A 115,716-nucleotide genomic window follows, 5' to 3' on the forward strand; every position below is an offset into this window, starting at 1 on the left:
ATGCCATAACTAAAGATCTCAAGTGTCCTAACTGAGACCCAGCACAGCCAAATAAGTAAATATTTAAGAAAAAACAAAAAATAAACAGCAGCCACAGGGACATAGGAACCCTCCTTTGGTGGTGGGACTGGAAAATGGCACAGCCACCGCGATACAGCGTTTAATAAAGGTTAAGCAGAATTACCGTCCCTAGGTACAGTCCCAACGCACAGCAATTCTACCTCTCGGTGTATACCTAAATGATCATAGCAGCGTTATTCACTATTGCCAAAAGATGCAAACGACCCAAAGGCCCGTCAAACGGATGAATGGATAAAAAAATGTTCTCTATTCATAGAACAGAATATTAACTCAAGCTTAAAAAGGAATGAAGTTCTGGGACTTATGTGGTGATCCAGTGGTTAAGAATCCACCTACCAATGCAACGTACTTGGGTTCTTTTCTTGGTCAGGAAATAGATCCCACATGCCACAGGGCAACGAAGCCTGTGGCAACTGGGAAGCCTGTGTGCCACCGGGAAAGAACCACACGCCAGGACTAAGACCTGACGCAGCCAAATAAATACCTAAAAAAGGGGGGGTGATGAAGTTCTGATCCATGCTACAGCAGAACCCCTGAAAACACGATGCTAAATGAAGAAGCTGAACACAAAAGGCCACATATTGTACGATTCCATTGGTCAGAAATGTCCAGAAGAGGCAAATCCTTAGAGACAGAAATCAGATTAGTGGTTGCCAGGAGCTGGAGGGAAGGGAGAAGAGGAAGTGACTGCCTAACGGGTACGAGGGTTTTTTAAGAGTGATGGAAATGTTATGGAACTAGACAGACGTGAGAGTTTCACAATGTAGTGGATGTAATAAACGCACTTGAGTCATGATTTTACATATAAATTAATTGTTATGTGTTTTTTGCAACAACAACAACAACAAAACACATGGGACCAATATTTAGAAAAACAAAAATGCATTCCCTTTAAAAACAGGGAAGCAGGATGCAGACATAGGGAGAAAGAAGTCAGCCGGGGAAGGGATGCTGGAGGACCACCGCCCAGCCTGGCCTGCAGAGACCCTGGGCTGGAGGGCGGTCTGCCCAGACCTGTGGGGGTTTCTCCCACCAGCATTGCGGAAGGCCTTCAAGGGAAACACTCAGATCCTTGCAAACTTCTGTTTCCTCGTCTATAAAGTGAAGACCTTGTCAGGCAACTCATAAGGAATTGCTCCATGGCTGGCTCTAAGTACTTTACATGTATTAACATTTAATTCTTATGCCAACACTATGAATAGACACACTTTTAAAAAATGTATTGAAGAATATATAATTGATTTACAATGTGTTAATTTCTGCTGTACAGCAAAATGATTCAGACGTATATATGTAGATATATATATACATTTCTTTTCATATTCTTTTTCATTATGATTTATCACAAGAATTGAATATAGTTCCCTGCACTATACTGTAGGGCCTTGTTATCCATTCTATATATAATAGTTTGCATCAGCTAACCCCAAACTCCCAATCCTCCTTTCCCCCCGTCTTCCTCCTCCTTGGCAACCACACATCTGTTCTCTAGGTCTGTGAGTCTGTTTCTGTTACATAGAGAAGTTCATCTGTATGAACAGACACAGGTTTTGATGCCCATTTTACAGAGAAGCAAATTGAAGGGCAGAGAGATTAAGTTCTGTGTCTCGGCTCACATAGCCGTCAAGCAGCAGAGTTGGAATTTGAACACAGCTGGCTCGGGTCTGTGCCTTTAACCGTTTTGCAGTAATACTGAGCACTCCCCGAGTCAGGCCGTTTGCCAGCAGGAACACACTGGCTCCTCACAACAAGAATCACCATTTTACAGATGAGGAAACCGAGGCACAGAGTCAGGCAAGCAGTCTGCCTGAGGACACAGCGAGGAAGGGGCAGAGCTTCTTGAACTGGTGATAATAAGACCTTCCACGCTAATGCTAAAAGTAGAGTGTGTGGGGGAAAGCTTTTGACCCTTTGCCGCAAACAAAACAGACAAACTGAATTTTCATGACTATCAGACACAGAATACATAAAGATTTAAGTTAAATAAGAATTCATCCCACCTGGATAATCTTTTTTTTCTCCATTTAGGACAGATGGTTCGCAATCTTACCACAGATAATAAAGGCTCCTAAATCCCTCAGGGCTTTGCAATTCTCAAAGCATTTTTGTTAACCATCTGTCCTTTCAAGATTTCTCATTAGATAACTTTTGTGACTGGGAAAAGACCTTGTTGCTGAGAAAGATTGAAGGCAGAAGGAGAAGAGGGCAACAGAGGATGAGATGGCTGGATGGCATCACCGACTCGATGGATGTGAGTTTGAGTGAACTCCGGGAGTTGGTGATGGACAGGGAGGCCTGGCATGCTGCAGTTTGAGAAGAGTCAAACACAACTGGGCAACTGAACAACTTTTGGGACTGTCAACTCTTACAGGTCTGGGGGTGCCATAACGGTCATGTGTGTGTTTGTTCACTCAGTTATGTCTGACTCTTTGGGATCCCATGGACTGTAGTCTGCCAGGATCCTCTCCTCGTGAGATTTCCCAGGCAAGAATGTTGGAGTGGGTTGCCATTTCCTTCTCCAGGGGATCGTCCCTACCCAGTGATCGAAGCTGGGTCTTCTGCATTGGTAGGCAGATTCTTTACGGTTTGAGCCTCCAGGGCCATCAGATCAGATCAGTCGCTCAGTCGTGTCCAACTCTTTGCGACCCCATGAATCGCAGCACGCCAGGCCTCCCTGTCCATCACCAACTCCTGAAGTTCACTCAGACTCACGTCCATCGAGTCAGTGATGCCATCCAGCCATCTCATCCTCTGTCGTCCCCTTTTCCTCCTGCCCCCAATCCCTCCCAGCATCAGAGTCTTTTCCAATGAGTCAACTCTTCGCATGAGGTGGCCAAAGTACTGGAGTTTCAGCTTTAGCATCATTCCTTCCAAAGAAATCCCAGGGCTGATCTCCTTCAGAATGGACTCGTTGGATCTCCTTGCAGTCCAAGGGACTCTCAAGAGTCTTCTCCAACACCACAGTTCAAAAGCATCAATTCTTCAGCGCTCAGCCTTCTTCACAGTCCAACTCTCACATCCATACATGACCACAGGAAAAACCATAGCCTTGACTAGACGAACCTTTGTTGGCAAAGTAATGTCTCTGCTTTTGAATATGCTATCTAGGTTGGTCATAACTTTCCTTCCAAGGAGTAAGCATCTTTTAATTTCATGGCTGCAATCACCATCTGCAGTGATTTTGGAGCCCCCAAAAATAAATTCTGACACTGTTTCCACTGTTTCCCCATCTATTTTCCATGAAATGGTGGGACTAGATGTCATGATCTTCGTTTTCTGAATGTTGAGCTTTAAGCCAACTTTTTCACTCTCCACTTTCACTTTCATCAAAAGGCTTTTGAGTTCCTCTTCACTTTCTGCCATAAGGGTGGTGTCATCTGCATATCTGAGGTTATTGATATTTCTCCCGGCAATCTTGATTCCAGCTTGTGTTTCTTCCAGTCCAGCATTTCTCATGATGTACTCTGCATAGAAGTTAAATAAACAGGGTGACAATATACAGCCTTGACGAACTCCTTTTCCTATTTGGAACCAGTCTGTTGTTCCATGTCCAGTTCTAACTGTTGCTTCCTGACCTGCATACAGATTTCTCAAGAGGCAGATCAGGTGGTCTGGTATTCCCATCTCTTTCACGATTTTCCACAGTTTATTGTGATCCACACAGTCAAAGGCTTTGGCATAGTCAATAAAGCAGAAATAGATGTTTTTTCTGGAACTCTCTTGTTTTTTCCATGATCCAGCGGATGTTGGCAATTTGATCTCTGTTCCTCTGCCTTTTCTAAAACCAGCTTGAACATCAGGAAGTTCACGGTTCACATATTGTTGAAGCCTGGCTTGGAGAATTTTGAGCATTACTTTACTAGCGTGTGAGATGAGTGCAATTGTGTGGTAGTTTGAGCATTCTTTGGCATTGCCTTTCTTTGGGATTGGAATGAAAACTGACCTTTTCCAGTCCTGTGGCCACTGCTGAGTTTTCCAAATTTGCTGGCATATTGAGTGCAGCACTTTCACAGCATCATCTTTCAGGATTTGAAATAGCTCAACTGGAATTCCATCACCTCCACTAGCTTTGTTCGTAGTGATGCTTTCTAAGGCCCACTTGACTTCACATTCCAGGATGTCTGGCTCTAGGTCAGTGATCACACCATCGTGATTATCTGGGTCGTGAAGATCTTTTTTGTACAGTTCTTCTGTGTATTCTTGCCATCTCTTCTTAATATCTTCTGCTTCTGTTAGGTCCATACCATTTCTGTCCTTTATCGAGCTCATCTTTGCATGAAATGTTCCTTTGGTATCTCTGATTTTCTTGAAGAGATCCCTAGTCTTTCCCATTCTGTTGTTTTCCTCTATTTCTTTGCATTGATCGCTGAAGAAGGCTTTCTTATCTCTTCTTGCTATTCTTTGGAACTCTGCATTCAGATGTTTATATCTTTCCTTTTCTCTTTTGCTTTTCGCTTCTCTTCTTTTCACAGCTATTTGTAAGGCCTCCCCAGACAGCCATTTTGCTTTTTTGCATTTCTTTTCTATGGTAATTGTCTTGATCCCTGTCTCCTGTACAATGTCACGAACCTCATTCCATAGTTCATCAGGCACTCTATCTATCAGATCTAGGCCCTTAAAATCTATTTCTCACTTCCACTTTATAATCATAAGGGATTTGATTTAGGTCATACCTGAATGGTCTAGTGGTTTTCCCTACTTTCTTCAATTTAAGTCTGAATTTGGCAATAAGGAGTTCATGGTCTGAGCCACAGTCAGCTCCTGGTCTTGTTTTTGCTGACTGTATAGAGCTTCTCCATCTTTGGCTGCAAAGAATATAATCAATCTGATTTCGGTGTTGACCATCTGGTGATCTCCATGTATAGAGTCTTCTCTTGTGTTATTGGAAGAGGGTGTTTGTTATGACCAGTGCATTTTCTTGGCAAAACTCTATTAGTCTTTGCCCTGCTTTATTCCGTATTCCAAGGCCAAATTTGCCTGTTACTCCAGGTGTTTCCTGACTTCCTACTTTTGCATTCCAGTCCCCTATAATGAAAAGGACATCTTTTTTGGGTGTTCTAAAAGGTCTTGTAGGTCTTCATAGAACTGTTCAACTTCAGCTTCTTCAGTGTTACTGGTTGGGGCATAGACTTGGATTACTGTGATACTAAATGGTTTGCCTTGGAAACGAACAGAGATCATTCTGTCGTTTTTGAGATTGCATCCAAATACCGCATTTCGGACTCTTTTGTTGACCATGATGGCCACTCCATTTCTTCTGAGAGATTCCTGCCCACAGTAGTAGATATAATGGTCATCTGAGTTAAATTCACCCATTCCAGTCCATTTCAGTTCGCTGATTCCTAGAATGTCGACATTCACTCTTGCCGTCTCTTGTTTGACCACTTCCAATTTGCCTTGATTCATGGACCTGACATTCCAGGTTCCTATGCAATATTGCTCTTTACAGCATCGGACCTTGCTTCTATCACCAGTCACATCCACAGCTGGGTATTGTTTTTGCTTTGGCTCCATCCCTTCATTCTTTCTGGAGTTATTTCTCCACTGATCTCCAGTAGCATATTGGACACCTACTGATCTGGGGAGTTCCTCTTTCAGTATCCTATCATTTTGCCTTTTCATACTGTTCATGGGGTTCTCAAGGCAAGAATACTGAAGGCCATTCTCTTCTCCAGTGGACCACATTCTGTCAGACCTCTCCACCATGACCCGCCCATCTTGGGTTGCCCCACGGGCATGGCTTAGTTTCACTGAGTTAGACAAGGCTGTGGTCCTAGTGTGATTAGATTGACTAGTTTTCTGTGAGTATGGTTTCAGTGTGTTTGCCCTCTGATGCCCTCTTGCAACACCTACCGTCTTATTTGGGTTTCTCTTACCTTGGGCATGGGGTATCTCTTCACGACTGTTCCAGCAAAGCTCAGCCATTGCTCCTTACCTTGGACGAGGGGTATCTTCTCACTGCCGCCCTTCCTGACTTTCAATGTGGGCCATAGAGTTCTATATTTGTAACAACACTGTTCCAGCAGATGGCAGTAAAGCCCCAGGGTAAAGCGAGTACCCTTTCTATTTATTCATTTAATCTGGCTGCACTGACTCTGTTGCCACACACAGGCTTTCCCTGGCGTGGAGCTTAGGCCTCTCTCTGCGGTGGCGTCTCTTGTTGCAGAGCACGGGCTTCGGGGTGGGTTTCTGTAGTTGTGTCCTGTGGGCTCAGTCGCCCCGAGGCATATAGAACCTTCTGGGACCAGGGCTCGAACCCATGTTCCCTGCATTGACAGGAGGATTCTTAACCACTGGCCACCAGGGAAGTCCAAGGGAGTATCTTTTCTCTATTTCACATTTTTTTTTTTCTAATCATCATTTGTATAAGATACACATATTTTTAATTTGTTTCATTTGATTTCAACTATCAATTTTAACTGAGCTGGAATCAAAGAATTTGACATTTACCCTTCTTTATGTCCCCTCCTATCTGGACCTCAGTCTTCCTGTCATTAACACAGGGATTTTTAAAAAATTCATTATTTATTTCTTTGGCTGCACCACGTCTTAGTTGTAGCATTTTAGGCTGCAGCATGCGAACTCATAGTGTGGCTTGTGGGATCTAGTTCCCTGACCAGGGACGAATCCCAGCCTCCTGCATAGGGAGTGAGGAGTCTTAGCCAACGGACCACCAGGAAGTCCCAAAAGGGATGTTTAAAGGAGTTTTCTTAGCCTCGTTTCCAGATCTGCCCCGTGACTCATTTGGGGCAGTCTCTCTCTTTGGATTTGGTTTAAAGGCCTTGGCTGCTGAACCCTCAAAATGGTATCGTGGACACTCCCCACTCTCCCTAGTGGCCCTGCCCACCCCTCCTCCCCCAGCCCTTTCTACTTCCCTCCTCTTTCCTGGGCTCCAAAGCCCTGTGTCTAACTTGAAGACAGTTATCAGACTTGAAAGGAGAGGCAGATTGCTGGCAAGGCGTAAAGACAAAGGAGGATTTATACCAGAAAGATAAGACAGAAAGCTTCCGGCCATCTGGGAACAAGTTTTGTTTTTACCCTTGAGGTGGGAGGGCAAAAACGATTATCCAGAAACTTTGCAACAGAAAAGAGCAAGCTTGGGACTTCCCTGGTGGTCCAGTGGTTGAGAATCTGCCTTCCTATCCAGGGGACTCAGGTTTAATCCCTGGTGGGGGAACTAACATCCCACTCGCCACGGAGCAGCTAAGCCTGCACACCGCCACGCTGCACAACGAAGACGCAGCACAGCCAAAAATAAAAATAATAAATAACTCATATGTGTGTGTGTGTGTGCTCAGCGCTCAGTTGTATCCAGCTCTTTGTGACTCCGTGGATTGTAGCCCGCCAGGCTCCTGTCTGTCCATGGGATTTCCCAAACAAGAATACTGGAGCGGGTTGCTGTTTCCTTCTCCAGGGGGATCTTCCTGACCCAGAGATTGAACCTGCGTCTCCTGCATTGGCAGGTAGATTCTTTCCCACTGTGCCTATAACTCATCTCTAGGTTACTTACTTTAAAAAAAAAAAAAGAGCAAACTTGCTGGAGCCACTAAAGAAAGGCATTTCAGATACTCGGATTCTCCAGAAAACCTTGAGAGTCTGGTGGTGTGCTTGTGGGAGGCTGTGTCTGTGACTCCACGGCAGCTTCCCTTTGGCAGTGAGTACCCCGTGCTTAGCCCAGGGGCTCCACTCCTGTGTCAGGGTTTCCTCAATGTCTGTGTTATCTCTGTCTCGATCTAAGTACATGCATCCATGTCTACACTGACAGCTGTGTCCTTATCTAGAGCTACAGCCCTGTCTACAGCTGTGTCCTTGTCTATCTACAGAGATATCCGGGTCCAATCTAGACCCACCTCCATGTGAGTTTCCTAAGGCTGTGTAACAGATCCCCACAAATTGGGTGGCTTAAAGCAACGGAAGTGTACTCTGTCACGATTCTGGAGGCTGGAAGTTCGAAATCCAGATGTCAGCAGGGCTCTAGGGGAGATTTCTTCCTCTCCTCTTTCAGCTTTGCTCTCTTGGCATTTCCTGTCTCCAATCAATGCCTCCATCTTTACAAGGGCTTCTGTCTCCCACGACGCTTGTCATTGGATTTAGGGCCCACTTGGCTAATTCAGGGTGAGCTCATCGTTTCTTAAAAATATGAAATATGTATTTATTTTTATTGAAGTATAGTTTCTTCCCTAGTGGTTCAGATGGTAAAGGATCTGCCTGGAATGAGTGAGGTGAGGCCCAAGTTCGATCCCTGGGTCAGGACAATCTCCCGGAGACAAAAATGACAATCCACTCCAGTATTCTTGCCCGGAGAATCCTATGGACAGAGGAGCCTGGTGGGCTACAGTCCATGCAGTTGCAAAAAATTGGGCGTGACTGAGCAATAAGCCGACACAGATAGCTGAGCTGGCTTACAGTGTTGTACTAGGGTCAGGTGTACAGCAAAGGCAGCAAGAGTGGCCCAGCATCACTGATCTGAAATATCTGTAAAAAGTCAAATTAGTGTTTGGAGATGCAGGTAACAAACCATCTGCTCTCATTTAGCCTGACTTCCCAGAGTTCTTGCTGAATTTCAGCCCACAAGCCAGCAATCACACAGCAACTTGTAAATCCCCTTCCACACTCAGGCAGGTCTTCATGTGAACTCTGAAAAGACTGCCCTCTGAAGAGGCACTTGCGGAGCTTTTGTGTGGGGGCGGGGGGCGCGGGGAGAAAGATTCCACAGTCATTGCCCTTTTTTCTGTTGGGACACACTCAGTAACATCAGCCTGCCACGCCTGAAGAAATTCAGGTCTGTTTTTTCCTCTGGCTGAGGACAGCAAATATTTCCTCATGCTCCCTACACAAAACTTAAAATGAATGCCTCAGAGATCATAAAATGAAATAATTTGATTACAAAGTGTCCGCGGAATGAAAGATCACGGACTTCTAGGTGAATGGAACCAACAGAGGACACGTTTTAAACAAATCCACCTTTTCAGTCCATCTTTTTACTCCATAATACCCTTTGGTCAATCAGTTGTCAATGAAGGAAAAAAAAAGTGTTGAAGAAGTGACCACGGCTCCCAGAAGGTTCTGGTCCAAATTTTTATTAGAATGACCTTACAGCTGTGACCTGTAGTCAGAACTCTTCTCGCTACAGTTTCCTATTCAAGCCAGTATTTCCCCACAGTTTATTATCGGCCCTTGGCGGATGCTCACACAGGTCAGGAAGGTGGCTCTGGAGCTGGACCCACTGAGTCTGAGCGCGTCTCTGCCATCCGCCGCCAGAGGGCGCACTGCAGAGACTCGTCTCCCAAATCGGAGAAAGCAATGGCACCCCACTCCAGTACTCTTGCCTGGAGAATCCCATGGATGGAGGAGCCTGGTAGGCTGCAGTCCATGGGGTCGCGAAGAGTCGGACACGACTGAGTGACTTCCCTTTCACTTTTCACTTTTCACTTTCATGAATTGGAGAAGGAAATGGCAACTCACTCCAGTGTTCTTGCCTGGAGAATCCCAGGGACTGGGGAGCCTGGTGGGCTGCCGTCTATGGGGTCGCACAGAGTTGGACACGACTGAAGCGTATGTGTGCCTGGTGCTTCCCCCATCAAGAAGGGAATTCTGGGGGTTTCCCTGGTGGTCCAGTGGCTAAGACTCCATGCTCCACACGCAGGGGGCCCAGGTTCCTTCCCTGATCAGGGAGCTAGATACCAAGAGTTCCCATGTGGCAGAACAATGTTGCTATAGCTAAGACCCAGGGCAGTCAAAAAAAAAAATTTTTTTTTTTTAATAGATGGAGTCTGTTTCCTCTCTGCTTGACTCTGGCCTGGCTTATGACTTGGTTTGACTAAGAAGTCAAATTCCAGTCAATCACGTCCTTCCCCAAACCCTTCCTATAATAAGGTCAAAGCCAAGGTCCTTATGGAGCTCTAGACCTGCTGTGTTCAACAGGGTAACCAATGGCCACGGGGACGGGGGAGATTGAAATTAAGATGTAATTAAAATTAAGTAAAATTGAACATTCATTTCAGCCACATGACAGGGGCTCAAAGCTACACGTCACCTGTGGCTACCAAGCCAGGCAAGTACAGGATGTTTTCATCACTCCAGAAAGTTCTCTTGAACAGCACTGATGCCAGTATTCCTGCTTGCAGAGGTCCCTACGGTCGGGTGTGGGTCTTGGCCTGCAGATAGGCCGGGAGGGTGCCCCAGGCTTGGACCTCAAGGACGAACTGTCCCCCCTCCCCGGACCGAATCAAACCGACAGGCGCTGACTCCCAAGGATGTGACCTGGTCCTAGACGTGCCTGAGGAAGAAACCAGGGCTCCAGGAATAGAAAAATGATCCCCTACCTTTCCCTCCATCGGGTTCCATAAAGCCTGATGCCCACAAGGCCCTGCCTTCCTTATTGCAAGACCCGCCCTTCACACAGGAGGCCCCGCCCCTCCTGCGTGTAGGCATGCAGTGTGCCTGAGTTAGTTGCTCAGAAGTGTCCGAAAAAAAAAAAAAAGATGTGTCCGACTCTGCAATAACATGGACTGCAGATTGTCAGGCTCCTCTGTTCATGGAATTGTCCAGGGAAGAATACTGGAGTGGGTTGCCATCTCCTCCTCCAGGGGATCTTCCCTACCCAGGGATCGAATCTGGATCTCCTGCATTGCAGGCAGATTCGTTAGCTTCTCCAGGGAAGCCCAGGCCTGCGGAGATGTCAATTCAGCCAAGCTGCCGTGACCCATGTGTCCACCAGGTGGCGCTCCAAACCCGCTGGTTAAAATCGCTCCCCGGTGGCTACGGGTGCGCCCACGGTCCCCACCAGGAGGCGCTCTGGGACTGACAGGTAAACTCAGGTGGTTAAATGGAAAAGAGTATTTAAAAAGAATGTATATGTCACATTCTTTTTAAACGAGTCACTTTAATGAGCGAGTCACTTCGTTGTACAGCAGAGATTGGCATGACATTGTAAATCAAGTAGTGTTCAAAAAAAAATCATGTAATTGATGGAGTTTCCTGAGTGCTCATGATGTGCAGGGCACTGGTCCATCGTCTTGCAAAGAACTGACTCATTGGAAAAGCCCCTGATGCTGGGAAAGATCGGAGGCAGGAGGAGAAGGGGACGACAGAGAATGAGGTGGTTGGATGGCATCACCGACTTGATGGACATGAGTTTGAGTAAGCTCCAGGATGGACAGGGAAGTCTGGCGTGCTGCAGTCCATGGGGTCGAAGAGAGTCCAACACAACTGAACTGAGTGGTTTTCCAAGTAAGGTCCTGAGACTGCCTGGATCAACTTAGAAATGCATATTGTCAGGCCCACCCGGAACCTAGAGAATCACAAACCCTGAGGGAGAGACCTAGCAATCTGTATTTTAAAAGGCTCTCCCAGGTGATTTTGATGCTCCACCCATTGGAGAACCCCTGCTGTGGATTCTTATTCTCCCCTGGAGCCTTAGGGTAGCGGTTCCCAGTCCCTGGTACACTGACACAATATCTTCTTCAATTCTTACATCTACACTGGGAGGAAAGCTCTATTATGATCCCCCTTTCAGATGAATAAATGGAGGCACAGAGAGGTTGAGTAAGTAGCTCAAGGTCACACAGCTTACCAGTGGCATCATAGGGGATGAGCCAGGCTCCAAACCCCTCTTCCAAAAATCTCTCTTAATTTTATGCTCCTAGTGGCTTTCTCTTCCCCTGTCACACCACCATGGGCTCTAGGACGGGGTCCCAGGAGGTCTCCACAGGGCAGTATCTTTTGCCTCCACATCTGTTTTTTTCCTTGGTTGTAGTGATTGACAACTAGGCTCGTCCAGATAAGGGTTGGGTTGGAGTCGAAACTCCAGTTCTGGAGCTTCCTCCCTGAAAATCTTGGCACATTTGAAACTGCAATCTGGGAGGCACCAACAGGCTGCATCTGGGGACGGAAGCCCTCTATGATTCAAAAAACACTGGAGGACTTCCCTGATGACCACTGACTGAGAATCTGCCTGCCATTGCAGGAGACACAGGTTCGACCCCTGGGTTGGGAAGATCCCCTGGAGAAGGGAATGGCTTTATTTTTCATCAACCTGATAAAGGGCCTCTGATTAAAAAAAAAAAAAAAAATACTACATCATACACTTCATCATACTTGATTAAAGAGTTTCTTCCTAAGATTATGAGCATGGCAAGGCAGTGTCCCCATATCTAGTTAATATTGTATGAAAGTCCTAGCAAGCGCATGGTGTTTTAAAAGGGGAGGGTAATGGTTTGTGAGTTTGTGACTGTCTGCGTGTCTTGGCGTGTGTCTGCACATCCGTGACTGTGTGATGTGTGGGTATGTGTGTGTGTGTGAATGAACAGCCTGTTCACGTGACCAAGGCACAGAAGGACACTCAATAGGCATTGAACAGGGTTTACCAGAAAACGCCATAGCATGGGCTCCTCTCTGAGCCCAGTGTCTCTCCCCATCTCTCTTCTCCCACACCCTCCCCCCTTGCAGAGTCCCAAATAGGTGAGGCCCCCTGAATCCATGGCCAGCTGTGCCCCTCCCTCTAATCCCAGCACTCAAGCCTCCTCTTCATAGGCTCCAGTGATGTTCCCCATGCTGTTTGTTGTTTAGTCCATAAACTGTGTCTGACTCTTTTTGAGACCCCATGTACTGGGGCCCACCAGGCTCCTCTGTCCATGCATGGGATTCTCCAGGCAAGAATACTAGAGTCGGTTGCTATTTCTTTCTCCAGCAGATCTTCCCGACCCAGGCATTGAACCCAAGTCTCCTGCATTGGCAGGTGGATTCTTCACCACTGAGCCACCTCAGAAGCTCATGTTCCCTGTGGAGTAAAGGGTTAATTTAATGGGCTCCATCCCTGCATGTTCAAAAAAAAAGAACTGGCCTCCTGGGAGGGAACCTCTAAGCCCTTGGAATGTCTTGCCTGATAAGAGCTTCTTTGTTTACCTGGAGCGTTGGGCCAGAGAGTCTAAGCTAACAGTGTGATTTATGCCAAACAGCTGTTTTTGTTCAGGGAGCAGTGGGGTCTTAAGTCAGACTGCTTGAGTTTGCTCTCTGGAGGGGCTGGAGACTGAATAACCAGGCTTAGGTGACCAAGGCTCAGGCAAACTCTCCAGGGTCCCTCTAATTCCCCAGAAAAGTCAGAACCACATCCAGATTTTTCAGAAATCCCCTGGCTCATTAAAAAATGAAGGTGTGTCGGGATGCTCCCTGGTGGTCTAATGGTTAGGATATGGCGCTTTGACTGCTTTCGGGTTTAATCCCTGGTGGGGGAACGAAGATCCCACAAGACACATGGCCAATAAGAACGAAGTGTCAAAACATTCTGAGCACACCACTAATTAGTGGTCTAATTTGACCTGTTACATTTAAGGAAGAAAGGCTTGCGTACATACTACAAATTAAGACAATCACGCTGTGCACGAGACAATTAGTGGGTTGGGGTGGGGGAGTGAGGGTTTCTAGTGCAGTGCAATGCAGGCTGGGCTGGGGCTTGGGTTCAAGAATCAGGACGGCTTACCTGTGTGGGCAGAACATCAGAGACCCTGGGAAATGCCCTTGCTGGGAGAGTGGCTGAAACAATGGTGCAACAGCACCCTGGGGTCTTATGTGCTCAGAATGTACGGACTGGGATCCTTTTGAGTAAGCACAGCAAGAGCCATGAAAGGCTGTATATCACAGGTCTCCCCTTTTTGTTGTGAAAAAATAAAATACCTCAAATAACCTCTGTATCTCTCTGGATGTCCACGAACAATAAGAATGTGTGGATGGCTGTGTCAGGCAATAGAGGTGTGTCGGGCTACATCAGATTCGAGCATAGCCAAATCTTGACTCTGTGACCTCAGGTGACCTCTCTGGGCCTCAGTTTCTTCATCTGTAAAATGCGGATAATAGTATCTGCCTTGCAGGGTGACTGGGAGATGTGTAAAGGGCTTCTAATAGCTCTTGGCACACATGAAGTGTGCAGTAAGTACAAAAGTTATTAGTTAACCTGGTTATAAAGGGGAAAAGGGAATATTTATAGGGGGAATGGGGTGGGGGATGGAACTAAATCACAAAGAGCACAAAAATCACCACCTGTGTGATCATGTTTATCCAGTCACGTGAAGTGATGCATATGTAGAAGGAAATTAAACAGAACTACTATTTAACAGAAAAATTCCAAGATGAGTCTCTTCTTTTTTAAGCTGTCAGAATCTGTCTGAGCCCACTTCTGAACCTTCCAAAAAAGCTTTTTCTGCTTAAGGCAGTGTATTGGGTTGAACAGTGTCTTTTAAAAATTCAAGTCCAAGGAATTCCCAGGTTGTCTAGTGGTTAGGGCTATGTTTTCACTGCCTAGAGCCTGGGTTCCATCCCTGCTCAGAGAACTAAGATCCTGCAAGCTGAGCCTTAGCAAAAAACAAAGCAAAAAAGATGGAAATGAACTTATTTACAAAACAGAAACAGACGCACAGACACAGAAAACAAATTTATCTGGGGTCCTACTCTCGCTCAAAACCACTGACTCTGAACCCTAGATACAGGATGGTGATTCTCAACCTTGGATACTCATTGGGATTCCTTGGGGAACATTTAAGAAATCGGGATGCCCTAGTCTCACCTTCAGAGAGTTTGAAGCTGTTGTTCTGGGGTGGGGTGCAGGCATCAGTGATTGTAAAAGCTCTCCGGATGACTCTATCATGCAGCCAGGGTTGTGAACCATTTCTATACTTTCTCCAATCCTCCCATTTCATAGGCAAGATGCTAAAACCAGATAAGAGGAGGAACTTGCTAAGGTCGCAGGGCAAGTTGGTGACAACGCAAGAGCAGAACACAGGAGTCCTGATTCCCTCACAAAACCTCCTTTCTCACATATGGCAGCCCTGGATGCCGATGGCGATGGTGTTGTTTTTACTATTATTGTTATTATTATCGGTGGCTTCCCTGGTGGCTCAGATGGTAAAGAATCCACCTGCAATGCAGCAGACCTGGGTTCGATCCCTGGGTCAGGAAGATCCCCTGAAGAAGGAAATGGCAACCCACTCGAATATTCTTGCCTTGATAATTCCACAAACAGAAGAGTGTGGTAGGTTACAGTCCATGAGGTCTCAAAGAATCAGACATGACTGACTTTCACTTTCATTATTATTATTATATAGCACGAGAAGACGGATATGGCTTATTTTAAAGTCCTCTGTAGAACTGAGTTTAACTCAAAGACTTAAAACCAGTATTCTTACACCTGAAACTAACATAATATTGTACATCAATTATATTTCATTTAAAAAATAAATATAAATGAATAAAAATAGAGAGATTATAAAAACCAGTATTCCAACTTTAATTAGCAAAATTTTCTACAGTAAAATGTTAAAATTGTGTATGGTGCCAAAATGAGGATAGTTTTTCCATGTTTATTGAGGTTTTCCCATAGCAATCATACATTATTTTTAATTTTCTTTTTTTGGCTGCATAGCATGTGGGATCTTAATTCCCCAACCAGGGATCGAACCTGGTCCACCTGCATTGAAAATGTGGAGTCTCAACCCCTGGACCACCAAGGAAGTCCCATACATGAATTTTATAATCAGATAAAGAATGTCTATATAATTGGCACTGGGGGAAAAAAAACAAGTGGGCTAAATAGGGTGAGATGGTCATGGAGCATTTAAATGGAAATGCCACCTCTAGCCAGGAAAGAAGAAGAAAGATGTACAACTGATTCATTTTTCCCTTCAGTCTCTAAGCTCAAAACCTCCCTGGTGTGTGAGTGGGTGGCCTTGGAGGTGGCCTCATTTCTGAATAAATCTTAGTTCAGTTGGAATAAAATCTCTCTAGTCGTGGGTCAGATGTGTGTTCCTCATTCCCATGACCCCTCTGTCTTTTTTTTTTTTTTGTATTAATGTCCTCCACAGCCCAGTTCTTTGGCATTTAGGACTTAAATATGTCATTAAAAAAAACAACTGAAATATAATTAATTTATAATGTTGTATTAGCTTCAGGTGTACAGCAAAGTGATTCAGTTTTAAATATACTAAATATATATTTTCTGTATGTTTAAAATTTATATATATAATTTTTTCAGATTCTTTTACATTATAGTTATTACAAGACATTAAATATAGTTCCCTATGCTATACAGCTGTTTAGTAGCTTCAGTCATGTTCGACTCTTTGTGGCCCTATAGATTGTAACCCTTGGTTCATGAGATTTCCCAGGCAAGAATACTAGAGTGGGTTGCCATTTCCTTCTCCAAGCAGTCTTCCCAAGCCAGGGATTGAACCTGTTTCTCCTGCACTGGCAAGCGGATTCCTTACCACTGAGCCACTTGGGAAGCCATGCTATGCAGTAGATCCTCGCTGCTTATCTTTTTATATATGGTAGTGTGTATATGTTAATTTCAAACTTCTAATTTATGTCCTCCCCTCCCCCCCCCGCCCACTTCCTTGCTATCCCCTCTGGTAACCATAAGTTTGTTTTCTGTCCGTAAATCTATTTCTATTTTGTCAGTAAGTTTATTTACATCACTGTTTTAGATTCCACATATAAGTGATATCATATATTTCTCTTTGTCCGATTTACTTCACTTCATATGATAATCTCTAGTTCAATCCATGTCGCTGCAAATGGCATTATTTCACTCTTTTTGTGGCTGAGCACGAGTCCCTTGTACATACCACATCCTCTTGATCCACTCATTCACCTTCCAAGTGGTTTCCACATCTTGGCTATCGTAAATAGCGCTGCTGTGGACATTGGGTTTGTGCGTCTTTCCGAGTTAGAGTTTTCTCCAGAGGTATGCCCAAGAGTAGGGTTGCAGGGTCATATGTTGGCTCTATTTTTAGTTTTTTAAAGGAAACTCCATATTGTTATTCGTAGCAGCTGCACCAATTTGCATTCCCACCAACAGAGTAGGAGGGTCCCTTTTCCTCCATACCCAAATATACGTGATTGTCCCCTCCACACGATATCTTTCAAGCCCAGGAGAGACTATGATCTACTTCTCTTCATGCTGTTTCTTAAGCTTGGTTTACCAGTTGTCTTTCTGCCACATTGCCGTCTTCAAGTAGATATTTATAACCTTTTGCAAATGTAAACACAACTTTAGTGTTCAAAGAATTTAAAGACAACAAAACACATCATCTTTTAGAAAATAAATAAAACAGTTTATTCTCTCTCTCTTTTCCTTTAGTTAAGGGTTGCCTTTACTTAAGGATTAGCCACTGGCCAAGACTATTCTCACTCTGTGACATTTTCCAGACACCAGGAAGAAATGCGATCGGCCTCCACAACACGAACGAGAGAAGCTTCACCTGACTGTTTTGTGCATTTGTTTTATGAGTGCTTTTAAAATGTGTGCTTGTACTGCTAGGTTCAGATTTTCATTCGTGGAATATTCTAGAAGACAGACATAACAGGCACTTTACTACTGTACCCTGAATGAGTGATTGCTTGTAAAAAAAAAAAATGTTTTTAAAAGTCATGGAATATGTAACATGCATACAGACGTGTGCCCCAATCATAGTTTAACAAATAAACATAACAAACTCCATGATACGATGACTCATCTAGAAGTGGTCGGGGCTTCCTGGTGGCCCAGTGGTAAAGAATCTGCCTGCCAATGCAGGAGACCCCAGTTCCATCTCTGGTCTGGGAAGATCCGACATGCTTCAGGGCAACCAAGCCTGTGCACAACTGCTGAGCCTGTGCTCTAGAGCCTGGGAGCTGCAACTACAGAATCCTTGAGCTCCAACTACTGAAGCCCCTACACCCCTGAGCCCACCCTCCTCAACAAGAGAAGCCACTGCAATGAGAAGCCTGTGTATCCCGACTAGAGAGTAGCCCCCAACTGCCAACTAGAGAAAAAGCCCGTGCAGCAAGCAAGACCCAGAACAGCCAAAAAAAAAAAAAAGGTGGTGGTGGGTGTCACTTACATATTAAAAAAAAAGAAAAAAAAAAAAGAAATGATCAGCTCAGAAGCCCTACGTGCCCTGTTCATCACAGGCTCCTCCCCCCCCCAGGGTAAGTCATACTCTGCTTTGTGATAAACAATTCCTTGCTTTTCTGTAGATATGTATGTTTATTACAAAACCATGCATCTCTTAACACAATAGATTTGACTATCTTTGAGCATTAGATTCAAGCAGTCTTACCATATGGATTATTTTGCCGCGTGGCTGTTTTTTTTTAGAAAAAATAAATCAAGCAAAGAAAGAGAACACGGGGCCTCCCAGTTTCCTGGCCACGTTTCCTCCCTTGGAAGCTTGTTTCTTCGCCTTGAGAGTGGAGAGAGCTGCCGGAGAAAGTTCAGGGACTGCAGCTGGCGGCTGTAACCCGAGCCCCAGCTCAGATGAAAACACGTCTCTCCCCACAACACATAATCCCAAGGTTTTGTTGGTTATTTCCAAAGAAGGGGAGAGAGAGAGAGAGAGCTCAGAACGGCCCTGGGAGGGGATAGAGTTGCCAGGTCTGTATTATTGAACCATGGGGGTATATTTTAGATTCTCATTCCGTGCAATGAAAACGTACAAGCCAGACAGCGTGTCTCTGAAAAAGCATAATCGTTTCAAACAAGTCAGGAAGTCCCATCTGATTCCAAGCAACGTACAAACCAAACCTCCTCCCCCACACTGCTCAGCTGTTCATCTGAAATAGCAAAAAAAAAAAAAATCCAAACAACCCCCAAGTTCATCCATAGGGGAGTAGTTAATTAGGTTGTGTTTAATAGGACTCCAGTATTCTTGCCTGGAAAATTGAGTGGACAGAAGAGCCTGGTGGGCTATAGTCCAGGGAGTTGCAAAAAGTCGAACACAATACACACACACACACAGTGGCTTTCACACAACACTGACCATGGTCCATGGTAAGAAATATATTTTATTGTGACCCAGAACACAAACACACCTCATAGAGAATAAAGCTTCCTAAAACATAATAGGTGAGATGAATGCGGATATTTTGTATTCTGTTGTTTCTGATGGGAAAAATTGTGAAAGACCTTAATGTGTATTAAAAAGCTGACAGGCGGCTTTGCTGGAAAATTTGACATTATCTGCCACCGCTTTTCAGGTTTTCTGATTCTATGAGGTCTCTGAATCTTTGAATTCTTCACTTCTCTGTAAATTGCTGATAACAAAACAATGCAAACGATCACTGTCCACAGACACGTGAATGAATTTTGTCTTGGTGGACAAATAATTTCCCTCTCCTGATGTGGGGAGAAGCCAGTTTTCTATGTATGAAGGAAATTCATTTTAGCTTTCTTGATGTTTGGCATGTGTCCACTTTATGATTGTAGGAGAGTCGAGATTTTACCTCTAAAAAGATGGTAAAGAGATTCTCCACGCAACATGAATTTGTGGGGAAAGAGTACTGAATACTCTTTTCGGTGTTTTCAATCTATAATAGCTATAGATTGCTCTTTTTTAAATGTTCTATAATCAGATTAAAAAGTTTATTGCTTAGGAATTCCCTGGCGGGCCAGAGGTTAAGACTCTGCTTCCACTGCAGGGGATACAGGTTTGATCCCTGGCTTCCCTGGTGGCTCAGAGGTTAAAGCGTCTGCCTGCAACGCGGGAGACCCGGGTTTGATCCCTGTGTTGGGAAGATCCCCTGGAGAAGGAAATGACAACCCACTCCAGTATTCTTGCCTGGAGAATCCCATGGACAGAGGAGCCTGGTAGGCTACAGTCCATGGGGTCGCAAAGAGTCGGACACAACTGAGCGACTTCACTTTCACTTTCAGGGGAGCTAAGATCCCATATGCTGCTTGCCAAAAAAGCAAATGAACAACAATAACAAAAAAAAACAACCCACTACTTATTGCTTGCTCCCCACCCTCCCCAAATTAGGAAAAGACAAAACAAGTGACTGTCAGGAAAATCATTAATTTCCCCGTCTTGGGTGATGATAGTAAGGGAGGCTGACGTGTGCTGAGTGAGTTCCGTGTGCCAGACCCCATTACTCGTATCATCATCCCCCAGAGTTTCTCAGCACCCCCATTTTGCAGACAGAAAATCTGAGGCTCAGAGAGATGGAGCAATGTGTTTAACATTTCCCAGCTCTGACGTCATGGAGTCTGGGTTTGAGCCTGAGCTTGACCTAAGTTGTCTTAAACCATCACCTTAAACCTCCTTCCTCTTGCATTAGTGTCTTTGGGGTATTTATGGCAAATTTTTCCAGTAAGAGTATTCCCCTAGCCCTTCCTCTGTGTCTGACCTGTGCTGGGGAGACAGTGGTGACCAGTGACAGCCCCAGCTTGGCCTTCCCAGGGCCCATAGTCCAGTCGGGGAGACAGACCCATCTCCAGAGTGGGCAGAGTTGGGCCAAAGGAGCCTTAAAGGGATGCTGGACCCAGTTTGGGCAGTCAAGGAGGACTTCCTGGAAGAAGCTGAGTCCTGAAGGACAAGGAGGTGTGATCCAGGTCACGTGTGACCGAGGTCTTGCATAGAGAAGCCCAGGGGGCTCTGAGAGTCCAGAAAACCCTACAATGATGGGAGGAATACAAACTGAATGAGAAAGGTAAAGCCCAGATCCTCTCCAGAGAGGTCTTGGATAATCACATCTCTCAGGACTGGCCATGAGGTTTGTTCTCCGGTTGGCACGCAAGGGGACAGAGGAGGGTCTCTGATGAGAGCAGCTGGCCATCTCTGCCAGACACAGCGCTGCTCAGGGAACTCTGTGGATCTTCGTGTTCCCCAGTCTTCTCTGCTCAGTTCCGGAGCCGGGGTCACCAGATTGCCCTCCTTACCCTCTCTGCTTGAGGTCCAAGTCCCCAGTCAGAGGCACCCAGTCAGACAGATGTAAGTTCAAATCCTGGCTCCCCCACAAACTGGATGTGTGGTTTCTGAGACTCAGCGTCCTCCTCTTTATAATGGGTTGATAATCTCTAGTCCACATGCCTGTCGTGAGGGTTAAATTCAGATCAGATCACACATCTGCTCAGAACCCCATGGTGTCTCCCATGTTCCTCTGAGAAAAAGCTGAGTCCTCCCAAGAGGACTCTCTGATCACAACTCCTGCCTCTGATCACAACTCTTATCACAACTCACAGCTTTTCCCCTCCCTCCCTCTGCCCCAGCCACACTTGCTCGCCTCCTTGTGCTGTGCTTAGTCACTCAGTCATGTCTGACTCTTTGCAACCCCATGGACTGTAGCCAGCCAGGCTCCTCTGACCAAAGGGATTTCCCAGGCAAGAATACTGGAATGGGTTGCCATGCCCTCCTCCAGGGCATCTTCTTGACCCAGGGTTTGAACCCAGGTCTCCCACACTGCTGGCAGATTCTCCACTGTCTGAGCCGCCAGGGAAGGCCACTAGCCTCCTTGGTGTTCCTCAAACATCTCATGCTCTCCAGCCCCTGGGCCTTTGCACTGGCTGTCTTCCTCATCTGGAAAGACTTTATTCCACTTACCTGCCAGGCTCCTGGATTTTTGTCTGCCTCGTTCACTGCTGTATAAACAGTACTAGAACTGTATTTTCATAATAACAGTAATTTTATATATTAATAAAATAATGATAGTAGTAATGATGATAATGATTACAAGAGCCTGTAGGCATATTCAGGGGCTCAGATCCATCCCTCAAATCACCCTGTTACAAGTCTAAGCTTGTACTTCTTACCACATGACAGGCTAATAAACTGAGAGAAGAATCATTGGGGCAAGGAATGGCAACTTTATTTGGAAAGCCAGCAGGCTTAGAAGATGGTAGACTAGTGTCCCAAAGAACCATCTTCCCTGGGGGGGATGCTAGTTTATTCTATAGAACAAAGAGGGAGAGGTAAGGATGTAAAGTGAACAAGATGATGTCGTTTAGTCAGTCATGACTGACTCTTCTGAGAGCCAATGGACTGTAGCCAGCCAGGATTCCTGCTCCATGGGATTTCCCAGGCAAGAATACTGGAGTAGGTTGCCATTTCCTCCTCAATCATCCTGACCCAGGGATTGAACCCAGGTCTCCTGCATTGCAGGCAGATTCTTTTCCACTGAGCCAGGAAAGCCTCCCCAAAAGGTGGTAAGTTATTTTAACTATTTCCTGGTTCCAGCCAGACTCCAGAGGAGACATGTTCATTTCTTCCTGCAGCCATTCACAGGTGAGCCTGATCAGGAAGTTTCCTGTGAGCTAAACAAAGGTATTTTATTTTATTTATTTATTTTTGGCCACACATCATGGCACGTGGGATCTTAGTTCCTCGACCAGGGATCAAACCCTCGCCTCTTGCATTGGAAACACAGAGTTTTAAACACTGAACCACCAGGGAATTCCCTAAACAAAGGTATTTTTAGCTTAATGTTCAGGCATAGGAAACAAGGTTCCTGGAGATTGGCCATTATGCATACTTTAAACCACAGGCAACATTCCTTTAGAAGCAATAAAACAAGAAGGTTAAAGTAAAAGAAACAGATCCAATATGGAGTCAGATTTGTTCTTCCCAATTACAGCTTCCCTACCTCTGGCCCTCCCTATCTCTGGATCCCAGCATGCACTGCAGCCAGACCAACAGGGGTTGTCCTAGAAGATGGCTCTCATTGACTCTGATCATCAGGCAATTGTTTTAGCTGGACCAATAGGGAGAGGGGATTTAAGAAATCCATGGGAAAGCTTGCCAGGATAAAAAGTAAAATTTTGTGGTAAGATCTGTTACAAGCAGTGGAGATTTTTGAAAACATATATATGTGGGGTGATGGGGAAGGGGGTGAGGAGAGGACGTGAGCTGTGAATATTCATTCCAACCTTGATTTGGCTACGGGGACCTGAATTTAGAGAGAGGAGGCAGAGAAATTGCAGATCGGAAAGTTTCCCGGGAGTGGCCACCCACAGTATTTATGGCTATCTGGAGTGACTGGCCTCATTGACTGTCATCAGGGGGGAAAAAACCTCCCTCTAGGGCAGGGGAGGGCGGGTGTCTCTCATGTGGAGTTTACTATTTACCTGTCTACACTGAAGAATAAGCACTCCTTTGTTCTGGCTTCCTTCTCAGCACTGCAGACAGAGGCAACCCTCTCTCTTACTTCTTGTTTATTTATTTTTAAAGACAGTGTCTCATTCTCTGGCTTCAGAGTTCCAGCGGTTGTCCAAGTGGCTGACTTGATTTCCAACCCAAGACAGTCAACGGACATAGTCATTTATTCATTCAACAGAGAATGATTAAATGTCCCTCTGTGGCAAACACAGTTTTTAGATTCTGAGAGTCTGACGGTGAAGAAGACAGGCAAGGTGTCTACCCTTAGGGGGCTTCCACTGTAATGGGGATTACAACTTTAGATGGTGTATGTACTACCTTTAAACCACTTTGGGAATTGTTTGTTACACAGTGATGCTAACTTACATGCTAATAAGTCAATGTGGTGCAATAGTGATTTTTGTGAAGGTATGTGAGGAGGCGAGGGCTTCTCAGGTGATTCAGTGGTAAAGAATCTTCTTGCCAATGCAGGAGACTCAGGTTCGATCCCCAGGTTGGGAAGATCCTCTGAAGGAGGAAATGGCAACCGGCTCCAGTATTCTTACCGGGAAAATCCCATGGACAGGGGATCCTGGAGGGCTACAGTCCATGGGATTGCAAAGAGTTGGACACAACTGAGCAACTGAGCACGCACACACACACACACACACACACATGTGAGGGAAAACTTCCGTAAATTAGGTGAAGTCTGGTAAGGCTTCTCAGAAGTGACATTTGGACCAAAGTTTGAATGACAAGCAGGAAATCACACAAGGAACAGCAAGTACAAACATCTTAAGGTGAGAACTGTGGAAGAGCATGGCTGGAAAGGGCTTCCCGGGGGTCCTAGTGGTAAAGAACCTGCCTGCCAATGCAGGAGATGCAAGAGACACGGGTTTGATCCCTGGTTGGGAAGGTCCCCTGGAGGAGGAAATGGTAACCAGTATTCTTGCCTGGGAAATCACGTGGACAGAGGAGCCTGGTGGGCTATAGTCCACAGGGTCAAAAAAGAGTTGGACATGACTGAATCGACTTAGCTCAGCACAGCATATGGCTGAAAAAGACCAAAATGAACACAGAAATGTGCCAGTCCTTAAGCTAGGGGTGGGGTGGTGGATAAATCACCATTCATTCCATTTTTATGTATACTTTTTCATTTATCTGACTTCCCTGGTGGCTCAGATGGTAAAGCGTCTGCCTATAAGTGGGAGACCCGGGTTCCATCCCTGGGTGGGGAAGATCCTCTGGAGAAGGAAATGGCACCCCACTCCAGTACTCTTGCCTGGAAAATCCCATGGACGGAGGAGCCTGGTAGGCTGCAGTCCATGGGGTCGCAAAGAGTCAGACACGACTGAGCGACTTCACACACAAGTACTTGATAATGACAGTTCTCTAGAATTATGAGAATAATTATTTAAATAAAGAAGATGGCATATATTTATTTGGTTAAATATTTCAACAAAACAAGGAGAGGTGGGGTGTCTCTTTCTAACCAGTTAACAATATGAATTTCACTTTTAAAAGTTGTCATACTGGAGCTTCCCTGGTGGTCCAACGGCTAAGAATCTGCCTTGCAATGCAAGGGACACCAGTTGATGTCTAGTCTGGAAAGATCCCACATGTCTCAGGACAACTAAGCTGTGCGCCACGACTACTGAGCCCTCGCACCTAGAACCTGTGCTCGGAAACAAGAGAAGCCACCGCAACGAGAAGCCCACGCACCGCAACTAGAGAGCAGCCCTCGCTTGACGCAACTAGAGAAAGCCCAAGTGCAGCACTGAATACCCACTGCAGCCAAAACTAAATAAACAAATAAGTCTTTAAAAAAAAAAAAAAAGGCAAGAAAGTTGTAGCACTGAAGTAGGAAACAGATGGGCCCCCGGGCTGGACACCGTGCTTGTCAAGTGGAGTAAAATCGAAGCTTTGTCACCCAGACACTCCAAGGACAAAGCAGGAGACAGAAGCCGAGCTCTGCTGAAGTAAGGAGACAAGATGACCACTCCTGAGGTCAAGGAAGACTTCCCTGTCTACGCAGGAAGTCTCCTTGGGGGTCAAAAAGGCAGGGGGGCTCCAACCTAAATCAAGTGTGGACGTGCACCCACAGCATGTGCGTGACTTTCAGTCATGTCCAACCCTTTGGATCTGTGGTGGGATCCATCTTGGAGAAAAGTTGCTCACGCATCTTGGGGAGAGTCCTGAGACCACGCAGGTGTGACGAGAGAAACAAGATAATTGGTCAAATGTAAACAAAGACCAGGAAGGATTGTCCTGTATGCTGCTGCTATTGCTAAGTCACTTCAGTTGTGTCCAACTCTGTACGACCCCATGGACAGCAGCCTACCAGGCTCCCCTGTCCCTGGGATTCTCCAGGCAAGAACACTGGAGTGGGTTGCCATTGCCTTCTTCAATGCATGAAAGTGAAAAGTGAAAGTGAAGTCGCTCAGTCATGTCTGACTCTCAGCGACCCCATGGACTGCAGCCCACCAGGCTCCTCCATCCATGGGATTTTCCAGGCAAGAGTATTGGAGTGGGGTGCCATTGCCTTCTCCGATGAGGGATTTAAATCACCCCTTCACTGCGCACCTCCTCATTCAGGAAGCCCGCACACCTCTCTGGGTGTGTATTTCTGCCCTGCTTCTGACTTAAATAAATAAACTGCTTCTCTATGTGCTCTCCTATATGTTGTGCTGTGTCACCGTGTCTGTAATAATAAACTTTGTACCTGTTTGCAATTTTTGCCTCCTTGAAACATTTTTGCTTTCAAACAGGGTAAGAATTGGGGAACTTTGCTTCTAGCCTCTAGCCCCTGGTGGACTGGCCGGCTAGGTTCAATCTCTGGAAATAAGCTCCTGCTTCAAGACTACTGTCTCTCTGATAAACAGTACAAGATATTTTTTGATATTTTATTTTCTATTTTATGAGTCAGGATCAAAACAATAAAATCCTATGGGAACGACTTTTATTCTTTCTGTAAACCATTTTAGCAAAAAACAACCACAAAAAAAGAAAATACCAAAGACAGAAGGCGTTTGCTTTCATTAACTTTTTTTTTTTTTTCATTTTGGAAACTTTAAAATGAAAACAACAGCAGAAAGAATAGTGTAATGACCTCCATCTATAACAAAGGGTTTCAAGGTCAATTCTCAGCCAGTTTGTTCCATCTATTCCCCTCCCCTCCTGTTTTTTTTCCTGGAGTATTTTAACAATACTTTAAAAAAAAAAATAAATTATTGGTATTTGAAAACGGTCTGTGGGTTTTGTTTGTTTGGGCCATGCTGTGAGGCTGGTGGGATCTTAGTGCCCACCCAGCCCTCTGCAGTGAAAGCACAGTGTCCTAGCCACTGGACCGCCAGGGACTTCCCTAGGATCTGTGTATTTTTAATGATTACATGAGCTGGAGAAATATGTGTAGAGACTCACATCAGATGCTGAGGCTGGCAGTCTGGAGGTTAGCGATGAGGGGGAAAGCCATGTCCTGGGACATTTAGAAAGTACAAACTGAAGAAACTCTGGAGCAAGAAGGAGCTCTCACAGCACAAACTGGCTAGAACCAGTCAGATGAGTCACAGAACCACCAGGGTGGGTTACTACAACTTACTCGGGAGGGGAAATCTGGGTGGAAGCCCAGATCCCCCGGGACCTTAGTATTTATGGAAATTCTGTGGGTTCTCATCCAAAATACACAGGAAAACAAAATAAAAACCTTAAGGTGAAAAGGAGAAGAGGATGCCAAGGTAACTCTAAAGTGCAGAGATGGGTGAAAGGGTCGGGGCTGCAGGGACCCATCGTTGTGGAAACTGCAGTTGGAAGTGTTGTCATGGAAACCACAGCAGGACTCCTACCAAGGGTGCTTCAGAACTATTTTTAGATCCACTGATAATTGTGGGTGGTTCACTGATGGGAGAAGGGGCAGGCGGCTGACTTCTCTTACACACACACACACACACACACACACATACATGCCTATATACATACATACAAATACACATTTATAATTATATGAATTATATATTATATATGTAATCACAAATAAATATTTGTATGTTCATACATATATATAAAACAAATTTAAAATTGTCTCTCAAATATTTTGGAATGCTTAACTCAGAATCTTCTTTTCTGACTGAACCCTGATTGAAACACTTATAGGCATCTGTGCAGTGAAGACTTAACAGATCTGGGTTGCTCAAACTCTGTACCTTTTATTTTTTTATTTTTTGTTCTTGCCCACACTGCATGGCATGTGGGATCTTAGTTCCCCTACCAGGGATTGAACCCATACCCCCTGCAGTGGCAGCCTGGAGTCCTAACGACTGGACCACTAGGGTAGTCCCCAAACCCTGTCTATTTTAAAGAACCAACTTAGTCCTTCTGTGACTCCTGGGTAACTGCTAAGCCTTACAGGATCCTGTACTAAAATGTGAGTGACTGTCGTGGCCTTGGGCCTTGCGGTATCTCTTCGATTTCTGAAGGTACCGAAGGCTGAGTAACTAAGGTCAACCACAAGTATGCTCCATGCAAATGGACTCAGGAAAAAAAAAAAAAAATCCTGGACACTAAGGCGCAGGTGAGCTTCCCTGGTTAATACTCTGTACTTGTCACACGTTGCTGGGGAAAGTAAGCCCATCCATACAACTCTCTCCCAGACTGCCCTTTTCTTTTCCCTTTGCTGATCTTAAGCAGTATCCTTTTCCTGTAATAAACTATAATTGCGAATAAAGAATCCGCTTGCCAAGTAGGACACTCAGGTTCGATCCCTGAGTCTGGAAGATCCCCTGGAGGAGGGCATGGCAACCCACTCCAGTATTCTTGCCTGGAAAATGCCATGGACAGAGGAGCCTGGCAGGCTACAGTCCGTGGGGTCTCAACAGTGTCAGACACGACTTGGCGACTAAACAACACCACCGTAACTGTGAACACTATGATGTTTCTGAGTCCCAGGAAAACTCTCAGCAAATCATTGAACCTGGAATCAATGATATTCCTAGTGTGAAGAAGAGCAAGGAACTCAGAGAGCTCAAATTATTAGTCTAATACCGAGCAGTTAGGAAGCCTCATTGCTAGCTGTATCACTGAGGGCCTGACAGGAAAACCCAAACTGAGTCACTGAGGAGCATTTCATTAATTATTAATAAAGGTGTTCAAAACAAAACAAAAGGGGTTGCCTGAAGGCAGGAGGTTGAAGAAACCGGCAAGGAAATGTGAAGCCCTATCCCCAGACTTGGAGGGGAAGCGGGGGAAGTCAAGACATTTCTAGAAACTTCTGGATATTGCAGGAACAAGAAAATGTAGCTGAGTCGGCCAGAAAAAAAAAGAAAAGAAAATGTAGCTGAGACGGCTCTCAACAAAAACTGTGGCTTTTGTTGGGGAAACTCAGAGGGCTTGAAGGCGCTCTCTCCTCTGGCCTTACGCTTTCTGATGTCTCCTAAGGGTCCTGTTGGCTGAACCCAACAGGAAGGAGGAGAATAAGAGGGGTAGTTGGCACAGCCACGGAAGTCAGCGCCCCCAACTCCCATCCTGGAGGCCCACATTTTGAGTAGAGAAGGGTTGAAAGACTGGGTCAGGAGGGGCTATCGGAGAACATGCAAATCCCTGGCTCGGTCAAGAGGTTAACAGTCGCGTTCCCAGCCGCTCTTCAGGCCCAGTTGCGTAGCCCACGCGCTCGGAAGCAACCACCGGTTGCCATGGAGACCGCGGGCAGATGGCGGGAGCAAGTGCGCAAGCGCGCACTGAGATGCCTGCCTCGGCTCCGCGCGGTTGCTGGGACCTAGGCGAGGTGCCGGGAGTCCTAGGAGGGGCGGACGCTGGCGTCCCGGCCCATTCGTCCAGAGCATCCGTGCTGGAGCGGCCCGAGCTGGCACCTGGCCAGCCCGGCGGCTTCTCTGTGGCTCTTCTGGGCGTTCAGAGGCGGGGCTGCCGTATCCCTGTCCCCAGGCCCGGTGGGAGGGGCTGAGCGCGGTTTTCGGCAGATTTCAGGACACGTGTGAGCACCCGGGGCCCGGTTTGGGGAGGAAGGCCCTGGGAAACCGCGAGGCCTCTTGCAGGCCCACCTTGGAGGGGGCAGCTGAGATCTCTGAGCCTGGCCGTGTTTATCGGCTCTCTGACCGCCCTCTCCTGTCATCTTTCAGGATTGCTGCTGAGGGACCGCTGCAGGCTCGGTCCGCCTCGTAGACGCTTCAGCACACCTGGGAATCGAGCCCCGCGGTGTCCATGACCATGGCAGCGAACCTTTTGGAGGACTGGTGCCGGGGGATGGAAGCGGACATCCACAGGTCCCTGTTGGTCACGGGCATTCCAGAGGACTGTGGCCAAGCGGAAATCGAGGAGACCTTGAATGGGGTCCTCTCCCCGCTGGGCCCGTACTCCGTGCTCAACAAGATTTTTTTGAGGCAAGAAAATGCCAAAGCTGCCCTCGTTGAGGTCGGGGAGGGTGTGAATCTGAGGGCCATACCCCGAGAGTTCCCAGGAAGGGGGGGCATCTGGAGAGTGGTCTGTAGGGACCCCACCCAGGATGCTGAGTTCTTAAAAAACCTGAATGAATTCTTGGACGCGGAGGAGCGCACCTTGGAGGATGTGGTGCACCTGCTTGAACTCAGCAGGGCCTCACCACCCAAGACCCAGAATCGGTCCACCGAGAACTGGGCAGAAGCTTTGGGCGTGCTTCTGGGGGCTGTGGTGCAAATCATCTACTATATGGATGCCGAAATGCTCAGCCAGGAGGAAGCTAGGGCACAAGATCTTGCCAAGGCCCAAGCGGTAGCATCCTTGGCTTCAGCAGCAGGGAGGAAGGTCAAGAAGGAGCCAGGGAGGGCTGCAGAGAGGGGCTCTGCCTTGAAGATGGAGAACCCGGATGGCTGGAATGACGTGGCAGATGGGGGTGACGGTCCTAAACCTTTGGTTCGAAAGGCTGGAGCTCTTACTCACTCCAGGAGGAAGAGGCAGAAAAAAACTCCCAAGCAGGAACCAGTGCCCTGGAAGAAATCCCAAGGCAGCCATTCCCACAGCTCAGCCTCCTTGAAGCATCCTGAAGCTGATGATGGTAAAAATAGGGAGAGGTTAGAACATGTCAGGAACAACAAAAAGCCATGTGTGAAGCAGGAGGGGTCGGCTTTGAAGAAGGCCCCAGTAAAATGTGCCTGGAAGTTTCCCAGCAACCTGCCTCATGTAGCTGCAAGCCGCGGAGTTGCCTCTGAGTCAGACCAAGATGGTGGTCTGGAGGGACCCCCGAAGAAGAAGGCCATGGGCTGGGTCTCGGCAAAGAGCCCTGCCTACATGAGGAAGAAAAAGGTGAGCTTGGGCCCTGTCTCGTATGTCCTTGTCAATTCGGAAGACCCCAGGAAGAAGCCAGGGGTTTCAAAGAAAGGGCCAGGCTCCGGCCAGGATGCACCGGACCAGAAGGCCCCTGGGGTCCCCCAGGCCCATGAGTCACCAACCTCAGCCTCACAGGGTCCAGAGGCCAAGCCACAGAGCCCTCTGCATGCCTCCAGTGGTGAGAACGATGGCAGAAGTCATTTGGGTTGTGTCAACAAGTGGATGGAGGGGGAGGAGCAGCAGGGGAAGGCGGGGGCACAGGAACCCAAGTGGGCAGAGAGTCAGATGGTGGGTGAGGACCCCAGTGCAGTTTAGGAAGCAGGTGAGCCACCAATTGAGGCCTCAGAGGCCAAGAGCCCTGACCCCCCTCCTAGGAGCCCCTGAAGGCCCACACCTGGGGACACCTGTGGAGACAGGAGGTCGGCGCAAACCCACTCAGCCATCCCTTGTAGATGAGTGTGTCTCCGTGGCATTCTCCAGTCATCTCTCCCTTTGTCTGACCCATCTCCCTCAATAAGGGTGGCACTGTTTGAGGTCATGTTTGTCAGAGTAGGAGGCCTTGAGGCTGGAGTTTTCTGGAGGCCTGGTTGGGAGATCAACTTGTTCAAAGACTTAGAAAGTCTCAGGAAGTGAAAAATCTTTCCCAACACACCCTGCTTCTCCTCTTGAGCTTTTCTGACTTATCCACAGAACACAGGGGGGACCATCTGCACTTGAGCAGTTGAAGAAGAAAGAGGCTCCAAGTCGGGAACAAAGTTGCTCTTGTTGACCTTTGAATGTTTTAGGAGCTCACTTTGTAGAGATTCGACTCTCAGAGGTAAATGCTGTGTAAGGTCTTAGGTGGAAGGAGTTAGGGAGGGAGACATAGCCCCGTGCTTTTTTTCCTCAGCTGGGCCTGCTTTTTCACCTCCTCCTAGACACAGCCTCAGAGGATGGAGAGTCACGAAGTACATTGGAAAAGTTCTAGAACATTCACTGTGACTCACAGGCTGGTTCACTGTTATGGTCGCTTATGTTTGGCCTTTCTCCCCCATTCCCTGCTTCCTTTTCTGGATGGTGAGTCAACCTCTCTCTTCAGGGCCTGGCGAGGTAAAGAGGTCGGCAGCCCTTTGCTCCCTTATATCCTCTCTGCTTTGACCACCGGGTAGGTTAAGTCAGGAGCGTCCCTGCAGACCTCACTTCCTCCCACTACTTCTCAGTGTCCATCCTCCAGTTCTCTAACTGGAAGGTGGTAAGGTCCCTACCCACTTACGCCTTGAAGTGTTTGCTTTAAGGTTCTGTTACTAAAACTGGTACTTGGATTCCCATGTGGGTGAAACCCTTGCAGGAAACCTGCAGCCAGAAAAGAGTGATGGAGAGGGCAGGACTCTGCCATTCCTGGGTCCCCTGGCTCTACTTCCATCCCATGCCCCCCCAGACTCTCTTTGAGGCTGAAGACCAAATCTCCCATTATAGGAAGAGACGGGAAAATATTCTTTAAAAATTGGCTGATTGTTTGTACCCTCTGAATAGACCAGAATGCCTTGTCTCCTTGTGTGCAGGAGGAGGGGGAGGGCCAGGTTATCCGAGCTCAATGATTTCCAGACAGTATCCTGGAGAAGCCCAAGGTATGCTCAAAGAAGTAATCCGAATCTACTTTTTCACATATTTATTTTTAAAAAGTGACTATTTGAATGTATCATAAGCCAAACAAGTCACACCAGAGACTATCAAAATATTACCTTTTGTGCATCAGTGTTTTGGTACAGGTATCCATTTTGTTGATTTCACTATTTGCATATAATCTAATTTTCTTGTAAATGCAGCTGATAGGTTCCAAGTGGGAGGAGTTGGTCCTGCAAATGCCCTATCATCAAACAAACACTCTGAAAGAAGTTTCCCTTGGTAATCCACATGTTATTGTCCTACTGTGATGCTGCGTTGTTTGACGGCAAAACGTATCAACACGGCGCACAGTAATTCATATTCTGTTAGAGTTTTGTGGACTATCTTGTGACTTAACTAAAGGATGTGAACAGTTGCTAGATGTTGTTAGTGATTCAGCAGATTTCTCGTGGCAGTTCATTTCAAAATTCTGGATGAGTCTGAGGGTGCAGGAAAAAAGGAAACGGTTTCCGTTTGCAGCTCTTCATCTGTGTGTATCACAGTTATCCTTGGGTCGAAGCAAAACAAAACATGGGAGTGAACTGGCCTTTCAAGCTTGTGGCTCTCCAGCTCCTGATTTCAAAATCAGGTCCATTAGGGCTTCATTGTGTGAACAAACTGACACCATGATTAGTACATGTAGATGTACATGTCATCAAATAAAAGTTTAGCAAACTAAGTGATTGTTGAGTCTCTTATAGATGCCAGTGGCATGAACTGTTTCATTTGAGGAAAGAGTTCCCCCCACACTGAACGACCACACACTGTCCTAGACTCCCAGCCTGGGGCGTGTGCATGCTAAGTAGCTCCAGTTGTATTTGAGTCTTTGCAACCCTATGGACTGTAATCCTCCAGACTCCTCTGTCCATGGGATTCTCCAGCTAAGAATACTAGAGTGGGTTGCCATGCCCTCCTCCGGGATCTTCCCACCCAGGGACTGAACCCTCATCTCTTACAGCTCTTGCGTTGCAGGCCAGTTCTTCACCACTCGTGCCACCTGGGAAGCCCCAGCACGAGCTCTTGTCAAACCTGGGTTCAAGCTGGAAGAATCATCGATTTTCCATGAGAGAAAGTCATCAAGATATCTGTCCCCATTGCTCTATGAACTGCCACCAATGTGAAAACTACCCCCCCACCCCAGATCCTGGGGTTTCTAGAAGTTTCTAGGACAGGTAACTGGTGGTGTGGATTACCTGAAAGGGCGAGTTTACTTTTAAAAGCAGCTACCCATCTATGGGGTTGCACAGAGTCGGACACGACTGAAGCAACTTAGCAGCAGCAGCAGAAGATGAAAACCCTGTCTTCCCCTCAGACAGAAATTGAGGTTTTCTCCAGCGAAAAATCAAGTTAAATTTCCTTCCGCCAAAGCCCCTCCCCCGTTAGGGACCCCTGAACCATGGTGACCACTGTGCCAGAGTCACGTGATGCCCTGGGGACCAAAGGGAAGCTGGACTCTGAGGACAGGGGAGCTAATTACACCCTGGGGTGTGAGCACAAAAAGACCCCAGTCAGAGGTTAATTTATTGGGTCCTCGCCTCTGCCCCTCCAGGGGGAAAGCCGGATTTGGCCAAGATCTTTAAGTACCTCCCAGGAGCAGTCACTCCCTCCGGTTAGACCCAATCCACCAGGAAAGACTGGTAGTGGGGGGAACGTGACCCGAGGTGGGGGAAGACCCAGGGGTGGGGTTCCATGGGGCACAGGGGAAGTCTCCAAGGAAGCCTCTCAGACTGTCTCTGGGATGGGGCAGTGTTCTGTTTGTGGTGTACCTTGGAGCAAGGCCCGGCCAGAGATGCCTCCTGGGCAAGGGGGTGGGGGTGGGGCGATGCTGGGAGGAACGGCTTGTGTACAGCCAGGAGGGACAGAAGGTATAGTTCGGTCATCCATCCATGACTCTGTTTAGCCAAAATTTATTGCTCATCTACCTTGAGACAGCCAGGAACAAGACAGACCCCATGGACTGCAGCACACCAGGCTTTCCTGTCCTTCGCTATCTCCCAGAATTTGCTTAAACTCATGTCCGTTGAATCAGTGATGCCATCCAACCATCTCATCCTCTGTTGCCCCCTTCTTCTCCTGCCTTCAATCTTTCCCAGCATCAGGGTCTTTTCCAATGACCGACTCTTCACATGAGATGACCAAAGTATTGGAGCTTCAGCTTCAGCATCAGTCCTTCCAATAAATATTCAGGACTGATTTCCTTTAGGATGGACTGGTTCGATCTCTTTGGTGTCCAAGGGACTCTCAAGAGTCTCCTCCTCCACCACAGTTCAAAACCATCAGTTCTTCAGCACTCAGCCTTCTTTATGGTCCAACTCTCAAATCCGTACATGACTACTGGAAAACTGAAAGTAACACAATATTGTAAATCAATTATGCTCTTTAATTTAAAAAAAAAGAAAGAAATAGACCAACAAAACAGTGGGACAGAATAATGAGTCCAGAAGTAGAAATTTATTTTGAGTTAGCAGGGAGAAAGAGGATTTTCTAAGCATAGCTAGTGTTAGGAAAACTGGACGGCCATTTGGAATAAAGGACTAAAGTTCTTTACTAAAGCAGAGTTCTCTACTTCCTGCTTTGTATGCCATTACCTTTCAAAAGGATCACAGTTGTACATTTAAAAACAAATTAATAAGTGTTTAGATAAAAAGAGAAGTAATTGTTCTTTAGTCGCTCAGTTGTGTCTGACTCTTTTGCACAACCCCTTGAACCATAGCCTGCCAGGCTCCTCTGTCCATGCGATTTCCCAGGCAAAAATACTGGAGTGGGTTGCCATTTCCTTCTCCAGGGGATCTTCCCGACCCAGGGATCAAACCTACATCTCCTGCATTGTAAGCGGATTCTTTACCGTTGAGCCACCAGGGAAGCCACAATATCTTCAGTTCAGTTCAGTCACTCAGTCATGTCCGACGCTTTGCGACCCCATGAATCGCAGCATGCCAGGCCTCCCTGTCCATCACCAACTCCGGGAGTTGATTCAAACTCATGTCCATCCAGCCATCTCATCCTCTGTTATCCTGCCCCCAATCCCTCCCAGCATCAGAGTCTTTTCCAATGAGTCAACTCTTCACATGAGCTGGAGCCTCAGCTTTAGCATCATTCCTTCCAAAGAACACCCAGGACTGATCTCCTTTAGAATGGACTGGTTGGATCTCCTTGCAGTCCAAGGGACTCTCAAGAATCTTCTCCAACACCACAGTTCAAAAGCATCAATTCTCTGGTGCTCAGCTTTCTTCACAGTCTAACTCTCACATCCATATATGACCACTGGAAAAACCATAGCCTTGAGTAGATATACCTTTGTTGGCAAAGTAATGTCTCTGCTTTTCAATATGCTATCTAAGTTGGTCATAACTTTCCTTCCAAGGAGTAAGCGTCTTTTAATTTCATGGCTGCAGTCACCATCTGCAGTGATTTTGGAGCCCAGAAAAATAAAGTCTGACACTGTTTCCACTGTTTCCCCATCTATTTCCCATGAAGTGATGGGACCGGATGCCATGATCTTCATTTTCTGAATGTTGAGCTTTAATTCAACTTTTTCACTCTCCTCTTTCACTTTCATCAAGAGGCTTTTGAGTTCCTCTTCACTTTCTGCCATAAGGGTGGTGTCATCTGCATATCTGAGGTTAGTGATATTTCTCCCGGCAATCTTGATTCCAGCTTGTGCTTCTTCCAGCCCAGCGTTTCTCATGAGGTACTCTGCATATTGTACTCTGCACAATATCTTATTTAAGCCTAAAAAAATAATAATAATGAGGAGGGAGGTGCTATTACGTTCCTCCCCATTTTTATAGACGAGGAAACATCATCTAGAGGTCAATAACCAGGCCAAGTTCACTGCACTGGCACGTGACACAGCCCAGGTTTGGAGCCCTGGCTTCCGAGATAGGCTGTTACCCAAGATACCACCCTGCTCCCCTACCTCTTCCATGCATGATTAAAATAAGTGCAAAGCCAAACAGTCATGCGACCCCATCATTCACATAACAACTGGGCAATAATGCAAAAGTTTAGGGATGCCCAGTGCTGGAGAGGGTTTGGGGGAGCAGGCTACCGGCTGTTCCTTGTTTGTGTGTTTTTTTAATGAGAATAGCATGATGCATTCAAAGTGCTGAAAGGGAAAAACCTGCAACTTAGCAGACTCTACCCAAATGTTCTTAATAGGCATGGAAATCAGTACATCCTCCTGAGAGTGACATGGTTCTGGCCATCAGTTTAAAATACACTCATCAAACTGTCCTGAGGGATGCCAGGACTGCTGATTATAGCGCTTTTGTAAAAGGGAGGTGGAAACTGGAAATAGTCTTCCAAAGATTTATGTGACACCATAGAAAAGAGCACTGTGCGGTTGTCAAGATAAAATGGATCTCTGAGCGCTGATTGTCAGGCCATATTATTAAAACCTTTTTCTTGAAAGGTAGGTGTATCATACGTGTTCAGCTGGATCCATTTTCACAAATGGAATCCACCTGTGCAGCCTCCTAAACGCCTAAGGCTCCCCCCAACCAAACTCTATTCTGCACCCTGCCCATCCCCTGCCCATCCCCTTCCCCATCCGCCTTGCAGAAGTTCCATCCAAGCCATATTATTCAGTGAATAAACCGTGCTGCCAAAAAAAAAAAAGATGCATTATGATCTCTTTTGTTGAATATTTTATAAGAAGAAATAAACATACATTTTTATGTTAATAAATGCATACAAATATATTTGTTTTAGGAAGTTACAGGTACATATATTTATTTGATAGTGATGACCCTTAGAATGGGAATGGGGCTTCCCCAATGCCTCAGCTGGTAATGAAGCCACTTGCAATGCAAGAGACACAGGAGACGTGGGTTCAACTTCTGGTCGAGAAGATCCCCTGGAAGAGGAAATGGCAACCCACTCCACTATTCTTTCCTGGAAAATTCCATGGACAGAGGAGCCTGGCGGATTATAGTCCATAGGATCGAAAGAGTCAGACGTGACTGAGTGACTAAGCTTGCACGCTCACCCTTAGAGCTTGGGACTGGGTGGAGGGCACTGGAGGCCAGGTGAAGGGGGTATAGGGGGCTTTTCAGCTGTCCATACTTTATTTTGACTGCTTGTACTTTGTCAGTTTCTAACCATGCACTCATATTGGATGTTTTGTTTGTTTGGCTGGACCTGCAGCTTGAGGGATCTTAGATCCCCAATCAGGGATCAAACCCATGCCACCTGCAGTATAAGCTCGGGAGTCCTAACCACTAGGCTACCAGGGAAGTCCCATAATGGGTGTTTTTTTAAGTAGTCAATATTCAGTCATAAAATGATGTGAAGTGCTGATATACACTACATGTGGCGGAACCTCAATGCAGGAGACCTCGGTTCAATTCCTGGGTCAGGAAGATCCCCTGGAGAAGGGATAGGCTACCCACTCCAGTATTCTTGGCCTTCCCTTGTGGCTCAGCTGGTAAAGAATCCACCTGCCATACAGGAGACCTGGGTTCGATCCCTGGGTTGGGAAGATCCCCTGGAGAAGGGAAAGTAAGAGAAGCCAGGCACAAAAGGCCACATATTGTGTGATTCTATTTATATGAAATGTCCAGAACTGGGAAATCTGTAGAGACAGAAAGTAGATAGTGGTCGTCAGGGCTGCAGGGAGGGTGAACGGGTTCCTCTAAGACTGTCACATTTCTACTGCTTAATGAGTTCAGGGTTTCCTTTTGGGGTGATGAAAATATTCTGGATCTAGATAGAGGTGGTGGTTGCCCCAAACTGTGATTGCTAAATGCCAATGAACTGGACACTTTAAAATGGTTAATTTTATGTCTTGTGAATTTCAATGCTATTTTAAAAAATTGTAGTAAAAAAACTCTAGATCATGGACCTTTTCAGGGGGAGGTGATACTATAGACATTCTCCTTTATACTTTTCCCTATATTAAAAAAGCCACAAGGGACTTCTTTGGCAATCCAGTGGTTAGGACTCCGCCCTTCCAGTGCAGAGGGCACGGGTTCCCTCCCTGGTCAGGGAAATAAGATCCCACATGCCTCAGGGTGAAGCCTCTCACCCCCTAAAAAAAGCCACGAAGCCAAATGCCGTCGTTGGCTGCAGACACCACATCATCTCTGGCTGCCGAGTAAACGAGCTGTGCTGCAGATCTTGGAAGAGAGCTTTTGCTGTCCCCTTTTGATGTATATTTGAGTTGTTGGTTTTTTTTTCTTTTTCATCAACGTGTTTTCAGTTGGAAAGTTTTTAAGCTTCCCAAGGGTCAGTTTTTAAAATTCCAGCCTGGGCTCTTCTACTCTTGCAAAACTGGAAAAGCAAGAGGGTTTGCAGAGAGTACAAGTCTGGTCAGCTCAAGTAAAGTAAAGCCCTGGGGCCCTCACCTCAGTGGGAATGGTGTGGAACATTGGTCAATGTGTAGCTAATGTCAGAGATTAAGGCCTGCTCTCAGGCTCCAGGCTTGTTCTGGGTGTTTCCCCTGTGACTTTCACACTTGATAAGAAATGTGAGTACTTACAGAACGTTCAAGGGCAAATCTCTGAAGCAAAACTTTCCCTCCCACTGTTTTTCCATGATTCTGTACGCCCTTAACTGAAGCATTTCCTATGAGGGCAGGCTGGCTGTTTTTAAAACTGTCAACATGTAGGAATAGGGAGGGAAACATCCAAAATAAACATGCAGAAAACAGAGAGATAGGTCAGTTGTGCAAGAGGCCTGGCTGCAGGACTATTTATCTGATAAATATTAAACTGTATGATGAGCCTGCGATAATAACAATAGTTCGGTACAGACTGAAGAAACACAGCGACCAAAATCTACAAAGAGTGAAGTACAGGTGGAGTTTCAAACTGGCATGGGAAAGAGGAATTATGCAGAAAGTGGTCTTGGGACAATAGGTAACTGGGGAAAAAACAGCTCACTCCTGATATCAAAATAAATTCCAGACGGATCAAACGTAGAAAATAAAATTGCAAAAGTTGCAGAGGGAAAGTTGGGTGGATCACTGATCATCTGGAAGGGAGGAAGCTTTCCTTTTATAAAATTATTTTACAGTGTTGTGTTAATTTCTGCTGTACAGTAAAGCCATTCAGACGTATATATTCTTTTTTAGTGTTCTTTTCCATCATGGTTTATCATAGGATACTGAATATAGTTCTCTGTGCCATACAGTAGGACCTTGTTGTTTATACAGTCCGTAAACAATAGCTTACATTTTCAAATCCCACCTCCCACTCCATTCCTCCCCTAGGCCCCTCTTCCTTGGCAATAACAAGCCTGAGTCTGTTTCATTGATAGGTTAATTTGTCATATTTTAGATTCCACATATAAGTGATATCATATGGTATTTGTCTTTCTCTTCCCAACTTATTTCACTTAGTATGAGCACTTTTCACTTTCATGCATTGGAGAAGGAAATGGCGCCCCACTCCAGTGCTGTTGCCTGGAGAATCCCAGGGATGGGGGAGCCTGGTGGGCTGCCGTCTATGGGGTCGCACAGAGTCGGACACAACTGAAGTGACTTAGCAGCAGCAGCAGCAGAGCATCTCTAGTTCCATCCATGTTGCTGCAGATGGCATTATTTCATCCTTTTTTATGGCTGAGTCGTATTCCATTATGTGTATCTTCTTGATCCAGTCATCTGTCAATGGACATTTAGGTGGCTTCTGTGTCTTGGCTATTGGAAATAGCGCTGCTGTGAACACTGGGGGCATATATCTTTTAGAATTAGAGTTTTCTCCAGATATATGCCCAGTAGTGGGATTGCTGGGTCATATGGTAATTGTATTTTTAGTTTTCTGAGGAACCTCCATACTGCTCTCCACAATGGCTGCACCAGTTTACATTCCCACAAACCATGTAGGAGGGTTCCCTTTTATCCACATTATCTGGAGGGGAGGAAGATTGTCAAAGCTGAGTGGACTTGCAAAGTGCAAAGATCTTATTTAAATGTAGGCAACCCTGAGACCCAGCAAGGGGCTCCAGTCTGCTGTAACCCAAAACCATCAAAGAAAGCCTGCTTCTTCACCACTGTGACTAACAGAAAAGTTAAAGTTTTTACCTGAGGGGAAAAAAATAACATTAAGTCAAAAGGTAGTGACAAATTGGGAACAAATAGGGATTTTGTGCCTCCCTTTTCGTGCTCATTAAATGATCAAGAGAAAGAACAGATGAGAAAAATAGGCAAGAACCTCGAATTGGAAGTTTATTGAAAAACAAGTTTCCACAGTAAACGCATAAAAAGAGGCTTGACATCACACTTACAGAAAGAGTGCGTGCTTGATCAGTCGTGTCGGACTCTTGGCGACCCCATGGACTGTAGCCCGCCAGGCTCCTCCGTCCATGGGATTTCTCAGGCAAGAATACTGAAGTGGGTTGCCATTCCTTCCTCTAGGGGATCTTCCCGACCCAGGGATGGAATCTGCGTCTCTTGAGTCTCCTGTGGTAGCAGGTGGATTATTTACCACTGCGCCACATGGGAAGCCCAGCTAAAGAAACAGTCATGAGATAAGAATGGACTGAGATAAGGATGACCTGAGAGATCAATGGAATAGAGCCAAGAGTCTAGAAAACAACCAGGACCTTCCTTTGTCCATGAATCTGACTGAGAAACGTTCAAAATTGTGTAATGGCCAGTGCTGGCCAGGGTGTGATGAAACAGAGTCACTGTTAGTGGGAGTGTGAACTGGTTTAAAGGCCATTTGGCAATAGCTGTCAAATGTTCAAAATGACTTTTGTTTGGACTCCCAGGGAACCTGTTGCTAGCAGTTTTCTCCTGCAACGTAGTCTTAAATGAATCCCGTGGTAACTCCTTCAAGGGGGCTTCCCTGGTGGCTCAGACAGTAAAGAATCCACCTATAATGCAGGAGACCTTTTTTCATTCCCTGGGTCAGTAACATCCCCGGGAGGAGGGCATGGAAACCCACTCCAGAATTCTTGCCTGGGGAATCCCACGGACAGAGGAGCCTGGCGAACTACAGTCCAAGGGGTCACAAAGAATCGGACTCAACTGAGCAACTAACATTTTCACTTCCTACAAACTTTTTAGCATCACATTGGGTCATTTTCTAACAGACGAAACAGCCCAGAACTGAGGCTGGTTCGTGCAGGTGAGGAAAGTGCAGTTGGTATTAAGGAAGACCTGGTGGAAAGAAGGTTCCAGAACCTGTGTATAAAGCCACAACGGGGTGTAGACAACTGTGAGTTCCGCCAGCGTCACACATTTGCCCACTGGAAAAGTCCTCGTCTTCACGTGGTTGACAATGGCACTGACCTCGAACACACATAATCCATCACACCCTCAAAGGGTGGAACCTTGTGGGCAGGAAGTTTATGGAGAAATTCGGGGATGTGGTTGGTTGGACCAAAATGGAAGTGGGGTGGTGCGGAGAGCACACAAAACTGAGCCCCACTGTACTGAGCAATCGGTTTTTTAGAATAAAGTAAGTTCCCTATATACAAGCCTTCAAGTTGCAAACTTTCAAAGATGCGTGTCCCAACGTGTGTCCCGTCAGCGCCAGGTGTGTGTGAAATTGCTTCTCGCCCTCCGTCTCCTATTGCTGACGACCCTTCGGCTCTACCATCTCCCACCCCTCCTCCCTCCTCCCGTCAGTAACTCTTCTTGCTTGTTCATTCAAAACTAGCACCTGTATGCCAGCTGCTGAACTGTACTATTGTACTTTTCAAGGTACTGTGCTGTAAGATTTAAAATGTTTTCTTTATTTTTGTGCTTTTTTAATGCCGCATTTGTGCCAAAGTATTATAAACCTATTATAGTATAGTACTATAGACTAGATTGTGTTAGTTGGGTACCTGGACTGTCTTTGTTGGACTTAAGAACTCGATCTCAGAATGGAACTTGTTCATATGTAGGGGACTTTCTGTATGTGTCCAGGGTCCTGGCTGTCATGGTGATTCCTCAGAGAAAGGCAACACTGTACTTAAAAATAAATAAATAAAAAGGTGAAATTACCCCCAAACCACATTTACAGATATTGCTAAGTTAACCAGATTTTTCAGCTGTTATTGGCAGCATTTCCTACCATTTTATGGACAAATATTTGCACTTCTTATAAAGCCTCTTTGTCTTGGAAGGTGTATCCCTGTGGATGCTGGTTAGTTTTTAAACACTTTTGGTCTGGGCAGGTCCGTGCCTGCAAAACTCCACCAACTATTTCCACAAAGCGCATGCCTTGTCACGCTCAACTCCAGGACAAGTAAACCTCAGGCACGGCCATCCTGGAGGAGGTTCCAATCCCTGAGTAATAATTCTATAAGAGCCAGTGAATGTGTAACCGCTGTCTCGTGATGGCATGCTGTGGGGGACATAAGCTGGGTGCCTCCCCGTGACTTTGACATTCAGGCTAAGCAATGTGAGCAGCTGAGATTCCTATTGACTCTAAATGAAAGTTCCCCATTGTTCACCACCTGAAAATTGACATATGCTTGCTAGATAAACTGTCGAAAATTGTTACCGTACGAGAGTAACAGATAAGTTTTGAAGAGGCAAAATCTATGGCGGAGGCAAGATTAAGCCCTATCAGATAAGAAAATGCATCATCAATGGGTAATCATCCTAACCACTTGGGGCCCACAAGTACCAGATTTTCAGTTTTGAAGAAGGCAGTGTTGCGATTCAGCAGGCAAGATAAGGATCACATGTCCAAACCTTTCTTTGGAGACTGAAGGGATAAAAGCTAGATTTCTGTGTTCCTTTCACTGAAATCCAGATGGATCCAAAATTGAAAGGCAAACCACGAAGACATGAAGCACTCCACGAAAAAAAAAAATGGTGAATCAAAGCATGCACTTAAAAGAAAACAAAACCAAACCAAACACGAACTTAGAAGTTGGTGGAATCTTTTTCTAAGCAGAAAAACAGAACTCAGAAACTATGAGGGGCAAACTTGATACATTTGAATTTTAAAGCTTGGATGCAATCAAAGAATCAAGAAGTCTAAAATGCTGACTGACAGACTGAATGCATAGATTGGAAATCATTCCACTGATGTGTTTTTTCTTCCTTCCTCCATTTCCAAAACTTATTCATTCCTGTATTTTTTTTTTTTTTTTAACATTTTCATGGTTGTTAAATGAGCTGGTCTCAACTTGCTTTTCAACAATGTCCCAGCTCTGGTAACAATTTTCTTTGTTATTGTTGTTAACAATTTTTAAACAGCTGTCAGTTCTAATCTCTGTTATACAGATCCAGAAGGATTCAAAGTGGTGTGGTGGGGGAATTTTTTCTTTTTTAATTTCTGATCAAATTGTGAAACTCTTCTCATTTCTAATATTGGTAATGCAGATCCAGGAGGAGTCAAAATGGTGCAGTGGGGTGAGGTGTTTTTTTTTTTTTAGTTTCTGAGCAGAATTGTGCAACTTGTCATTTCTTACCACAAATGAGAAACTCACAAGCGAAATACTCTGAACTTGCCAACCCGAAGCCATCTAGAATAGAAAACCATTGTGCTCAAACTTGTTACCCGGGCATTTGTTACCAAGTTCTTAGGTCACAAGGCTGAATAAATCCTTAGCAGATGCTCTTGTCGGTTTTTGGAGCCTGAGGAATGTGAGAGGTGGCAGCTGCTGGATTAAACAATCTCACAGGCGCGGGTGTGCCAGTATGGGGCTGTTCCGACATGGCTGAAAGTGTTTTATTCAGTGACAGATTTACAAGAGCAATCAGAGATGCAGAAAAAGGAAGGGGGGGTGGTGAAGAAAAGAGAATCACTGTGGCTGCTGCCAATAATATGGTCTTGGCTTCCAACACATTTTATTTTTAGGTTGTGGTGGTTTGGTTTTTATTTAATAAGGAACCATATAAAGAAGAAAATGAGAAACGACCCATTAACCCACTGCTGAAATAGCCCCTGTGGACTTTAAAAATAAGGTAAGCACAGTGTTAGACATTCAAGCAGAGCAAAATTGAAAATAGAAAGCACCCACCCCATCACCCTTCTCCTCTGCCTCTGCCGAAGCCTAAGACCATAGCATGTCCTCATTTTTCCTTCAAAAAGAGAAGAAATGTTTATGAATATCCCAGCACATCTCTCTATGTGTGTGCCTTGTGTACTGGTGTGTGTGTACACGCGTCTATGTCCATATGTCGTATGTACATGTGTGTAAGTGTGTGTATATTTTTGTGTGTATGTGTATATAGATGCATATGTATTTATGAGTATTCGTATGTACATGGTTGGATATGTACACGTGTATATATGTGCCTATCTGTATGCATTTATGTTGGTGTGGTACATGTGTGTGTTTGTGTATGTGTGTGTGTGTGTGTGGTAACAGCAGAAGTAGCCAGACAAATGTCTTCGTGTATGCTTATATATCACACAGGATCTGTTAAGAAATATTAGCAGTTCCACTTTCCAGATGGACCCAGAATCCATCTACTTTTTTTTTTTTACATTTACTTATTTGTTTGTTTATTTAGGCTGTGTTGAGTCTTTGTGACTCCAAGGCTCTAGAGCACACAGGCTGAGCAGTTGCAGCACATGGACTCTAGCTGTGGCACACTGGCTTAGGTGTCCCTCCGTATGTGGGATCTTGGGGCTTCCCAGGTGGCGCTAGTGGTAAAGAACCCGCCTGCCCAGGTAAGAGACAGTAAGAGACAGTAACAGACACAGGTTCCATCTTTGCATCGAGAAGATCCCCGGGAGGTGGGCATGGCAACCCACTCCAGTATTCTTGCCTGGAGAATGCCATGGACAGAGGAGCCTGGCGGGCTACAGTCCATGGGGTCACACGGAGCTGGACAAGACTGAAACGATTCAGCACACATGCAGATGTAGAATCTTAGTCCCCTGACCAGGAAATGAACTCAAGTCCCCTGCACTGGAAGGTGAATTCTTAACCACTGGACCATCAGGGAAATCCCTTTAACTTTTCATTATTATAATTAGAGAAATACTGAGAATGCCAGTAGTTTTACTGCATGCATGCCTGCTCAGTCGTGTCCTACTTTTTTGTGACCTCATGGACTGTAGCCCACCAGGCTCTTCTGTCCATGAGATTTCCCAGGCAAGAATACTGGAGTGGGTTGCCATTTCTTTCTCCCTAAGGGATCTTCCCAACCCAAGGGTGGAACCCAAGTCTCCCGAATTGTCAGGCAGATTCTTTACTGCTGAGCCATCTGGGAATTAAATGGACATTCAGTTCAGTTCAGTTCAGTCGCTCAGTTGTGTCTGACTCTTTTCGACCCCATGAATCACAGCACGCCAGGCCTCCCTGTCCCTCACCAACTCCCGGAGTTCACTCAGACTCACGTCCATCGAGTCAGTGATGCCATACAGCCATCTCCATTGCAAATAACAGAACCACAGTTCAAACTGGCTCACATTAAATAAAATTTTCTTACAAAGGGACTTTTCGTTTTCCCTGATAGCTCAGTTGGTAAAGAATTCACCTGAAATGCAGGCGACCCTGGTTCAATTCCTGGGTTGGAAAGATCTACTGGAGAAGGGATAGGTTACCCACTCCAGTATTCTTGGGCTTCTCTTGTGGCTCAGCTGGTAAAGAATCCACCTGCAATTTGGGAGACCTGGGTTGGGAAGATCCCCTGGAGAAGGGAAAGACTACCCACTCCAGTATTCTGGCCTAGAGAATTCCACGGACTGTATAGTCCATGGGGTTGCAAAGAGTTGGACACAACTGAGTGACTTTCACTACAAAGGGATTTTTTTGGCTAACAGAATTCAAGGATAGTCTGACTTCAGGCATGGCAGAATCCAGGCGCTGAGCAATGGTCTCCTTCTGTCTCTAGAGTTTTTGGGGCATTGGCTGTATTCACAGCACAGTTCCAGCAACTCTGGGCTTCTGTTCTCCCAGATTCATCCAGGGGAAAGAGGAAAGAGAGACCCCTCTCTGAGTCACTCTAGGAAAAGCCCCAGTTTGAGCTGTTCGTGACTGAGTGGGTCGTGTGCTGACCCTGGGACCAGATATAGAGTTCATGCCATGGGAATAAAAGGGAGGAGATGGAGAGAGGCATGATTTCCTGAGGAACATGAAGGTAGTGGTTCTAAACGGGATGCTAGCTAGACCAATATGCATTTCACCGCATCATCATCATTATATTACCTGTAATTGTGTTTTATATTATTGTTTTAGGATTGTGCAGCATGACGCAGATTCCCAGTAGTTCTGCAAAACCAATTCCTTCTTTTGCTGTGCACACCTCTGGAAGACACTTTCCTAGCCTCCTTTGCATTTGAGTGTGACCACATGACTGAGTTCTAAGCCACAGAACATGAATGGAAGGGAATTTAAACCTCCTGCCCATGATTTTCTAAATCTGTTCCTCTTTCAAGCCAGCTGGAACAGAGATGACCCCCAGAACCTCAGAAGCCAAATGTTGAACATGGGGGAGTCAGAAGGTGGAAGGAACTTGGGTTCTTGGAGTTCCTTGAGAACACCTTGAGGAAAATCACCTGCAATGAAGAACAACTGTGACTTTACGTGAGCAAGAATAAATTCCTAACACTGTTTGAGTCATTAGACATTTTGGGGTTTGTTTGTTACAGCAGCTGATGTTACCCTAACTGACTGATACAACAGGAGAAATGAAGTTTATGGTTTCTACAGGTGAAGTCTACCTCGTAGAGAGATACATATTCCTTTCCCAGCTCCGGACCTACAAGTCACAGGTAGATTCTGGTGTAAACTTCTTAGAGTCTCTTTCCAGCGAAGACTGATAGCAAACATCTTCCCCTATGTATTGACTGCACAGAGTTAAGAGGCTGTATTTATTAGGCTATTTTACTTTTAGTCTAGTAGCTTAGGATTCTGTTTTTTAATTTTTAATTGGATGGTAATTGCTTTACAGTGTTGTGTTGGTTTTTGCCATAAACGAAGTGAATCAGCCGTAAGCATGCATATTTTCCCTCTTTCTTAAATCTCCCTCCCACCCCAGGCTTCTGTTTTTAAAAAGCTGAATTGGCTCTTGGAAATACACTGTGGGCAGAGCAGGGTGGTTTCATTGTTTGTTTGTTGGCACTTTTAGGACAACTGGGAATGTAAATGGTTCTGTCTCTGACTCTGTCCTTTCTGTGTGTCTCTGCCTGTTGGCCTTATCTTTTGAATCTGAGACCAATTTTTGTTTTTCAGGAGAAGCTCCTGGCACATTATAAGCTCACATTCCCCAAATTCTTTTTTCCAAAGAAGAATTGAGGCTGTTCTCTCTGGTCTTAAGGTCTGAGAGCCCACCCCTTCCTGTATGTCTGTTCTGGCACCTCCAGCAACTGTCTGGGTAATGCTGAGTTTCAGCCCATGGCTCTCTGGGCCAGTTTCTCTTCAGTAAAGAATGTGTTTGATGGCAAATACTAGGAAATGATGATATCAATAAATAGGTACTTATTTTTCTCACATAACACAAAACCTGGAAGAAGGTAGTTTCAGGTATTGTTCCAATGACATCTGATGTCCCAGGTTCTTGGTCTTTCTGCCTCATAATCCCTTAGAGTGTTGACTTTCATGGTCATGACTGTTGCCTCATGACCACAGGATGGCTGCCACAACTCTGACCATCACATCTACAATCAAGGTAGGAAGATTCTTGTTATCAGGGACGGACACAAAGGTTTACCAGAAGCTTCTCAGCTGACTTCTGCTTTCATCTCTTTGGCCACAATGGTGTCACATGACTGTGAGTAGAAGTCAAGAATGCTGGAAAAATGAGTCCCTGATTTCAGCCTCAAAACCAGAAGTGGGTAGTGAAGAAAGGGGCAGGGAACAATTGTTGGGTTACCATAGTAACCACTGGAGTCCAGTGTCATGACTGTGATGAATAAGGGAGTGTGAGAGAAGGAAACAGAAGGTCCTGTGAGGGGTAAGGATGATTCCTCTCTCTGGGGACTAGGATTTACAGCCTGGGGGACAATCCATGGTAAGCTGTGACTCTGAAATCTTCTGTGACAAGGGAGAAACAACAGCAACAACAATAATAATGCAACAGTAATAATTAGAGTCTAACATATGTGCCAGGCACCTGCTCTACAAACACAGCCTCGTTTATTGCTCCAACAAACCCTACTATTATTCCTATGATTGTAGCTTGACTGGGATCACGAATTTACTCTTATTCCTCGCAGTGTGTTCCCCACTCAGCAGCCAGAGGGAATCTTTAAAACTGAAGTCAGATTGTGTCTCTCTCTATCTCACTCCCAATAAAAGCCAGAATCCTTGGGACTTCCCTGGTGGTTCAGTGGTTAAGACTCTGCACTTCCAATGCAGGGGACGCAGCTTTGATCCCTGGTTGGGGAACTAAGATCCCACATGCCACGGCCAAAAGATTTTTTAAAATCTTTTTTAAATCTTTTTTAAAATTTTTTAAAATCAGAGACCTTGCCTTGGACCCAAAGCCTCCGACAGTCTGTTTTTCCTCCACCTGCCATCTCTCTGGCCCTATTTCTCCCTACTTCTCACTGCCAGCCACACTAGCCTTCTTGCTTTTTTCTCTTGAAAACTCCAGGCATGCTCCTGCCCCAGGGCCTTTGCACTTGCTAAAACCTTCTGCCAAGACTTTTTCCTGATTTCCACAAGACTTGCTCTCTCACGTCTTTCAAGTCTCTGCTGAAATGTCCCTTTCTCTACAGGGTTTCCCTGACCCAGTCCCCCAGCTCTGTCAGGCCCCCTTCTTGATTTGTTAGCTAACCGGCACTTACCACCATCTTATCGCCCACAGAGTTTATTCATTTCTTTTTTTTTTTCTCCTTCTCTAGAATGGAGATGGTCCCTGATGGTCCAGTGGCTAAGATTCCACGCTCCCAATGCAGGGGGACCAGGGGTCACAACTAAAAACCCTGCAACAAAGATCCTGTGTGTTGCAACTAAGACCTGATGTAGCTGAATAAATACACAAAGGCTTCCCTGGTGGCTCAGATGGTAAAGAACCCACCTGCAATGCAGGAGACCTGGGTTTGATCCCTGGGTCAAGAAGATCCTCTGGAAAAGGGAATGGCTACCCACTCCCGTATTCTTGCCTGGAGAATCCCATGGACAGAGGAGCCTGGTGGGCTACAGTCCATATGGTCGCCAAGAGTTGGACACAATTGAAGCACGGAGAAGGAGATGGCACCCCACTCCAGTACTCTTGCCTGGAAAATCCCATGGACGGAGGAGCCTGGTAGACTGCAGTCCATGGGGTCACGAAGAGTCGGATACGACTGAGCGACTTCACTTAACTTTTCACTTTCGTGCATTGGAGAAGGAAATGGAAACCCACTCCAGTGTTCTTGCCTGGAGAATCCCAGGGACAGGGGAGCCTGGTGGGCTGCCGTCTATGGGGTCACACAGAGTTGGACACGACTGAAGCGACTTAGCAGCAGCAGCAGAAGCACCTTAGCACATAGCATACACACATATACATACATACACACACACACATATATATATATTTAAATGTTTATTTTAAAAAATACCCATCATTACAATGCTGTGATGACTCAGTTATCCCCAATTTACAGACTAAGAAATTGAGGTCCTAGGAGATGAAGAAACTTGCTCTACCAAGTTTCTGCTATGGCAGTAAATTACTGTAAATTCATTCAAAGGACTGATGCTGAAGCTAAATCTCCAATACTTTGGCCACCTGATGCAAAGAGCCGGGTCATTGGAAAAGACCCTGATGCTGGGAAAGATTGGAGGCAAGAGGAGAAGGAAGGAGGTGGCAGAGAATGAGATGGTTAGGCAGCATCACCGATTCAATGGACATGAATTTGAGCAAACTCCAGAAGTCAGTAGAGAACAGAGGAGCCTGATCCTATAGTCCATGGGGTAGCCAAGAGTCAGACACCGAGCAGCGACTGAATAACAACAACAACACAACAATAAATCACCACAAACTCAGCAGCTTAAAACAGCACACATTCATTGTCTTAAGTCCTGGAGGTGAGCAGTCTGTGCAGGTCAGCAGGGCCATGATCCTTACGGGAGCTCCGGGCACCACTTTCCTGCCTTTTCTAGTGTATAGGGGCCGCCTGCACTCCTTGGCCCAGAGCCCTTTCTTGCATCACTTGGAACTTGGCTTCCCTCCTTCTCTGACTCTGACCCTCCTGTCTCGCTCTTTTCTTTACAAGGAATCTTCTCAATTCTGTTGGGTATCCACCTGGATAATCTAGGTTCCTCTCTCCATCTCAAGATCCTTAACTTGGTCACATCTGTGAAGTCCTTTGCCACGGGAAGTGACACGCTTGCAGGATCAGCATAGCAATTGGCTTTGGGGGACGTTATTCAGCCCTCCACAGAGCCTCAAGTTACATCCAGAAACTTGGATGTAACTCGCAGCACTGACATTCAAACTCCCATCTGGCTGACTCCAGAGTCCCGGGCCTGTCTTAGTCGCCAGAACCGTGGGCGGGGACCTGCCACAGCCCCACCCCCTGCTCCTGTCCCCGCTGTCCCCCCACTCCCACCCCTACTCAGTCCCGGGGGTTCAAAGCAAAGCTTCCAAATTCTGGGTCGTGCGTTCCCTCATTCCCTCTGTTCCCTCCGTCCCCACAGCTCCCCACCCCCAGCCAGTGGGCTCCCGCTCCTGGAGTGGAACTTGTTTCCTTTGGACTTCAGCCTGTGAACACCCTTCCAGGCCCTTCCCTCGCCCTCAGCCTGGGGACGTTCAGCTCCAACGGCACCAGGTGGGCGGGTTGGAAGGACCAATGGGCCAGACGGCACCAGATTCCAGAGTGCATGGAGGATTTGCAGATGGGCTGGGGCCTGGGGAAGGGCCCCCTCCCCACCCTGCTGCTCGTCCAAATGCCATGGCCTGCCACGAGGCAGGGAGAACTCCCACAGCCAGCCTCCTCGATTTCACAGAAAACAAACCTCAAACCTCAGATGCCTAACCCTCCTGTTTTTCTAGAAAATTTTCCTCTCCAAGACTGTGGCTGGTGATTCTCCACTGTCCTCGAACCTCCAAGTGCCCCCACCGAGCCCGAATCCCCAACTGCTGAGCGCACATCTTCCTTTGTTAAGAACAGAGGTGAGACAGGCAGAGGTATTATGGGGTAGGGTTTGAGTCCGGATTCTGCAGCCCAACTGCCCAACTCCAGGAAGACTTGCCTCTTACCAGCTATGTGACCCTGAGGAAGACATTTCCCCTCTCTGGGCCTCAGGGCTCTCATCTGCAAGATGGGGGTGAAATTATAACCATATCTTTCTCTGAGGATTTTTTCTGCAAATAAAATGAGTCATATTTGCAAATTGCTTAGGACAGGGTCTGGGTGTGTTAGCACTATATAAATTTTTGTTTAAAAATAAAATTAAATTAAAATTTGCTTCTTTAGAATCTCAGCCTGAAATTCGCCTTTGCCAACATTTACTTGTCTTTCTCTTCTGTTCTTGGAGGAAATGGCCACACTTCCACCAAAAGCCAGTCCCTTCTCTGCAGTGGAGTCCCATCTCCCCTACTCGGGGAAGGTTCCATCTCACACTAACCTGTTTAACAGTCTCTCTTGCATCAATCATTTCTTGTTTTTTTAGACTCCCTTCCTGACCCCCACCTCCAGCTACCACCTCTCCTTTCCTTTTTTTAAAAAAATTTTTGGCATGCTCGGAGACATGTGAGATCTTAGCTGCCTGACCAAGAGTCAAACCTGCTCCCCTCGAAGTGTAAGTGCAGTGTCTTAACCACTGGATCACCAGGGAAGTCCCTCCCCTGTTTTAAACACCTTCAAAGAACCACCATCCTTGGGTTTGGACAAATATACCTTTCACTCACTCTTCCAATCCTCAGTATCTGATTCTTGTCCCCACTTCTCATACGGGGTGACTTTTACCAAAGTGCAGAGGCTTCCGTCGTGTAAAGTCAACAAAACAGCTGCTTCTCTGCCCTTATCTGGCCATCCTCCCCTTCCCTGAAATCCTCTCTGCTCTGTGCTGGTTAAATTCTTACTTTGAAATAATTTCAAGCTTACAGTTGAGGTGCAAACCAGGACTAAGAATTGCATCCCTGTAATTTTCTGCCGTGTATAAATCATCATCCCCCTCCACTTTCTCCCCAGCCCTCCCTTTTTCTTCCTGTTAGGAAATGTGTCCCTCCCCTCAAAATGATATATTGAAGCCTTGAAGTCATAATCCCCAGTCGCTCAGAATGTGAACTTATTTGGAAAGAGTGGTTGCAGACAGAATCAGTTGAGTTGAAGTTTTACTGGAGTAGAACGGACTCCAAATCCCATGTGACTGGTGTCCTGTAAGAAGACAGTCACATGAATCAAGACCAAGGCACACGTGACAGAGGGAGAAATGGGAGCTTTGCGGTTGTAAGCCAAAGAAAGCCTGGGCTTGTCAGCAAACCACTGGAAGCAGACTTCCCTGGTGGTCCAGTGGTTAAGAGTCTGCCTTCCAATGCAAGGGCTGCAGGTTCAGCCCTTGGTTGGGGAACTAAGATCCACTTGCCAGCAGCATGTGTGTTAAGTCACTTTAGTTATGTATGACTCTTTGGACTGTGGCCCGCCAAGCTCCTCTGTCCGTGGGGTTCTCCAGGCAAGAATCCTGGAAGGGGTGGCCATGCTGTCCTCCAGGGGATCTTCCCGATCCAGAATTTGAACTAACGTCACAGCAACTAGAGAAGCCCTGGAGTGTCCCAGCTCGAGAAATCCGATGCGCCTTGATGAAGACCCCGCTGCTACTGCTGCTGCTAGTCGCTTCAGTCATGTCCGACTCTGTGCCACCCCAGAGACGGCAGCCCACCAGGCTCCCCTGTCCCTGGGATTCTCCAGGCAAGAACACTGGAGTGGGTTGCCATTTCCTTCTCCAATGCATGAAAGGGAAAAGTGAAAGTGAAGTCGCTCAGTCATGTCCGACCCTCAGCGACCCCATGGACTGCAGCCTACCAGGCTCCTCCGCCCATGGGATTTTCCAGGCAAGAGTACTGGAGTGGGGTGCCCAGTGCAGCCTAAATAAATAATAAAATAAAAATATATAAATTAAAAAATCACCAAAAGCTAGGAATAGGCAAGGAGGCAAGAATGACTTCCTCTAGAAGCTGCAGAAGCATGGCCCTATTGATTTCAGACTTTTGGCCTCAGAAAAGTGAATGAATATATTTCTATTGTTTTAAGCTATCCTGATTGTAGCATTTTGATATGGCAGCCCTAGGAAACTGACACACTCCATCCCCCATCCTTTTCTCTCTATATAGTATTTTTTTTCAGAACTTTTTGGGAATAAGTCATGCTTCTTTACCTTTCAGTCTGTCAGTGTTCCTTCCCTAAAAATAAGAGGGGCTTTTTCTCATAGAACCATGGGAGTTATCAAAAATCAAGAAACTCAGGACTTCCCTGGTGGTCCAGTGGTTAATATATTTCACACTCCCAGTACAGGGGCTAAAATTTGATCCTTGGTCCGGGAGCTAAGACCTCACATGCCACCCGGCAAAGACTAAAAATAAAAATAAATGAAATAAAAGAGAGTAAGACCTAAATTAAAAACTATTTTTTTGACCAGACCAGAACCACTGAGCTCTAACCAGATTCTCTTCGTCGGGGTTGAGACCCGGGCGCTTCCAAGATGCCAGCTTACTACTCTTCCTTCATGGACCCTGACACCACACTCATTGGAGACGTGGCACTGTTGCCCATCAGAAATCAGTTCAAAGGATCTGCCCCTAGAGAGACAAAAGAGACGGATACTGTGGATGAAGCTATCTGTTACTTTAAGGCCAATGTCTTCTTCAAAAACTATGAAATTAAGAATGAAGCCGATAGGACCTTGATATACATAACTCTACGTTTCTGAGTGTCTAAAGAAACCCCAAAAGTGCATTTCTAAAAGCCAAGGCGAGAAAGAAATGTATACACTGGGAATCACTAATTTTCCCATTCCCGGAGAGCCTGGTTTTCCACTTAATGCCGTTTACACCAAACCTGCAAATAAACAGGACGATAAAGTGATGAGGGCCTACGTACAACGGCTGAGGCAAGAGACTGGACTGAAACTTTGTGAGAAAGTTTTTGACTCTCAGAGTGATAAACCCAGCAAGTGGTGGACTTGCTTTGTGAAGGGACAATTCATGAACAAGAGTCTTTCAGGACCTGGACAATAAAGGCAGCCTTGGGCAGACACTGTCCTCACAGCTGTGGGCAGCATTTACAGCAAGATGTATGCAGTCCTTTGCCTTTATTTCCTAAAGTTTTATACAGAGGAGAGAAGAGTGTGTGTCTTTATTTGAAGAGCTCTTTATCAAGAAATTTGGGGTGAGATGGGTGGGGAACAATGAGTTGTTGACTGGTGATTTGAAATGTCTGCAGTATTAAGCTGATGCTTAATAAATAATGGTAAAGAAAAAAAACACTTTTTACAAATTCAGAAAGTTCAACATTAGCACCACACGCTTATTCAATCCAAAGTCCATATTCAGTCTCGTCAATCGTCCTAGTCATATCCTCTCCAGCAACTGTATTTTTCCAGCTTGGGATGTCATGTGAGACCGGACGTTTAACTCAATCGTCTCTTTCTCACCTCCTTCACTCTGGAGCCCTTCCCATCTTTCCTGGATGTTTGTGACCCTGACACTTTGAAAAGGGCAGGCCTCTTTTGTGTAATGACCCTGCATGTGGATTTGTCTGGTGTCTCCTGGCGATCAGATGCATTTTTGGCAGGAATTCCCCGGAAGTGATTCCCTGGACATGTCCTCCTTGGTCTGTCATTGCAAGCGCACCTGATTTCAGTATATTCTACCCCTGGGGATGTTTGCTTTGATTACTGGATTAAAGTGGCATCTACTAGGTTGCTCTGGCAAGAATCATTACTTTTCTCTTTGTAATCCCTCCGTTAGCTTTAAACACATACACCTTGCTTTGTTATGTAAGCAGTACATCTTGAGGATTTCAGTACATTGTTTCCTAGAAAAGGAATCTTGCCATACCAGCGAAGAGAACTCTCTCCTGCTTTTCTTTTACATGTGTGTGTCTCCCTTTATATGGAAGTACCATGATTTGCTAAACAGTCTATAGATGAATGGTGCTGGTGGTGGTTTAGTCTTAAGTCAACTCTTTCGACTCCAAGAACTGTAGCCCACCAGGCTTCTCTGTCCATGGAATTCTCCAGGCAAGAATACGGGAGTGGGTTCCCATTCCCTTCTCCAGGGGATCTTCCCGACCCAGGGATTGAACCTGGGTCTTCTGCATTACAAACAGAAACTTTTTACCGACTAAGCCACCAGGGAAGCCCCTATAAATGGATATTTGGGCCAATTCCAGTCTTTTGCTACTCCTTTGTTCTTCAAATACATACTCTTGGGGTTCTCCTGCCCCCTCCCTTCTGGCACAATCCTTAATCCTTTCTCTCATTTTCTCCTCTTCTGCCTGACACTGATCCACCATTTTCTCTCCTTTCTCCACACTCTCTCTCTAGATGATCTCACCCTGCTCCTCAGCTTAAAATTCCTCCCATGTGCCAATGATTTCTAAATTTATATCCCCGCCCCATCTCTTCCCTGCACTCCAGGCTTGTATGTCTAACTCTGTTTGAATGTCTGCTAGGATATCAAATTTAAGAACCCCTGCCTAAACAGAATTCCTGACCTCATAGCTCATTTCTCCCTAGAGTTTCCCCATCATAGTGAATAGACCCACCAACATTCTAAACATTTGAGCCAAAGATAGAGTCATTTAAATTTTTTTTAATTGAGGTACAATTCATGTAATATAAAATTAACCATTTTAAGCAGGAATAAAGTGTAGAAGTGTTAGTTGCTCAGTCATGGCCAACTCTTTGCAACCCCATGGACTGTAGTCCACCAGGCTCCTCTGTTCATGGGATTCTCCAGGCAAGAATAGTGGAGTGGGTTGCCATTCCCTTCTCCAGGGGATCTTCCCGACCCAGGGATCGAACCTGGGTCTCCTGCATTGCAGGCGAATACTTTATCATCTGAGCCACCAGAGAAGCCCTTTCACTTTCATTGTTAAGCATGTATGACTTCTATTTATTTTTAAAATACTTTATTTATTTTTGGCTGTGCTGAGTCTTCGTTGCTGCCAGGACTTCTCTCTAGTCACAGCGAGCAGGACTGTTCTTCATGTGGTGTGTGGGTTTCTTATTGCAGTTGCTTCTCTCGTTGCAGAGCAGGGGCTCTAGGGCTTCAGCAGTTGTGGTGCATGGGCCCGTAGTTGCGGTTCTGGGCTCCAGAGCACAGGCCTAGTGGTTGTGGTGCATAGGCTTAGTTGCTTTGCAGCATGTGGGATCCTCCTGGACCAGGGATCAAACCTGCTTCTCCTGCACTGGCAGGAGGACTCTCCACCACTGAGCTACTAGGGAAGCCTTAAAAGTAACCATTTTAAAGTGCACATGAGTGGCATTTGGTACCGTCACAATGTTGTGCAAACATCACCTCTATCTAGTCCAAGAATTGTCATCACCCCCAAAGGAAATCTGATACTGATTAAGCAGTCACTCCTCATTCCCCCCTCCCTCAATTCCTGGCACCTGCTAATCAATTTTATATCTCTACAGCTTTACTTATTTTGGAGATTTTTTTTTTTTTTTTTTTTACTGCATGGCATGCAGGATCTTCTCTGACCAAGGACTGAACCCATGACCCCACATTGGGAGCACAGAGTCTTAACCACTGGACCACCAGGGAAGTCCTGGACTTTATATAAATGGAATCATATACATGTGGTGTTTTGTGTCTGGCTTCTTTGCCTTAGCATACTGTCTTCAAGGCTTATCAATGTTAAAGCATGTATCAGAATTCCATTCCTTCCTTTGGCTGAATAATATTCCATTTTATGGCTATACCATACACAATATTGTAAATAAACTGTATTTGAATTTTTTAAAAAGTGGTTAAAAAAAATTAAATGACAGGTGCAGGGCTTAGAATGTTGTCTGGCATGCAGCATACCCTATGTAAGTTGCAGTGATGACACATTGTAAAAACAATACTGTTGTTGTGGTTATTATATGTGTCCTTCAAGATCCCTTCCAGTGTCACCTCCTCCAGGAAGCCTTCCGGGTGAGTCCAGATAGGATCCGTTGCTCAAATTTCCCCAGAATATTTTATTTAGTTTTTTCTTTAAACCTCAGCAAAACATGTCCCAATTATTATACTCTGTATTCTACACCCCACACCAAGGATCAGAATATTATAGTCGTGATAATTATAGTGTTTCTCTCTCTGGCTGTAAACAGGCTGGCCTGGCCAGTCATAACCACTGGATTAAGCCTAAAAGCAGAGCTTGTTTCATTCACTCAAATATGCCCAACACGTCCTCTGGAGCCAGGAACAGGGAGACTTCTCAGGCAATATTGGTGGACCCAATAACCGAACCATTTGGTCCCCTCCCTCTCAACTTGGAATGTGCGTAAACCCAGGGTATGCAATGGTGCCCCAAGGATTCATAAATTCATGCAAAAACAAGTTTTTTGCCAGGAGTTTGTTAGAAATATCTTTATTACAAGTCTCTTTTTCCCTCAGTCTTATTGAAAAATAATTGACATACATCACTGTATAAATTTTGGACTTCCCTTGTGGCAAGGGGTTCTTTCCCTGAGATTCTTTCCCTCATATGGCAAAGAATCTGCCTCCAATTGGGAGACCTGGGTTTGATCCCCGGGTTGGGAAGACCCCCTGGAGGATGGCATGGCAACCCACTCCAGTATTCTTGCCTGGAGAATCCCATGGACAGAGGAGCCTGGTGGGCTACAGTCTACAGGGTCACAAAGAGTCGGATACGACTGAGTGACTGACACACACTGAATAAGTTTAAGGTGTACAGCATATGGGTTTGACTTACCTGTATTGTGAAATGATTACCACAGTAATTTCAGCCACTATCCACCTTGTCTCAATAAAAAGAAAAGAAGGAAAAGAAAAAGAAAAAAAAATTCTCTCCTTGTGTTGAGAACACTTAGAATACTTCTTTTTAAAAAAAAAATTATTTAATTATTTGGCTGCATTGAGTCTTAGTTGGGGCCGGCAGGATCGTCGTTGCAAATGAGAGATCTTCACTGTGACATGCAGGATCTTTTTAGTTGAACACACTTGTTCCTGGACTTCCTGGTGGCCCAGTGGTTAAGACTCTGTGTTCCGGTGGCACCCAGCATAAGTTCAATCCCCAGTCCGGGAAGATCGCACATGCCACTGTGGTCCAGGAGGGGCGGGGCGGGGGGCAGATATTTTTGTTCTTCTTGATTCATGTTTTGTACAAGAAAAAGTAAGAGCCCACATTCTTCCACCAAATTTTCCATTTATCCATTTATTTATAGCCACATAGATTCGTGGATCCCTATTTTATTCAAGGGACTATGATCTGTTGCCCTCGTTTATAACCTTGATGCTCAAAACATGCAGATTTGACCCGTAGGAGCCCTGTGGGAGTGCTTCAAGCTGGCTCTGTGCCCTTCCACCTGTTTTCATCATTTTTTTAGTATTTCCTTACTTTCTGACCCCCAAATGTTACAAGATCATCTTGTATATTCCCTGTCCCACGACTCCTTGAAGCAGTCATTTTCTCAAGGGAGAAAAGAGTGTACTTCTGAAGGCAGGTGGCTGACCCCCTCATCCCTGAATGAGCCCCTCGGACTCTGATTTCTAAGTGACTGGGCAGAAAGAACGGCAGAGGCAATGCTCTGACGGTTGCCATGGAGACTGCTAGGCCTCGGAGCAGGAGGCGGTGACGTCACTGCGGGAGCTAGTGCAGCGAGCGGCCGCATTCATGTCTCGGCCAGGCCACAGGGAGGTGAGGGCAGCCTTTGGGCCAGTGGCAAAGCATGAGCCTTCCTGCCTGCTGGACACCCACCCACGATACCCCAGTGGCAGCAGCCCCGGAACGTTCAGCAGTTCCAGATCTGCTAGGAGTGCCAGAGCCTACAAGACCTTTGAAGACCACCGCCAAGAACGAGGGAGCAGCATCTTCAGACCCTCCATGGTGCAGCCTGGCCTAGGACTCAGGATCCCCCAGACCGCTGGCAGACACCCACCCCCTGCTTCATACTGTTTAAGTCCCTAAGGAATTCCCAAGCACCTCCTCGGAGGAAGATTATAGAAGGCTGGACACCTGCAGCCCTGTGGGCCGGGCCAAGGGCATCTTTGACCAAAGTGGACAAACTGGGCCCTCTGAGGCCTCTCCCTTCACCTTTGAGCATGGCATCATGGATAATTTTTTGATCCCCGAGGCAGCTCAGGTGTGCACCAGCAGACTTGGAGAGCTGGGCAAGATGCTGTTTGGGGGCAAGGACATTGCACTGTTGCAGCATGGGTGCCAGGCCCTTGAGGTGAACAGTTACAAGTTCCTGATGATCCGAGGTATCCCGGAAGACTGCAATCATGAGAAGTTTGAAGAGATCATAAGCCCCCTGCCCCCACCCTAAAACTTTGAAGTGGCTGGAAAGGCCTTTGTGGCAGCCACCTTTAGGCTGGCTGAGGGCATCAATTACGCCGTGATCCCCGGGGAAATCAAGAGCAACGGCAGAACGTGGAGCTTGGTCTACATGCCTCGGAAGCAGTTCCTGACCAAGCCGACCCTCTTCCTGCAGAGCGAGGCGGGGACGGTAGAGGATGTGTCCGGGATCCTGAGACAGGAACTGCGTCCAACAGTGATGGGCCCCAAAGAGCTTCCTGCCAGGAAGTGCTATGTGTAGGGGCCAGGGAAGAAGCCGGGGGCTGGGACCACCAACTGAGTGGTCGAAGTGCCACCTCTGGACTCCCCAGAGAAGGAGAGCAAGGCTGGAGATGGCAAGAAAGGCAAGGGGAAGCACAAGAAAAATCGACAGCACCACGCATCTGACAAGGAGTGGTGAGGTGACCTCGGGTGGGCGTTGGGGGCGGCTGAGTGAGGTTGGGTGTCAGCTGAGTGGGTGCAGGTAGCGACTTGGGAAGGTTGCTGCTAAGTCACTTCAGTCGTGTCCAACTCTGTGCGACCCCAGAGACAGCAGCCCACCAGGCTCCCCCATCCCCGGGATTCTCCAGGCAAGAACACTGGAGTGGGTTGCCATTTCCTTCTCCAATGCATGAAAGTGAGAAATGAAAGTGAAGTCGCTCAGTCGTGTCCGACTCCTAGCGACCCCATGGACTGCAACCTACCAGGCCCCTACGTCCATGGGACTTTCCAGGCAAGAGCACTGGAGTGGGGTGCCATCGCCTTCTCCGAGCGACTTGGGAAGGTGGGTACCCTCTAAGTAAATTTGGGGAATGTGAGTAGTGTGGATGATGCGGTGAGGATGGGTAACATTCAAGAGAGTGGGTAACTTTTGAGTAAGAATGGGTAGCATCTGACTAGTGTGAGTGAAGATGGGTATTTTTATCTGAGTGAACTAGTGGGTGACATCTGAGTGGGTGCGGTTAACATCTAGCTGAGTGGGGATCACTGGTCCATTCATTCATTCACTCTACAGGTGTGTATGGCACACCTACCATGCCCCAGGAACTGTTCCAGGAGCTGGGGATACAGAACTGAGCGTACCCAACACAAGGTTCTACCTTCACACCCCTCCTAGTGAGTGGTTAATGTTTGAGTTACTTGGGAACATCTGAGTGGGTGTGGGTACCATGCGAACAGATGTGGATAGTATCTGGTTGAGTATGAATCATTCATTAACTCAACAAATGTTTCCGACACCTACGGTGTTGTTATTGTTCAGTCTCTAAGTCATGTCAGACTCTTTGCAACCCCCTGGACGGCAGTACACGAGGCTTCCCTGTCCTTTGCTATCTCCCAGAGTTTGCTTAAACTCATGTCCATTGAGTCGGTGATGCCATCCAACCATCTCATCCTCTGTCGTCCCCTTCTCCTCCTGCCCTCAATCCTTCCCAGCATCAGGGTCTTTTCTAGTGAGTCGACTCTTCGCATCAGGTGGCCAAAGTATTGGAGCTTCAGCTTCAGCATCAGTCCTTCCAATGGATATTCAGGGTTGATTTCCTTTAGGATTGACTGGTTTGAAATTCTTGCTGTCCAATGGACTCTCAAGTCTTCTCCAGCACTGCAGTTTGAAAGCATCACCAGGCACTATTCCAGGCATTGTGGATACATCAGGGAACAAAAGAGACCCAAACCTTGCCCTCACAGCATGCATATTAAATATTTGAGTACATGTGGGTAACGTCTGAGTTGTTTGAATAGTTAAATACATATGAGTGAGCATGGGTCCTTTGAGTGTGTGGGTAGCATCTCGAGTATGAGTGAGTACATAAACTCGAATAGGTAATATTTGAGTAGTTGTACCCAATATTTGGGGCTTCCCTGGTGGCTCAGAAGGTAAAGAATCTGCCTGCAAATGTAGGAGACCTGAGTTCATTCCCTGGGTCTGAAAGATCTGGAAAAGGGAATAGCTGTGGGAGTGATACCTGAATACGCATGTGGGTATTATTTGAGTGGGGTGAGGGTAACTTCTGAGTGAGGATGAGTCCCAAAGAGTGTAACAACCCGGAGATGCCCGGGTACCAGCTGCGCAGTCGCAGTTGGAGCCTAGCTGCTGATCAGAGGGTTGCTATGGAGACTGTGGGCTGCTTCTGGCGCCTGCGTAAACAGGTGTTTTCAAGAAGTGGAAGAGGAAATAGGGTCCGGAATTCCAGGGTTTTGCACAACTTTTACCAGAGTTGAGGAATAGCCAAGCAGGAAGAATGTTTTAGAGAGATTCGTGCTCGAGAGCAAGGCCACAATCCCCTTTGCCATTCATAGCGGCAGGAGACTAACCCTCTTGCTGGGTGGGTATTGTGGAGAGGAGGCCCAGACCCCTTCAGCTTTGGGCTCTTCTGGAAATCTGCCCATTGCAAAGTCTACAGCCATTTTTTTGTTTTGTTTTGTCTTTTATAAGGACTGAGCTTCTCTGATAGCTCAGTTGGTGAAGAGTCCACCTGCAATGCGGGAGACCTGGGTTAGAATCCGCCTGCCAGTGCAGGAGACACAGGTTCCATCCCTGGTCCGGGAAGATCCCGCGTGCCATGCAGAGCAGCTGGGTGGGCCTGTGTGCTCTGGGCCAGAGTATTGAGCGAGCCTGCGCTCTAGAGCCCAGGACCTGCAACTGCTGAGCCTGTGTGCCACAACTACTGAAGTCTGAGTGCCCTAGAGCCCACGCTCCACAGCAAGAGAAGCCACCATAATGAGAAGCCCGCACACTGCAGCTAGAGAGTAGCCCCCCTCTCTACAACTAGAGGAAAGCCCACACAGCAACGAAGGCTCCGCACAGCCACAAATAATTTTTTAAATGCAATTTACAGACTCAGATCCTTATCTGCCAAACTGTAATAGTGGAGACGGCCCCCCTCCCCTGCCACTCAATGTATTATGATGGTGGGTGTCAGTCATGTCTGTGAATTCCAGCATCCAATCCCCTTTCTTATTTCTGCAAGGCTACCTCCATGTTGCCCCCCTCCCAGAGCCAGGAGGTGGAAGTCCTTTCCCCATGCCCCGACCTTGGCAGCCAGGATGCAGGCAAGCCACCCACCCTCAGGCAGTCAGAAACTCCTGTTAAGACCTTGCATTTGCAGCAGCTGTCAAGACAGAGGAAGTTTCAGAGTTCATCCTTTGATATGATCTAAAGCCTGCAAGACTCTGATTTCTGTCCGTTCCGCAAGCTGGCTGTCTACCATCAGCCTCGGAAGCATTTGTTTTGGGCAATGGTTGGGATAAAGCCATTCCTGCCATCCTCACAGGTATATTTGAACAACTTGCAAGAGCGTCCATGGTCTAAAAGTTTGTAGCTCTCTACTGATCTTTGTTGCTCAGTCGTGTCAGACTCTTTGCCACCCCATGGACTGTGACCCATTCCTCTGTCCATGGGATTCTCCAGGCCAGAATACTGGAGTAGGTTGCCATTGCCTTCTCTAGGCGATCTTCCTGACTCAGGAACTGAACCCAAGTCTCCTGCATTGCAGGCAGATTCTTTACTATCTGAGCCACCAAGGAATCACCTAGTCAATGGACATGAGTTTGAGCAAACTCCTGGAGACGGTGAAGGACAGGAAAGCCTGACATGCTGCAGCCCATAGCGTTGCAAAGAGTCCGACAAGACTTGATTGAACAACAACAATTGATCTTTGTATTCCTTGTAAATTGCCAACCTGTGCATACTCACTCACAGCATATTGTACTATTTTGTCTCTTGCTCCCTCAGAGTTTACAGAATAAAGGCTGCACAACCCTCAGGCACGTTCATTTGTGGCGTATGTTATTCTCCCATCAAGACACATTCATTGTACAGCAACAAAGGCCAGTGTGACATTTCTTCTCATCATATTGCTGTATTAAGACTGCATTTGTGCTTCTTGTGGCCTTGCGGTGTTTCCCAGACAACATTCATGTTTGTAGACACAACATGAATGATTGTTCAAGGCTGCTCATAAAACCCCAAACTCCTACCACTTCTCTTTCGAGTTTCTCTAGACCAATTGAAGAGTATCCTGAGATTGTAATGCAAACTGTTGCATAAAACAGTTGCCACTTGAAGCTACTTATCAGTGTGGGTCCAGACACGGCTGACACACTGCAGACCCTAAGTAAACTGGATGTGCTAGCTGATGGAAGGTTGCAACTGGCCTCTGTAAACCCCTGTTTTGAAAACGTGGGTTCAATTAAAAATCACTGTTCTTTGTAGTTGATGCTATATCATACAAATATGAACTTATAAAATAAATGGCTTCCCAGGTGGCTCAGTGGTAAAGAATCTGCCTGCCTGTGCAGGAGACAAAAGAGACGTGGGTCCCTGGGTCGGGAAGATCCCCTGGAGAAGAAAATGGCAACCCACTCCAGTATTCTTGCCTGGGGGAAATCCCATGGACAGAGGAGCCTAGTGGGCTACAGTCCATGGGGTTACAGTCAGGCATGACTTAGAGACTGAGAATGAACATCAAGTGCAATCATTGCCCATTCTTCGATGTGTTGGGGGGATCCAAGGTAGATTTAGTTTGGAGAAGCAATCTGACTGCTAAAAAAAGTGCTTTGAAAACCGCTTCTGTGGGGTGCCCGAAGTTTTCCAGGGCTGCATTGTTTTTATCTTAAAAATAATGTTTTATTTATTTCTGGCTGTGCTGAGTCCTCGTTGCTGTGCGGGCTTTTCCCTAGCAGGGGCTGCTCTCTAGTTGCGGTGTGTTGGCTTCTCATTGTGGAGCTTCTCTTGTTGCGGAGCACAGGCCGTACGGCACGTGGGCTCAGCAGTTTCAGCTCCTGGGACCTACAGCACAGGCTCTACAGTTGTGGTGCGGGCGCTTAGCTGCTCCTGGGATGTGGAACCTTGCCGGACCAGGGATCGAACCTGTGTCTCCTGCATTGGCAGGTGGATTCTTTACCACTGAGCCTCCAAGGAAGCCCCCACACTGTTTTTGAAAAGGGGTGTTATCAGATCTCATGGGCAACAGAACACAAAACACACAGCTTTCTCCTGTCTCACGGGCTTCCAGTGGCTGATGGGAAAGGTGAAAAAGTTTCTCTTGAATAAAAACAGTAACAGCTATCCTGTGTTGCAGGCACTGGGCAGTCCTTCATCCTCACTAATTCACTGTATCCTCCCATCCCATGAGCTATGGGACTTACAGGTCCATATCTCCTGATCCAAAACCTTGGCACAACACAGATAAATATCTCTGCAAGTGCATAGTGGAGCTAACTCTGAAATTCCTCTAACTGGTTTCCTCACTAGGCTGCCTGCCAGTTAAAGGAGCATGTCTGGTGTGTGGAGGTTTGGAGGTGAGGAGGAGTGTTGAACAGATGGCCTCAGTTCAAGTCCTGGCTCCTCCACTTCGCAGAGCGTGAGCCTGGGCAAGCCACTTAACCCCCGGTGACTCGGCTTGCTTATCTGTAAAATGGGGATAATAGTAACCTATTTCACCAGGTTTATGGGAGGAGTAAATTTGTTCAGATGTGTAAATGATTTAGCAGTGACCCACAGGGGGAAGCTGTTCAGTGTGGGCCACTGGGATCCTGGGCCCAGTGTCAACTGGCGTTTTGCGTTGACAAAGAACACGTCAAGCTGGTGTTAGATCTCCGGTTCCGGAACTTGACAAATATGTACCAAGCTCCTTCAGGAGACAATATGTTCTCTGTGTGCTGACAAAAGGCTGCTTTGGAATGTGGGATGCCAAGGGGCAGGTTGGTGAATCCACCAAGGTTCTGACCTTCAAGAGATAGTACCCAACTGTGGCTGGCATCAACAGAGCACACAACAGAGGGAGAGGCAAAGGATTTGGAGCTACACAGGCCTGGGTTCAACTCTTGACTCTGCCCCCTGTTTAGCTATGTGCCTCCAGGGAGCTGACTTCACTGCTCTGGCCTCAGTTTCTTCATCTGTGAAGTGGGGCTATTGGTACCCATGCTACAGATTCTTTGCAACCAGAGATTATACAACCTGCAGTGAAAAACAGAGGCTCTGAAATAGTCATAGCAGCTTTAATCATAAACCCTGGAGTAGGAAATGGCCACCCACTCCAGTATGCCTGCCTGGAGAATCTCATGGACAGAGGAGCCTGGTGGGCTACAGTCTTCCAGGGGGTCACAAAGAGTCAGACACAACTGAGAGACTAACACACTTTAATCATAAAACTGCTAGGACCCAGATCTCCATTGCCAATGAACAGATAAATTGTGGAGTAATCACACATACTAACAAAAAGAAATGAACTACAGACACACAGAGCAACACAAATGAATCTCAAAATCACGATGTTAAGTGAAAGAAGCCAGACAAAAAGGGCACGTGTTATATGAATCTTTTGATATAAAATTCTAGCAAAAGCAGCACTTGAAGGACACAAATCAGATCAGTGGTCGGGGGGTAGGCAAAAGGGGACTGCCATAAAAAGTGCAAGTGAAGTTTTGGGGGTTCTATATATTTTTGGGGGGTTGGTTTTTTTTGGTTCTGTATCTTTATGGTGGTGATCATGAGTAAAACTTACACAGGGGACATTTTTAAAAGAATATGTTGTGTAAGATGTAAAGTATACTTTCAGTAAAGCTGACAATGAAATAAACAGTGGGGTGGTCTGGAGGTGGGCTGCATGAATAAAGTACTTCATTTCCATGCCTCAATTTTTCCCATCTGTGAAATGGGTTGATGATAATAGTACCTGTTGCTGAGGGTGGTCATGAAGACTCAAAAAGATGTTGTCTGTAAGATCAAGTGGTCAGTAAGGGGGAGACAACTTTGCAAGAAAGTTCAATGAAAGATATACAAACACCAAAGGTTTAATTGACTCCTGAGAGAAGGGAGGTCTAACCACTGGATTGCCCTGGTATGAGGCTGGCAACCAGGGGCAGGCAGCAGACAGAAATTCTGCATGCCGGGACAGAAGGCATTTTAAAACATTTCCAAGGTTCCCATCACTGAAAACAGCCTGCTGGGGATCAGGACACAGCACAAGAATTCTTTCACTTCAGCAATAATTATTCTGCAGAGACAAGGTCAAGGAATAAAAGTTGAAGGTTTTAAGTTAAGTTTTCTCCATTGGAGTCTGAGGAATTAGTAGCTACACTAGGGGGTCTGGGTTCCTATCCTGTGGCTGCTGTAAAAAATGACCACAGACCAGCTGGCTCAGAACAACTGTGATTTATTCTCTCACAGTCCTGCTAGCCAGAAGTCCAAAATCAAGGTATCTGCAAAGCTGTGCACTCTCCAGACACTCTACGAAGGAGGCTTCCTTACTTCCAGCTTCTGGTGATTCTAGGTGTTCCTGGGCTGGGGCCCCATCACTCTGGTCTCTGCCTCCATCTTCACATTGCCTCCTCTGATTCTGTACCTCTTTTCTATGTCTGCATCATCGTCCTTTGCTTCTTTTTTTTTTTTTTGGCTGTGCTAGGTATTCATTGCTGTGCGCAGGCTTTCTCTAGCTGCAGCGAATAGGGGCTACTCTCCAGTTGCGGTGCTCGGGCTTCTCGTTTCGATGGCTTCTCGTTTCCGAGCATGGCCTGTAGGTGTGCAGGCTTCAGTAGCCGTATGTAGTACATGGGCTCAGGAGTCCTGATGCATGGGCTTAGTTGCCCCGTGGCATGTGGAATCTTCCTGGGATCGAACCCATGTCCCCTGCACTGGCAGGCAGATTCTTAACCACTGAACCTCTAGGGAAGTCCTGCTTCTCTCTTATAAGGACATTCCAGATCGCAGTTAGAGTCCACCCAGATAATCCATGGCAATCTCATCTCAAATCTTTACTGACATCTGCAAAGACCCTTTTTCCAAATAAAGCAACATTTTCAAATTCCAGGGATTAGAGTGTAAAATCTTTGGGTAGATATTTTTCAACCTGAGAGGCCTCCCCACCTCCACCACTCTAAAGGGCTTGTCTCCATTGCTAACATTGGACAAACCCTAATTTCCAGTCTGGCTTTTCGCTGGTACTGTGGTACTTCCAGTCGGTCAAGTTCCTATGGGGACATTCAGTTTCTCCTACCTCTGCCCAGCCCCACCAGCCATCACCTCTATCAGAGTCATTTGGGAAGACTTTAAAAAATAGACATTTTAAATATATATATATATATATATTATTTATTTGACTGTGACAGGTCTTAGTTGCAGCATGTGGGATCTAGTTCCCTAACCAGGGATCAAACACAGGTCCCCTGCATTGGGAATGCAAAGCCAGCCACTGGACCACCAGGGAAATCCCTGGAGAGATTTTTTAATGCAGTACCCGACCCCCCACCTCAAGACCTTCTGATCCAATAGGTTAGACTCAGGAAACTGGGATTTCTAAAACTCTCCCCAGCGATTTGAGAATCACTACTTTAGAGAAATACATGAATGAATGAATCTTTCTTTAAATATATGGTTGCTGTAACAGCCAACTTTGCTTCTGTACTCACCAAAAGCCTTTAGATTTGGGATTAGGGAGGGTGGGAGGTGGGAGTGACCCGATTATGTGGGCAGAGTGTGGACCACAAGGCTACTTCCTGCTGTGTTTGTGGAAGACCTACTATGTGCTGTCAGTTAACCCAGTGGTATCTGGTTCAAAAGTGTGGATAATTTATATCCTATTCACTCTAGACAGGGATCTTATGTACATGCATTTAGGACAAATCTAGTGACTGTGCCAAGAGTCCCTTGGACTGTGTTCCCATGGGAACTGTGGCAAGAGTCCCTTGGACAGCAAGGAGATCAAACCAGTCCATCCTAAAGGAAATCAGTCCTGAATATTCGTTGGAAGGACTGATGCTGAAGCTGAGACTACAATACTTTGGCCACCTGATGCAAAGAACTGACTCATTGGAAAAGACCCTGATGCTGGGAAAGATTGAAGGTGGGAGGAGAAGGGGATGACAGAGGATGAGATGGTTGGATGGCATCACTGACTCAATGGACATGAGTTTGAGCAAGCTCTGGGAGGTGGTGATGGACAGGGCTGCAGTCCATGGGGTCGCAAAGAGTCAGACACGACTGAGCGACTGAACTGAATTGAGTGACTGTGCCAAGGTTACATATGTCACCTGGGAGAGAAGTCTTCAGAGATTGCCTGTCAACCTTGCTCCCACCCCCAACCCTCCACAGGCAACAGGACAAATAAAGGAGCTTAAGAGTGTAGGGCAGGGAACTTCCTGGTGGTGTAGTGGTTAAGAATCCACCTTGCAATGCGGGTGACGCTGGTTGGATCCCTGGTCAGGGAACTAAGATCCCACATGCTGCGGGGCAACTAAGCCTGCCCTCCACAACTAGAGAGCCCATGCACCAAGAAGCCTATGGGCCACAGCAAGAGAGGAAAGCCTACACACTGCAATGAAGACCCAGTGTGGCTAATAATAATAATAATAAAATAGTACGAGGCTAGAACCTCAGAAACCTGAGTAATTGAAAGCTCTGCCACTTTCTGGCTGTGTGACTGCCTTTAGCCTCAGTTTTCCTCATCTAGAAAATGGGAATAATACCTGTTCCGGAGCAGTTGCAGGATTCAAAGAGAAAATACACAGGGTCAGGGGCAAAATAGGTGCTCGAAAAAAATGAATTATTATCAGTATTGTTACATTCCAGGCTTGAAGGCTTACACAAAGGGGAAAGCCGTTGAGAAAAATTGAGATTGATCTGCTTGATATGTAAAGAGTTCAAGACATGCTATTAAGTGAAAAAAGCAAGTTTTATAGCACTAGGTCCAGCCCAATCCCCTCACTCACTCATTCAACAAATATTTCGAGCTCCCATCAGGACTGTTCTGGATTCTGTCAATTCAGCACTGAACAAAGCAGACAAGTATCCCTGCTCTCATGGGGCTAGTATTCTCATGTGAAAGTGAAAGTCACTCAGTCCGTGTCCGACTCTTTGTGACCCCACGATCCATACAGTCCATGGAATTCTCCAGAATACTGACAATTCTCTCAGAATACTGGAGTGGGTAGCCGTTCCCTTCTCCAGGGGGTCTTCCCAACCCAGGGAACAAAACTGGGTCTCCTGCTTTGCAGGTGGATTCTTTACCATGTGAGTCACCAGGGAGGGCCAAGAATATTGGAGTCGGTAGCCTATCCCTTCTCCATCGGATCTTCCCGACTGAGGAATCAAACTGGGGTCTCCTGCATTGCAGGTGGATTCTTTACCAGCTGAGTTACCAGGGAATCCCCAGTATTTTCATAGGGTGAGACAATAAATAAATGAATAAGAAAAAAATAAAAATAAAAATAAATAAATAAATGAATAAGAAGATACCAGGAGGAAGTAAGTGATGTGATGAAAATAATTCATGATATTGAAAATCCTCATGGGGTAAATAAATTCTATCCATGCAAGAAGTTTTTTTTTGTTTTGTTTTTTTTTCTGGAAAAGTACAGAGGCATTTAACTCTGGTTCCTTTGTGGAGACAGACTGGAGGCTTGGGGATGGGAGAGGGAGGCATTTTTCATTTTACACCTTTCTATAACTTCAGCGTTTTCTTGAATGTGTCGCTTTTATTATCGTTGTTTTTAAGTGGCAACCAAGTATAGCTGGGTAGAGAAATCTGAGCCATGTTTTGTTTTCTTCCTCCATCCTCTTTGGATTTTTTTCATTTCTTTTAAACAAGAATACAAGTGGGAGCTATAATTATCATTTTTTTTCTGGGGCGGCTGAAGAATCCCGCCTGCCAGAGATGAAGGCCCAACAGCGGGAGGCTCAGGGGTTGGCAATTTTTGTAAGAATGTTTAACATTTGAGGGTTTTATTTCTAGGATAATCCTCCACCCCTTCCCCCACCACACACACGATTTTTACCGGTTACAAAATCCGACGCCTAATCTGCGAGGTCATTCTCACGTGGAAGGCTTGACTTCTCAGAGTTGGATTCTTAAACCTCAACCAGAGGTGTCCTAGAGATTTTTAGTTTCCAGCTTCCACAAAACAGCTTCTCTGGGAAGCCGATGTGGGGAATAAAGTCTAGGGAAGTAATAAGCTGAGAAGGGGGACTGCCCCGCGCCTCCCTCCGCCCACCTCCCTAAGGTCGGCTCTAAAGCCGACCGGAGTGGAGGAGCGCACCTCGTTGCCATGGAGACCGCTGGGAGGCGAGGCGAGAAATTGTGCAAAAGGGAGGCCCGGCGGGGGCTGAGCCCGGCGGCGACTGGGATGGAGTTTGTGAGCAGGAGGAGGAGAAAATCCAGCGAAGCCTAACAACCCGGCTCTAAAAACAAAAACAACCGGAAGGAGCCAATACCTGTGCAAAAGCCTCGCTGAGACCTTAACCGTCCCCGCCGCCCGCCTCAAGCATTTTTCTTCCTTCTTTCCCTCTCTCCCTTCCCTTTCTTTTCGCTCCCTTCCCACTTCCCCTAAACATCTGCGTGCTTCCTTCAAGAGTGAAATAAAATCACACGTGGTGACTTAAACAAAATTACACGTGTTCATTTTTATCTTATGTTAACGTGGTTAGTTTACAGATTTTGTTGTTGGTGGGATTTTTCTTTAACACTTCTATTTCGTTATAATCATTCTCTTTTGTAATCTCATGGTCGCAATCCTACGCACTGAAACAGTATCTTGAAAAGGGTCCATGGCACAGAACAGGTTAAAGATTCTTGGGCTAGAAGCGGGTAGAGGTCACTCAATAGTTTGACGGGGAGGGCAGTGCAGTATGACTTCTGTAAAATGATGACCTTTGAGCAGAGGGAGATTGCCAAGAGGAGGGGAAAACACAACTCTCTGGACTTGGGGAACAGCTTGTGCAAAGCCCTGAGGTGGCAGTGAGCCTGTTTGTTGAACGAACAGTGAGGAGGCACGTGTGATAGGGCTTTGTGAGCCTCAAAGTTACCTGGAAAGCTTTGCAAATCCTGGTCCCCAAGTCCCAGGGATTCTGACCCCATAGGTCTGTGGCCACATCTGAGGACCTTCTATTTAATTTAACTTAAAAAACAAACAAACAAACAAAAAACTTGAAATCCTCAAAAGTGTAACTATTTATTTTGGCTGACCTGCAGGGCAGGTGGAACTTCCCCAGCCAAGGATCGAACTTGTGCCCCCGGCATTGGAAACAGAGTTTTAACCACTGAGCCACAGCTTATTACTTCTCAGCTTACTACTTCCCTAGACTTTATTCCCCACATCGGCTTCCCAGAGAAGCTGTTTTGTGGAAGCTGGAAACTAAAAATCTCTAGGACACCTCTGGTTGAGGTTTAAGAATCCAACTCTGAGAAGTCAAGCCTTCCACGTGAGAATGACCTCGCAGATTAGGCGTCGGATTTTGTAGCTTATTTTAATGAACATTTTCAATTGCTAAAACAAAGTCTACGCCATCTAACAGAATATAGAGTGAAAAGTACACGTGTCTGCCACTTCTGGGGGTCCCCCGTCCCCCTCCCCATACACAGCCACTGTTGGCAACATTTATACATCCAAAGCTTCCCTGATAGCTCAATTGGTAAGGAATCCGCCTGCAATGCAGGAGACTCGGATTCACTTCCTGGGTCAGGAAGATCTGCAGGAGAAGGGATAGGCTACCCACTCCAATATTCTTGGGCTTCCCTCGTGGCTAAGCTGGTAAAGAATCCACCTGCAATATGGGAGACCTGGGTTCAGTCCCTGGGTTTGGAAGATCCCCTGCAGAAGGGAATGGCTACCCACTCCAGTATTCTGGCCTGGAGAATTCCAGGGACTGTAGAGTCGGACACAACTGAGTGACTTTCACTCACTCAGTCATACATCCAAAGAGAACGTGCTCCCGTCTATGCCATTTGGCCTATGCATGTGAACATGCCCACAAACACACACCCTCTCTCACACGTCAGACTATTTCAGATTCAAATCCAGGTTCCCATCTTTCTTGCTCATGTGACCTTGAGCAAGTGATTTTATTTCCTCAGCTATAAAATGGGAATGAGCATCCTAGTAACTGTCTCATAATGCTTTGGTGAAGATTTCATGAGTTAATTTGTATTAGAGAGTGATGTCTAGTATTAATACATAGCTACCACTCCAGTACTCTTGCCTGGAAAATCCCATGGACGCAGGGGCCTGGTGGGCTGCAGTCCATGGGGTCGCTAGGAATCGGACACGACTGAGCGACTTCACTTTCACTTCTCCCTTTCATGCATTGGAGAAGGAAATGGCAACCCACTTCAGTGTTCTTGCCTGGAGAATCCCAGGGACAGGGGAGCCTGGTGGGCTGCCGTCTACGGGGTATTACAGAGTCGGACACGACTGAAGCAATTTAGCAGCTTAGCAGCAGTGCTCCATAAGGAGAAGGAAATGGCAACCCACTCACTATAAGGCAATGGCACCCCACTCCAGTGCTCTTGCCTGGAAAATCCCATGGATGGAGGAGCCTGGTAGGCTGCATTCCCTGGGGTCGCTAAGAGTCGGACACGACTGAGCGACTTCACTTTCACTTTTCACTTTCATGCATTGGAGAAGGAAATGGCAACCCACTCCAGTGTTCTTGCCTGGAGAATCCCAGGGACAGGGGAGCCTGGTGGGCTGCGGTCTATGGGGTCGCACAGGGTTGGACACGACTGAAGCAACTTAGCAGCAGCAGCAGCATCCTCAGTTACTTTTTTTTTTTCATAGCTGCCTAATATTTTACTGAAAGAACAGAGTTTCTACTGATGATCAGGTTGCTGTTTGGTGGCTAAGTCGTGTCCAACTCTTTGCGACCCCATGGACTGCAGCACAGCCAGGCTTCCCTGTCCTTCACTATCTCCGGGAGTTTCCTCAGTCTCTTGTCCAGTGAAGCCTGTGATCCCATCCAACCATTCATTCATTCACTCAGAAGTATTCTAGAGCACCTACTGTGTGCCAAGCTCCATCCTGGAGCTGGTACCAAGTTCTCTACCCACCTGTCTGGGTCTATAGGTAGGAAGTGCTGATACCAAAAGGCACGTGATTTTAAAATAGTAATACACAGTACCAACGGATTTCAGAGGGACTGCCCCATTTGCACGCCCACCTTCCGGGCTTGGCTGGAACCCGCACGTTTGGGATGGCAGGTTTGGGAACGGCCGCCTTTCCCGGGGAAAGCTGCTGACGTGGGCTTCGCTTCGGCGCGGGGCGATCGGCTAGGAAGACGGGGCCTCAGAGAGGCCCGGGGCGCGGCCACACCCCTGTGGGGGAGGGGAATGAGGGCGTCCCGAAGGGAGTGGACAGCCCCCCTGTCAGTCTTCCCGAGTCCCGGAGTGTAAGATGAGAAGGGGGAAGGTGGGCCCCATCCTGGGGACCGGCGAGGAGGAACTTCCTGCCCGCGCGCGCGTTCCTCGGCTGGGAGGCGGGAGGAGCGGCAAGGTCAGCCTGGCCTGAGGTGGCAGCCTGCCTAGGAGTGGGAGACCCTCCTGGGGAGCTGCGCCGCGGCCTCCGAGCGCCTCGGCCATATTGAATAGCCAAGGCTCAGCCGCCTTTGTCTGCGAAGTCCTCTCAAGTTCCAGGCGAATCTGTGGAACAGGAAGAACCACCGGACGGCCCGTGCGCCCGCAGTTGGAGCCGGGACACCACGTCTGCAGCTTGCAGTGGGCTGGGAGCCTCAGAACTGACCTCACGCCGGCTCACGTAAGCATCCTGGAAATTGATTCCCACTAATCCTTCGCGGGGAGCGGATCGAGACCGGACTGTTGCAGAGAAAAGTGGGAGGGCACTCTCTGGGCAGCGCTGCGGGGAGAGCAACCTACTCCCCTCTCCCCGCCCAAGACTCGAGGCTGCGAGTAGTTTGGGCTCATTGCCCCCAGCCCAGATTTCACCCTGGAGATCTTAAAGACGCTCGAGAAAAGCCATGTGGGGGGCTGGTTCCCCTGGGGCTTCCTCCCGTCCCCCGACTGCCTCATCCTTTGGAGCGTCCCGGACGTCTGCAAAGACGTGGATCTGGACGTCCTCGTCGAAGCTTTGAAGCCCGTGGGGACCTTTAAGAAAATCGGCAAGGTGTTCCGCCGGGAGGAGGACTCCACGGTGGGGATGCTACAGATTGGGGAAGACGTGGACTATCTGCTCATCCCCCGCGAGGTCCGGCTGGCCGGAGGCGTCTGGAGGGTCATCTCCAAGCCGGCCACCAAGGAGGCGGAATTTCGGGAACGGCTGATCCAGTTTCTGGAAGAAGAGGGCCGCACCCTGGAGGACGTGGCCCGCATTATCGAGAAGAGCACCCCGCATCCACCCCAGCCCCCCAGAAAGTCTAAGGAGCCCCGAGTGAGGAGGAGAGTCCAGCAGATGGTGACCCCACCCCCCCGGCTGGTCGTGGGCACTTATGACAGCAGTAACGCCAGTGACAGCGAGTTCAGCGATTTCGAGACCTCCAGGAACAAGGCTGACAAGGGCCGCAAAGGCGCCGGCCGTGGCAGAAAGGTGCGCAAAATGCCCGTCAGTTACCTGGGCAGCAAGTTCCTCGGGAGCGACCTGGAGAGCGAGGATGATGAGGAACTGGTGGAGGCCTTCCTCCGGCGAGGGGAGAAGAAACCCAGCGCGCCGCCTCCCCGCCGCCGGGTGAACCTGCCCGTGCCCATGTTTGACGACAGCCCGGGGCCCCAGCAGTCCAAAGCAGACAGGTGGCGGGAGTGTGTCAGCCAGGTGTCCTGGGGGAAGCTGAAGCGGAGGGTGAAGGGCTGGGCACCGAAGTCCAGCCCCGGGGTGGGCGAGGCCAGGCAGGCCTCTACCAGGGTGGAGAGGGACAGTGCATCGGTGCCAGGCAGCGCCAGCTTGGGGTGTAACGTGGGAAATGCACGAGATGGGCGGGTGCCTGAGACCCCCCCAAGGCGATGGAGGCCCCAGATCAACTGGGCTTCCTTCAGACGTCGCAGGAGGGAGGAAACAGCATCAAGAGCTCAGGGGGGAGAGGCTGCAGATGAACAGAGGAGGGAGGCCATAGATAATCAGAGGAGGGAGGCCATAGATAATCAGAGGGGGGAGGCCATAGATAATCAGAGGGTGGAGGCTGTAGGTAACCAGATCGGGGAGGCTGTAGATAATCAGAGAGCAGGGCCCATAGCTGTCCAGGAGGCAGAGGCTGTGGATAATCAGAGAGCAGATGCCCTGGCTGTCCAGGGAGCAGAGGCCATACCTGTCCAAGGGGCAGAGGCCCTGGCTGACCCGAGGGCAGAAGCTGCAGAGGATCTGAGGCCAGAGGCCCCGGTTGTCCAGGCAGCAGAGGCCGTACCTGATGGAGAAGAAGCTGGATCGGTCCAGAGGGCAGAAGCTGTCTGTAATCAGAGGGCAGAGACCCCGGCTGTCCAGGAGGCTGAATCCTCAGCTGCCGGAAGGGCCACAGGGGCCACTGCAGGAGCTCGGACCCGGAAACCGGTCAAAACAGTGAGGTTCCAGACCCCCGGACGCTTTTCATGGTTTCGGAAGCGCCGGAGAGCCTTTTGGCACACTCCCCGGTTGCCCACACTACCCAAGAGAGTCCCCAGGGCAGGCGAGGCCAGGAGCCTCAGGGTCCTGCGGGCTGAGGCCAGAGCAGAGGCAGAGCATGGAGAGCAAGAGGACCAGCTGTGAGGTGAGGGCAGGGGGGCCGCGGAGGACCTCAGCACCTTCCACAGTGTGGGTCAGTCACGGCATGTCTCTAACTCACCACACTTGAAAACGGAGGTAGAGTGAGGGCCTGGCAGTGCCTCTCACATCTCTACCGAATGCCCCTTTCTTATTAAAATTGTATTTTCTATGCATTGATTTTTTTTTCTTTCTTTTTCTTTTTTCCCACATGGCTTGTGGGATCTTAGTTTCCTGACCAGGGATTGAACCCAGGTCTCCCCAGTGGTGAAAGCGCTGAGTCCTAACCACTGGACTGCCGGGGAATTCCCTATGCATTGATTTAAAAAAAAAAAAAAAAATACAGACTCTTTATAGTAACCCAAGGAATGTAATGAAAGAAACCCATACAATGGAGTTGCATCCCCTATGATTTTAACCTCCTCAAGTGCAACTCGAGGTGCTCAGCCTGGAAAAGGGAGCGAGGCAAAGGAGAAATCCCTTCCTCTTCCCCTTTTTCTTCCCCCTTTTGCCCGTACACTTTCACTCACTGCCTCCTGGAACTGGAAAAGAGGGCGCAGGTCAACATGCAAATAAAAATATTTACCAACTTACTTCTTGGCTCTGGCTTGGCAACTGAAAAATGCTCCGGGGTGATTTTGTCACAGCCTTGTGTCCCCTTTACTCCCACTGTCCGTGATGCCTACCCGTGTTTAAGTCACTTTTCCTGCCATTCCCCCACACCTGGGTTCTGCAGGCTTGGTGGGTCCAGGTCCTGCAGTTTACATGCTTCATCCCTTCTTGGTTTCCACGTACAGAAGAATAATTTGGGAAATGTCCAAAGTGCGGGTTCAGGGGCCCTTCACATCAGAGCTGTGAATTGCTAGAGCAGGCAGTGTGGCCCAAGAATCTGGGGCAGCTTGGTCACTGGATACATTGGGGAAAAATCATTGCAATAGGAGCAGGCCAAAGAACTGGATTGTGGTGTGGTAGTGAGCAGTGTATCAAGTTGCTGCTGCTGCTGCTAAGTCGCTTCAGGGGTGTCCAACTGTGCGACCCCAAAGACGGCAGCCCATTAGTGAGCTTATAATCGGGTTGCTACACACCCTGGGAGCTGGGGGACTTCTCTCTGTATTGTCTGTGTCCCCCTAACCCAGGGGTAAAACAGACAGCAAATAACCATGCCCCGGCCTCCATAGAAGCCGGATAAAGGGAAATTCTTGGAGGTAGGGCTAAAGTCCAGCTGGGTCCTCCCGACAGGCTGCAGTCCTGGCCTGGACTTCTTAGACATCATTCTGTAGGTCTGGGGTGGGCCTGAGAATATGCATTGCTAAGACGTTCCCAGGAGATGTGGATGCAGTTGGTCTCAGGACCTTACTTTGCAGCTTTACTGGAAAGTCGGTTTTGGGCTGCCTGACGTTGAGAAAACAGGCGGAACTTCAAGGCGGTGGACCCCAAGAAGGGTCATTGTGCTCGTGATTTAAGCTATTGGTCTTAGGGCGCCTCCTAGTGGATAAACAAGCCACGACAGCGCTCGCCTGGGTTGACGTTTTCTCCGCAGGCCTAGTTCTCAGCGGGGCGGAGCCTGCAATGAGGAAGGCGGGGCTTCGTGGGCTCCAGACCCTAGAGAACTTAACAGTGGGAAAGACTTATCGGTTTCTGGCTTCTCCCTCCGGGCCTTTCCAGGACCAGATGACATTCCCGAGAATCTCAGGACGCCCCTCTCTCCTTTTGAGCCGACCGAGGGGCGGGACAGCTTCCTCCTAGGGGTCCCAGGACCGGGAAGGGGACACGCTCCCGGTATGTCTGCGCGCTCCGACCCCAGGGACCTCAGCAGAGTTCACAACTCCAGTCACGTGGAATGTAATTAAACGGCCAACCCTGTGAAGGGAGGTGGCCTGTTTGGAGACATGGTCTCCTCTATGCCCAGCAGGAAATCCTGGCACCCGAGCCCTCAAGGGTTACACATGAATAAACCCCAATCTCCACAGTGCCTTGGGGCTTTTGCACGGGATGTTCTGCCTCCTGAGGGCGCTTCCACCGGGCATCCGCCCGCCTCACCCCTTCCCTCCAGCGCCCAGGGGACTGCCACCCCACGGGAGGTGGGTAGGGGAGAGCTGGTGGGACATCTAGGGGGAACCACAGACCTGTGGGAGGTGCACTGCTTGGTACTGCAGAGGAAAGCCAACACACCGTATGTGAATTGTCCCAAATTGAAAGTGTTGCTAAGAAGTCCCATTGTTTGAAAACACTGCAGGTCGAGTGTCAGATTCAGCCTGTGGACACCAGCAGGAGGCCTTGGCGCTGAGAAGCTGGTGCGTTTGTTCCAGCTGCACTTCAGATGGGCAGTGTCTTTCCCTCTCCCCCTTCCCCTCCTCCCCTGCTCCTGGTGCCCTGGTCCCCACCCCTCCCTTCCCCTCCCCCACCTTTTCTCCCCTCCCCCAGGAGCACAACCCCTGCCTCTCAGGCTTCTCTGCCTGGAATCCTCTCCTCCCCCAGCAGGAGGTTCAGCCTTCTGGCTCAGCTGCACCCTGACACTCCGCTTGCCCGGCTGGAACCTCCATCACACAGGCCAGCCCCCATCAGATTGGAATGAGGAACAGAGGCTCACAGATGCTGGCCAGAAACATGAGTCTGGAAGGGATCGGGGTTTCCACGGACGACAAGAAAGCAAGCCCCGGCACTGCTGGCCTCTCTCGGTGCCCGGTGTCCGCGGACACACTCGCCCCTGTGCTAAGCCGGGAGACGCAAAGCCAAGCCCTCTGGGTGGGCCCTGAGACCGTCGCGTCACCTGGGGCTGCTGCCTCCGCGGGCGCTCATTACACATTACATTCTTCTTGCATCAGGATCGCCCGCGCCACCTGCAAAGGAGGGACTGAAAGGACCAGAGAGCGAGCGGTGGGCGGCGCTCACAACTGAGCCGGGAATGCATGGTTCGGCCAGAGCCGCCACCGCGGCGGGGAGGGCGGAGGGAGCGCCGAGTTGGGACCCCACGGGCAACTGCAGCCTCGCCCCCTCGGAGCGTCCCTAGCGGCACATGGGGTGCAGCCTCCTGTCCCAACCAGTCTTCTTCCCACGCGCCGACTTGGAGCCGGCGGGCAGCTGAGCCCTGGGCCGGCCTCGGCCTGCGTCCCGGCTCCCGCGCACCCCTTCCTGCTCTTGCTTCCTGCCGTCTCCTCCTGGGTTTTCGTCTCGGGAGGGCGCCCCTCCAGCCTCGGCCGCCGCTCGCCTCCTCTCGAGTTTTGCGGGTTCCCAGAAGGGGCGGGCTTCCCCGATGGCTTAGAGGGTAAAGCGTCCGCCTGCAATTCAGGAGACCCGTGTTCAATCCCTGGGTCGGGAAGATCCCCTGGAGAAGGAAATGGCAACCCACTCCAGTACTCTTGCCTGGAAAATCCCATGGATGGAGGAGCCTCGTAGGCTACAGTCCATGGGGTCACAAAGAGTCGGACACGACTGAGTGACGATACATCCAGAAGGGGCGGGAGCTGACGCTGCCTGCCCAACCCAGGGCCCTGCAGGCCGTGCGGGCTCGTTTGGTCCAGGGGCTTCCTGGATGCCCGGTCCTCGGACTCGGACTCCGCTCTCCGCATCCTCCGACGCCTCCTCCGACTACCAGTTCCCGCCGGCCGCCTGCAGTGCCAAGACCTCCCCCAGGTGGCCTTTGGACAATTTCAACCTCCCGCCCTCCCAGGCCTTTTCCTTTTCTTCCTCCATCACCTCAGCCACGTCCTAGGTCGCCCGGAGCGCCGCGAGCTCCAGGAGCTCCCTACCCCCCCACCCCGGCCCATCTTCCTCCTCATCCCCCACAGCTCCCCAGCGCGCCCCGGGGAGCCTTCTTGCCCTTGAAGGGGGTCTGGGGCTCAGTCTTGGTGGGGAGACACATTCATTCCGGCAGGTGTTGTCGTTGGCCTTCCTCAGGACGACGGCGGCCACCTGGAAGCCTGCCTCTTGCACCTTCACGCGGTTCCGGAGGTGTCCTCGGCCATGACAGACAAGACCTCTTGTCTTCCTTGTCCTTCAGCCCAGCGACTCCATCACAGAAGCCATTTTCAACACCTCGTCCTGGGCAGAGGGGTCTGTATGAGCCACAAGGGCTACAAACTCAGGATTGTCCACCCTCTCTTTTTCTTGATCTCCGTTTTCCTGGGACTCGCTTTGGGAGGCGTCGCTGTCCGCGGTCTTCTCACCAGACGCGTCTCCCACTGCCAGTATGGCTGATAAGTCGACCCCCGCCCGAAGGGGGAATCTTTCTCCTTCTCCTTTTTTTTGGCTTTGTCCGTCACCGTTGCCAAGGCCAAGAACTCACTGAGGACCTTGCCCGTCATTTCCTTGGCTCTGGAGGCCCCACTACCCAAGGAACTCCTCCGCGGTGGCCTGCAGCATGCTATGACCCTCATCCCCGCTTAGGTCCTCCCGGTCCATCTCCTGGATCAGGAGCCCCAGGCTCTCCTCAGAAGAGTCCTCCGACTCTCGCTTCCCCGATGTGGACGGCCGCCCTCCATAGTCCCTCTTCTTGCCCGTCTGGGTCCACCTGCTGCCTCTGGTTCTGTTTCCGCGATCTCGATGACCTGATGTTCTAGCATTTTTGGCTGCATCAGGAGCGAGGTCAGCCTCCCTGACCGTCGGCCCCGATCCCCGAGCCTGAGTCTCCGAATCAGGAGGGGTGGATCTGTCCCCAGAGACCCTGGCCACTGCCGCCTCGGGGGGAAGGAAGTTCACCCAGCAGCGACCGTCTCATCTGCCTCAGGACCGTCGTGTCCTCCGCGCTTTCCTTGCACAGAACCCTCTAGACGCCGTCCCTGCCCGGATCTCACCGGGGATGGCGCTGTGATTAATGTTCTCCACAAACTCCATCACGGTGGCTTTGGCCTTCTCGACCCTCATGGCCCTGGCGTTCCTCAGCCCGAACGTGCCCTGGGGCAGGAAGACCGGCTGCAGGACCGCTTGGATGGCCGCCGGCTCCACGTCCTCTGGGAGGCCCCGTGCACGTCCAGGGCCAGCCCCCTGCACCAGTCCCCCCAGAGGGCCCGTGGCCATGGTGCCGCCTCTGGCGCTGATCGCGGAGCAGGAGGGAGCCCGAGGTGCATGTGGGCTGCGGGGCCCTGGGCAAATGCCACCCTGGAACAGCGCCGCAGGGCCTGGAGTTCAGGTTTAGATGAACGTGACCAGGTTCCGGCTCCTGCTGCTCCCGGGCGACTGACCCAGCGGCCATTCCCGAGACCCCCTCCTCATGGGGGTCCTAGCACCCACAGGGAGTTTGCGTGGCAAATCCAGGGATGCCACCGGCCCCTCCGCTCCGCCCTTTGTGCCTGACCGAGGCGGAATGACACGGCGGCGCCCGGGCCAGTTGGTGGGGAGGGGGGCGCGGTCGACACCTAGAGCAGCGGGGAGAGGCACGTCCTCCTCGCGGCTCCGGGGCCACGTCTGGCCATGCGCCCTTCTCTCAGTCTCTGCAGTTCTGCGCGGAGGCGGCTGCTCGGCCCTGCGCGTGCGCACACAGGCTCGCCCCGGCTCCCAGCTGGGCCGCGTCACCATGGCAACGCTGGGGCTGCTGCCTGGGTCTCAGTTGCTGGGGTCTGAAGGGATCCAGCTCTAGACGAGCTCAAGCAAAGGAAGACTCTGGGGGTTGGGATCACCATCTGTGATGAGCCCCCACAAAGGCCATATTCACAGGGGGCAAGACAGCAGTTAGGGACATCCGCGATCTCCTTCAGGGGTAGACGCTTCCAGCCCTCCACCGTGTACAGATGGGGTTCAGGCTGCAGAGACATAGATCAAGAGCCTCTGGCCGCCCACGGTGGAACCAGGACTCACTCTTGGGGTGCAAGCCACGCTCAGAGTTTTCGGGCCTCACTCATTGGGAATCGGCTTCAGTAAGGATACACAGGCCTCGGCTGCGAAGTGCTGGCATCCTTTAGGGTCCACAGCCCTCATTGATGGGGTCCGGCCTCGCTCTTACAGATGTTTCTGTAGCCATAACCAGACACCTACTATTAACTGTGTTTTTGCATATGGTTCCTGTGTGGGTGTGATCAGCAGTGAGAATAGACATCACTTCCAGAAGAAGACCTTGATCCTGACTGGGTCTACAGGCTGGGATGGGTGAATGTCATAGCTACCACGAACACACTTCCCCTTCATCATCCTTGCTAACCCTCACCCCAGCTCTACATAAATCAGGCACTGTGGCCCAGCCATTGGGTTTCTGCTGCTGCCCCCGCTATGACTCTGGGAAGTTTCCTGGGTTTCTCTGTGTAATGCACATAACCATTAACCCTACTCATAGGATCCTTGGGCTTCCCTGGTGGCCCAGATGTTAAAGAATCTGCCTGCAACTTGGGAGAGCCAGGTTTGATCCCTGGGTTGGAAAGACCCCCTGGAGAAGGGAATGGCAATCCACTCCAGTATTCTTGCCTGGGAAATCCCATGGACAGAGGAACCTGGCAGGCTACACTCCATGGGGTGGCAAAGAGTCAGACATGATTGAGTGACTAACACTTTCACTTTTCACTTTCATAGGATCCTTAAGGGGATTAAACAGGATGATCCACGAAAGCCTTTGGAACAGAGGTTGGCCCAGAGCTGGTGCTCCCTGAAAGATGGCGATGAGAATTCATTCTTTCTTGACCCTTTTTACAATAATTTAATATAAATATATATATTTAATTGTCAAATAAATATATAAATAAAGAAGGAAATTTTAAAAAAAGAAATCAAAACACTTCGTTTTTGTTTTGTTTTTAATGTAGGAAGAGAGTTTATTGCAAGGTTACCATGGCAACTGGTCCTAGGACAACCAAACTGCTTGCTCACTCTCCTACCTGCCCCTCAGCTTTCATTTTCCCTGCTTCTCCCTTTTCCTTTCCTTTCCACCAAATGGGTGTCACTTTTCTCTCTAGAGCAGTGTGGTCTAAAAGAAATATAATGCAAGCCCCCAAGGCAAGCCACATGTGTAATATGTAAGTTTGCTAACGGCTACCTTCAATATATAAAAAACAGGGGAAATGAATTTTAGGAATAGATTTTCATTTATTTACATTATTCATTATTTACAATAGCCAAGATATGGAGCAACTTAAGTGCCCGTTAACAGATGAATGGATAAAATGGATAAACAAGATTCCTTCATCTTTATTGTATATTATAATATATAGAGGATTTACACGTGTGTTTATAAATAAAGAAGATTTTCTATATATATATATGATTGAGTAATATTCCACTAAATACAATGGAATTTATTATTTAAAGACCCATTTTAAAAAGTAAAAAATCTTGCCATTTGGGATAACACTGATGGAACTAGATGGTATTGTGCTGAGCAAAATAAGTCAGAGACAAACAAATACTATATTATTCTACTTATATGTGGAATCTAAAAACAAACAAACAAATGAACAAACATAACAAAACAGAAACATAGTTACAGATACAGAAGAGAAACCAGTGGTTGTCAGGTGGTGGTGGTAGGGGTGAAGAAATACAAAGAGATTAAGATTCAGAGGCAAGTCCCGGAAGTATACTTCAGGAGTTTCTATTAACAGCAGTTTGACCTCCAGAGGGCAGTTTGCAAACGTGATCTGGGCACCTGAAGCGTTTAGCGCCCCATTTGGGAAGCCTGTGTGTAGGCTGCCAGGAACGGTCATGAACTTTGAACTGATCCACATCTTCCCCTACTTTTGGGGATCCCTCCAGGCATTCACACCTACACAAAAAAATCAGTTCACCGTGATCTCAGCTCAGAACCTAACTCCATGTAACATACAAACACACAGCATAGTTTTAAAACTGGTTTTCATCACCGCTGACTATGGCAGTTTCTATTCTAGGGCCCCTGCCATCCTTCTTGCATAATTCCAGTTTCTGTTCATACTCAAGCCCACATTTATTCCCGAAAGACAGGTGCAATGGATCTTTGTTCCATTTTCTGGCCGCAGATGGAATTCTCCCTCATTTCTCTCCTGATCAGAGTGAGCCAGAGCTGAGCAGGAACATGGTCCCAGAAGTCGAGTAGAAAATTAGAGAGCAAGGATCAGCTAGGCAGGGCGCTGGGAACTCCAATCTGTCCTGCCTAGCCCCTCTCTGGATATCTGTCCTGGAATTAGGATGCTCTGTTGGACAGAGATGGGACCCATGACTGGCCTAGCCACTGCCTCCAAGCTGGGAAAAAAAAAAGAGAGAGAGAGAGAGCTTATTAAACGTTCTGCAAAATTCTTCCCACTCCCTGTGTTTGAGGACAAACGCTGTGCCTGCTTGTTAAGAAGGAATGCTCAAAATTCTCCAAGCCAGGCTTCAGCACTATGTGAACCGTGAATTTCCTGATGTTCAAGCTGGTTTTAGAAAAGGCAGAGGAACCAGAGATCAAATTGCCAACATCCGCTGGATCATGGAAAAAGCAAGAGTGTTCCAAAAAAACATCTATTTCTGCTTTATGGACTATGCCAAAGCCTTTGACTGTGTGGATCACAATAAACTGTGGAAAATCGTGAAAGAGATGGGAATACCAGACCACCTGATCTGCCTCTTGAGAAATTTGTATGCAGGTCAGGAAGCAACAGTTAGAACTGGACATGGAACAACAGACTGGTTCCAAATAAGAAAAGGAGTCCGTCAAGGCTGTATATTGTCACCCTGCTTATTTAACATATATGCAGAGTACATCATGAGAAACGCTGGACTGGAAGAAGCACAAGCTGGAATCAAGATTGCCGGGAGAAATATCAATAACCTCAGATATGCAGATGACACCACCCTTATGGCAGAAAGTGAAGAGGAACTCAAAAGCCTCTTGATGAAAGTGAAAGTGGAGAGTGAAAAAGTTGTCTTAAAGCTCAACATTCAGAAAACGAAGATCATGGCATTTGGTCTCATCACTTCATGGAAAATAGATGGGGAAACAGTGGAAACAGTGTCAGACTTTATTTTTGGGGGCTCCAAAATGACTGCAGATGGTGACTGCAGCCACGAAATTAAAAGACGCTTACACCTTGGAAGGAAAGTTATGACCAACCTAGATAGCATATTCAAAAGCAGAGACAGATGCTGAGGGGGTGGGAGGGCAGGAGGTGAGGCTGTAAAAAAAAAAAAAAAAAAAAGCAGAGACATTACTTTGCCAACAAAGGTTCGTCTAGTCAAGGCTATGGTTTTTCCTGTGGTCACGTATGGATGTGAGAGTTGGACTGTGAAGAAGGCTGAGCACCAAAGAATTGATGCTTTTGAACTGTGGTGTTGGAGAAGACTCTTGAGAGTCCCTTGGACTGCAAGGAGATCCAACGAGTCCATTCTGAAGGAGATCAGCCCTGGGATTTCTTTGGAAGGAATGACGCTAAAGCTGAAACTCCAGTACTTTGGCCACCTCATGCGAAGAGTTGACTCATTGGAAAAGACTCTGATGCTGGGAGGGATTGGGGGCAGGAGGAGAAGGGGACGACAGAGGATGAGATGGCTGGATGGCATCACTGACTCGATGGACGTGAGTTTGAGTGAACTCCAGGAGTTGGTGAGGGACAGGGAGGCCTGGCGTGCTGCGATTCATGGGGTCTCAAAAAGTCGGACACGACTGAGCGACTGAACTGAACTGGTGGATGCAGAGGATGAGATTGTGAGACAGCATCATCAACTCAATGGCCATGAGTCTGAGCAAACTCCGGGAGACAGGGGAGGACAGGGAAGGCCGGCGTGCTGAAGTCCCGGGGGTCTCAAAGAGTCGGATGCAAGTCAGCGCCTGAACGACAACAGCACTATTGGAGCGGAGGGTCTCAAAGTGTGGTCGTGGGACCCCTAGGGAATCTGCAAGGACCTTTCAGGGGGTCGTGAGATTGACACCATTTTCATAATACTGCTCAAACATTATCTGTCTTTTTCACTCTCATTCTCTCACGAGTGTTCAGTGGAAGTTTTCAGAGGCAACATGACATGAGATATTGCAGCTGAACACATGCAGAAGCAGGTATGAAAAACCAGTTTCTGTTGAGTCAGACAGGAAAGAGATTTCCTAAAAGATAAAAACAATGCCGCTCTTCTCAATTTGTTTTTGTTTTGGAAAATATAGCTATACATATGTTATTTGGGTGAACACGTCACATATGTTTGCTAGTGCTGTTTTTAAACAAGTTCATAAGTAAATACTTCTAATTGCTCGGTTGACATTCTTCCAGTGGTACATATAGACAGATTGAACCCACAGAAACAAAAGCTCTTTGGGGTCCGTGATGAGTTTTTTAATAATGTAAGACATCTTGAGACCAAGCAATTCCAGAACCACCGAGTTGGAAACACACACCGCTGAGTTGGTACAACACGAGGTGCCCTAGGGCCCTGAGGTAAGAAAAAGGTGACTGGGGGTGTTTCTCCTGCAGGTTATAATTGAATCACGGGAATGAAGTTCACTGCTTCTTTGTCCCCACGCCATAGTCTTTCTGCTCCTCTTTCTTCAATCTCTCCCTCCAGTGGTTACCAGGGAAACCGCAACAGCAGATCCTCAAAGCAAAATTCATTTCACTGCCTTGTGTCTGGATCTCAGTGGCCAGTGGCATGCCTTTCAGGACATGTAGATCCAAGGAACTGTCAACTCCACCTGCTTCCGTGTCTTTAAAATGACATCTGATCCTCACCCCCTTCTCCCATTCCTCCATCAACCTGGACAACTCTTTTCGTTTTGCACGTTTTCATGTCTGTCTTTTTCTTTTCATGTGTTCTTGCAAAATGTGCATTGCTGTTTGGGGGCATTTAGCTATGTTTGCACAATTCCTTGTATGGTATCTATCTCCATTCGTTTCTCACTTCTTTAAACTTTTAATTTTATTTTGGAGTATAGTTGATTAACAATGTGACAGTTTCAGGTATACAGCAAAGTGATTCATATATATTCTTTTTCAAATTCTTTCCCCATTTAGGTTGTTACATAATATTGAGCAGAGCTCCCTGTGTTATGCAGTAGTGCTTATCTATTTTATTTTATTTTTGCCATGCTGCATGGCATGTGGAATCTTAGTTCCCAGACCAGGACTTGAACCTGTGCCCCCTGCAATGGAAGCTCTGGGTCTTAACCATTGGGCTGCCAGGGAAGTCCCAGTTATCCATTTTAAATATAGCAGTGTCTACAGGTCAATCCCAAACTCCCTAATGTTACCCACTTTCTTAGCACTGGTGGTAAAGTGTCTTAGAGCAATACCAGTTATATATCTTGTCTGTAATTCTACCCGCTGAGCAGGGTTGCAAGATGGTCATTCATCACATTTTACCTTTTTCCTGTTCACTCCTCCAAGAAAAGACACTGATGACAGTTTTAAAGCAAGACGACAAGTTCTTTGATCCTCATCTAGGAGTGGGGTCTGTCCACATTCCCTTTTCTTGAATCTGACCCTGGACAAGCTTGTGACTGCCTCAACAGGTATGGCAGAAGTGATGCTGTGTCTTCCAAGATCAGTTATAAGGCTTTTGCCCAGTTCTCTTGGAGTATTTGCCCTCGAGACCTCCTTCCCAAGACATTCCCGCTTGAAACATAATTGCCATGCTGTGAGGAAGCCCAGCCCACATAGAGACCAGTGTATGTGTTCAAGTCAACATCTCCAGCTAAGCGCAGTCTTCAGATCACCCAAGATGGGGCACCAAACATGACTGAAGAAGCTTCCAGCTGATTCCAGACCTTAGTCATTAGAGTCACCCCAGCTAAGGCACCAGACATTGCGAAATTGAAAAAAATCCACCCCCACTGTGCTTTTTCATTATGCTGACCTACAGACTCCATGAACATAATTAAACATTCTGTGTTTTATGTCACTGAGTTCAGGGTGGTTTGTGTATATATGTGTGTTAATGGCTCAGTTGCATCCAACTCTTTGAAACCCCACGGACTGTAGCCTGCCAGGCTCCTCTGTCCATGGGATTCTCCAGGCAAGTGGGTTGCCATTCCCTTTTCCAGGGAATCTTCCTGACCCAGGGATCAAACCTGGTCTCCTTCATTGCAGGCAGATTCTTTACCACCTGAACCACCAGGGAAACTCTGGGGTGGTTTGTTATGCAGCAAAAAATAGCCAGCACACACCTGTCCCATCCTTAATACTTTGGGCTGGTAACTAACTTCTCCATGCCTCCGTTCATGTCCCTGAAAATGGGGATCACGTTCTTTTACCATTGTCAGGAAGATAGGAGAGGTTGTGGCATGCTGGTGCCCAGCAACAGCCCTGCAGCCCTCAGCAAGTCCTATTGAGGTTATGAATCAGCAGCTAGTGGCTTCCAGATCACCCACACCTGACCATGATCACAATGGGGGCAGCTTATGCAGAGACCACTGCAAGTCCCAATACCGAGTCCCCATCCCAGCACCTCGGGTCCTTAACATTCTGCACCAGTTCATCTTTGGCCACTTCCCCGGCCCTCACTCCTCCACGTCCAGTTTTCCCCTCCCCTCTCCCTCCAGAGTTTGGGGAGACAGCAAGGAACGGGTCCAGCCAGAGATTCTGGAGTCACACGGACCTGACTTTAGTCAAGCCAGACCGCCTGGGTTCATATTCCAGCTCTGGGTGACTCTGAGCAAGTCATCTACCTTCTCTGAATCTGTTTTCCCATCTGTAAAATGGGTACAATAAAAGCGCCTACACTTGCATTTAAATAATCAGCGCGCATGTATTGAGATCTATAAATAAGTTACCGTTCTTACTGTTAGTGCTGAACTCCAGCCCCCTACATTGGAGCTGAGTCTGAGCAAATTATTTCGCTCATGCTCTTGAGCTCTCGGAGAAGGCAATGGCACCCCACTCCAGTACTCCTGCCTGGAAAACCCCATGGATGGAGGAGCCTGGTGGGCTGCAGTCCATGGGGTCGCTAAGAGTCGGACACGACTGAGCGACTTCACTTTCACTTCTCACTTTCATGCATTGGAGGAGGAAATGGCAGCCTACTCCAGTATTCTTGCCTGGAGAATCCCAGGGACGGGGGAGCCTGGTGGGCTTCCGTCTATGGGGTCGCACAGAGTCGGACACGACTGAAGCGACTTAGCAGCAGCAGCAGCAGCTTGAGCTCTGGGGAGGCGCCTTCGCAGGTGCGTCAAGTAGCAACCCTGGAGCGCCACCTGGTGGTCAATGCTGGAGCCACAATCTGCAGACACTCCAACCGGCTCACGTAGCACCGTCAGACCTTCAACTACTGCTCAGAGCCTCCACTATTCCCTCCCCACGATTCTGCGACATGGAACATCCCTGAGAGGCAGGGAGAGTGTTGAGGTAGGGGGTTCCAGGCCGGACACTTGCGACTTCAGGTTCGGACATTAGATCTATCTCCCCGGCCCTCCCCTAAGACTGAAGGGGCTGGTGTTGGAGGTTTGCTGGATTCGAGGTGTGGCACCAGGCTCATGTCAGCCCGTGCCACAATCGCACGATCACACACTCACAAAACGCTTACACACTGGCTCACACGCACTCACACTTGCGTTCACACAAACTAACATTGACACACACTTGAACTGAACCTGCATACATACACACACATACGCGCGCTCACACACACACAATGTGCACACACCCCAAGACTCGCCCCACCTACACCCACGGAGAGACCCACCCAGTCCTCACAAGTGAAACACACAGATAAACTACATACGCCTCAGCCCCGAAGAGAAACACCCACATCCGCAACTACAAGCACGTGAACAAAATCAAATCCATAAGGAGACCTCCAAGCAGGGTCCCCTGACTCAGCGACCGGCGCCCCTTGCGCACTTTCACACCCATCCCCCACCCCGTAGGAGTCCGGAGGGTCGCGCCTGCCCATGTTCGCACAGAGCCCTCCCCGAGGGACCCGCTAGGTTATCCTTCGGGCTCACCAGGTTCAACCCGGACCTGCCCTGGGGCGCAGGGAGCTCGGACCCCGTGGGCTGAAGGGGTGCCACAGCCAACCGGAGCTGGAGATCGGTCAGGTCCGTAGGCGTGTGTCAGGGAGCCCCACTCAGCACCCCCCGGGCCCACCCCGCGCGCCCTGAGACTCCCAGCCTGGGGACGACTCCAAGGTGAGGGAAGGACGCCTGCCTTAAACCAGGACCCCGCTGGGTCTCCAGCTAAGGTCCTGGGGGAATGTATGTGAAAGGAAGGAAAGACGACAGGGAGATCGGAAGCAGGGAGGGAGAGAGGGAAGAAAGATCTTTAAATTAGAAACTTTTGGTCCAGCTTTCTTCTGTGAGCCATGTCTCCCTGTGCCCACCAGAGGGCGCCCTGACGCAGCAAATCCCTAAAGCATCTTCTCATCTCTCCATACAAAAAGGGATTTAGGACAGTACTGAGGAGAAGGAAGAGGATTAATATCAATATCCGTAACTTAAAGCCCTACTGCACCCCAGGACGTGTGCGAAATCCTCCACGTGCCTAACTCAACACAGTAGCTCAAAGTATCCCACAAAGGAAGAAAGTGCGGCTCAGAGATGTTTAACTCTCCCAGCAACACAGAGCGCCTAAACTGCAGAGAAACTTCCAGCTCTGTTCCTGGTGACCCAACTGCCCTCTGCTCCTTGGTCACATCCCTGGCATAATCAGCTCACAATTCCCTGTGGACCTGGCCTTGCAACTTTCCCCACTCAGTCACACCCCTCTCCCATCAGCTCTTCGGGTCTCCTGTTCTCCATCCTGCCACCGAGGTTTTTGTACACTAACCCTTTCAAAAGTTGCTGCTGCTAAGTCACTTCAGTCGTGTCCGACTCTGTGTGACCCCATAGACGGCAGCCCACCAGGCTCCCCCGTCCCTGGGATTCTCCAGGCAAGAACACTGGAGTGGGTTGCCATTTCTTCTCCAATGCATGAAAGTGAAAAGTGAAAGTGAAGTCGCTCAGTCGTGTCCAACCCTCAGCGACCCCATGGACTGCAGCCTACCAGGCTCCTCCGTCCATGGGATTTTCCAGGCAGGAGTACTGGAGTGGGGTGCCATTGCCTTCTCCGCTTTCAAAAGCAGTGTCTCCCTTTCCCTACTTCACAGAGGGTCACCTTCTCCCTTCAGACTCTGGTCAATGTCACCCGTTTCGGGAAGTGGGTCCTGATCCAGAATCAGCTCCAGCAATTTCGACCCTCCTCCCCTGAGGATCCAGCCTTTTCGTTTCTAGCACTCACTTCCATACGTGATCACGGAGGCTCTGAGCTCCAGGAGCCAGAGCCCATCTCAATCATCACTGTTCCCAGTGACGTGCACAGGTGGGTCCCAGAACAGACACCAGAGGAACACTGAATGAATGAATGAAGTCTCCAGGCGGGAATGACTTCAGTGAGCACCTAAATGGGTGAATGCTCTTCTCCCCATCAGGACTCCAGAGATTCTCCAACAAACACCCACAACCAAGGAAAAGATCCCGTACTCCCCTTCAGGCCCTCCCCAATCCAGGTACAGTGAGTCTCACTACTGCCCCTCATCCCATTGAGACAGAATCTCCTGCTTTCCAGCCCCGTGTCCACACACATTGCCCTAAAACCTCCAACCCCCATCTCCTAAGTGATTCATGTCCCCTTCTCTTTGTGGCATCTGCTCCCTCACCTGGAGTGATCCAGGTGGTTCCTGTGGGGATCACTAACCTTCACTCACTGAAGCCTGGCCAATCAAAGCTCCCAGTCCCTCTCCGGTCACTGTGATTGGTGCAGAGGCAGGCACGTGACCCAGCCGATCCAATGGGAGCTGGCCATGAGTCTTTGGCTGAATAAACGGAAGTAGAGGCCTTGGAACCATCCAGACCTGAAGCTAATTCAGCGTGGACTTTATAGTGACATGAGCCACTGAAGTCCCTTCTCAGCATAACCCAGGACACATTTGGTTTCTGTACTTGAAACCCAGTGTTTTGTCTAATCAGTTTTCCTAAAGCATTCTCCAAGTGTTCGAAGAGGAAAGGGCGTAGGGGCCTCTCAGGGCCCTGCCAGACATTACCTCCGCTCCAAGGGCTGGGGCAGGACTTGAGGGGACTAGCAAAAGGTCTTCCTGATTTCTCAGGCCCGGCACTCTCACTTGCCGAGGTTCCTGAGGCTTCTTGCCCCTCATTCCTGGGGACCCAGGTCTCATGCCAACACGGCGGCAGGAAAGGCGGTCTTGCTGCCCCCGGAGCAGACCCAATGTCAGGAAAGTTCTCTGTCTGGGCTTGCAGGTCAGACGGTGCTTGTGCACACCCACAGTTCGGCCACCAGCTGGGCTGGGGAGAAAGAAATCGCTGATTTTTTTTGTTTAACTTTACAATATTGTATTGGTTTTGCCATATATCAACATGAATCCGCCACAGGTATACATGTGTTCCCCATCCTGAACCCTCCTCCCTCCCCGTACCATCCCTCTGGGTCGTCCCAGTGCACCAGCCCCAAGCATCCAGTATCGTGCATCGAACCTGGACTGGCGACTCGTTTCATATATGATATTATACATGTTTCAAGATGGTAACAATAACCCTGTATACGAATTCGCTGATTTTATCTCTAATATTCTGCCCAGATGGAAGGAGGGGATGAATGTCGTTACCTGGGGCCCATCCTGGAGCCTGGGGCCTGGGTCACCACCACAGTGTGGGGAGGGGAGGAGGGACGGCAGGCCCTAGGGTTTGAAGGGGCAGGTCGGAGGTGTCATGGGGTGCAGTCTCCTTGACCATACTGGGGAGCCTTTGGGGTGTCAATAGGGCAGGTATTGAGATACCATTCAAGCGGCCTCCTGTGGGCCACTATCTTCCAATGATCTGGGCTGGCCTGAGCCCCCTCCCATGGGTGGGACTTGACCTCCAAGCCCCGCCCACACCTGCTCCACTCTACAGAGAAGGTCCCCCCCAAGCCCAGAGGGCTGTAAAACCCGGACAGCACATGTACCTCTGCCCCAGGCCTGGGCTGCTGCTAGACCCCGACTCAGCCTCCGTCTCATCTGGCCACCTTCAGGGCCCTTCGTCCTGCCGGGACCCAGACTTCCCACTTGCATCCCCACCCCAGCATTGGCTTCAGTCCACACCCCGCCTCCTGGCCCTCACCATTAAACTCACTCCAGACCCAGATTATCCCGAGTGAGGACTGATCACCCCCACCCCATTAAGGCCAGGTTCCCCCAGACTCGGTCCCCGAGTGAGTGGAATGGAGTTCTCTGTGTGAGGCCCGTCCAGTGAACCAACAAAATGCATCTTCCCATTTTCACTGGGTTTCTTAAAACAAATGCTCAGACACTGGCAACAGCCTAAAAGCAGTTGCCATGGAACCGGAGGTAGCCAATGGGAGAGGGAGGGGTGCCAGCGCCCCGGGAGCCAAAGTCTGCTGCCAGCTCTGATGCTCTCCGAAGAAACTGGGGGATTGGGAGGGGCTGCGTGGGTCACACTTGGCTGGAGCAGGAGGGAGAGTTGTAGTTGGTCATCCAGGAGGCCCCAACTAGTGCAGGGGGCTCCCCAGAGGACCCGGAGCAGGCAGCTGTCAAAGCCGTCCTGCAGCCGGTCTTTCTGCCCAGAACATGAGAGCTGCGAGGGACAAGAAGGCCAAGGGCACCCTGGTAGAGTTTGTGGAGGACATTAATCATGCCACCATTCCTAAGGAGATCCCAGACAAGGACAGCGTCTGGAGGATTCTGTACAAGGATCGCACAGAGGACATGAGAGTCCTGAGGCAGATGAAACGATAGCTGCTGGTTGCAAGGCCCCACAGGCTACAGCGGCCAGGGCCCCGGGGACACCCCTCCTAATTAGAAGACCCAGGTCCCCCTTTCTGGTGCAGCCAGCAAGGCTAGCACGGGTGGTAGGGGGAGGGTCACAGAAATAGAGCCAGAGGCCAAAAGAGGGGCCGAGGAGGGCAGCCACGTACCTCTGCAAAAAGTGATTCTAAGGACCCTTCTTCCATCAGAGCCTGGGCCTCAGGATGGCAGAGGTGGAACAGGAGGACCTGAGCAGGGACAAATGACAAGGACAGTGTGCTGCACATGATACTCCAGACAGGCTGCAAGGAAGGCCTGCAGAAACGTGAATGAGGCAGAGAGTCCCATGGAGTTCTTGGCCATGTGACTCTTTTGGACAAAACCAAGAAGGAGGTGACAGAGAAAGAGCCCTTGGATTTGATGAGCTTGACCATCAGAGGAGCCAGAAGCGGCATCCTGACCTGGTGGCTCTTGTGCTTGAGAGGGACACACCTGATGAGACCCTCAAGGGCAGTGACTCTTCCGGAGGTGAGTCCTAGAAATGAGACGGCCAGGTCACCCAGAAGGATGTGGAGGACCCCAAGCTCTAGCCATCGTGGCCCATGGGATTTCATCAGATATCAAAACTCGTGGGGAGATGTTGAAAATGGTTTCTGTGGTGGAGTCGCTGGGCTGAGGAACAAGGAAGACAAGAGGCCCTGCTCCAGGTTTTGTCCGTCATGGCGGAGGACACCTCCGAATCGCATGAAGGTGGAAGAGGCAGCCTGTCAAGTGGTCACCGTGGTCCTGAGGAAGGCCTGAAACGGCGGGGAACCTGCTGGAATGAATGCGTCTCCACCAAGACTGAGCCCCAGACCCCCTCCAGGGCAAGAAGGCTCCCTGGGGCGCGCTGCGGAGCTGGGGGGATGAGGAGGAAGATTGGGGGGGGGGGGCGTTCCTGGAGCTCGTGGCGTTCCGGGCGACCTAAGACGTGGCTGAGGTGATGGAGGGGAAAAAAGGAAAAGGAGGTTGAAATTGTCCAAAGGCCACGTGGGGGAGGTCTTGGCGTTGCAGGAGGCCCGCGGGAACTGGTAGTCAAAGGAGGCGTCGGAAGGGTTTTAGGATACACGCTCCGAGGGGGCGTCGAAGGACCCGGAGAGCGGAGTCCGAGTCCGAGGACCCGGCGTCCAGGAAACCCCTGGACCAAGCGGGCCCGCACGGCCTGCAGGGCCCTGGGTCGAGCAGGTGGCGTCAGCTCCAGCCCCGTCTGGGAACCCGCAAAACCCGAGAGGAGGGGAGCGGCGGCCGAGGCTGGAGGGGCGCCCTCCCCAGGAGGAGACGGCGGCAAGCAAGAGCAGGAAGGGGCGTGCGGCAGTCGGGACGCAGGCCGGGGCCGGCCCAGGGCTCAGCTGCCCGCGGGCTCCAGGCCAGCGCGTGGGAAGACTGGTTGGGGCAGGAGGCTGCACCCCATGTGCCGCTAGGGCCGCCCCGAGGGGGCGAGGCTGCAGCTGCCGGTGGGGTCCCAGCTTGGCGCCCCCTCCGCCCTCCCCGCCGCGGTGGCAGCTCTGGCCGAACCATGCATTCCGGCTCAGTTGTGCGCGCCGCCCACCGCTCGCTCTCTGGTCCTTTCAGTCCCAGAAAGGTGGCGCGGTCGATCCTGAGGCAAGAAGAATGTAACGTGTAATGAGCGCCCGCGGAGGCAGCAGCCCCAGGTGACGGGACGGTCTCAGGGCCCACCCAGAGGGCTTGGCTTTGGGTCTCCCAGCTTAGCACAGGGGTGAGTGTGTCCGTGGACACCGGGCACCGGGGGAGGCCAACAGGGCCAGGGCGTTCTTCCATATCTTCCTGGAGCCCTGGTTCGTTCCACACTCATGCTTCTGGCCAGCGTCCGCCACCCCAGTCTGATGGGGACTAGCCTGTGTGATGAAGGTTCCAGCCGGGCAAGGGGAGTGTCAGGGTGCAGCTGAGCCAGGAGGCTGAACCTCCTGCTGGGGGAGGAGAGGATTACGGGAAGAGAAGCCTGAGAGGCAGGGGTTGTGCTCCTGGGGGAGGGGAGAAGAGGTGGGGGAGGGGGAGGGAGGGGTGGGGACCAGGGCACCAGGAGCAGGGGAGGAGGGGAAGGGGGAGAGGGAAAGACACTGCCCATCTGAAGTGCACTGGAACAAACGCACCAGCTTCTCAGCGCCAAGGCCTCCTGCTGGTGTCCACGGCTGAATCTGTCACTCGACCTGCATAGTGTTTAACAGAAACCTTAATTATTTGCAAAGATTTTCAATTCAGAGCCGTTCACGGAAAATCCAGATTTCCAGGTTTTCTCAGTAGCAATGATGGGCATCGCCCTTCCCACAGGTCTGTGGGTCCCTGGCTGGCTGTCCACTCCGCACCCCCAGCACTGATTTGTAGCCCCTGACTTAAGGTGATAATTTAAGGGGATAGGTTTCCCCAGTTCAGCATCTGGGTGAATTAAATGCCAGAAGGGACCCTTAGCAGGGACTTGTGAGGGGCTGAGGCTGGTCTGGGCCGGTGTTGAAGCTGCCCCAAGGCCTGTCTTTAGGAGGGGAGGAAATGTTCCCAGGAGGGAGTGCAGCCTAGCCCTAGAGTCCACCCAGATAGCCCAGCCTGGCTCTGCAGAGCATCAGCACACACTGTCTCAAGTGCGGATGCTTTTGGGATGTGTTCTCATCCCTGTGGTGACGTGGGCACCAGCCCCCACTGTCCATCGCGAAGTTTTCCCTGAATCACCATCTCCATCTCTGCTCTTCCAGGTCCTCTTATCCTGGAGCCATCTGTGTATCTGTGACCAAGATCCCATCCCCAGGAGGTCAGGAGGCATCCCCTCACCCCCGCACATCTCGAGGGAGGCACAAAGGCCTGGGTGTGTCCCCACAGCCCGGCTGGACTGTCCGAGCCCCACCTTGGATGCCCAGGGACAGAAGCCAACTTGGGAGTTGCTGTCTGGGTCGTGCTGGGAGATGGGACCCCCTCTGTGCTGCAGGAACCTTCCTGGGACAGCAAGTTTGGGGATCAGGCTGTCCTCAGCTGAGCCCTTCAACTGCCACTGACTATGGGGGCGACCTTGGCCCTTACCTCCCTGAGCCTCAACATCCTCATCTGTAAAATTCAACCTCAGATGTTCTTGTGAAGTTTAGCTGTGATCGTCCAAGAAATGTATTTAATATAGCCCCAGGTGTGGAGTATTCCATGGACAGAGGAGACTGGCGGGCTACGGTCCATAGGGTTGCAAAGAGTCGGACACGACTGAGCGACTGACACTTTGACTTTTTCACAGGCAGGAGGTGAACATAAGCCTTGGCTTTGCGGCTATTAGGAGCCAGAGAAATAGGAGGGGGACTGGGTGTGGAGTGCCCTCTGCTGGACGATGATGACACAACAGCAGGGCTGCCCAGACCAGAGACCACTCAACATCTCAGAACCTCTTCTGTAAAAATGATGGAATGGTGATGTCAACATCGTGAGGAGGTTATTTGAGAACTGATTGAGCTAATGCATGTAAAATTACTAGATTAATGTGATGAACTAAAGGTAAGTGCAAATTCCTTATCTAGTGGCCTCCCCATCTGGAGATGGAGTTTATTAAGAAGAAAGTGGTGGTGACATTTTAAGGCTGCCAGCTTCTGCTTACTGACTCTTGGAACACTTGCTCTTGGGAAAGAGTCTTGGAAAACCCAGCTGCTAAGTTTTGGGAAGCCTAAGCCACATGGAGAGGTCGTGGGCAGACGCTGCAGTTGACCATCCCAGCTGAAGCACTGAGAGTCTGTACACCCCTTATCTACACTATACCATTTGATGGAGGGTAAAGAACCCCACCCAGAACAGATCCCTTGTAGCAGAAGATTTAGATCTAATGGCTGAAAGAATCAAATATTGCCGCATGCTAAGTCGCTGCAGTCGTGTCCAACTCTTTGCAACCCCATGGACTGTAGCCTGCCAGGCTCCACTGTCCATGGGATTCTCCAGGCAAGAATATTGGAGTGGGTTGCCATGCCCCCATCCAGGGGATCTTCCTGACCCAGGGGGATTGAATCTACGTCTCCTTCACTGTCAGGTGGGTTCTTTACTTCTAGTGCCACCTGGGAAACCCAATCAAATACTACATATTTGTGATTTGGGCTTACTATGCCCCAGGAAAGTGAACAAACCCGAAGCCTTTGGGGAACAGTTCAGAGAAGGACTTCACAGGATAAATAGGAAGCATGTACAGACAATTCATAGAATAGTCGACAGAAAACTTGGGTGCGTATGCATGTGATAAATGACTCATCTTTTTGTGGAATTTTTTTAATCCAGGGTTGTTTTGTTTTGTTTTTTGGACAGCACCACAGCATGTGGGATCTTAGTTCTCCGACCAGGAATCAAACCCATGCCCCCTGCAGTGGAAGTGCAGAATCCTAACCACTGGATTGTTAGGGTATTCCTGGAAATTAAAAAAAAATAAGTCTCAAGTACTTAGATTCTGCATTGATTAGAACTAGGATTGAAACCATTGGCCCCAAGTTTCAAAGGTGCTGATGGGGGGACTTACCTGGTGGTCCAATAGTTAAGAATCCACCTTCCAATGCACGGGAGGTATGTTCGAGCATTGATGCAGAACCAAGATTCCACATGCCTTGAGGCGAGTAGGCCTACACCCTGTATTAAGACCCAATGCAACTAAATAAATAAATTAAAATTAAGAAATTTTTAGAAGTGCTGTTGGATGTATTTGTTTGCTTGGGCTGCCAGAACAAAGCACCACAGCCTCGGTGGCTGAAAAACAAAGACTTATACCACCAGTCCTATCAGATTAGGACCTGTTAATCCAATTTAAGCTCATTTTAACATAATCACCTCTCTAAGCATCCTATCTCCAAATACAGTCACATTTTGAGGTGCTGGGGTTAGGATTTCAACATACGAATTTGGGGAATGACACAAGTCAGCACATAACAATCAGAAACTTTGGCCTGGAAAGACTGTTGTGGTTTTATTTTTTGGGGGGGAGGCATACCATGAGGCATAAAGGATCTTAGTTCCCTGACCAGGGATTGAACCCACACCCCCTGCATTGGAAGCACAGAGTCTTAACCACCGGACAACCAGGGAAGTCCCCTGGAGAGACTGTTGACACAAATCTTTCCCAGACAGGTGGGGAAAGGTTCTAATTAGGTTTCAAGAATGTGAGATCCAAACAAACAGGAACCAGTGCCTGATTGTTCGATGCTGTGTCCCCATCGCCTTGAACTATGTGTGGCACCGAGAAGAAGATAAGTGTTAGCTGAATGAATGGATAAATGAATGAATGAATGAGAAGATTGCCTAGCAGGGGCCACTTTAACCCCACTGTTTTCGGTTGATCTCTTCTGGAATGTAACTCTTCACCCTGCAAAGCATGTTCTAAATGTTGGGGGTGGGAAATTTTATTTATCCATTGCATGTTTTTAAAATAGGAAGTAAAGCTCATTGCTCTGGCTGCAAATACTTAACTCCCTGATGAAAGCATCACTGATCCTGTTATGATTAACTCACTTTGTCCAGAAAGTGGGGAGTCTCCTGGCATTAAGAAATAGATGTGTGCTTTTTTTCTTCCTTTTATAAGTTTATGCAAATAAAAGGAAAATAAGGTTGTAGTAGCTTCATTTTCACATCAGCTACCTGGTCTCTGGATATTTGAGCTTGGGAGCCCTGCTCTAGCATAATCTGGAAAGGAACATGGCTCAGCCTGGGGTGTCTTGGCTACAAGTTACAGATAACCAAACTGACAGCACACGTAAACAATAAGGACATTTCTCAGCTTTTTAATTAAAATTTTGGAGGAAAGAGGCTTCCGGATTTAATCAAGTGTGTTACTGAGAACCAAGAATCGATTCCTCCACTTGTGGGCTTTTGCCTTCCTCCTTGTTGCCTTAAGGTTACAAAGTGGCTGCCAAGCTCCAGACATCACCTTCTCATACAACCAGAAAAAAAGCAGGGAGGTAGGGGTGATGACAGAGTCTTTTCCTCTCATGCTTCTACTCTTTTATCCAGCAGCAAAAATAATTCCCCAAAGCTTCCAGCACACTCATTGCCCAGAACTAGGTTACCACATACCGGTAGCTGCATGTGGGTCTGGAAAACAGTGGCGCTGACCTTTTTAGCTATTATCAGTTCAGTTCAGTCTTGTCCAACTCTTTGTGACCCCACGGACTGCAGCATGCCAGGCCTCCCTGTCCATCACCTATTATAGTATCATAGCAATACATGGGAAGAGGTTAGAAGTGATTGTCAGATTATCCAATCAACATTATTAATGACCGAGGTGAATTCATGCACAGGGCAAAAATAATTTTTAAACATTAAAAGAAAGCGAGAGAGATAAAGATGTCCCTTCTCTCCTGTACTTTCAATGAGAGGGATTCTATTTTGCATCGTAAATCCTTCTAAAGAATCACCTTCAGGCAAGGGAACTCCCTGGCAGTCCAGCGGTTAGGGCTCTGTGCTTTCGCTATCAAGGACACTGGTTGGGGAATCAATATCCCCACAAGCCATCTGGTATAGCCAAAAGACAATAAATCAATCAGTAAATCAAATCAGCTTCGATAAATCGACAGATTGCAAATAAACCCAAAACATTCATCTTATTTTCCTTTACAACCAGAAGGCTTGAGTGAATTTTTCTGTTACCAACCTCCTCTGTTCTCTGTTCATTCAAGCCTGTCCTGGGAAAGATATTTTGAATAGGGGTCTTGGAGATTCTCATAGAAATTGTTGCAATTTCCAAAGAAAAATAACCTCTCAAAGAAGCCTAGGTTTCTGATTGGCTGTCTTCCTGGATTATTTGTTGCCATGGTGATAGCAAGACTAAATAGCCTTTGTGTATTTTTTTTTTAAAGAATAAATAACTGTAGGTCTTCTCTATCAAACCAGGAAAAGATTACTTCTATCTTTCCACAAACATTATGAAATAAAGGCCCAAGTCTTTTCTAGACTTGCTTTTAGATAAAGAAATTGAAAGACTCAGACCTCCCTGGTGGTGCAGTGGTTAAGAATCAGTCTGCCAATGCAGGGAAAATGGGTTCCATCCCTGATCTGGCAGGATCCCATATACCACAACTACTGAGCTTGCGCTCTAGAGCCGACTCGCCACAATTAGAGACAGCCCGAGCACAGCAATGAAGACCCAGTGCAGCCAAAACTAAATAAATAAATAATTTTTTTAAAGAAAGAAATCAAAAGTCTCATCTCAACTAAATTAACAGAAGCATTTAGCAGTGTCTGCTCTTCTACCTGTTGTGTTAGTCACTCAGTCCTGTCTGACTCTTTTCAACCCAGTGGACTGTAACCTGCCAGGCTCCCCTGTCCATGGAATTTTCCAGGTAAGAATACTGGAGTGTGTAGCCATTCCCTTCTCCAGGGGATCTTCCCAACCCAGGGATCTAATGAAATCTGGGTCTCCCGCATTGCGGGCAGATTCTTTACCGTCTGAGCCACTAGGGAAGCACAAAATACAAACAAAGATGGAGGTACTGGGGATTGAACCCAGGGCCTCATGCATGCTAAGCATGCGCTCTACCACTGAGCTATACCCCCAAATATTTCTCCAGTCTCAAGTATTAATATTACATCCAGTGCGCTATCTGGTGGTCAGTGGGAGAACAGCAGGATTGTATTTACTTAAGTTGTAGACACTGTGATGGTAGCCCTAAAAAGGCGATGGCACCCCACTCCAGTACTCTTGCCTGGAAAAATCCCACGGACAGAGGAGCCTGGTGGGCTGCAGTTCATGGGGTCACGAAAAGTCGGACGCGACTGAGTGACTTCCCTTTCACTTTTCACTTTCATGCATTGGAGAAGGAAATGGCAACCCACTCCAGTGTTCTTGCCTGGAGAATCCCAGGGAAGGGGGAGCCTGGTGGGCTGCCTTCTATGGGGTCGCATAGAGTCGGACACGACTGAAGTGACTTAGCAAAAACAAGTAGATAGGGAAACAGTGGAAACAGTGTCATACTTTATTTTTGGGGGCTCCAAAATCCCTGCAGATGGTGATTGTAGCCATGAAATTAAAAGACGCTTACTCCTTGGAAGGAAAGTTATGACCAACCTAGATAGCATATTCAAAAGCAGAGACATTACTTGGCCAACAAAGGTCCGTCTAGTCAAGGCTATGGTTTTTCCAGTGGTCATGTATGGATGTGAAAGTTGGACTGTGAAGAAAGCTGAGCGCCGAAGAATTGATGCTTTTGAACTGTGGTGTTGGAGAAGACTCTTGAGAGTCCCTTAGACAGCAGGGAGATCCAACCAGTCCATTCTAAAGGAGATCATTCCTGGGTGTTCTTTGGAAGGACTGATGCTAAAGCTGAAACTCCAATACTTTGGCCACCTCATGCGAAGAGTTGACTCATTAGAAAAGATTCTGATGCTGGGAGGGATTGGGGGCAGGAAGAGAAGGGAACGACAGAGGATGAGATGGCTGGATGGCATCACTGACTCGATGGACGTGAGTTTGAGTGAACTCCAGGAGTTGGTGATGGACAGGGAGGCCTGGCGTGCTGCAATTCATGGGGTCGCAAAGAGTCGGACACGACTGAGCGACTGAACTGAACTGAATAAATAATACAAAAGACTCATTCCTGGTAATCTTAGACTGATTGGGCCAGAACACCTGATTGCTTTGACCAACAGAATATGACCGAAGTGGCATTATGCCAGTCCAGGACCTAGCTTTTAAGAGGACAAGCAGTTCCATCTTGATCTCTTGGAGACTTGCTGCTGCTGCTGCTGCTAAGTCGCTTCAGTTGTATCCGACTCTGTGCGACCCCATAGACGGCAGCCCACCAGGCTCCCCGTCCCTGGGATTCTCCAGGCAAGAACACTTGGAGACTTGAGCTGCCATGTAAGAAAAGCAACTACCATAAGAGCTTCCCAGGTGGCGCTAGTGGTGAAGAATCTGCCTGCCAATGCAGGAGATGCCAGATACTCGAGTTCCATCGCTGGGTGGGGAAGATGTCCTGGAGGAGAAAACGGTAACCCACTCCAGTATTCTTGCCTGGGAAATCCCAGGGACAGAGGAGCCTGGCGGGCTACAGTCCACGGGGTCGCAAAGGGTCAGACACGACTGAGCTCACACAGGTACACACACAAGGGCATCCTGCTGTGACAAAGCCCTGGAGAATGAAAGGTCCAGACCTGTGAAGGAAGAATTTGTGTGCTTTGCCTCCTATCATAAATGTATGTGGGTAAATGTAAAATTAAGTTTGAGCGTTTTCAGGGTTTTTGTAACAGCTTAATTGATATATAATTCACATACCATAAAACTCACCCTTTGAAAGTGTACTAGTCAGTGGCTTGGGGTACATTCCCTGAGCTGCACAACCATCAGCACCATCGATTTTAGAGCATTTTTCATCACCCAAGAACAGAAATATTGAAGTATTCAAACAAAAACTTGCATACTTATGTTCATTGTAGCCTTATGCATGATGGCCAAAAGGTAGTAACAGCCCAAATGGCCATCAACAGATAAACAAATAAAGTATGGCAGGAGGCTTCCCTGGCGGTCCAGTGGCTAAGACTCTGGGCTCCCAAAGCAGGAGGCCTGGGTTCCACCCCTGGTCAGGGAACTAGATCCCACCTGCTGCAACGAAAAGCTCCTATATGCCGCAACTAAGGCCAAGCAAAGCCAAATAAGTAAATATTTTTAAAAAATCCAAAGTTCGGCATATCCATAGAATGCAACGCTGTTGTTATTTAGTCGCTAAGTCATGTCCGACTCTTTACGACACCACAGACTGCATCCGACATTGCAGGCAGATTCTTTACCACTGAGCCACCAGGGAAGCCCTACAATGGAATATTACTCAGCCATAAAAAAGGAACAAAGGACTGATATATGCTACTTCTTTTTGCCCCCACCATCCTTTCTGGCTCTGGCTTTTCTGACCCTATGGACACCTTGCTAGTAAATCTCCTGCATTAAATTTTCTCTCTTCAAAATACTTAGAGGAGCTTCTGTTGAGAAGCTGCAGCTGTACAGAGCTCAGTTTCTGTGTGTGTATTTTTATTGTGTACATAACACAGCTGGAAAGGGAGTAAGATGAAGACTGGTTATTATGACAAAGCCTCAACCAGAGAAGAATTCTAGGAAAATAGAACTTTTTCTCAAACTCTACCCACTCAGACTGATCTGGGACAAAATCCCTTGTTCAGGAGTGTTTAGGGGACAGAGGTGAAAGAGAGGTGTGTGTTAGTCTGTGGGCCACTGAGACTATGGGCAGAAGAAGGGAACTCAATATTTTAGTCTGCTTAGGCTTCCATGACAAAATCCCCTCAATTGGGTGGCTTTAACAACGGACATATATTTTCTCACACTTCTGGAGACTGAGGAGTCCAAGATCAAGGTGCTGCTTTTTTCTGTGATGTCAACCCAAGAGATTCAGAACCAGCTCTTTAACATGCAAGTCCCCAACTATTAACCAAGGGAGTGTGAAAAAGTGATTTGAAATTTTTAATAAAAATAATGTTTAAAATGTAAAAAAGAGGCAAAGATGTCCTTTCTCCCCTGCAGCTACACACAGAGATGCTGTTTTGCATATTAAACCATCTAAAGGATCCATCCCATAAGCAAGCAAACTGAGAGCACCCATCTGGTTTTCCTGTGCAACCTGGAGGCTGAGTTCCTGTCACCAACCTGGTCTGTTCATTTAAGACTGTCCTTGAAGGATAAGTTGAACAAAAGAGTCTCTGAGAGTCTCCTAAAAATTGTTGCCATGTCTTGAGAAAAATAACCTCCGGGAGAAACCTGCAGTTCTGATTGGTTGTCTTCCTTGATCATTTGTTGCCATGGTGATAACATCATCTCTATTATTAAAAGGAATAAATACTTGTCGGTTTTCTCTCTCCATCAGAAGAGGATGGTTGGCACTTTTCTTCCACAAATATAGTGAATATAAAGGCCCGTGACTCTGCCAGATTTCTTAATTTTAAGACAGACATTGAGAATCCTGTCTCATTTAAGAGAGCCAAAGCCGCGTGCAGTCAGATCTGCACAGACCGGGCTAGCTACGGTCACCGCAATGGAGATGAGTTGTAATCCTAACTTCATCAGAGCGCCCGCTGCTGGGAAATGAGAGAACAACAGGGCTGACCCGGCTAGAAGAACCCCACCCCTCCTTTTCTCTCTGGACCTCTCACCACCACCACTTACCCGGTCAGACTCGAGGTGGAGGACAAAGCGAGGACGAAGATCCCTGGAGATTCTGCAGAGGATGGAGGGAATACCCGCTCCTCTCTCAGCACACAGTATGGACACCTACTGTATGCCAGGCATTGTGTTAAGCCTTCCACACTAGCCAACTTCATTGCAACCCCTTAGGGAGGGAATATGACCTCTTGACTTTCTGCAGATGTGGACTTCAAAAACAGAGAGGTTAAATCTCTTGCACAAAGTTACACAGCCAGAAACTGGAGGAGGCTCAAGTTAGTTAAACCTAGATCTCTCTGACTCTGGGCTTCCCAGGTGTCTCAGTGGCAACACTCCACCTACCAGTGCAGGAGGCACAGGAGGCACAGGTTCGATTCCTGGGTCTAGAAGATTCCCTGGAGTAGCAAATGGAAACCCACTCCAGTATTCTTGCCTGGAAAATTCCATTACAATCCACGGGCTGCAGTCCATGGTTTCACAGAGTCGGCCATGACTGAGTGAGCATGCAAGCTCTCTGACTCTAGGCAGAGAAATTCAGCCCAAAGGAAGTGTGGTGAGATTCAGAAGCCTCCCAGCCTACCTTCTAGAGAGAATATCCAGCAAGAGACTTTCCACATCCACCCATAGAACAGTCCTAGTAAATTGTGACTAACAGTTATTGAGCACCGGTTACATGCTATATTCTTGGCTAAGCACTTGAGATACATAATCTTACTAAATTCTCCTGATTGATAACTCGTGCCTGCCTGACTCCAAGGGTTCTGCTCTTCTGAAGGATTTGGATGAGAGTGTGGCCCTGACTCGGTGCAAAAAATGTTTTCTGGACCTAGGCAACAGCTGTGCCATTTTCTGATTACAGTCCCTCTGTATCCATGGGTTCCCCGTCCATGGGTTCAACCACCTCAGATCAAAAATATTTGAAAGAATTCCAGAAAGTTCCAAAAAGCAAAAGCTTGAATGTGTGAATAGTTGCTCCAACAACTATTTACATAGCAAATACACTGTATTAGGTATTATAAGTAATCTAGAGATGATTTAAAGTCTACATGAGAACGTCCATGGCCTCTACACACATACTATACCATGTTATGTAAGGGACTTGAGCATCTCAGGATTTTGACATCTAATGGGAGAGTCAGGGGAGAGATCCTGGAACCAATTCCTTGTGGAGACCAAGAGACAACTGGTAGCTACTTAGTTTTTCGTGTGTGTCACAGTTATCTATTGCTGCGTAACAAATCACCCCCAATACCCGGTGGCTGAAAACAACAGCTATTCATTTTGCTCACAAAACTGCAATTCAGGGAAGGTAATGACAGGACTCTGCTCTACATGACATCACCTGCTTTCAGGATGGCACACTCTGGGGGACTTCCTTGGCCATCCAGCGGTTAAGATTGCACTTGCAATGGAGGGGACACAGGTTAGATCCCTGGTTGGGGAGCTAAGATCCCACATGTTGTGTAGCATGGCCAAATTTTTTTTTTAAATGCCACACTCATTTGAGTGTGTCCTCACACTCATTTGAGAAGTTCAGCTGGAACTGAGGGCTTGAGACTTCATTTCCTCCTCTTCCTCTGGCTGCTTGAGCTTCCTTACAGTATGGCAGTAGGATTCCAAGAGCAAGTGTCCCAAAAGAACAGCTCGGAAGTGTGTGGCATTTTTATGAGCTAGCTTTGGAATTACATAACATCACTTCCACTTTATTAGTCAAGGCAGTCACCAAGGCTCTCTCAGTTCCCGAGGAAGGAGACACAGAATCCAGTCTTGATGCAGGAGTAGCAAGATTCTAGAAACCTTGCTGCAGCCTAGACGGTTTTTGCAGCCATTTCCAGAAAAGAAAATCTGCCATACTCTTGAAGGCAGCCTAGGGCAGAGTGAAATCTCCCCGTGGATCTCTCCTTACCCCCTCCCTAGGAGGAGGGGACATTTTACTGGGGGGGGAGATGGGAGGATGAAGATTCTGCCTAGCTTTGGTCTTGAAACCCTAAGAATCCAAGAACTTAAGAATTGTTTTGAGGACAAAAGGTGTCATTTGGGAAGAGAGTATCTCTTTGGGAGAATATTTAAGGATTCGTGGGCTGGATCTGCCTTTTATTGAATAGCTTATCAAAGACATTTAGATAAGTCCATGGATAATTCCAGAAGCAGAATAGCATCAAAGTCAAAATCCTGGAAAAGACCCTGATGCTGGGAAAGATTGAGGGCAAGAGGAGAAAGGGGCGACAGAGGATGAGACGGTTGGATGGCATCACTGACTCGATAGACATGAGTTTAAGCAAACTCAGGGAGATGGTAAGGGACAGGGAAGCCTGGCGTGCTGCAGTCTATGGGGTCTCAAAGAGTCGGACGTGACTTAGTGGCTGAACAACAACAAGATCCCAGCCTTTGGGGCCAGGCAGGCCAGTGCCCAAACTCAAGCTTTGCCACTATCTATGTATCCCTGGTCCATGGTAACCTTACTTTCCTAATTTTAAAAGTGGGAATCAAAAGAATATCCAGTTGGGACCTGGGGAAGACTGGGGCGCCAGGTGTATGGATCAGAGCGGGATCTGGAGGAAGAACCGGCATTGGCATTGCTGGCGGGTGCTTCAGGTCCGCCAAGGCCAACGTCTGCTTCCATCAGTGCCAGAGCTGGTCCCAGCCCCTGGGAGGGGGGGAGCCAAGCTGATACAACTGTGCCATCCAGGTTCACGGTCCCCGGATGACAAGTTTCCCATCAGAACTGCCCACAAGCTGGGATGCTCACCATATGAATGGAATAAAGCAACGACACTTGCCCCAAGGTGAGACATGCAATGAGTTCGCAGAGTACAAAGCCACCCCCTCCGGAAATTTTATGTCTGTGACAGTTTTGCCAGGAAAGAAAAGAAGGTGGCAGAAATATGTGCGAATGGTCCTGTGCACTGCTATTTAGTGGTTACAGACACGGATGTGGACGCCTGGGAGCATCTTTGCTGAATGTAGTACCCATCATTTATGTCCTGGGAGAGGGTTAATGGAGGGATGGAGATTAGGCTGTCCTACACTTCTGGGGTGAAAAAGATGATGAGGGTTTACGATTTATATATAATTCATATAAAGACAGAAAAGCACTCATCGCAGCCATGCCTTTGAAGAGTTCTGTACTTGTGAGGCTTCCCTGGTGGCTCAGATGATAAAGAATCTGCCTACAATGACGGAGACCCAGGTTCAAACCCTGGGCTGAGAAGATTCCCCTGGAGAAGAGAATGGCAACCCACTCCAGTATTCTTGCCTGGAGAATCCCTTGGCCAGAGGAGCCTGGCAGGCTACAGTCCATGGGGTCACATAGAGTTGAACACGACTGAAGTGACTTAAGACGCATCCACATGTATGTTTGGGGATTTCATCTTTTAGACTGGATAATTTAGATCCCATCTTTTAGGATGGTTCTTGAAAAGCAATCTGTGGGGGGAAAATGAAGTCATCTAAAGAGAGCAAGTGGAGGTTTGGTGAGAACTGATATTCACTCAGTGTTGGAGTATTTCCCTATGGATTAGTTATTAATTACAAAGGGAGAAAGAGTAACTTTACAGTGAGAAACATCACCATGGGCAGTAATGGGACAAAATGCATTGTCTGCCTCCTGATAAGAGGCACTGAGGACACAGAATGACTTTTACAACAATTTTTATTCTTTCAAAGTATATAACCTGAATCTGGTTGTGAGAAAACATCTGACCAACCCAAACTGACAGTCTACAAAATAACTGACATGAAACCTTCAAAACCGTCAATGTCGTAAAACAAAAAGAAAGGTCAAGGAACTGTTCCAAATGAAAGTGATATGATAACTAAATAGACTATGTCATCCTGACTGGTAAATTAAAGGTTTAAAACAAACCTTTTTTTTTTTTTTTTTTTGCTATAAAGGTCATTTTTTGAACAACTGACAAACTTTGATAAAGGTCTGTAGATTAGATTATTGTATCACTGCTGAATTTCCTGATTCTGATCATTGTACTATGGTTGCATTGGAGAAGGAAATGGCAACCCACTCCAGTACTCTTGCCTGGAAAATACCATGGATGGAGGAGCCTGGTAGGCTACAATCCACGGGGTCGCAAAGTGTCGGACATGACTGAGTGACTTCACTTTCTTTCTTTCTATAGTTCCTTTTGGAGAAGGAAATGGCAACCCACTCCAGTGTTCTTACCTGGAGAATCCCATGGATGGAGGGGCCTGATGGGCTGCAGTCTATGGGGTTGCAAAGAGTCAGACACGACTAAGCAACACACACACTGTGATCCCATATGCAAAAGTCTTTGTTCTTAGGAAATTCACATTTAAGCATTTAGAGGTAATCTGACGTGAGGCCTGCCACTTATTATCAAACGATCCAGAAAATATATAAATAAATGTATTCATGGATAATACTGATTCTCGGTTGCTCATTTTAAAGTCTTCCTCTTCGACAAATGTTAGTCAGGTAGCAGTCAACCTGCAGATGTCATTGGCTCTCTGCACACATCTAACCTTGGGCATGGGTGACAGTGACTTGGAAGAAAATCCTGGAGACAAAAACAGAGCATCCTTTAAGAAAGGTTGCATCGTGATGGCAGAGACAGTGATGTCTTGGGACTTTCTTGGTGATCCAGCAGTCAAGACTCTGAGCTTCCAATGCAGGTGGCGCAGCTTCCATCCCTGGTTAGGGAACTAAAATCCCACATGCTGCACAGTGGGGCCAAAAAGAAGAAAGAACAATATCTTGAGCAGCAATGGCCCTGAGCAAAAAAGTAAATCTGTAGTAACCTAGAAATAATCCAGAGAACAAACTGGTATAGTATTAGAATCAACCTCAATAGGAGGTTTCTCTGGTGGCTCAGACAGTAAAGAAGCTACCTGAAGTGTGAGAGACCCAGGTTCGATCCCTAGGTCGGGAAGATCCTCTGGAGAAGGGAATGGCAATCCACTGCAGTATTCTTGCCTAGAGAATTCCATGGACAGAGGAGCCTGGCAGGCTATGGTCTACGGGATGGCAGAATCAGATATGACTGAGCAACTAATGCTTTCAATAGGAGGCTGGATTCAAGATCACTTATAAAAACTCATCATGTCGATAGATCCTGGGCTGCTAGAGAATGTTGTAGGAAATTGGGCTCCTTTCACATTGTCAGCAAAAATACTTTAAAATACCTAGAAATAATCCAATCCCACATCAGTAGGAGTCAAATGAGGAAATTTCAAAAGAGAACATGCCAATTCTTCCCAAAAATTAATTCTTAAAGCTAAGACGATCATAGTTTTAGAAATCCATAAAGTATCAGTTTTACACAATCAGCCTCTCTTATAGCTAGAAGCAGCCATGAACAATATTAGACCAACAGGATGCAAGCAGAAGTGACGTTTGGAACGTCTGGGTCATCTCCTGTGGCAAAAAATGTCCACTGTCCATCAAATCTTGTTTCCTCTTGTTGGGCAAATGGCCAGATAGGTTTCCCAGTAACTCTTTTGCAGTTACAGCTGGCCATGGGGCTGGGTTCTAGCCAATGAAACACGGTCAAAATACATGCACTGCTTCCAGGACAAGTAACCGCATGACGCTCTGTGCCTTCTCTTTTCCCAAATTCTGGCTGGATAGAGGATCCAGAAGAGAAGTCTGAGTGTGCAGGGGATGCATGCGTGTGTGCTCAGTTGCTCAGTCGTGTCCAACTCTGCCACCCTGTGGACTGTAGCCCACCAGGCTCCTCTGTCCATGGAGATTCTCCAGGCAAGAATACTGGAGTGGGTTGCCATGCCTCCTCTGGGGGATCTTCCTGACCCAGGGATCTAACCTGTGTCTCTTACATCTCCTGCATGGGCAGGCAGGTTCTTTACTGCTAGCGCCACCTGGGAAACCCGCTGGGGAGAGCAGGACCATAAAAGAAAAGGAACCGGGGCCCTGTAGACCATCTGCCTAAAAGGAACTGCTGTGTTAGACATCGTGTAAGTGAGATACATAGTTTTGTGTTAAGACACTGAGACTTAGCAGTTTGTTTGTTACAGCATCTCGAATTACTTACCCTAACTACTGATCTTCTCAGTGACAATCCTAAATGCTCTTCTTTTAAAGATATATTTATTTATTTACTTATTTGGCTGCACTGGGTCTTTGTTGCAACAGGTGGGATCTTCGATCTCCACTGCAGCATGTGGGATCTTTAGTTGTGGCATCTGAATTCTTAGTTGCAACATCTGGGATCTAGCTCCCTAACCAGGGATCAAACTTGGGCCCTGTGCACTGGGGAGCATGGAGTCTTAGCCAGTGGACCACCAGGGAAGTCCCTAAATGCCCTTCTTGGCCTGTTTTTTTGCCTTCCTGCTAATTGGGACTTCCCAGGTGGCGTTAGTGGTAAAGAACCCGCCTGCCAATGCAGGAAACAGACACAGGTTTGATCCCAGGGTCAGGAAGATCCCTCAGAGGAGGGCATGGCAACCCACTCCAGTATTCTTAACTGGAGAATGCCTCCTCATAGACAGAGGAGCCTGGAGGGCTGCAGTCCATGGGGTTGCAAAGAGTCAGACATGACTGAAGTAACAGGCTACTTAGCGACTGTAACAGCTGCTTGGGTGCAGACATGGAAGCCACACGTTGATGACAGTAGGGCCAACCCTCCAGCCCTGGATGCCCTCATGCAGTAATGCTGGGATGAGTCAGCTTTGGGAGGAAGAAGGTGAATTTGAGGAAACTGCTTTGGGAGAAAAAGTTTGGAGACAAAATAGAAACAAGTCAAGCAAGGGGCTTGGGCTTCCCTGGTGGCTCAGATGGTAAAGAATCTGCCTGCAATGCAGGAGATGTGGGTTTGATCCTTGGGTTGGGAAGATTCCCCTGGAAAAAGGGATGACAACCCACTCCAACATTCTTGCTTGGAGAATCCCATGGACAGAGGAGCCTGACGGGCTATAGTCCTTAGGATCGCAAAGAGTCAGACACGACTGAGGGAGACTATCACACACACACACAAAGAAGGGGATTAAGAGTCTTTCCCCATATCATAGACAACTTAACTCTCCTCCTTTTTTTTTTTCCCCCCAGGAATTTCCCAATAAAAATCCAAACCATTTCCACGGGATGGACCTTTTTCCCACCACACATCCCTCTCGCGCTAACCCAACCCCAGTATTGTCCAGGCGTCAGGTGACAGTGTACTAAGGAAAGCAAGTCTTGCCCCAAAAGATGAAGCCTGATTGGTCTAAACCTTGTTCCTGTTTGCTAGCGATTGACTTAGGAGTGATCATGTGATCCATTATGTGCCAATAAAACTTGAAGGGGTTTTGAGAAAAGGTTTATTCTCTCTGATAAAGAGAAATGAAAGAATCTTATTCCATTCCATCCTGACTTCAGTTACTGCTTTGAGAAGTAAGGTCTGAAGCCGTGGCAGCCATCTTGCCACCATATTTCTGTCTTCAAGCAATGAGCTTGAAGACAGAAAATACTGAAGATACTAGAGCAGAAGGGGAAAAAAGTCTGGGCTCTTTGTTACATCATTGAGCCACTGAACCAATCCTGGTCTCACCTGCCTCCAGACCACGTGAGACAACCATTAAGATTTTTAAAGAAAAATTAATGTGGTAGTAATTACAGATAGGTGATCAATTTAAGGATACTTGGAGCAATAACTATAATAATGCAAAGAGGTAGAATTTTAAAAAGCAGTCATCAATAGCAACAAGGACACTCAGAGCCCAGATCTTCATTTCTAACATCATTCTCCAACCAAAGGGGCCAAGGTTCCTTAGAGAAATGATTGATTCTAGAACTGAAGCAGGAACTATACAATTTGAGTCTGAAATGGTTTATAAGGCAAGAAACCATATAAGGAAGTGCTAATACACACACACACACACACACACACACACACACTCACATACTTACACACACATAATGAGGCTGGTAGAATCAGTAGGTCACAATGAGCATAACTTCTGAAACATGAAATGGAATAGTTTCAAAAACATCAAGAGTGCCTTGCCCATAATAAGAATAAGTTCTGTTTCTGAAATTTTTGTTTCAGACTAATATATAGTTTCTGAATATATATATATATATGTATATGAAACATGGCTGGGTTATGATGTAAAATGTGGTTCTTATTGTGAAGCTCATCCAAAACAATTTGAGGGACTTCCCTGCTGGTCCGGTGATTGGGGTTCCATGCCTCCACTGCGGGGGACACAGGTTCAATCCCTGATCAGGGAACTAAGATCCCACAAGCCATGGGGCATGGCCAAAGAAAAACCAAAAACAAAACAAACAAAAAAACAATTTGAAATGACCAAGGAGTGCTTGCTTCGGCAGCACATATACTTAAAAAAAAAACGAAATGACCAAGGATACATTTAAGAGCAGAATTACTAGATTTTTAGCAAATGTACATGTTCGAGTTGTCTATAGAGGTGGTCAATTAGTTCTCCATGACCAAGACCATGATATGGTCACCACATTCTGTTTCCTATTTCTTCTTCTGAGGCACAGAAGAAAATACACTTCTCTATCCCCCAGCGGTGACATGGGACCGTGTGGCCAGTTCTGGACAATGAAATGTGAGCTGAAGTGACAGATGTCACTTCGACTAAGACAATGAAAACTCCCTGGGACATTCTCCAGTCTCCCTTCCCCTGCTGTAGCAACACAGAGGACTTCAGGAGACAGAAAAGAGCCCGGGACACTGAGTGACCACAGGGAGGACAGCTGTCCCATGGAGAGACTAAGACCCTTGGTGGATTTTATGTGAGTGAGAAAGAAACTTACTGTGTTAATTGAGGTTTTTGCAGTTGTTACTGTACTATAACCTAGCCTGTTCTCAATGGGACACTCACTAGAGTCTCTGTATCAACATATTCTCCCAGCAGCACTGCAAGAGAATTTCCACCTCCCCATTTTTATCTAGTTATTTTTTAAAACATTTACTGAGCACTTGTTATATTCCTGGCTCTGCTTTTGGTACTGAAGATACAACAATGAATAAAATAGAAAGTCTAGACCCAAGCTTCCCTGGTGGTTCGGTGGTAAAGAATCTGCCTGCAGATGCAGGAGACACGGGTTTGACCCCTGACTCAGGAGGATCCCACATGCTGCAGAATAACTAAGCCTGTGTGCCACAACTACTGATTCTGTGATCTAGAGCCCGAGAGCTGCAACTGATGAAACCAGGCACAACTCCTGAAGCCCGCAGCACTGTAGAGCCCGTGCTCCATGACAAGAGAAGCCACTGCCATGAGAAGCCCATGCACCACAACCGGAGAGTAGCCCTCTGCTCTTTGCAATTAGACAAAAGCCCATGTAGCGAGGCAGACCCAGCACAGGCAACAGTAAATAAATAAACAAAAATTTAAAAAGAAAAAGAAGACCAGACCTCATGGAGCTTGTATTCCAGTGGAAGAATCAAACTGTAAATAGAATAAATAAGAAAAGTATATCATAGTTGAGAAGGCGGTCATGCCTATGAAAAACTAAGGCAAAGGAAAGGGAGTCTGGAGTGTTGAGTTACAATTTTAAATGGGATGATCAAGGGAGGCCATCACTGAGGACGTGTCACTTGAACAAAGCTAAGGAGGAGACGAACCGCATGACTATTGTGGGGAGAGCATTTGAAGGAGAGGAAGCAATCCAGAGGTTCATACACAGGAATCAGCCACATGTGTTCCAGCAACAGCAGAGAGGCTGATGCAGCTGAGAGCGTGAAGGTGAGAGCACAGGGAGATGAGGCCAGAGAAAGAACAAGGCCACCAGATGCTGCTGTGGGCCCAGCAACAGATAGCATTATGGCTTGGTGGCTGGCCAGGATGTGGACTGGTGTATTATTGTGATTTTAACTTGAATTTCCCTGACAATAATGGGGTTGAGCTTTAGTTAATTGATCGTTCCTAAAGTTCAGAAAACTTGAAGCTGCTGTCACGATTCTTGCCGGGCTGTAGCATAGGACACCGCAAAGCCTGTTGGTCCCCTGTAAGGTCACTTAAGATCATTTCCCAAACCTGGAAAGAAAGTGCCTTGACATTATGATCATCAGATTTAGCAATTAGAAATACAGGACTCCAGTTGAATTTGAGTTCCAGATCAACAAAAAATATATTTCAGTGTAACTATGTTCCATGCAACTTTTGCTTAAAAATATTACATTGAGTGAAGGAAGCCAAGACCAGAAAAACGCATGCTATATGGATTCCATTTCTACAAAATTCTAGAACAGGCAGAACTAATCTCCAATGACAGAAGCCAGAACAATAGTTGCTTGAGGGGAACAGGAATCGACTAGAAAGAGCCACAGGGATCTAACTTCTGGGGTGATGGAAGTGTTCTATAACTTGTCTTGGGTGGTGGTTACATGGGTGTACACAATTCAACTGAATACTTAAGATCTGTGGTATTTTATTGAGTGTAAATTATGTCACACATGCAAAAAAATACAAAAAAACTTTAAAAAAGAGAAAAAGTCATACAATTGGCTCTGAAGCAATCAGAGGTAATGGAAGTAGGACATGATGACTGGTTAACACCTGAACCCCATGACCTCTCACTAAATTAGGCACAAGTCGGCTTCCACCAAAACAAGGGCAGTAACCAAAGAGAGGACATGTACATGTTATAACCAAGTGATCCAAAATATCAGTGGCTTAAGCAATATAAAAGTTTATTTCCCTCTCAAATAAAAGTTTGACCCTGGGGAAGGAAAAGTGGGCTCTCCTCAGGAAAATCATCAAAGTCCCAGGTGAGTATGGTCACCATTGGTCTCATGGCCGCTCTACCAGCAGGCAAGAAGAATAGGGAAGGTATGTCCTGTCCCTTTAAGGTTATACCCAGAAGTTTCACGTATTACTTCTGCTCACATCCTTTTGGGCCAGAATTCCGTCAAATGAGAACTCATAACCACAAGGACGGTTAGGAAATGTCATTTTTACTTAGGATGGCAATGTGCCCAGCTAAAATTCTATTAGGCTGGAAAACAGAGAAAATGGATAATGGAAAACAAGATCTCTCCCACCTGTAGTATAATGTGGTTAAGAGTGTGGGGTTTTCAGTCAAACTGCTGGCATTAAAATCCTGACTCTGCCTCCTACTGTGTGACCATAGGCAAGCTACTTCACTTCTCTGTTCTTGGTCAAGGCTTTATACCTCTCTGATCTCATCTAATTCCAGTGGCAATAAAACATTTTCAAAAGGTGGAAAGTGAAAGTAACAAACTCATAGGGAGGTTGTAAGAGTTATATGAACTAACACAGTCAAAGCAGGTGAAATGGTACCTGGAACACAGTACGTCTTCAAACGTGCTGATAGTAGTACATCTACTGTTTCGTAGGCCTAAGTAATTCAGAAGTTAAGGTC

General features: G+C 47.7%; 4 protein-coding genes, 2 long non-coding RNA genes, 2 other non-coding genes and 1 pseudogene across 8 annotated transcripts; 4 read left to right on the forward strand and 5 right to left on the reverse strand.

Annotated features, from left to right (window-relative positions):
- Nucleotides 1-15,147: 15,147 nt before the first annotated feature.
- Nucleotides 15,148-18,659, reverse strand: LOC132342866 (uncharacterized). Its single transcript, XR_009491439.1, has 2 exons — nt 18,174-18,659; nt 15,148-17,101 (listed from the first exon to the last, which is right to left on the reverse strand). It is a non-coding gene; the product is annotated as an uncharacterized lncRNA (long non-coding RNA).
- A 10,048-nt stretch (nt 18,660-28,707) lies between these two features.
- Nucleotides 28,708-32,595, forward strand: PNMA8A (PNMA family member 8A). Its single transcript, NM_001102512.1, is given in 2 exon segments — nt 28,708-28,944; nt 29,090-32,595. A coding segment is annotated over 1 exon segment (1,416 nt). The 5' UTR covers nt 28,708-28,944; nt 29,090-29,171; the 3' UTR covers nt 30,588-32,595.
- A 20,769-nt stretch (nt 32,596-53,364) lies between these two features.
- LOC782346 (actin-related protein 2/3 complex subunit 3-like) lies at nt 53,365-53,959 on the forward strand (annotated as a pseudogene).
- A 1,008-nt stretch (nt 53,960-54,967) lies between these two features.
- TRNAY-GUA (transfer RNA tyrosine (anticodon GUA)) lies at nt 54,968-55,041 on the reverse strand. The gene has a single exon. It is a non-coding gene; the product is annotated as a tRNA-Tyr (tRNA).
- Nucleotides 55,042-58,346: 3,305 nt separating this feature from the next.
- On the forward strand, nt 58,347-62,961 carry PNMA8C (PNMA family member 8C). The gene is given in 2 exon segments (XM_059877578.1): nt 58,347-59,981; nt 61,632-62,961. A coding segment is annotated over 1 exon segment (648 nt). The 5' UTR covers nt 58,347-58,970; the 3' UTR covers nt 59,619-59,981; nt 61,632-62,961.
- A 2,360-nt stretch (nt 62,962-65,321) lies between these two features.
- On the reverse strand, nt 65,322-72,438 carry LOC132342868 (uncharacterized). The gene is made up of 2 exons (XR_009491440.1): nt 69,971-72,438; nt 65,322-69,771 (listed from the first exon to the last, which is right to left on the reverse strand). It is a non-coding gene; the product is annotated as an uncharacterized lncRNA (long non-coding RNA).
- A 911-nt stretch (nt 72,439-73,349) lies between these two features.
- CCDC8 (coiled-coil domain containing 8) lies at nt 73,350-75,987 on the forward strand. Its single transcript, NM_001035485.2, is given in 1 exon segment — nt 73,350-75,987. A coding segment is annotated over 1 exon segment (1,533 nt). The 5' UTR covers nt 73,350-74,119; the 3' UTR covers nt 75,653-75,987.
- Nucleotides 75,988-76,335: 348 nt separating this feature from the next.
- Nucleotides 76,336-81,210, reverse strand: PNMA8B (PNMA family member 8B). The gene is given in 11 exon segments (XM_024979172.2): nt 76,336-78,738; nt 78,741-79,113; nt 79,116-79,163; nt 79,165-79,204; nt 79,206-79,590; nt 79,593-79,630; nt 79,632-79,857; nt 79,860-79,929; nt 79,931-80,326; nt 80,328-80,434; nt 80,437-81,210. Coding segments are annotated over 11 exon segments (1,995 nt in total). The 5' UTR covers nt 80,663-81,210; the 3' UTR covers nt 76,336-78,652.
- A 19,498-nt stretch (nt 81,211-100,708) lies between these two features.
- On the reverse strand, nt 100,709-100,780 carry TRNAA-AGC (transfer RNA alanine (anticodon AGC)). The gene has a single exon. It is a non-coding gene; the product is annotated as a tRNA-Ala (tRNA).
- Between the last annotated feature and the right edge of the window lie 14,936 nt (nt 100,781-115,716).

This window comes from Bos taurus, chromosome 18 (assembly GCF_002263795.3).
Source record: "Bos taurus isolate L1 Dominette 01449 registration number 42190680 breed Hereford chromosome 18, ARS-UCD2.0, whole genome shotgun sequence".
Lineage (NCBI taxonomy): Eukaryota > Metazoa > Chordata > Mammalia > Artiodactyla > Bovidae > Bos > Bos taurus.